This window comes from Xenopus laevis, chromosome 3S, assembly GCF_017654675.1.
Source record: "Xenopus laevis strain J_2021 chromosome 3S, Xenopus_laevis_v10.1, whole genome shotgun sequence".
Taxonomy (NCBI): domain Eukaryota; kingdom Metazoa; phylum Chordata; class Amphibia; order Anura; family Pipidae; genus Xenopus; species Xenopus laevis.
Genome location: NC_054376.1, coordinates 1,548,969 through 1,655,264, shown reverse-complemented (window position 1 = coordinate 1,655,264; position 106,296 = coordinate 1,548,969). Strand labels below are relative to the sequence as shown.

The 106,296-nt window shown below is 43.4% G+C and overlaps 5 protein-coding genes and 1 long non-coding RNA gene across 8 annotated transcripts; 3 read left to right on the top strand and 3 right to left on the bottom strand.

The window, feature by feature from the left end:
- Positions 1–1,185: 1,185 nt before the first annotated feature.
- Positions 1,186–21,487, top strand: arfgap3.S (ADP ribosylation factor GTPase activating protein 3 S homeolog; the record flags this gene model as incomplete). Its single annotated transcript, NM_001086858.1, is given in 39 exon segments — positions 1,186–1,187; positions 1,190–1,200; positions 1,203–1,220; positions 1,223–1,236; positions 1,239–1,246; positions 9,279–9,317; positions 9,320–9,326; positions 9,329–9,336; positions 9,339–9,359; positions 9,361–9,363; positions 9,366–9,389; positions 9,500–9,501; positions 9,504–9,519; positions 9,521–9,542; positions 9,544–9,548; positions 9,551–9,561; positions 9,564–9,569; positions 9,571–9,574; positions 11,430–11,438; positions 11,440–11,445; positions 11,448–11,453; positions 11,456–11,460; positions 11,463–11,485; positions 11,487–11,520; positions 11,522–11,553; position 13,089; positions 13,091–13,173; positions 13,522–13,594; positions 13,761–13,823; positions 15,203–15,249; positions 16,079–16,218; positions 16,468–16,599; positions 17,398–17,526; positions 17,652–17,792; positions 18,989–19,112; positions 19,323–19,413; positions 19,503–19,624; positions 20,223–20,251; positions 20,279–21,487. Coding segments are annotated over 38 exon segments (1,500 nt in total), but the record flags the coding sequence as incomplete, so codon positions are not given.
- A 5,678-nt stretch (positions 21,488–27,165) lies between these two features.
- LOC108712528 (transmembrane 7 superfamily member 3) lies at positions 27,166–49,226 on the bottom strand. Its single transcript, XM_018254745.2, has 12 exons — positions 48,185–49,226; positions 38,897–39,051; positions 37,405–37,555; positions 36,910–37,030; positions 35,463–35,634; positions 35,055–35,232; positions 34,846–34,932; positions 33,120–33,200; positions 30,917–31,069; positions 29,583–29,680; positions 28,461–28,623; positions 27,166–28,246 (listed from the first exon to the last, which is right to left on the bottom strand). Exons 1-12 carry the CDS (start codon positions 48,411–48,413, stop codon positions 27,984–27,986), a joined length of 1,851 nt encoding a protein of 616 aa, XP_018110234.1. The 5' UTR covers positions 48,414–49,226; the 3' UTR covers positions 27,166–27,983.
- A 416-nt stretch (positions 49,227–49,642) lies between these two features.
- has-rs.S (hyaluronan synthase related sequence protein S homeolog) lies at positions 49,643–55,621 on the bottom strand. 2 transcript variants are annotated; one of them, XM_041587515.1, is made up of 6 exons: positions 55,551–55,621; positions 54,109–54,247; positions 51,680–52,377; positions 51,290–51,515; positions 51,049–51,181; positions 49,647–50,774 (listed from the first exon to the last, which is right to left on the bottom strand). In XM_041587515.1, the coding sequence occupies exons 3-6, from the start codon at positions 52,370–52,372 to the stop codon at positions 50,075–50,077; spliced, it is 1,752 nt and encodes a 583-aa protein (XP_041443449.1). In that variant the 5' UTR covers positions 52,373–52,377; positions 54,109–54,247; positions 55,551–55,621; the 3' UTR covers positions 49,647–50,074.
- Positions 55,622–60,697: 5,076 nt separating this feature from the next.
- On the bottom strand, positions 60,698–65,045 carry has1.S (hyaluronan synthase 1 S homeolog). The gene is given in 5 exon segments (NM_001086227.1): positions 60,698–62,045; positions 62,193–62,325; positions 62,435–62,660; positions 62,839–63,530; positions 64,500–65,045. Coding segments are annotated over 5 exon segments (1,767 nt in total). The 5' UTR covers positions 64,519–65,045; the 3' UTR covers positions 60,698–61,348.
- Positions 65,046–70,556: 5,511 nt separating this feature from the next.
- Positions 70,557–72,624, top strand: LOC108712440. The gene is made up of 3 exons (XR_001934978.2): positions 70,557–70,958; positions 71,433–71,569; positions 72,115–72,624. It is a non-coding gene; the product is annotated as an uncharacterized LOC108712440 (long non-coding RNA).
- A 15,957-nt stretch (positions 72,625–88,581) lies between these two features.
- On the top strand, positions 88,582–104,816 carry stk38l.S (serine/threonine kinase 38 like S homeolog). Of its 2 annotated transcripts, NM_001091259.1 has the most exon segments (15): positions 88,708–88,738; positions 94,445–94,589; positions 97,432–97,483; positions 98,896–99,018; positions 99,343–99,426; positions 100,502–100,625; positions 100,703–100,857; positions 101,228–101,330; positions 101,514–101,575; positions 101,653–101,770; positions 101,865–101,988; positions 102,790–102,885; positions 103,009–103,100; positions 103,223–104,003; positions 104,095–104,816. In NM_001091259.1, coding segments are annotated over 13 exon segments (1,395 nt in total). In that variant the 5' UTR covers positions 88,708–88,738; positions 94,445–94,455; the 3' UTR covers positions 103,351–104,003; positions 104,095–104,816.
- Positions 104,817–106,296: the final 1,480 nt, after the last annotated feature.

Genomic DNA, 106,296 nt, shown 5'->3' with positions numbered 1-106,296 from the left:
TCTCCTGTGTCCCCGACGACTGCAGAGAAAGTGATGAACTTTACATTGTCATTTCTCAATGAGTCTAGAATCATTTTGACCCCGAACTAATGGATCTTCGTTGACCCCCAATATCTGAGTCCGTCCCCTAATACTATGAGTCTCCTTGGTGACCCCAATTACTGTTCTTTGACCCTGGGCGCTTCTTGGTGTGTTAAATTATGTTACTGCGCCCTATACTAATAGTCTCTTGACCAGCCTTATTGAGTATGCCTTATCTATCCCTCCAATACTTTACCCCCGTTAACTTACTAATGTAGTCTTGCTGATTACCCCGCTTTTATTTAATTAATTCTGCCTGTGATCTCCCATGATATCTAGATGAGTTCGTCCCGTGCCCCCATTACTTAGTCTTCCTTTACCTTCTATTATTACTTGAAGAGTGTCTGACCCCATATACTTAATGGTGTCCTGTGATCTCCCAGATACTTTCTCTTGAGTTTCCCGCCCGTATTAGTATTGGTTTCTACTGTGTACTCCCTAATTAAGCTATATGGATCTTCTTTGCCCCTATTATGATTGCTTCTTATGCCCTACACTATATTAGGTTTCTTGGACCTCTCTCCTTTTTAAATACTGATCCCTTATGTCTTGTATATATCTTCTTATCCTCGAGATTTTATGAGTTTCTTCGTTCGATCCCTCTTGATATGATCTTATAGTTTTAGTTCTCCTGTGACCTCGATATTATTTGAGTTCCTCTTTAGTTGACCCCTGTTTTTTACTTGGTCTCTTGTTTACCCCTTTCACTTATTACTGAAGTTCGTGACACCATCCCAATTTATCAAAGTTCCTGTGCCTCCCAATTCTAATGTCTTTGCTGTCTCCCCTAATACTAGTCTCCTTGTACCGTCCTATGCTGTGATCAGGTTCAGGATTCTCTCTTCATTATGGATCTGGTGGGGGACTCTCCTTGCGATTGGCATCTTGATAGTTTTCGCTGGGCGATGCTCGGGGGAGAGCGTATCGTATAGTGTTGCTGATATGCATCGAGTTGATTCGAATTTGTTTCTCGTTCTCACCACGATGTAGCTGGGACGAGTTCTAGACAAACTCGTTATGACAAGGGCGGCATCTGAGTAGCGGAGACTAGCGTGCGTAGGTGATCGGTGAAGACGTGAGTAGAGATCCTATGTGGCGGTAGTTCCGCCAAACAGGATCATTCGCGTCCCTTTATCGGCGCTCCGCTCCGTCCCCACAACAAGGTCTTGTCTTTATTTTCTTCTTATCTTTTCCTCACTTGGATTGGGGGACGCTAAGTGTTAACGTTTTTCGCCAGTTTTGTATTCCATCTTGTTTCTTGATCTTCCAATTGTCTTTTATTTATTTATTACTTTTCTACTTGTATTCTCTTCTTCTGATTTCCAACCCATTCAAACTGGTCACTGAACCTATCTAAACACAATACTCTGAAGGTACCAAAGTTGTTATTGCTACTTTTTATTCAGCCCTCTCTATCACTATTCCAGGTTTCTTATTCATATCAGGCATGGTTCTAGGATTTGGACCCTAGCCCAGATAGCTGAAATATACAACTGGCAGAGAGCTGTGAATAAAAACTAATAAGTCAAACACTCACAAAATGAATAAAATAGTCTCAGATTACCCTCTCTACGTCATAATTACGTCACTTTAAAGGGAACTATCCATTTAATATGGGAGCCCTGTGGCACTAGTGACGGTCTGTACTGGGGGGGTGATATTTTAAAGACCACGGGGGCTACAACTAGAGTTGGGGGAGACCGTATATTGTGTGGGTTTGAAGCGGGTCCAGTTGCTGAGTGATTAGGCAGGAGAGATCAGTGGCACAGGTGGGCAGTCTGACACCGCGCTCCTTCATGTCTTGCCCTCCAGTGAGTCGAAAAACCTTTCACATTACTCCTCACTCCTGACACCTGTTTCTCTCCCGTGGCAAGTGCCGGCAGTTTGTGCATGGGGGGGGAGATGAGCAAAGCTTGAGCTCTATTGGCGTGGTGTAGGGGTCCTGTTTCACTGTCCTATAAATCTTACTCATTCACTTTCGGTGGTTGACGGAGATTTGTAGTTCCAGCCCTCGCGTCAGCACACGGTGTAAAACTATAAACTACGCGGGGGGTGGGAATACAATTGTCAACTCTATTCCTCGACCCCCCCGGACTGCCGATACATCAGCCAACCACTCACGCCCCTTGCTTGTAAAGCTGTACAGGTGATCACATGACCTGTGTGTCCCTCCTGCAGTTTGGGAGACACTGATCCCCCCCCAACTCGTTATTCACTATCCCTCACAGACGATGGGCTGAACAATTATAAGGGAAAATTCTTTCTTTTCTTCTTTATAAACAAAAAAGGTATTTTCATTTCCAAACACTTATTTCAGATCCAGATTTTCAGGACTGTTCCCCAGAAACAAACTTATCAAATTACTTTCAGTTTTCCCAATTATTGAATGTTTGTGTCTCGAGTCTTTCAGCGCAGTCACCAGTGAGCTTCACAACGGTACCACTTTCAGACAATTCTTCATACAATTGATACAATAGTTGGATTACATTGTTATACAATAGTTTTCATTGTGTTGATACATTTAGGGTTATACATGAGTTTATACATTATAAAATTAAGTTATACATTTATTGATACATTGGTTGATACTGTGTCTACATTGAGTTATACATTTATTGATACATTTAGTTTATACATTAGTTGATAACAATAGTTATACATTATTATTACAAATATTTGTTTACATGATTATAACAATTAGTTGATACAATTAGTTGATACATTTAGTTTTCATTGAGTTGATACAATTAGTTTGATACAATTATGCTGATACATATAGTTGAATACATGAGTTGTAAATATTAGTACCAATAGTTGTTACATTGAGTGATACATTTAGTTGATAATTAGTTTATACAATTTAGCTCGATCATTAGTGAACATTAGTTGTTACAATAGTGTACATTGGTTATAATCACTTAGTTGATACATGAGTTGATCCATAGTTGATAATGAGTTATATACATTAGTTATACAAGTATTGGTTATAGTGAGTGATACATTTAGTGACTACATTAGTGTTACTTGAGTTGTACAATTAGTTTACATGAGTATTAATACAATTAGTTGATCAAGTAGTTGATACATTAGTGATACAATAGTTTAATTGAGTTATACAATAGTTGAACATTAGTTATCACAATTAGATTGTTACATTAGAGTTGGATTACTATTAGTATACAATTAGTTGATACATCTTAGTTGTGATACATTGAATCGATCATTAGTGTTACATTTATTGATACAATAGTTTGTTTACATGAGTGACATTAGTTTGATACACATTGAGTTACTATAAAATTAGTTGTTACATTGAGTTGATACATTAGCTTGTATCAATTAGTTGGTTAACTGGTTGATACATTTTACGTGATACAAATAGATTGTACATTGAGTCTTATACACTATTGTTCATTAGTTTATACAATTAGTTGATTAAATTAGTTGTTCATGAGTTATACATTGAGTTTCTATTCATTAGTTAGATACAATAGTTTACATTGATTATACATGTGAGTGAACAAATAGTTTACATTGAGTTGATACTTTAGTTATGATACAATTAGTTGTTACCGTATCTGAATCAATGATACAATTATTTTTACATTGTTGATTAAATTTAGTTGATACAATAGTGTTACAGGAATTATATACATAGTTGTTACATTTTTATACAATCTATTATATACAATTATTGTTACATTGATGATACATTTGTGAACATTGAGTGATACGATTAGTTGTACAATTAGTTGTTACATTGAGTGAATACAATGAGGATACATTGAGTATTATACAATTAGTTTATACAATTAGATTTACAATTGATTGTTACATTATTAGATACAATAGTGTTAATGAGTTAACATTATATCATTGAGCTTATACAATTAGTATACAATTATTTTTAATGAGTTCATACATTCTAGTTATACAATAGTATACAATGAGTTGATCTACAATTAGTAGTACATTGAGTGATACATTGAGTTGATACAATAGTTGATCAATATAGTGATTACAAAGTAGTTGAACATTATGATACCATTAGTTATTACATTTAGTTATACATTCGTTGATACAATTAGTTGTTCCATTGCGTTGATCATTAGTTGATACATTGAGTTGATACAATAGTTAGAATTACATTTTATATCCATTGAGTTGATACAATTATTGAATACAATTAGTTTTACATTGACTTGATACATTTAGTGATACAATTAGTGTTAATTTAGTTGACATTTAGTGATACATTGAGTTCACAATTATTGACACATTAGTTGCTACATGATTGATTACATTTAAAGTTGATACAATTATTTACATGAGTGTATACAATTATTTGAGACATTATTGATCATTAGTGTTAACATGAGTTGATACATTTATGATACAATTAGTTTTTAATGATTTGATAACAATTAGTTGACACCCAATTGTTACTACCATGAGTTGAGACATGAGGTGATACATTGAGTGATACCAATTAGATGATACATGAGTTATTTCATTTCTCAGCAGCATCTCTGGCAGTCTCAATAACTTATTGTATCGTCTAACAGCCTGCCTGTAAATTAATCCTAGATTCTGCTCCACAGGCAAAACATAAGAAGGATAAACAAATGTATTTATTTAGACGTTCTACAGGGCGGCGACCCCCCCCTACAGAGCGCCTTCTGCAGAGAACACCTCTATCGGGAGATTAGTGCCACGTAATCAAATCTCCAAACTAGCTCCGTAGAAATGAAATGGCGCACACCGGGGGTTTTTGCCTCACGAGGAAACTTATCGGGCTCTCAGAAAACGAATCTGAATCGCGATTTACATCTGCGGAGCAGTTTGGGAGAATTAAGACGCCCGAAAAGAGAGGTTTGTCACCAGCGCGACTAAATTCCCCAAATCTGACGTTGTCTCTGCCTTTAGAAGGGAAAAATAAAACTTTAAACCCATTGGGAAAAAATAACAAATACAAATGGAACGTAATTAAAAAAAAAAGTCCTTATTCTGGGAACGATCATGAAACACACTGGATGAACTTCCCCTTTAATGTCTCTTGCGCTGATTGATGGTCTCATGTCATGAAGAGGTGACGTGGGTTGAGTTCAGTTGTCCATAAGTTCTTTATACCATTTTAGCAGTCGCGCCACGAATGCTTCGCCCTGTTGTTTTAGTGACCGAGGAACGTCCCTCTCTCTCGTATGGGATCAGTAAACGTTAATGCCCATTCTGGATAAACCACTGATACGAGCTGCTGTAACCCCTGCCTGTCCCCTGATACGAGCTGCGTTAACCCGCCTGCTCTGATAGACATGTACTGTTAACCTGCCTGTCCCTATACGAGTGCAGTTAACCTGCCTGTCACCGATAGGAGCTCGTTTAACCTGCCGTCCCTCATAGGACTGCTGTTAACCCTGCCTGTCACCTGTATGGAGGCTTAACCCTGCCCTGTCCCTGATAGGAGCTGCCTGTTAACCCTGCTGCCCTCGAAGAGCGCCTTTAACCCTGCCTGTCCTGATAGGAGCTGCCTGTAACCCTGCCTTTCACTATAGGGAGTTCCTGTACCCTGGTCCCAGATAGGAGCTGACCTGTTACCTCCCTCGCTTCCCTATAGGAGCTGCACTAGTTTAACCCCTGCCTGTCCTGTAGGGACCTGTCCTGTAACCCCTGCCGTCCCATGATAGGAGCGCCTGTTAACCCCCTGCCTGTCCCTCATAGGAGCCGCCCTGTTAAACCTGCCTGCCCTCAGCAGCGCCTGTTAAACCCTGCCTTCCCTGATCAGCGACTGTAACCCATGCACAATGTCCTGATCGAGCTGCTGTTACGCCCTGCCGTCCCTGATAGACTGACCTCGTTAACCCCCTGCCTGTCCCTGATAGGAGTGCCTCGTTAACCCCTAGCCTGTCCCTTGATAGAGCGTCCTGTCTACCCCTTGCCTGTCCCTCATAGATCTGCCTGTTAACCCGCCAATGTCCCTGATAGAGTTAGCTTTAACCCCTGCCTGTCCCTGATAGGAGCTGCCTGTTAACCCCTGCCTGTCCCTGATAGGAGCTGCCTGTTAACCCCTGCCTGTCCCTGATAGGAGCTGCCTGTTAACCCCTGCCTGTCCCTGATAGGAGCTGCCTGTTAACCCCTGCCTGTCCCTGATAGGAGCTGCCTTGTAACCCCTGCTGCTTCCCTCAATAGAGAGCTGCTGTTACCCCTTGCCGTCCCTGATTAGGAGCTGCTTTAACCCCTGCCTGTCCTGATAGGAGCTGCAGTAACCCCTTGCCTGTCCATCATAGGACTGCTGTAAAACCCCTGCCTGTCCCTCATAGAGCTTAGTGCTTTAACACCGCGTGTCACTGAATATCGGCGCTGCTGTTAACCCCTCCTTGATCCCGATACGAGCTGCTGTTAACACCTGCATGCCCTATAGACAAAGCTGCTGTAACCCCTGCCGTCCCTGATAGAGTTGCTTCTACCCTGCCGTCCCATGATAGAGCCTGCCTGTTAACCCGCCTTATCCCTTCATAGGAGCTGCTGTTACCCCTGCCTGTCCCTGATAGAGTCCTGTTAAAACCCTGCCTGCCCTAGATAGAGCTGCTGTTAAACCCTGCTGTATCCCATGAACGAGTGCCTGTTAACCCCTGCCTGTCCCTTGATAGAGCTGCTGTTAACCCCTGTCCCTATATGAGTTAGGTGTAACCCTGCCTGTCCCTGATAGACGCTGCATCCTGTTAACCCTGCCTTGTCCCTCATTAAGACTGTCCTGTAACCCCTGCCTGCCCTGATGGAGCTGCCTGTTTAACCCTGCTATCCTATAGCTTCGCTTAACCCTGCTGTCCCCTCATTAGAGACATGCTGTTAACCTGCTGTCCCTCATAGGACTAGCCTCTAACCCCTGCCTGTCCCTGATAGGAGTTGCCTGTTACCCCTCGTTCTCTGATAGAGGCTTTAACCCCTGCTGGTCCCTCATAGGAGCTGCCTGTTAACCCCTGCCTGCCCTAATACGGAGCTGCCTGTACCCCTGCCGTCCTCGATAAGTTGCCTGTTAACCCGCTGTCCCTGATAGGAGTTGCCATGTTACCCTGCTGTCCCTGAATAGGAAGCTGCTCGTCTAACCCCTGCACTGTCCCTTCATAGAGCTGCTGTTAACCCCGCCAGTCCTGATATGAAGTGCTGTAACCTGCCTTCCATGATAGAGTGCCTGTTAACCTGCCTGTCCCTCAAGGAGCTCCTGTTAACCCCTGCCTGTCCTATAGGAGTATGACCTTTACCCCTGACCTGTCCCTACATAGAGGTGCCTGTTAACCCGCCTGTCCCTGATAGGAAGTTCCGGTTAACCCTGCCTGTCCTCATAAGGCGCCTGTACCCCTGCCTGTCCCTGATAGGAGCTGCCTGTTAACCCTGCCCTGATCCCCATAGGAAGCTGCCTGTTAACCCCTGCCTTGTACCCATATCAACTAGATCAATGCCTGATTAATAACCCTGCCTGTCCCTTATAGGAGTTGCCTTTAAACCCCTGCCTGTCCCTCGATAGCAGAGCTGCCTGTTATCCACTGCCTTGTCCCTGGTGTGCGTTTGATCCCGGGCAGTGTCAGATCAATAACAAATGAGCTGTTTGTGCAGTTGAGGTACAAGAGTTCAGCCCATTATCACAAGAGGCAGATCCGTTGCAATGTGAACTATCATCTATTCCCACCCCCCAAAACACCAATGTTGCTCTCCCCAGAGTCTGTGGGTGGACGTTGGTTTGATCAGGTTACTTGGAGGGAATAAATGGGGGTGCCGGGATAGGTGCTCACTATATACATGACATTCACCACGAGGCTGCATTTAAAGTGGAACCTATCATGAAATTAAATATAAATTTCCTCAACTGAAAAATAACTTTCAAAACAATACATTAATATTCTGTACTCTCTGAAATAATCAGTTTATCTTCACTATTCCTCTCTTCAGCATCTGTTTCTTCATTCTCTCCTTCATGCAGCAAGTCTGCGTGTCATATTCACGACAGTTAACGTCCCCATAGACACAAAGAATGATTAGCTATTCGAGCAAAATCCGTCACAATACGATCAGTTAGTGGAGATAAATGCACGAACATCTACGATTTTCAACTGACATCTGTCAGAAAACTTGTACTCGAATAGCGTTAAAAAAATCGTTATCAAGTCCACTGCATCGGTATGCTGCAGAGCCAATCAGACTCCCCTCAGCTTCCTCTCCAATTATCCCCTGAAATGATCCTTAGTGCATGGAGACCAATTGTACATTAAAGCTCATATTGATTTAGGGATACACCCGAAGCTCTACTATATTGGATTTAACTCGAACCCGAATCACTTCTCAAGCAATTCAGAATCGACTCTACCAATACCGAATTCTAATTTGCATATGCAATATTAGAATGAAGAGAGAAAAAATTTTTACCTTCTTGTTTGTATAAAAGAATCAGCAAATTTCCCTCCCCACTCACTAATTTGCAATCAAATTATAGATTCGACTGGCCGAATTACCTGCTGTAAAAGATCCGAATCCTGATCAGTGCTTCCCTATTTGAGTAATTCTTGTCTACCATATCATAAATCTTTCCATCTACTGACATGCTTTAGATTCCAATTATCTTAAGGGGCTCTTTTGCCTAGAAGATGTATTAGAGCTCACTCTATTAACTCACCAACAATCAGTTCTATTACATGCAGAATTTGTGCAAAAGCAGTTATTTGTTATAGCTCCTCAAATAACTATCAGTTAACCAAACAAATAACTGCCTTTTCACAAATCCTGCATCATGTGCAGAGACCATGATGCTCTGTGAGTTATAATTAGAGTGACCTTAATACATACTTCTGGCAAAGAGACCCCCTATAAAGATATTATTGGATGTAACTGTCCAGAAAGTAGAAATAATTCGACACCAACTGCTGCAGAAAGAAATAAGAGAAACCAGATGTGAATGAGATAGTGAAGATACTTGATTATTTTCAGAAACAATACAAGATATTTAAGTGCGATTATTTAGTAGACTGTATGAGGAATTCTTACCTACATTTTATTTTCCTGATAGTTACCACATTCAGCCTCTTCTGGCGTCTGCGCGGGCGTTGTTAGTTGTGGCTGCATGCAGTTATGCAGCTTCCACTCTCACATCAGGGAGGATGTTGTGACCACGGTGAATGGGATACCCCCGATGTACCGTGCTCTCCTAGTTTTTTCGACTGACGAGCCAATAAACCCAGCGCGAGTATCAGTACCGGGTTTCCTGTGCACATCGACTTGTCGAGGTCCCATTCGCGTCTCGGGCTTCACTTGACTATCATTCAAGATGAGAAATCACAACTAATATTGATGAGGCCGTCCCCTTTATCCTGTGGTGATGGAGAATAAAGGGAAGCGATCTGTGATTTCTCTCTCTGTTCTTTATCCATTCTAGGCGACTGAACTGGATTCATAACTGGTCCTGGTTCCAGCTGCCGTTGCAGCATGTCGCGAGAGCAATCCATGCTGGTAAATATTCCCGTTCCACTTTGAATCTCTTTACCTCTGCACCCCCCCCCCCGCCCCTCCCAAACTGCATCAAGCCAGCTCTCTAGCTCCCCCTGCTCTCTATCCTATGTCACATGCACTTTCCTGTCAGTCATTGGCAACCGGGCAGGGCCACTATCTGCCAGTCCTGCACTGCACTGAATAGCAGAGACGGCACTTTTACTTTCTTTGTGTAGTCTTCACAGGCACAGTTGATGTCGTCTACTATACTCATACAGAAAGTCAGACTGCTGCCTGTGATGCTACAAGAAGTAATCACTGGTTGCGATGCTACAGGAGTAGACTTGCTCTGGATCTACACGAAGCTAGACCTGCTGTTGCGATGCTACAGAGTAGGACTGCGATTGCATGCTTAACAGAAGTAGACTATGCTGTTGCGAATTAGGATAGTAGACTGCTGAGTGTGATGCTTTACAGGAAGTAGACTGCTGTTCCCAAAAAAGCAATAAGCGAAAGAATAGACATCCTGTGATGCGATCAATACAAGGAAATAGGACCTGCTGCTGGAATGCTACCAGAAGATACTGCTGCTTGAATGCTAAGGAAGTAGGATGCTTGTATGCGATGTTACAGAAGTAGGACTGCTGCTTTATGCACAAGAATAGATGCTGATTGCATCTTACAGGAGTAGATGCTGTTGCATGCCACAGGAATAGACTGTCTGCTGTGATTACAGGAAGTAGACTCTGTTGCATGCCTACAGAGATAGATCTGTTGCGATGTACAGGAGTTAGACGCTGTTGCAGCATACAGGAGTAGACTGCTGTGCGCATGCTACAGGCAAGTAAGACCTGCTGTTGTGATGCTACAGAGAATAGACTGCTGCTGTGAGCTATAGAGAAGGTATAGACATTGACTGCTTGAGCTACAGAAGTAGAATGCTGCGTGTTGATGCTAGAGGAGTAGACTGCATGCTGTGATGATGCTACAGAAGTTAGACTGCTGTTTGAAATGCTACAGGAGATAACTGCTCTTTGTGATGCTACAGCGAAGTAGACGCTGCATTGCATGGCATACAGGAAGTAAACTGCTGTTGCCCGATGCCTATACAGGACATAGACGCTGTTCGATCTTACAGAACTAGACGCTGTTGCATGCATTACAAGAAGTAGACTCTGCTGTGATGCTCAAAGGAATAGACTCTGTGCGATGCTAACAGAAGTATACTGTGTTGCGATGCTACAGCAGTAGACTTCTGTTACATGACTACAGGAAGTAGACTGCTGTTGTGATGCTACAGGAAGTACACGTTGTGTAGTACAGAAAGTGATGCTGTGTATGCTACAGGATAAATTCTCTGTGATGCTACAGGAAGTAGAGCTGTTATGCTAGAGAAGTAACTCTGCTTAGCTACAGGCGAATTAGAACTTGCTTGCTAAGAGCTTTAGATCCCTGTATAGCTACAGGAACACATAGTAGCTGCTTTTTCTACAGGAGAACTGCTTTATGAGCTCACAGGAAGTGACGCTTTGTGTGCTACAGGAAGTAGCTGCTGCACTTTATATACTGCTAAGAATGCGTTGCTCGCCATAAGGGGAGTTATTGTTCAGGCATCCAGCAGACACAGCGCAAATGTGTTGAGTCTGATTAAGTAGGCATGTGTAGATCATTACATGTGATAAGAGAGAAGAAATAGTTGCCTCTCCACTCACTGGGATATTACTCAGTGTAAGCAGAGATCCTAACTTACTGCCAGTATTGGAAAACTTTCACATGTAACTTTCAAAACTAGACCTTGCCTGTGCAAAAATTTAATACCTTCCACCGAGACTCTCTACCCCAAAAAGCCTTATACCTCCCTCTCACTCCCACAGGACCATCTTCCTTCCGACACAACACGCTGCTCCCTAACGACACGAATGCCCAGTACAAACAGCGGGCCCTAGCTCACGGAGAAGATCAAGTCCACTGCACACCCAGGCAACCAGGAATCACGGCCACACGAGTGAGTATTCAGCTGAACCCACTAGGGAGCTCTGGCTCTTTCCTCCAGCGCTGCTGCTTTCTCTGTGATATATATTGTATTTACATTATACTGTATATATATTATATATACATTACACTGGCGCTATATATATAATATACATCTATACTGCCCATACATATACTATATACATATTATACCTGGCGCTACATATATATAAATATACATTCACACTGGCAATATAATATCTCAATATACATATATCGTGCGCAGTATATACATTAATATACATTACACTGGCTCTATAATCTACATATACAACATGCGCTATATAACATTTACTACATTATAGTTGGCGCTATATATTAAAATACATTACATGGCTCATATTATAATTACATAACATTTATATGGCGCTATTATAATATCATATATACTAATATTACGTCCTATATTATATCTACTGCGCACTTATATATATATACATTATACTGGCGCTATATATTATATATACATCTATACCGTGCTCATAGTATATATTATTATACATTATACTGGCCTTATCATAATATACTAGTTACATCTATACCTGGCGCTAATATATTAAAACACATATTACTGGCGCTATATATTTAATACATATACCACTGGCACCATATATATTATATAACATTTATGGCACCTTATATATATCTATATATAACATTATACTGGCGCATTATTAAATATACATACATGGGCATAAATACATCATAACATTCATAGTTGCCTCATATATAATTAATATAACATTAACCGCCAATATATTAAGTTACTACATTATAGATGCGCTTAATATCATATCATACATTATCCTGTCGACTATATATTCCTAAACATATATACTGCGCTACAATACATCTATATGATACATTATACTGCATGTTATATATCATATATCACTACTGGCCGCTACATATATAATATACATATATACTGCACCTATATATTATATTCGCACTAACTGGTGCTAAATTTATATGCATATATACTTGCACTATATATTAATATATGCACTATACTGCGTGCTATATATATATATACATATACTGCAACTCTTCAATCTCTTATATACAACTATACTGTGCTATATAATATATATGCACTATACGTCTATTTAATATATATACATATATACTGCGCTAATATATTATAATACATTAATATTAACTGGCGCTACTATATCTAATATACATTATACTGGCGCTATATTTATATATTACATCTTAACTGTCAGCTAATATTATCTATATATACTTAAACTCGCCGCTATAAATATATTACATCATATACTGCACTATATAATTTAATATACATCTATAACTGGCCTACTTATCATAATTCACATCTATACCTAGGCGTCATATTATCAGCTCTAGATTGACCAAAAAGGTCCTTTGGCTAATGGCTATTACTTGTTATATATTGGGGCGCGTCTCCTCTGCTTCTTTTTTTTCTTTTCTTTTTCTTTTCTCTTCACATCCAGCAGGTTTAACTTTCCCTTTGTGTTACAGCTCTGGATCGACGTTTACGGGGCCCCACCTCTGTCACCCCAACAACAAGAAGAAGAGGACTTTTTTGCTTCTCATTCGGAGGTATTGGGAGAAACACCATAAGGGTCACCTACAACCTCTCACCCCCTCTGTATAAAGTCTGCAGATGCTGCTCGCTAGGCATGCTGGGAGCATTAGTCCAACTCTGTTCTTAAAGCAACAGTGTTCAATAAAATGTTTCCTCAGCTCTTCTCTATACACCAGCCCCCCAGTTCTTTGCGGGGTGGGCACTGTTAAATCCTTCTCTAGCGCCATACAGTGAGTAAATGTCAGGCTTCTCATTGGATCATCATCGTGCATACGTCATTTATATAATGGGAGGTTTATGTGCCCTTTAATTGATTATCAATGACCAAATTTCATTTTTTTCATCATCGTCTCTTCTCCCAGCAGGTTAATAACACGGCCCAAGGCGCAGCCCCCCAAGTAGAGGAGACCCCTTTAACCATCAGTAACAAAGAAGGTAAATATCAGCCTCTCCCCCGTTGGTCGGCCCGTGACATTATCGGGGGTGCAGCAAGCAAATATAGGGGTGAACAGCTTCACTGCGGGTTTATCCTCTCTGTAGTCAGAACTGCCTGTGCACGGGGGGTGCATTACGTACCACTAAGACTTGTGTGTTCCTTTAGCAGGTGAGCCAGACGTTGGTCCCAGTGTCGACTATCTCAGCATGTCTCCCAAAGCCTCATTAGGTAATTCACGTATTTATTTCTTGCTTTTCTTTCAGTTTACCCACAATTCCAAAGGGCAGTGGTTAACCCTTAGAGCCCGGTGCTGCTGATATAATGTATGTGATGCATGTAAAGCCGACTGTACAGCAGATATGAGCTGCTAGTCGACAGTTAGTGTCCATTCCTGGGGGCAGCCCTTGCAGCTCCCTCGATTAAAGGGAAAGTAAACTAACAAGATGCCGCCTGTTCTTTTATCTTTCATGTTGCAGCTGGTTCAGAGAATCTGATATCCGCAGGGAACCCTCCTGCCAGAGGTGATTCTCCATTTTGCACTGTGATTATTCCGCTCTTTTACCTTTTGTCACACTTTGCATTATGGGAAATATTACTCTGCTTTAGCCCCGCCTCGTCCTTTCCTGCTGCACAAGCACTAGTCCTGCAGCACATAAATCAGGGTTCAATGTTGCTCGTCGATTCATGGGAGTCTGGTAGGAAGACCATGAATTTGTAGTGACACCCACTGGGTGGGGGGTGTATGTCTGTCCCACAACTGAGGTGCAAGGTTTTTAACCTCCAGGCAGACAAACTGCTTATTGGTCCGGCTGATACAGGGAAATAGGTCTGGTAGGTAAAATTCTCTTTACTTGCTTCTGGGCTGCTCTCTTTCCTATGGTCACACAAGGGGTGGTATTTAAACGCTTTCCTAGGGGGACCTCATACAAATGAATCATTCCTGATCATCAAGCCCCGCCCACTCCTCCACTGAACCATGGGTAGGAGAGCAGCTAAACAGTTAGTATTGGGGCTGATTCACTTAACCAGAGGCATGGGGAGGAGAGCAGCCCAAGAAATGCATCAGAGATCTGTACATGGGTAAGTACTGGGCACAATGTAGATCCTTTTACCCAGGGACATTCACCCAAGGTGCATTTCTGATTGAACCCCATGTTCTGGATGTTTTAGGGTGCAACACCCCCCTGACGATTCTTGCTAAATTCTGCTCCTTCCGTTTCCTTCCTTGGAAACCAATAGTTGATTGAGACGTTCCTGTTGGCCGACCGCTCCTTCTGGTCTGATCTTAGTGTTAATTATCCCTGCGCAGTCTATGTCCCCCCCCCTCTCCCCATAGCAACCAGTAAATGCTGCATGCTGATTGGTTGCTATTGGTCACTGCACCTTTTATTACTTAACCCTGTATGTCTCGCTGCTGCTGTGACATTTATTTGAAGAGACTCGGGCTAGCGGCAAGTAATGCTCAGACCCGTGGCACCCGCTCTTCGTTAGCCAATTGTGAAGGAATGAGAGCTCTGTAATTCACGCTTCCCATAATGCACGGCTGAGCAACACACATGCCTCCCACACAACCCCCAGGCATTAACCAGCGCTGTGTTCCCTTGCAGAATCCGTCTCTGTTTTAAAGAAGAAATCTACTGCCGCCAAGAAAGGGGTGAGACACTGATTATATTTTCTCTTCTTTTAACTTCCCCTTTAAATGGATACTGTCATGGGAAAACCTGTTTTCAGTTAATAGTGCGGCTCCAGGAGAATTCTGCACTGAAATCCATTTCTCAAAAGAGCAAACAGATTTTTTTATATTTTATTTTGAAATCTGACATGGGGCTAGACATATTGTCAGTTTCTCAGCTGCCCCCAGTCATGTGACTCTGATAAATTTCAATCACTCTTTACTGCTGTACTGCAAGTTGGAGTGATATCCCCCCCAGCAGCCTAACAACAGAACAATGGGAAGATAACCAGATAGCAGCTCCCTAACACAAGATAACAGCTGCCTGGTAGATCTAAGAACAACACTCAATAGTAAAATCCAGGTCCCACTGAAGACACATTCAAGTTTAAACATTGAGTAGGCGAAACAACAAGGCTGCCACAGAAGCCAGTTCCTCTAAGTGCTTGGCTCTTTCTGAAATCACATGACCAGGCAAAATGAGCTGAGATGCACCTACACACCAATATTACAACTAAATACACTTGCTGCTTCAGGAATGACATTTTATATTGTACAGTGAATTATTTGAGGTATAAACCTGTGTCATTTAGGAATAAAAACATCATAAAAAATCATGACAGAATCCCTTTAACTTCCCCTTGCTTTCTAAGTGCTAAGCTGTGTCCCTATAGGAGCATATAGAGACACATATATATATAAATTCTTCCATTATGGCCTGGGCATTGTTGATAGGAGCCAATAGCTGGACTAGGAAGTGTCTATACTTTATGTACTGGGCCGAACCAAACGGATCTGATTTGCTCCCCAGCTCGGTGCCAAGAAAGGGGGCCTGGGGGCCCAGAAAGTGAGCAGCAAGAGCTTCAGTGAGATGGAAAAACACGCACAGGCGGTGGATAAGCAGAATGAGCAGGAGGCGGTGACCACAACCAAAAAGGAGGAGGAGCCTGTGTGAGTATCATTAGCCGCCCAACTGTATAAAGCCAACAGGTCAGGGGCTCGTGTATCTTGGTGTGACCCCCGTTTTGCCCCTGGTCTGCCGTTGTGGTGCCATAAAGCAGCCCCTGCCCATAGGGCAGGGCTTGATCAAGGGAAACACCCAATAGGGTGTTGTATAGGGTTCACTGCGAGAGGGAGGCTTTTGTGGGGCAAATGAGTTGCTATAGATACCCCAGTAACCACCTCCCTCTCTCACCCCAGGGTCACGTCCCTACGTCTCGCCTACAAACAACTGGAAATCCAGAAGCAAAAGGATGACGAGAAGCTGAAGAATTTGCCCCCTAAGAAAGCAGCCGAGGCAGAGCGTCTGGGAATGGGCTTTGGCACCCGCAGGTAGCGCCTCCTTTTATACTCACCCAGCACCCGTGTTCATGGCACCCGCAGGTAGCGCCTCCTTTTATACTCACCCAGCACCCGTGTTCATGCGTGAAAACCAGACAGACGGGGGATCTCGGGGCTCATCCAGTTTAAAGGGTCATGGGAAAATATGTTTTTTTTAAAAAAACACATCAGTTGCTCCAGCAGAATTCTGCACTGAAATCCATTTCTCAAAAGAGCTTGGACTGATATCACCCCCTCCCCCAGCAGCCAAACAACAGAACAATGGGAAGGTAACCAGATAGCAGCTCCCTAACACAAGATAACAGCTGCCTGGTAGATCTAAGAACAACACTCAATAGTAAAATCCAGGTCCCACTGAGACACATTCAGTTACATTGAGAAGGAAAAACAGCAGCCTGCCAGAAAGCAGTTCCATCCAGTGGCGGAACTACCGGGGGAGCGGGGGTGCGAGTGGGCCAGGGCCCGCACCCCCTCAGGGCCCCCTGGCAGTCCGTTCACTGCTGAAAATTCGGCCGTACGGAGGGGGGGGGGGCCGGCTGCGCGTCATGCACCAGGGCCCGCCCCCCTCTAGGATCGCTTCTGGTTCCATCCTAAAGTGCTGGCTCTTTCTGAAATCACATGACCAGGCAAAATGAGCTGAGATGCACCTACACACCAATATTACAACTAAATACACTTGCTGCTTCAGGAATGTCATTTTGGAAGAATGAAAATTTGGGAGAGATAAGGAAGGGTCGGCTGATACAAAGCAGCTACAATAGTTACACCCCCCTATGTTTGTATCCTCAGTGGTATCTCCCACTCGGTGCTCTCGGAAATGAAGACAATCGAGCAGGAGGCCCCAAAGAACGTGAAGGCCAAAAAGCTGTATCAGCAGGAGGAGCCTGAGGATTTGTATTTCAGCGCCCCCCGATCACGGTGAGACCCCTGTGTTCCTGGCACTGCCCGAGAGAGGCAAAGAGCAGTCACTGATGAGCAATTCTTTGTATTCACCGCTAAATTCACTCTCACTCTACCTCTCCCTGCTTTACTCTGTTACTCAGGTACCGAGAGGACCCCCCAGAACCTCTCATCAGTTCCTTCTTAAATTGGGAGGAACAATCTGATGATTATTGGAAAAACGACAAAACCAGCGCTGACCCAGACGTGTCCTTGACTTCAAAGACCACAAGTTACAACGACAGGTTAATTTCTTTCTATTTCTCATTGTCTGAGAACTTAATATGGGGGGGGCTAGAATCACATTTTCCTATTGAATTCTGCCTGATACTGTGGAAGATTGACGCTATCTCTCTGTACAGACTATGAGCAAACTTAGGGACTGTTCCTGCTGAATTGTGCTTAGTACAGGGAATACCTATACTGCCATAGTTTTATGGGATCTCTCTGTACAGACTATGAGCAAACTTAGGGGCTGTTCCTGCTGAATTGTGCTTAGTACAGGGGAATACCTATGTGCCATAGTTTTATGGGATCTCTCTGTACAGACTATGAGCAAACTTAGGGCCTGTTCCTTCTGAATTGTGCTTAGTACAGGGAATACCTATGTACCATAGTTTTATGGGATCTCTCTGTACAGACTATGAGCAAACTTAGGGGACTGTTCCTGCTGAATTGTGCTTTAGTACAGGGAATACCTATGTGCCATAGTTTTATGGGATCTCTCTGTACAGACTATGAGCAAACTTAGGGGCTGTTCCTGCTGAATTGTGCTTAGTACAGGGAATACCTATGTGCCATAGTTTTATGGGATCTCTCTGTACAGACTATGAGCAAACTTAGGGCCTGTTCCTTCTGAATTGTGCTTAGTACAGGGAATACCTATGTACCATAGTTTTATGGGATCTCTCTGTACAGACTATGAGCAAACTTAGGGACTGTTCCTGCTGAATTGTGCTTAGTACAGGGAATACCTATGTACCATAGTTTTATGGGATCTCTCTGTACAGACTATGAGCAAACTTAGGGACTGTTCCTGCTGAATTGTGCTTAGTACAGGGGATACCTATGTGCCATAGTTTTATGGGATCTCTCTGTACAGACTATGAGCAAACTTAGGGACTGTTCCTGCTGAATTGTGCTTAGTACAGGGGAATACCTATGCTGCCATAGTTTTATGGGATCTCTCTGTACAGACTATGAGCAAACTTAGGGACTGTTCCTGCTGAATTGTGCTTAGTACAGGGGAATACCTATGCTGCCATAGTTTTATGGGATCTCTCTGTACAGACTATGAGCAAACTTAGGGGCTGTTCCTGCTGAATTGTGCTTAGTACAGGGGATACCTATGCTGCCATTATGGGATGACATTATTTATGCATTGGATGGATAACTGTATAACGGGGCTGATAGTTTTGTCCCTCGTACTTCTCTCTTACAGACCCGCAACTCGGCGTAAACATGACGTAGAACCTGTGCCAACCACAGATGATGCCCAGAAAAAGTTTGGGAATGCCAAGGCTATATCATCCGACATGTTTTTTGGGAAGCAGGATAATGCTGATGTAAGTCCCCTTTGTTTTTTCTTATGTTTGCTTTTCTTGCTAATTCTCGGGGAATCATGGGATTTGTAGTTCTCACTGTCCTGAGACATACATTCCAGTTCCCTCCCCATATAAAAGCTTTTGCATAGTCCCTGCACTGGAAGGGAGAACAGAGACAAATTCTCTGAGTTGTATATGAAGCATCTCCTCTATGTGTTCTGCCCTTTGCAGTATGAGACCAGGTCTCGCCTGGAAAGACTCTCAGGAAACTCATCCATTAGTTCAGCCGACCTGTTTGATGAGCACAAGAAAGACCCCGCGGGTGAGTAAGCGAAGACCCCACTCCCCATTCTTATGGCCAGAGTCTGTGCTGCAATGTGACTTAAACCCCTCACTTGTGCCTCTGTAAAGGAAACTACAACCTGACGCGGGTGCTCCCCTCAGCCCCAGATATGGGCAACTTCAAGCAGGGAGTCAAGTCAGTTGCCGGGAGACTCTCCGTTCTTGCCAACGGGGTCATGACAACCATTCAGGTAAGTGCCCAAATCACAGATTGTCTTTCCTCTACTTCCTTCCTCTTATTTCTTCCTTCCTAACCCTTTTCCTCCCTTCCTCCTCTTCTTTCTTTCTTTTTTCCCTCCTTTTTTTCCTCCTCTTCTGTCTTTATCATCTTCTTTCTGTCCTCCTCTTTTATTTCATCCTCTTCTTTCTTTCCTCCTTTTCTGTCCTCCTCTTCTTTCCTCCCTCCCTGTTCTTTCTTTCTTTCCTCCTCTTGTTTCAATATTTTTCTTTCCTTCCTCTTCTTTCTTTGCTCCTTTTCTGCCCTGTTCGCCTCTTCTTTCTCTTTCTTCCATCCTCTTTTTCTTTCCTCCCTCTCCTTTCTGTCCTCCTCTCTTTCATCCTCTTCTTTATTTCTTTTCTCCTCTTCTTTCTATATTTTTCTTTCTTTTCTTCTCTTTCTTTCCTCCTCTTCTTTCCTCTCTCCCTCTTCATTCTGTCCTCCTTCTTTCTTTCCTCCCTCCCTGTACTTTCTTTCTTGTTTCAATATTTTTCTTTCCTCCCCTTTCTTTCTTTCCTCCTCTTTATGTCTGGAGACTTTATAGTAACGGATGCAGTTTTTTTTCTTCCCAGGACCGATACGGATCTTAACATGAGGAGAGCCCCACAATGGCAGAGGCTGCCTGAACCCCCACATCACTCTGATCTCCCCTTTCCTCTCTCTGTTTATTCCTTTATTCATCCTCCACAAATCATATCCAGCTGGTACATTGGTCCCTTATAGACTTTGCAGCACCAAAGAAAAAGCCCCCCCCCATCCTCTCCCCAATGTTAGTGGCTGTGCAGCCTCCTCAGAGACTCAGGTACAGACAGAAATAAATAACTTCTAATGAACATTATTTCTAGAACTAGAGAGAATTCCTGTGTTGGTCCATTTGCCTTATAGGGTCGCTCATTATTACGCGGGGGGTGAGATCTCCCCCCCCCCCAGTCCCCCCTGACCCACCTCTCATGCTCGGCTTGTCTCTCCTAAAGAAAATTCTACTTTTTTGCACCTTATTGGAGAGCGGGAGCACAATAGGGAATTGGGAGCTGGGGGGGGGGGTTCTTTGTATCATTAAATCTCTGCACATTCCATGAGTTGCTTCTCACTTATCCTTCCTCTTGCATGGGGGGGGCACTAGCTTTGCACTGTGTGTTATAGATCATTAGTGGGCCCCAAAACTTTGGGAATATAATTCATTTATATTGAACCTCAGTAACCCCCCCCCCCAGGTTCCTCCATAGTTTCCCTTGGCATCACCCTCGTCATTGGGGCCTTAATTGTGTTGCTGGACAATCAGAAGTGTCTGCGTCTCAATCTGTAGACCAGGTGCCTAAATTGTGCCTCCCCTCAAGCTGCAAAGGCTGTTGGGAGTTGACGTTCTACAATTGATATGGCTGCCATGTTTGTACTTGTTTTAAGAGGAGGGCGTTTGCAATTAATGTACCCCAATATTTATAGGAATGGAACTATATGTATATATTCACACATACAGGCAAACATAGGATCTGTTATCCACAATGGGGCCTGTAAGGCAGATTTCCAGATAACGGATCCCATTCACATATATAGGAGACTGATCTATATGCAAAGTTTGAAACTAGAATATAAATGTACTTGAAAAGAAATATATTTGCTCGTTTTGTTTGGGGAATCCGGTTTCTATGGTTACAAGGACAACTTGCTGTGTTTTAGACAGCATTTTTGTGCATTGTCAGACTTCATTTTGTTTGGGGGAGGGAAATCTTTTTTTTTTTTATGTGTGGTCATGTCCTGTACGTTTGGGTTGTTCCTCTGACAATGCTGACGCCATCTTTGTATCAATTTGAATTCTGTATTAAAGATTAGATTACAACCTCCTGGCTCAGCTCTGTGTATTGGTGTTGTACGTGGCCTTTACGCTGCCATCGAGTCTACACAATGGAGCTTCATGGGAAGAGCAGGTCCACTTCCCCTCAGTTGGCAGCTGCAAATCCACAGAACCAAAAAGCGCCACCTAGTGATTAACTGCAACTGCAATAAGCTCTGAATGAAGCGACCCCCAGGAACGGCCGACCTCTTGTGTTTATTAGTGACATTCATCATGTGAGTGCTACAAGGCGCAGTTTCTTTTCTTTTTCCTTCCTTTCCTACCTCTCTTTTTAATGTCTTCCTTTATTCCTTCCCTTCCTCCCTCTTTTATATGTCTTCCTTTACTCTTTCCCTTCCTCCCTCTTCTTTCTGTCTTCCTTTATTCCTTCCCTTCCTCCCTCTTTTATATGTCTTCCTTTATTCCTTCCTTTCCTCCCTCTTATTTCTGTCTTCCTTTATTCCTTCCTTTCCTTCCCTCTTCTTTCTGTCTTCCTTTATTCCTTCCCTCTTATTTCTGTCTTCCTTTATTCCTTCCTTTCCTCCCTCTTTTATATGTCTTCCTTTATTCCTTCCTTTCCTTCCCTCTTCTTTCTGTCTTCCTTTATTCCTTCCCTCTTCTTTGTCTTCCTTTATTCCTTCCTTCTTCTTTTCTGCCCTCCTTTTTCCTTCTATCTTTATCTTTTCCTTCTTTCACCCTTTCTTCTTCCTTTCTGTCTCTCTCTTCATTCCTTCCTCCTTCTTTTGTGTATTCCTCTTTTTCCTTCCGTCTTCCTCTTTGTTGTCCTCCTCTTTTTCCTCTCCTTTGTTCTTTTCTTTTTCCTTCTGTCTTTCATCTCCTCCACTTTTTCACTTTTACACGATTAAGGTATTAAAAGGCTGTTGGTATTAATACTCATGAGCCGGGGGGGGGGGAGTCTGATTGCAGTTTAGAGGAAGGATTTTCCCTATTCCTCCGGTATAAAGTGCAGTAAGAATATTAACCTATTATCAGCCTAAACTACTATGTTAACGTGTAAGTTCTGCTTCCTACGTACTTACCAATTCACAATATGGATATTAATAAGCACAGAGGGAGCGTCTCAATCTTGTAAGTTACGCCCCAATCACGGTGGAAAAAAAGGCAAATCCGTATAAAAAAAAAAAAAACCTGGAAGAAAGAATGGGTTTAATTCCAATGATAAAATCAGAGGAAAAGTTCAAAACAAAAAACTAAATCACAGACCCAAAAACATTCAGATCCTGTTCTGTAGAAATAATAAAGGGCAAGTTCTATTTCCTACACATAGAAAATAGGAGGTGTTACAGAAAAACATGACAGATATAGGGCAAGATGGAGACACATTATAAGAGTTGCCCATCCCAACCCCAAACTTTACTTACTGATAATCATGTGTAAACCCTGAAGTCGGGCTGTGATGGGGTAACCAGGCACTTGGAGGTAACAATTTGCATTACCATATACTCAAATGAGGAAATTCTGTTTAAAGAAGTCGCTGAATAAATTGGAACCTGTTACAGTGGCACTGAAGATTGGAGGAGCAAAAGAAACCCCTAAATTATTAGCATCAGGACCCCCAGCATCTAATCTACCTCTCACTCTATATTACAGGCAGTCCCTCTCCCTGCCCAATGTGAAAGAGCATTTGCATCCATTCTAACAAGCTCTACTGTCCTTCATTATATTAAATGGACCAACCCATGGCTCAGCATTGACCATCGGTGATCAAATAAAATTATGGCTGACGATGGAATGACATTTACGGACAGGAGAGGGGAATACACAGAAGAATCTAGAGACTGAAGATATAAATAGTGATAGGAACACACACACAAGCATTGGCCGCTCACATAACACATTCCAGGGGTAAGTGGCCTCCCATCAGTAGGGCAGGAATGTTGAGAGAACCAGTGTCCCTGGATAAGTCACAGACCAGCAACTCTCTCACCGTTATGTTGGCACTGAGCTCTGCATGTGGCTTCCCTAGCAATAAGTAGGCTCCGAAATCTATAACGATGATGAAGATGGAAGCTCTCATGTACGGCACAATCCCCATGAAAACGATCATCATCTTCTCAGCTGCCGTCATCTTCAGAGAACCTGCAGGCATGAGAGCGACTCATGAGAAAATGGCGGCAGGCACGGAGAAAGTGGTTTTCCTAAACACAGTGTTGTGGCTACTATAATGACTACTGAATGGGTAAATTAGTGACTGACTAGTTAAGTGACTGGTAGTTATAGCCGTAAGTGGAATGTGCCTTAGTTATTGAGAGGCAGATAATTATAATGAGTGGTGGGTCACTAGGCATAGAGTGGTCTGTACTATAGTGAATGAGTGGGGTGGAGGATGTTACTGAAATACATTGGGACTCACTAGGTGAGATGTAGAGAGATTGATCCTTCATGTTCAGGGGTAACGGAGAGGGAGCACCAGTCTCACCCTCAGCTCATTCAGCTTCATAAAGTTCTTTGTAATGTAGGAATTATCATGTTTATCAGTCAGGAGAGAATTCCTAAGATACAGCGCCAGCCTGTAGATCAAAGAGAAACCCCAATAGACAGGGTGTTTCTTTAAGTAACATTATAGGAGTGAGGGAAGGAGAAAGGGAATGAAAGCTACAATACAACTAACATGATTCGCTGCACATATATATATATCCCATACTCACTGTCACCCCCTACAGAACTGGGCACATACTCATGGGAAAGGGAAGACAGAACTCAATCAGAACAAACAGGGAGAACAGAGAGATTGGACCTATGGAAAAAAGGAGTAAAGGCAGAAGAAGAGCACAAAGTACTGGGCCAGTCCAATAATCTCAAGGTAAAGCTCTATATACTGACGTTAATTTCCTCCATAATCTGGTCAGCCACATTGATCACATCGGTGGTGCTGGTATGAAAGTCATAAATGACAGTGATATTAAACGGGAATTGCTCCTTGAACTTGTTAAGGACAGATTTGACCTCTGCAAGAAAAGGCCAGAAATCAGCATTATGCTATAGAACGAGGACTGGATCATTTAATCACACACACAACATGGACTTCCCGTGGCCCCAATGTAAAGACTACGGGGCTATGTAATAACACAACGTTTCCACCCACCAACCAAATCCGTGTCACTTTGTCCTTCAGTCGACTGACGTGAGTCTGAACAAAGTCAGGGCCTTGGAACTGCTGGAATAGACAAGAGTTGATATACTAATCTTCTCTATTGAACTCCTGTGTATTACCTTGCTTATTCTCGACTCTCTGCTGCATATCCTGACTTCGGCCTGCCTATTGTTCCTGCTGTTTTGCTGCCTGCCCTTGAACTCGGATTTGGTTTGACTACGCCTCTCTCTTACTCCCCGGTACCTCGATCCTGGTTAGCCTCACTGGCTTCTCTCCACTCATGGCTCCTTCTGTATCATCCCCAGGTGGGTTCAGTGTTGTGTGAGCCGCTTGTGGGTCCTTATCGTCTAGAAGAGATCCATCATCTAATGCTCCAGTAAACCTGACAGACCCGAAGCCGCGAAAAAGGAGCCAAAGCTAAAGACCCAAAGCCAAGAAAGGAGCCAAAGTTGAAGACTCAAAGCCACAAAAAGACCCGAAGTTTAAATCCTGAAGCCACAAAAAGACCCAAAGTTAAGCTCCTGAAGCCACAAAAAGACCCAAAGTTGAACTCCTGAAACCACAAAAAGACCCAAAGTTGAACTCCTGAAGCCAAGAAAAAAAAACCAAAGTTGAACTCATGAAGCTGCAAAAAGACCTGATGTTCAACTCTTGATGCCGCAAAATGACCCAAAGCCACAAAAAGAGCCGAAGCTGCGAAAAGATCTCAAGCCACAAAAAGACCCGAAGCCAAGAAAAGAGCCAAAGCTGAAGACCCGAAACCCGAAGCCACAAGGAGCCGAAGCTGAAGAAGAACCTACGGCAAGTTCCACTGAACACCAATTTTTTTTAATTTTATTAAACCCCTGGCCACCAATTTTGTTTTTAAAATATTCTATGGGGCCCTTGACCACCAATGTTTCTTTTTTAACTTTTATGGGGGACCCTGGCCGCCAAAGTTTTGTTTTTTTAAAAATTTATAGGGGGGCCCTGGCTACCAATTTCTGGAAACATTTCTTGCTCAGGTTGTCTAACTCCTCATTGCAGCCTTCTGATCATCCACATTACTGTATTGTCTCACTAGTTACTAGATTTCTGACACTGCCCCTCAGACAACAATGTTTTCAGCCGAACAGACACCCCTCCACGTCTGCCAATCCCCTTCACTTTAAGTTCAACCAATGGAAAGTAGGGATGTCCAAGACTCAGCCGATCACTAGGGTTTGGATTCAATATTTGCCCAAATCTTTTGCAGAAGACTCTTGCCTTTGTCGGGTGCTAGTTGCGTTCCTAGGCAAAAAATCGGACACCCCGGATGAATATGGCAGAAAAGGATGACTATTCCCCCCTGTATTAAGGTACAAGAAAAGAAATACTTTATTGTCCTCTGTATACAAAGCACACTGGGAAATGAGGACAGGCAGCATAGAAAATAGACATTATTTCTCTCCAGTGTTTGTGGTTACAAAATATCTGCACATCAAATATCTGCTGAACAGAAGTGGTTAATTATAAAATCTGATAAGACTGGATATAGAGCAGAGCCGCGCGGATTCTTAGCATTTTGCCGACAGACTCGCAGCTACCAAAGTATAACGACATGGATAACAAGAAAATGATCTTAAATTTTGTATTGGAATTAGCTCCAATTATAGAACGCAGTTGTCTGATTAGAAAGAGAAGCTATGTCTCTGTTTTAATTGGATTATCAGGTTAAAGGAGAACTAATAATCAACCAAGAATTAGCCTCAATATGCCACACACTAGAAGGGTCATTTCCAGAACAGAATGCTGTGTGTGCAAAGTGATATAAAAGGGCACCATTTTTTTTGCACACTTGTGTTCTGCTGTCTGTGAATGACATAGGCTTCTGCTCACAGACAGGGAACTGTTAAATCATTAATGTTATAAGTCTGCTGAAACATTGGCTGGTTAGTTTCATCTATAATACAGCCACATTCATTCAATTTGTTCTCCTTTAAAGGGGAACTATACAGAAAAAATGTAATATAAGCTTCCTCGTACAGAAGTAAGAAACTTTCTAAATACAATCAATTAAAAATGCTGCGTTGTTGCTGAAATAATCGAGTTTATCTTCACTGTCCCTCTCTCAGCATCTGTTTCTCTTCATTCTCTCTTCATGCGGCAGTTGGGTGTCCGATAATCAATATATCTTATAGGGGGGCTCCTTTCCTAGCAGATGTATTAGAGCTCACTCAAATAACTGATTCCAGTACAAACAAAATGTAACAAAATAACTGCCTTTTGCACAAATTCTGCATGTAGAGAGACATGATGTCTGGTGAGTTTAATAGAGTGACCTCTAATACATCTTCTAGGCAAAAGGAGCCCCCCTATAAGATATATTGGATCTAACTGTCAGTGAATATCTGACACCCAACTGCCGCATGAAGAGAGAATGAAGAGAAACAGATGCTGAGAGAGGAATAGTGAAGATAAACTTGATTATTAAAGAAACAGTACAGAAATTTTAATTGATAATATTTAGAAAGTTTCTTATATCAGTATGGTGAAGCTTTTATTACATTTTCATGTTAGTTCCCCTTTAAGGGCTATGGCACGAGGCATATCATCTTGCAGCATATTTTGGCCTGTGCAGTAAAGGGAGGCTATGCCAGTGTGCAATCAGCCTAAATCCCTTATTGAAACTTTACTCACTGATTATAGGAAAATGGGATCAACCAGCTGAATAAAACCACTACCTACCATCCTTTGCAAAAATCACTATTTTGGAGTTAAAAGACCAGTGTCATCAGCTTCCAGATAAAACACTGAGGAAACGGCATTTATTTTCTTCATGCCAATTGGCCAGTGTTTTAATAAAAACTTTTGTTTGGACCAAGAGGACTTTCTGGGAAACACTTCATTGAAAAGTTATTTTGTTTTCACTCATGAATCCCTTATATGGAGCGCGAGTCATTCTGTGGCGCTGGTCTTTTGCAGCCCTATGGGGAAACGGCAGTTTGTTGATAGTGGTGAGAAGTGGTACTGCAGTTTATAAGATAGGAATCGATTTCTTATCTGCATAAACTTTTGAAGCAAGATTCCCCCAGAAATGGTAAGCCCTTGTTTTTATTCAGCTGGGGGAGTTATAAAAACCAATCCATTCTGATACACAGGTATGAATAACAAATCACATCAGCCCCTTCTAGAACATAATGGAGTCCAGAAGTCTAGCACTGCCGGGGGGTAGTCATGTGATCTTCCCCAGACCCTTGTGTGCTTTGATAATATAATAAGGATTGAGTGTGTTACATGTGGTGCCCTTTCCCTGATTTCAACCACGTTAATATAAAATGATATCCTTCTTCTTGGCACCGGTGATTTATGGCAGAGACTCTCCGAATGAACGGACGACGAGGGGTGGCACATGCCACATTATTGCGCTTATAGAAGCAATGGTGTCCTTTCACCAGTCGGCTGATCTCTGCGGAACAAATCTCGAAACTGCGCCAGTCGGATTAGAACCCTATCTCTTAATGGCGGGAGGTGGTAACTAGGGTCCAAGACGTTGGTTTTCTTTCGCTCGCGGTCTCTTTTCCACAACAAGTACGGTGTCGGAGGGAAGGGCGCCTTCTCTCGCTCCCGATACAGCTGGGTGGCGACTCCGCTAACAGACAGGACTACCCATAATGCAATCATGATAAAATCTGAAAAATAAAAGGATGCGTTTGCATATGCCAATTGCTATAAGTTCTTAGTATGATCCAAAATCTACATTGACTTACTGCCTATATTTATTAGTACAGATATATACAGAGAAAGAATGTTCTGGACTATAACTTCATAATTTATTACATAATCAACAATATAAGTGAAATGAATGCATTTAGACAATGGAAAGATCATGCTGTGGCCACTTACCGTTGGTCTGGAAGGGAACACTGGTGTAGGCTCGGCTGAAGGCTTGGTTCACCGCCCTCTTCACAATGTTCAAGGTGATGTAGGTGAGGCTTGTGAACACAAAACTGTCTACAGCCAAAACCAGAGTGTAGGAGCCAACCAGCGCACAGGTCAGTATATTCAGCTAGGGTGAAAAACAGCAAAGCAAGGTTAGTTAGAGACTCCCTCACCAGAGCATGTGTGTATCCAGAGTGTCCAAGTATAAGTGACCATGTTTTATCTTTATGGTGAAAGTGCACATGGGAAGAATTGACTTGAAGACAATCAGTCGTACAGTAAGTAGCCAATAGGACCATGCAGCCAATAGTAGCAAATGCTCCCACTGCTACTGTATAGATCCAATATTGAGTAAAGGTGGCCATACACGGGCCGATAAAAGCTGCCGACAGACCGAGTCGGCAGCTTATTGGCCCGTGTATGGGGGCCCCCGACGGGCTTCCCCGATCGAGATCTGTCCGAAAGTCGGCCAGATCTCGATCGGATGGGTTTAAAAATCCCGTCGGATCGCGGCCGCATCTGTTCGTTAATGCGGTCCCGCGATCCGACCGCCCGTTTGAGAATGCTAGGATCTGATCGTTGGGCCCTAGGGCCCACGATCGGATCTGCCCGATATTGCCCACCTCAAGGTGGGCATATCGGAGGGAGATCCGCTCGAGCGGATCTATCCATGTATGGGGACCTTAATACAACCAAAACAAAACACATTATAGAACAATGACAACATCAACCTGTAGCCAATCAAAGCATGAGAACAATCACAATTCATCGACCCCAAAATAGACACGAATCTCCTCTATTCTAAGCAAAGTTCACAGGTCCTTTTATTTTTTTTTCTGATGTAGATCTGTTGTGTTGCTGGAGAAAGCTGCTATTCATAGAAAGAAAATGAACGACAGTCCTGTTTCCATTACGCAAGCCCAGGACAGGGCATGGCATAAAAACACTAAATATATTCCTCTGTATGGTCACAGGGGTCATTGTGCCCCATGCTATTTCTGGAAACAGTAAGCCCGCTTTGGCACACTGCTATATATGGAACAAACGCTGCTCTAGGCCACGGGGAAAAACCGATGAAATACTCACAGTTTTAGCAGAGGCAAGAAAAAACATCGGCACCACCAAGGAAATGCAGGTAAAGGTGAGCCAAAAAACGGTGTCATCATGGAAGGTAGCATAATCGCCTGGAAGAAGGAGGAGCAATATACATCAGATGTGAATCCAGTGCAAAATAGAGTTACCGTGTTATATGAAGGCATAGGTGTAATAATCAGATTTTTTTTGGTGGAATCGATTTCTCCTACGACACTAAAGTGTAGATTTATCACGGGTCTAATTGAAAATTCGAATTTACAAAAAAATGTTTATGATCTAGACTAGAGCAGGGATCCCCAACCTTTTTTTTACCTGTGAGCCACATTCAAAAATAAAAAGAGTTGGGGAGCAACACAGGCATGCAAAAACTTCCTGGGGTGCCAAATAAGGTCTGTAATTGGCTATTTGGTAGCCCCTATGTGGACTGGCAGCCTACAGGAGACTCTATTTGGCAATACACATTATTTTTATACAACCAAAACTTGCCTCAAAACCTGGGATTCAAAAATAAGCAAGTAGAATATTTGGAGGCCGCACACTCCTGGGCATCAAACACAAATCGCTTTTCTCCAGATAGTTAAAAGGTAAATTCTTTATTAAGACATAGTATCAATCAAACAAGCAAACTTAGTACCTGAGGTCTGACGCGTTTCGTGATACAACACTTCCTCAGAGACCTCACTTCCTGTCACATTACACCGAGTTTAAATCCCCCCAACACACCTGTGCATTAATTAAGTTAATACACCTTTTTAAAAAAAAAACTTCAATCTGATTCATTAAAAATATCACGTCAGTTAAATTCAAAGGGAATACTTGAAAACCGAACGATTCCATATATTCGCTTCTTAATTGATACAATGTATAAATAAAAAAACCATATAATCTCGTATTTCATATCTTAAATAAATACAGAATTCAAAAATAAGGTCACTGGGAGCAACATCCAAGGGGTTGGAGAGCAACATGTTACTCACAAGCTACTGGTTGGGGATCACTGGTCTAGAGTGTCAAATTCGACTATGGAATTATTCAAATTAGATTCGAGTTTTTAAAAAATTAGAATTCAATTTTGATCCTACTCTGGCCCTAGAAGGACTCAAATTCTACTATTCGCCGTCTAAAACCTGCCGAATTGCTGTTTAAGTCAATGGGAGTGGTCCAGGGATCAATTTGAAGTTGTTTGCAGCCTTCCTAACTCGATTCATTTCATCCGAGTTGTAAAAATCCGATTTTATTAATAAATTCTGACTGTCAAGTTTAGGAGACCACATGAATTTGAAATTCGAACCCTTGATAAATGTGCCTCTATGTATGTCACTTACCAATCGGTGTAAAGAAGATAATGGAGGCTGTCAGGAACCCTAAAAGCAGCCCCACAAACAGCACACAGATAAGAGGACAGCCAAATCTCCACCAGAATCCCACAAAGAGGAGGCCTCCGAAGGTCCCGGATATTGCGGTTAGTCCCAAGAGGGCTGAGGGGAGAAAGAATTTAACTGAAGCAAATGAGGATTGCACAAATGGAAGCACTGCTATATGTTACTAGAATCTCAAACAATATAATATCTAAGGGATCTGCAATACAATATAACAAATGGGCCCCAGAATCTGTAGTTGGAGACACAGGTCAGACAATACTGAAATGTTCGATGTGAGGAAAAGATATTTTCAGCCATTTTTCTCCTTGTAGAACAGGGGAAACAGCAGTACTCGTTTCTAAACGATGGGCAAATGCACATGGGCAATAACCAATAACTAACAATAAGGGGCAGATTCATCAAGGGTCGAATTGAAAATTCTAATTTGAAATTCTATTTTTTTTTATGGTCAAAAATGTAAAATTCGACTAGGGGTTATTCAAATTCAATTCGAGTTTTTAAAAAAATTTGAATTCGATTTTTGAGATCTATCATACTCTGACCGTTTAAGAACTCTAAATCGACTAATCGCCACCTAAAACCTGCCGAATTGCTGTTGAAGCCAATAGGAAACGGCCAGGGTTTAATTTGGAGTGGTTTGCATCCTTCCTGACATTCGAGTTTTTTTCAGAGGGTTGATTTAATTCATCCAAATTTGAAAAATGTGATATCTTTATTAAATTTAGATTGGTCGAATTTATGGGAGTTTTTTAGGGGAGTTTCATAAACTAACATGAATTAGAAATTTGACCTTTGATAAATGCGCCTTCAAGTGTGTGGCTTTTTTTTAAAAAGCAACAATGACAGAAAACATTTGATTGGCTGCCAGATACAAATTTGCCCAGTGTTTATAAATCTCAGTGAGTCCAAACCAAACAGAAACACTTCTACTGTTTATATAAATAAGCTGCTGTGTAGCCATATACTGTGTATCCTGTGGTTGAATGGCTGCCCCCATGGCTACACAGCAGCTTGTTTATATAAACTATAGTAGTACTTATCTGTTATCTACTGTGTATCCTGTGGTTGAATGGCTGCCCCCATGGCTACACAGCAGCTTGTTTATATAAACTATAGTAGTACTTATCTGTTATCTACTGTGTATCCTGTGCTTGAATGGCTGCCCCCATGGCTACACAGCAGCTTGTTTATATAAACTATAGTAGTACTTATCTGTTATCTACTGTGTATCCTGTGCTTGAATGGCTGCCCCCATGGCTACACAGCAGCTTGTTTATATGAACTATAGTAGCACTTATCTGTTATCTACTGTGTCTCCTGTGCTTGAATGGCTGCCCCCATGGCTACACAGCAGCTTGTTTATATGAACTATATTTGTTTTTCTGAAGCAAACAGAGCAGTTTTACCAGTGCAGGGCAACACTACATTATATTATATTTTATTTACTGTAAAACACTTTAATTTTTTGGTGTTACTGTTCCATTAAGGTGACCACATATGGAACATAAAATTGCTGCTGACTCGTCTGCTCTAGAATGAGCAGCTTATCAGCCTATTAATGGGGGCCAAACTAACAGCCTGTATAATTACTATGTGGCTGGAGCCAATCCAAATATTGGTGGAGCAGGTTTAAACAGTAGTGGAGGAAGCAGACCCCATTGCAGGAGGGCCTGGACTGTGGGGTCTGCTTCCTCTATAGCTAATGAAAACGCCATCCTCCCCAGCGCTCTCTTACCTGCGGCAAGGAAGGGGGACCCAAGTCAGGCGGGAGTGGGTGGAGTCGGGGCAGGGAGTGGGCAGAGTGGAGGCGGGAAGTAGGCGGGAGGATGGGGATCGGAGTGTGCCGGGCCCCTCTGAAGATGTTTTTGCATGGGGGGCCCGGAGCAGTCTAAATACTCTACTCGGTTTAAAAGTTCCATCATCTAAGGAACACATTGGGCCACAGATACAGCCTTTCAAAGCAGGTTAACAAAGGCCCCTGTGATGATCCATCAAACAGATCAGTGGAATTAAGCCTACCGTATGATCCAATAACACATTACCAAGGTATGAACTTGCAAATTACGTGGAACGTCCCAATGACGGCGTATTGACATCACAGAGCAGGCAGCAAATTGTCCCATAGCTTCATTTATGTGGAACTCACCATCGTATCCCAAGACGGTCACCCTGGTGAGGAGGATAAACATCAAGAAGCCAACAATGATGAATCCCATGCAAAAGAATTCTAGAATGGAAACAGACAGGTGACGCTTCATTAATAGTTTTCACGAGTCAACAAAGTCAGCCCACGGCTGCTGCAGAACGTCTTGAGGCAGGCTGCAAATGTTCATAATTACATTGGAGTAGCTATTAAAGCTTTTTAACAAAGAAAAGCATTACATTGCCATGACAATATCAGTGACCTTGTAGAAAAGTAAAAAAACAAAAAAAACACCCTGTTCCTTATTCTGGCTGAAGAAATGTAGAAGTTCAACTATTTACTTCCTATTTCAGAGCGTCAAACCAGAACAAGATTTAACCACAGAACTAGTGTAAGTAATCACTGATACCACAGATAGCAGAAGGAACATGAAGATTTATGTTTTCTATGGAGGCATCCAGGTCGAACCACTCCAGCGTCTATTTTGGGGGGAGTATATCTGCTTCCTCTTCTTTCCTTTTTTCTATCTTTCTCAAAGGGGTGGTTCAGCTTTAATCTAACTTTTAGTATGTTATAGAATGACCAATTCGAAGTAGTGTTTCAATTGGTCATCATTATTTTATTTTTTTTTATAGTTTTTAAATTGTTTGCAGCCTTCTTCTGACTTTTTTCCAGCTTACAAATGGGGTCACTGACCCCATATAAAAACAAATGATCAGTTATTCCTACTTTTTATTACTCGGCTTTCTAGTCAGGCCCTCTCCTATTCATATTACAGTCGCGTATCCCAATCAATGCATGGTTGCTAAGGTAATTTGGATCCTAGCAACCAGATGACTGAAATAGCAAACTGCTGAATAAAAAGCTAAATAATTCAAAAACCACAAACAATAAAAATCAACTGCGAATTGTCTCATAATATCCCTCTCTACATCCTACTAAAAGTTAACTCAAAGGTGAACAACTCCTTTAATAGCAGGGATATTCCTTTACAATACCTATAAGGTATATACATGCACACAAACAATAATCCTATAAGGTATACATGCACACAATGTTGCTGGCTGGAGAGGTCTACAACAGACACAACTAGGACTGTGCTTTAGATAAGAAAGCTGCGCTGAGGCAGAGCAAACCAAAACACTAAACTTTTTGTAAATCTATGAAGACAGATTAAAAATCTTAAAGGGGTGGTTCACCTTTACTTTTAGTATGTTATAGAATGGGCAAGTCTAAGCAACTTTTCATTGGTTTTCATTATTTATTGTCTTATAGTTATTTGTCTTGTATTTTTGACTCTTTGCAGCTTTCAAATCGGTGTCGCTGACCCCTTCTATAAAGCAAAGGCTCTGTAAGGCTACACATGCATTTGCTAATATTGCTAATTTCTATTAGTCAGACCATCTCCTATTCATATTCCAGTCTCTTATTCAAATCAGTGCATGGTCACTAGGGTAATTTGGACCCTAGCAACCAGACTGCTAAAATTGCAAACAGGAGAGCTGCTGAATAAAAAGCTAAATAACTCAAAAACCTTAAATAATAAAAAAAAATTACAACCAATTACAAATTGTCTCAGAATATCCCTCAGAATAAAAGTTATCTCAAAGGTGAACAACCCCTTTAACCGTGACAAATGGGAGGACTCCCAGCAACCCAAGCCTCCATCAGTACCAAGCATTTAAAGTGTCCAACTGTACCCCTGAATGTCAAAAGCTCATGAACACACCTGTCTTCAGAAATTGATGCCCAAAGAAGCAGATGAAGAGGCCAAAGAGAGCACAAATAGTGAAAAACACTTTGGTTGAGGCTTTTCCTGGAAACAAACAGAAAAAAAAAAAAAGAGTTCAGACGTCATGAAGAACGGTGTCAGTGTGCAACAAAAAAGAATCTCTAACATTAGTATGCAAATAGTAGCACCAAGCTGTAATTCCCTACCCAGCGTGTAGCAGTTGTCCATGACGTTGGTGAAGTTACAAGCATATGTATGAACAGGCACATAGGCTGCGGAGGTGTTGAGAAGGGGATCACGTACAATCACATTGTATATAACTCCTTGTCCAGGGATGGAAGAGAAGGAGACTTCGGTCATTTGCTCAGAGGTCAGGGTGAGCAGCTGAAAAGAGAAGAAAAGAAATGGATGTGATCCCATGAGCAAATGGGAGAATACAAAAGCACCCAAGTTGGAGTTGAACCCAGGAAACCTTTTACCCTATAATAAAGACTGCATTCTGTTTCATTCTTACCATAGAGGAGAAGCAGGACATTTTATGGCGTATCTTGGGGCTTGAAAGATTAAACGTGACCCCCCCCAACATACACACATGGGCTGCAGACGTGCCCTACCTTAATGCCATTGCTGATAATGGGTTGCACCATAGACATCCTGTGCAGATGAGCGAGTAACACTGTATCATTGAGGTTATTCTCTGGCAGGAAATACTGATAAACATCATATAGCAATCGCCATCTTGTCTGTTGGTCTGTCTTAATATCACAGGGAGGTGCATTGATTCCCCTGTGTAATAGAAAAATAGGTTGGGAAAAAATAGGACACCTCCTACCCATATGTTTTAAACAAATAAACAAAGAAGGAATGTTCTGGGCACACAATAAGCTATACCCTCATACTGTTCTGTCTAAGGGAATCAATATGGCACCTCCTCCTCCCATATGTATAAATACAAATATACAGAGAAGGAATGTTCTGGGCACACAATAAGCTATACCCTCATACTGTACTGTCTAAGGGAATCAATATGGCACCTCCCTCCTCCCATATGTATAAATACAAATATACAGAGAAGGAATGTTCTGGGCACACAATAAGCTCCACCCTCATACTGTACTGTCTAAGGGAATCAATATGGCACCTCCTCCTCCCATATGTATAAATACAAATATACAGAGAAGGAATGTTCTGGGCACACAATAAGCTATACCCTCATACTGTACTGTCTAAGGGAATCAATATGGCACCTCCTCCTCCCATATGTATAAATACAAATATACAGAGAAGGAATGTTCTGGGCACACAATAAGCTATACCCTCATACTGTACTGTCTAAGGGAATCAATTTGGCACCTCCTCCTCCCATATGTATAAATACAAATATACAGAGAAGGAATGTTCTGGGCACACAATAAGCTATACCCTCATACTGTACTGTCTAAGGGAATCAATATGGCACCTCCTCCTCCCATATGTATAAATACAAATATACAGAGATGGAATGTTCTGGGCACACAATAAGCTATACCCTCATACTGTACTGTCTAAGGGAATCAATATGGCACCTCCCTCCTCCCATATGTATAAATACAAATATACAGAGAAGGAATGTTCTGGGCACACAATAAGCTATACCCTCATACTGTACTGAGACTCTAAGGGAATCAATATGGCACCTCCTCCTCCCATATGTATAGATACAAATATACAGAGAAGGAATGTTCTGGGCACACAATAAGCTATACCCTCATACTGTACTGTCTAAGGGAATCAATATGGCACCTCCCTCCTCCCATATGTATAAATACAAATATACAGAGAAGGAATGTTCTGGGCACACAATAAGCTATACCCTCATACTGTACTGTCTAAGGGAATCAATATGGCACCTCCTCCTCCCATATGTATAAATACAAATATACAGAGAAGGAATGTTCTGGGCACACAATAAGCTATACCCTCATACTGTACTGTCTAAGGGAATCAATATGACACCTCCTCCCATATGTATAAATACAAATATACAGAGAAGGAATGTGTTAGAAATATATAAGCACATACCTGGCAGATCCCAGATTGGCCGGTGCAAAAGTGATCACTGTTTCATAGAGATTATACTGCAGATAAACATTCGGGTCAATATCTAAATTGAACTCCAGGTTACATGCCCCAGGAACTGGATCTAAAAATGAAAACCCACCAAATTATATAATCTAGTTATAAAGGGAAGAGGGAGCAAGATGAGATGTTGTGGAAGTGCGGGTATTTAATTTGCAACACAGGAAAAAATAAACTGAACGAGTGCAGAAAATTTCACAATTCATGAGACAATTGCAACCCACAAATAAAACTCAAAATATTTAAATAAAGGACAAGTTTGGCTGCTCCCATTTATGCTCAGGCATGCCCCTTTCCCACTTGAAACCATTCCTATTTTCTGTATTCTGTTTGAGTTTATACAGTGGGACCACTGCCAGATTCTGCAGGGAGTTAAAGACGTACAGTGGAAAAAGCCACAATCTGTAGAGATACAACATAGACTGGCCATTGGCATACCTTTCTCCCCATATGGAACCGTTACCACCGTTGCCATCAGCTGGTTGAGATGTGTGGATGCCAAGTACCAGGTACAGATGGTTTGTACGGGCCGGAGGACATTCAGTAACCCTGCGTCGCTGCCTGTTTCTGAATCATTTACAGTGGGAATCTAGATCCAATGAGAGGTAGAAGTCAGCTAATTGGATCACTTTCACTTAAGGAACACTGCTCCAGTATTGCGCCAAAACATCTTAATTTTAATTCTAGGACATGAATATATGAATCTACAAGCGACACGCCAATAATTGAGACTGGGTGCCAAATAAACACATCCGAGTTGAAACAAAAGACTTTTTTTCTAAGATCGAAGTGTTCTGAAGGCTTTACTTGGACTTTAAAAAGACATGTGCCCTGCAAGATTTAAATCAGGAGTGCCCATACTTTACTAATGTGAGGTCTACTTTTAATGATGTTGGGCCATTATGATCTACATCCATAAAAGCATTGTTAACATTCTGTTCTGTGGAAAATGCTACTTAAATATTGTATTGATTTATGAGAGAATTTATATTGCTATATTAACACTAAATATTTCTTATGTAACCTTCACATAAGAAGGTCTATATAAATACACCAGTAAACCCCCAAAGTAATGCTGCTCTGAGTCCTCTGTCAAAGAAAAAAACACATTTCTTTCCTTCTATTGTGTACTCATGGGCTTCTGTATCAGACTTCCTGTTTTCAGCTTAAACCTCCAGGGCTAGGGCTTGAGCATGCTCAGTTTGTTCCTCTCTCCTTCTATTGTGTACTCATGGGCTTCTGTATCAGACTTCCTGTTTTATGCTTAAACCTCCAGGGCTAGGGCTTGAGCATGCTCAGTTTGCTCCTCTCTCCCTCCCTCTCTGCTGTAATCTGAGCCCAGAGCAGGGAAAGACTCAGGCAGGAAGTGATGTCGCACCAAGCCAATTTGGCAGCTGTATCCTAAACAAACAGAGAGCTTCTAGAGCTGTTGGTATGGTATGTGAGTATGGTAAAGTATTCTGCAGAATAAATAAAGTGTTATAGCTTGCACTATTGTGGCTAATCAATTGGCAATAAACTGCTTCGGCAGCTTTCCTTCTCCTTTAAGGCCCCCATGCACAGGCCAAGCCAGCAGCTTATCAGACCGTGTGTAGAGCCCCCGAAGGGCTTTCCCGATCACAGTGTGATCCACGAGTGGATCTCCCTGTGTGTCGCCACCTTTAGACAGAGTCTTGAGATCAACTGATCACCAGCTAAAGGTCTACTGGGAGAGCCTGATCTACCTTTTGGGCACCCCTGATTTAAAGGCTCATTTGCACTCATCTAAAAGTGCAATTCATAAAAACAGGCGCTCATTTCTGCCCATGTAATGCGTGTATCTGTGCATACCCTGCCCGGGTGTTGCGGGCATTTTTAAGAGATAAATAACGCACAAAAACACAATCACTGATTTCTAATGATTTATGACACGGGTATCACAAGTCCTTACCTTGCTGACCGAAACTGTCACATTCTGGTAGAGCGTGTGCACGTGGAAGAGAATGAAGGACACGTTACCCGGAATGTTTTGCAACAGGATCTCAGTCGGAGTCGTGTGATTCAGTCTCAGGTCTGTAAAGCGCCCTATAGAGACTTCCAGTAGCCCTGGGGGGTGACAAGTGAGATGGGGTTAAACAGGAACAAGAGGGATTCTACAACACAAATGTATTTCCCACAGTCTATATATATATTATGCCACTAAAGCTGCCCATACACGGTGCCATACAAGATGCAGATAGACCAAGTCGGTAGCTTATTGGGCAGTGTATGGGGCAGTAGACAGAGAGTAACCACTGATAAAATATGATGGGTGTCAGCCACAGCCAGTCCTAACATACAGTGATCTTAAATAAGTATATCTAGCCTCATATATCATCCTGCATTACTGGGCCAATAAATCAAGTACAACACACAAATGTTTCCCAGGAAAAAAAAGTGTCCCTGGAAAGATTCCATCAATGAAATGCCCCGAAGTGTTATTACTGGAGTTTTATTGCCTGTGGGGATTTTTAGAGCCAGGAAGCAGTTTCCTGATGTACAATTTATTTCCTGTATCCATTAGTCCTTATCCGGATTGCAATTCTCAAATATAGCTCATTGGATACTACCATGCTGTCTGCCCTCAAGTCACTACCCCAAATTAGACTGTAAGCTCTTCTAGATCTCACTCCAATCCTTCTTTGATGGATGATGAACACATTGATGGCTGTGTATAGGGACAGCACGGAATCCCAAGACCAGTGATGACCCCGGGGGCCCTACAGGAGGGCTAATCATGTGATCTCTCTAGACACATCACATGCCCCTCACATGTCCCATGAAACGGATTCCCAGTGTGTGACGCAGGGAGCTCATGATCCAGGCGGGACAATATCTCCTTATGTTACACTATGGGCACAACTAAACAGCACAAACTGAAAAGGTGCCTTTTCTTCCCATGCCAAACATTCTTTATATCAATGTTGATCAAACCAATCAAGTTGCTGGTAAGGTACATTTACTTGAATGGAATCTGCCTGACCTGTGTACCATGGGCCTTAAAGGGGATGTAAACCCAAAAATAAAATGTTGAATATTAATAGGAAAGGGCTCAATTACGACTGGAAGTGCAATGTGCGATGCCTAATTTCAGATGCAAATCACCCGGTTTTTATCCACCCCCCCCCACAATTACAGCTGCAATTATTATATTCACTGCAATTATGTCTAATGAATCAAAGCAAACATGATTCCACAAGAATTCTACCATGAATTATGCATAAACTGCAGCTAAAACACCTTCGTAGCAGGGAGTCCAGCACGGGTCCAATTTAGGGTTGGAAAAAAAATATGGGCCTTCCTATAAATTTATCCTTTTTCCCTTCAAATAACATTTTTAGCGGCCAGACCGGTAAAATACCAGCCAGGTGGCAACCCTAGTCCAATTGGAAGGACCCATGCCCAACCCAGACTCAATGACCCCTAACATGCCACATCCCCATAGTCGCTACCCAACCCCGACCCTATAATTTAAACTTACCATCCGACTCAGGAGCCGTAAAACCAAAAGTGACCACCACAGACCGGCAAGTGATGTCACCCCGGCACCAATTCTTCTGGAAAGGTACCAAAAAATTGCCTATAACACTATGGAAGTTGGGTGGAACCATTCCCGCACAATCGTCAGCTACCCAGACGGACTACCCGCATGGTCAGGTAATCAGGAATTTTCTACCCAAAACCCAACCGATTTACGGGTATTCCACAGGTACCAGACCCGGTACAGGACTCTAGCGGGGATGGCGTCACTTCTGGTGCTCATTCTTATCTAACATGTTTTCATAAAAATGTTTTAATTAAATGTATTTGTAACTTTTTTTCTCCTCTAAAAACACAGCTCTCATTCAGCCTGTAAATGCAATAAAAGCCAGATATAATGAATTACAGTTCCATCCAGAATAAATCATTGTGCGTCCCATGACACAGGCGCAGGGAAAAGATTAATACTGCTCATTTTTAAGATAATTAGAGGAAATCAGAGATTATCTGAGGAAACGTAAGGCCAAAGGGGAAAGGGGAAGAAAATATCTGCACATAAGATTGCAAGCTCTGCAGGCTCAAGAAACAGGGAAAAACTACATTCATCCTTTTCCAACTTGGCTGAATAATGGATCCTCCAGATGCGGATCAAATAGTCACTGCACATTCCAAGACACCCCATAATCCTGTTCATGTGCAGAAAGGAAGAAAGGGGATTGTTTGAAAATGCCCAAAAATAGGCTGATTTGACCTAAATATCCTTGCTGGTGTGTGCTTTGAAGGTTGGGAGGAAAATTGCCAGAACATTAGTAAACATGGAACATTCATGCAACTTTAATGGGGTGGTTCACATGTGAATTAACTTTTACTATTACTTTTACTATGTTATAAAATGGTCGATTCGGGGAGATTAGTGGCCGGGCGACAAATCTCCTCTTCTTGGGGAGACTAATGTCCCCAAACTGCCTCCCCGCCGGCGGGATGGCACTTGGAGCGATTCGTTTTCCGAAGTCGACCAGAAGTTTCCTCGTGAGACGACTTCGGAAAACGAATCGCTCCAAGTGCCATCCCGCCGGCGATTTACATTTTAGCCGACGAGGAAGCAGTTTGGAGAGATTAGCGGCCCCGGAGAAGAGGAGATTTGTCGCCAGGCCGAATCTGCCTTTGTGTCCTGACTCTTAGGGTATTAATTTTCTATTGAAATAACATGGAATATGGAAATCTTTAAAGACACAAACAGAAATTATTTTCACAGGAAACTAAATCTTTTGCAGCTAACCTCATAATCTGCAAAAAGCAGAGCTGAAATGTGTGAAGAGCTACAATAAGTGAAGCTGCAAATGTAAAAATGGAATGAAAATCAAAAGTTCAAAATTACAAAATATTACATATGATGTAAAAAACCCAGTGTTTAAGGATATTTGCAAATATCCCGTCTTTAGTCTGCTTCCCCTTAGCTCATACCAAGGTCCTATTCTAAGAATATCTGGAGCAGCAAGCTCCTATAACTCAATGGCCTTCAGGTAGCGCTCACCCCAAATCCCCCCCTAAATGGCCTTCAGACTGGACCCCTTAGCTCATTACAAGGTGACAGATATATAGAAACATTGGGGTGTCACCCTGCTATAGTTCCAGGGGTACCCAGGGTACAAATAAACACTCACCCCAAATCTCCCCCTAACTGGCCTTCAGACTGGGCCCCCTTAGCTCATAACAAGGTGACAGATATATAGAAACATTGGGGTGTCACCCTGCTATAGTTCCAGGGGTACCCAGGGTACAAATAAGCACTCACCCCAAATCTCCCCCTAACTGACCTTCAGACTGGGCCCCCTTAGCTCATAACAAGGTTACAGATATATAGAAACATTGGGGTGTCACCCTGCTATAGTTCCAGGGGTACCCAGGGTACAAATAATCACTCACCCCAAATCTCCGCCTAACTGACCTTCAGACTGGGCCCCCTTAGCTCATAACAAGGTTACAGATATATAGAAACATTGGGGTAACAGTCACCCTGCTATAGTTCCAGGGGTACCCAGGGTACAAATAAACACTCACCCCAAATCTCCCCCTAACTGACCTTCAGACTGGGCCCCCTTAGCTCATAACAAGGTTACAGATATATAGAAACATTGGGGAGTCACCCTGCTATAGTTCCAGGGGTACCCAGGGTACAAATAAACACTCACCCCAAATCTCCCCCTAACTGGCCTTCAGACTGGGCCCCCTTAGCTCATAACAAGGTTACAGATATATAGAAACATTGGGGTAACAGTCACCCTGCTATAGTTCCAGGGGTACCCAGGGCACAAATAATCACTCACCCCAAATCTCCCCCTAACTGACCTTCAGACTGGGCCCCCTTAGAACATCAGTTCTCCTTTAGCAGAGACAGATTTGTTAATTTGCTGCTTCTGTTGCCTTGTTTCAAAAGTCAGAGCCAGTGGGATGACAGACAGTAGCAATGATATTGACTCATATAATTATAAACAATTAAAGCAAGAAATTGTTAACAATTAAAGTAAGGAATTATATAGGCATTATATTTAATGTACTGGGCTGCTGTGCATTGGAATTTCAATATTAGCTCGAGAAACGTTGTAAGTCACTTAGGTTCTTCCACATAAAGAGTAGGACAACATGTGAAAAGTGGTCAATAGATAAATAAGGCATCCATTGAGAATGGAGTAAAGAGATTTTGTCATCGACGTAGTAACTATTAGTCACATGGTATCTTGTGTACTGAAAATAAGGATAAGTTAGTAGTTTCACAAAAGTAAAACTGAATCTCAGCTGCCATAAAGCAGGACAGGACTGCTGCTTACAATGGGGATCAGATAGGATCTGTGCAGCCACTGGGACAGAATGTTCTGTTATACAGATAGCTAGAATCTCAGCTGCCATAAAGCAGGACAGGACTGCTGCTTACAATGGGGATCAGATAGGATCTGTGCAGCCCCTGGGACAGAATGTTCTGTTATACAGATAGCTAGAATCTCAGCTGCCATAAAGCAGGACAGGACTGCTGCTTACAATGGGGATCAGATAGGATCTGTGCAGCCACTGGGACAGAATGTTCTGTTATACAGATAGCTAGAATCTCAGCTGCCATAAAGCAGGACAGGACTGCTGCTTACAATGGGGATCAGATAGGATCTGTGCAGCCACTGGGACAGAATGTTCTGTTATACAGATAGCTAGAATCTCAGCTGCCATAAAGCAGGACAGGACTGCTGCTTACAATGGGGATCAGATAGGATCTGTGCAGCCACTGGGACAGAATGTTCTGTTATACAGATAGCTAGAATCTCAGCTGCCATAAAGCAGGACAGGACTGCTGCTTACAATGGGGATCAGATAGGATCTGTGCAGCCACTGGGACAGAATGTTCTGTTATACAGATAGCTAGAATCTCAGCTGCCATAAAGCAGGACAGGACTGCTGCTTACAATGGGGATCAGATAGGATCTGTGCAGCCACTGGGACAGAATGTTCTGTTATACAGATAGCTAGAATCTCAGCTGCCATAAAGCAGGACAGGACTGCTGCTTACAATGGGGATCAGATAAGATCTGTGCAGCCACTGGGACAGAATGTTCTGTTATACAGATAGCTAGAATCTCAGCTGCCATAAAGCAGGACAGGACTGCTGCTTACAATGGGGATCAGATAGGATCTGTGCAGCCACTGGGACAGAATGTTCTGTTATACAGATAGCTAGAATCTCAGCTGCCATAAAGCAGGACAGGACTGCTGCTTACAATGGGGATCAGATAAGATCTGTGCAGCCACTGGGACAGAATGTTCTGTTATACAGATAGCTAGAATCTCAGCTGCCATAAAGCAGGACAGGACTGCTGCTTACAATGGGGATCAGATAGGATCTGTGCAGCCACTGGGACAGAATGTTCTGTTATACAGATAGCTAGAATCTCAGCTGCCATAAAGCAGGACAGGACTGCTGCTTACAATGGGGATCAGATAGGATCTGTGCAGCCACTGGGACAGAATGTTCTGTTATACAGATAGCTAGAATCTCAGCTGCCATAAAGCAGGACAGGACTGCTGCTTACAATGGGGATCAGATAAGATCTGTGCAGCCACTGGGACAGAATGCTCTGTTATACAGATAGCTAGAATCTCAGCTGCCATAAAGCAGGACAGGACTGCTGCTTACAATGGGGATCAGATAGGATCTGTGCAGCCACTGGGACAGAATGTTCTGTTATACAGATAGCTAGAATCTCAGCTGCCATAAAGCAGGACAGGACTGCTGCTTACAATGGGGATCAGATAGGATCTGTGCAGCCACTGGGACAGAATGTTCTGTTATACAGATAGCTAGAATCTCAGCTGCCATAAAGCAGGACAGGACTGCTGCTTACAATGGGGATCAGATAGGATCTGTGCAGCCACTGGGACAGAATGTTCTGTTATACAGATAGCTAGAATCTCAGCTGCCATAAAGCAGGGCAGGACTGCTGCTTACAATGGGGATCAGATAGGATCTGTGCAGCCACTGGGACAGAATGTTCTGTTATACAGATAGCTAGAATCTCAGCTGCCATAAAGCAGGACAGGACTGCTGCTTACAATGGGGATCAGATAGGATCTGTGCAGCCACTGGGACAGAATGTTCTGTTATACAGATAGCTAGAATCTCAGCTGCCATAAAGCAGGACAGGACTGCTGCTTACAATGGGGATCAGATAAGATCTGTGCAGCCACTGGGACAGAATGCTCTGTTATACAGATAGCTAGAATCTCAGCTGCCATAAAGCAGGACAGGACTGCTGCTTACAATGGGGATCAGATAGGATCTGTGCAGCCACTGGGACAGAATGTTCTGTTATACAGATAGCTAGAATCTCAGCTGCCATAAAGCAGGACAGGACTGCTGCTTACAATGGGGATCAGATAGGATCTGTGCAGCCACTGGGACAGAATGTTCTGTTATACAGATAGCTAGAATCTCAGCTGCCATAAAGCAGGACAGGACTGCTGCTTACAATGGGGATCAGATAGGATCTGTGCAGCCACTGGGACAGAATGTTCTGTTATACAGATAGCTAGAATCTCAGCTGCCATAAAGCAGGACAGGACTGCTGCTTACAATGGGGATCAGATAGGATCTGTGCAGCCACTGGGACAGAATGTTCTGTTATCCAGATAGCTAGAATCTCAGCTGCCATAAAGCAGGACAGGACTGCTGCTTACAATGGGGATCAGATAGGATCTGTGCAGCCACTGGGACAGAATGTTCTGTTATACAGATAGCTAGAATCTCAGCTGCCATAAAGCAGGACAGGACTGCTGCTTACAATGGGGATCAGATAAGATCTGTGCAGCCACTGGGACAGAATGTTCTGTTATACAGATAGCTAGAATCTCAGCTGCCATAAAGCAGGACAGGACTGCTGCTTACAATGGGGATCAGATAGGATCTGTGCAGCCACTGGGACAGAATGTTCTGTTATACAGATAGCTAGAATCTCAGCTGCCATAAAGCAGGACAGGACTGCTGCTTACAATGGGGATCAGATAAGATCTGTGCAGCCACTGGGACAGAATGTTCTGTTATACAGATAGCTAGAATCTCAGCTGCCATAAAGCAGGACAGGACTGCTGCTTACAATGGGGATCAGATAGGATCTGTGCAGCCACTGGGACAGAATGTTCTGTTATACAGATAGCTAGAATCTCAGCTGCCATAAAGCAGGACAGGACTGCTGCTTACAATGGGGATCAGATAGGATCTGTGCAGCCACTGGGACAGAATGTTCTGTTATACAGATAGCTAGAATCTCAGCTGCCATAAAGCAGGACAGGACTGCTGCTTACAATGGGGATCAGATAAGATCTGTGCAGCCACTGGGACAGAATGCTCTGTTATACAGATAGCTAGAATCTCAGCTGCCATAAAGCAGGACAGGACTGCTGCTTACAATGGGGATCAGATAGGATCTGTGCAGCCACTGGGACAGAATGTTCTGTTATACAGATAGCTAGAATCTCAGCTGCCATAAAGCAGGACAGGACTGCTGCTTACAATGGGGATCAGATAGGATCTGTGCAGCCACTGGGACAGAATGTTCTGTTATACAGATAGCTAGAATCTCAGCTGCCATAAAGCAGGACAGGACTGCTGCTTACAATGGGGATCAGATAGGATCTGTGCAGCCACTGGGACAGAATGTTCTGTTATACAGATAGCTAGAATCTCAGCTGCCATAAAGCAGGGCAGGACTGCTGCTTACAATGGGGATCAGATAGGATCTGTGCAGCCACTGGGACAGAATGTTCTGTTATACAGATAGCTAGAATCTCAGCTGCCATAAAGCAGGACAGGACTGCTGCTTACAATGGGGATCAGATAGGATCTGTGCAGCCACTGGGACAGAATGTTCTGTTATACAGATAGCTAGAATCTCAGCTGCCATAAAGCAGGACAGGACTGCTGCTTACAATGGGGATCAGATAAGATCTGTGCAGCCACTGGGACAGAATGCTCTGTTATACAGATAGCTAGAATCTCAGCTGCCATAAAGCAGGACAGGACTGCTGCTTACAATGGGGATCAGATAGGATCTGTGCAGCCACTGGGACAGAATGTTCTGTTATACAGATAGCTAGAATCTCAGCTGCCATAAAGCAGGACAGGACTGCTGCTTACAATGGGGATCAGATAGGATCTGTGCAGCCACTGGGACAGAATGTTCTGTTATACAGATAGCTAGAATCTCAGCTGCCATAAAGCAGGACAGGACTGCTGCTTACAATGGGGATCAGATAGGATCTGTGCAGCCACTGGGACAGAATGTTCTGTTATACAGATAGCTAGAATCTCAGCTGCCATAAAGCAGGACAGGACTGCTGCTTACAATGGGGATCAGATAGGATCTGTGCAGCCACTGGGACAGAATGTTCTGTTATACAGATAGCTAGAATCTCAGCTGCCATAAAGCAGGGCAGGACTGCTGCTTACAATGGGGATCAGATAGGATCTGTGCAGCCACTGGGACAGAATGTTCTGTTATACAGATAGCTAGAATCTCAGCTGCCATAAAGCAGGACAGGACTGCTGCTTACAATGGGGATCAGATAAGATCTGTGCAGCCACTGGGACAGAATGCTCTGTTATACAGATAGCTAGAATCTCAGCTGCCATAAAGCAGGACAGGACTGCTGCTTACAATGGGGATCAGATAGGATCTGTGCAGCCACTGGGACACAATGTTCTGTTATACAGATAGCTAGAATCTCAGCTGCCATAAAGCAGGACAGGACTGCTGCTTACAATGGGGATCAGATAGGATCTGTGCAGCCACTGGGACAGAATGTTCTGTTATACAGATAGCTAGAATCTCAGCTGCCATAAAGCAGGACAGGACTGCTGCTAACAATGGGGATCAGATAGGATCTGTGCAGCCACTGGGACAGAATGTTCTGTTATACAGATAGCTAGAATCTCAGCTGCCATAAAGCAGGACAGGACTGCTGCTTACAATGGGGATCAGATAGGATCTGTGCAGCCACTGGGACACAATGTTCTGTTATACAGATAGCTAGAATCTGGCTCTGTTATACAGACAGCTGTACAGCCCGGTGCCCTCACACATACTGGGTACAGACTGGCACCTCATACAATGACACTGGGCACAGACTGGCACCTCCCAGTTCCTCACAGAAGCTCATATAGAACAGAAGGCAGACTTACCTGCAGCAGATACAGCCGAGCTCCACCAGCCAGAAACCCAGAGACACAACAAGAAGTTTAGGAACCCGGGCGGCCTCATCTCCCAGGCCCTGGACAGGGCAATCCCTCCCCACCTGCTCCCAACTGAGAACCCGCTGCCTCCAGTCCCTGACAGTCCAGTCAGTCTGCGCTTCCGGATCAAGCCCCGCCCCTCACTCGGCACAAGTCTCGCCCAATCTTTCCCGCCCATTACACTGCCCGCGCGTCGAACTCGCCACGCCCTTCCCTCCTATTGTCGCCCTGTTTTCAGCTTCACACGGTTATGCAACTTTTCCTCAGACATTTATAGAGGAACAAGAAAGCCTAATGCCCCTTACAGACAATTACCCCGCTCACAAATGGCTTTTACTCACTCTTGTCCATATACAGCCCATAAACACATTTTACTTCACATTTTTATACATCCCTTCTAGTTCTCCCTCATGTTCTCCTCACATATTTCCACTCCTTCCACATTAACACACTCACTAATGATTCCCCAGGTATATTCCCTGCCCTGCACCCCCCTAAACACACACAGCAATGTTACACACTAACCAGTGCCCCCTAGACATGGAGTCAAATACACGTTTCCCCCAAGAACTCACACTCACTCCCCTCACATTTCTTCCCAATACTCCTTGATTCTCATATTTCCCTCAGCCAATTGCTTCTCCTCTCACTACATCTAACTGTAACTCCCTGCAGTGCCCAATCTCCAAGATATCGCTCGCCGGATAGTCATTGGCATGGACGGTAGGTGTCCTGGGTAGAACCACATTCTGAACATATAAGTACCGCAATGTCTTCACATATATTTTCTGTGGTAAATATTTGGCAATTTTGGGGTGTCTCTACCTGCGGATAAGGGAAGAAAGGGCAAAGTCACAAGGGAAGTTCTTACGTTGCATTTCTAAAAATGCACGGTCGAGTGTAAACACGACAATGAAACCGTGTGCGCATGATAATGTGCATTTTTTAGCCAGTACTTTTCTTTTCCCAACAGGAATTTCTGTTTTTTTCTCGTTCCCCACCATTCCACTTTTATTAAATGTTTGTGAGTATGGTAGAAGCAAATTAGGGGTGGGAAGGGGAAAACATTTTTTACTTCCTTGTTTTGTGACAAAATGTTATGCGATTTCCCTCCCTGTCCCTAATTTGCATATGCAAATTAGGATTTGGTTCGGCCAGGCAGAAGGATTCGGCCGAATCCTGCTGAAAAAGGCCGAATCCTGGCTGAAACCCGAACCGAATCCTGGATTTGGTGCATCCGTAAGAAGCGGGTAGATAAAGTAAGGGGTGCAGGCAGATGTTGTCAGGGGTGAGAGTAGCTACACCATGGGAGAATAAAGGCAGTAGATATGAGCAGGAGGGCATCAGTATACAGTGATGGACAAACTGGCCTAACAAATAAAGAGGCAAGGGAAAGATCCCCATGTGTAGATCATCTTCCAAAACCATTTATTCAAACACCCAGTCCAGTAACCAGAACCAAAAGCAGGAGTTATCTTTATAAATAAGAGGAAAACATTCATCTGCGTTTATGAGGAACAAGTTATAGAGAACATAATGAAGGAAAACAATACACAATAGAGACACAAACACTGTTGCATGTATGCACCCACACGCACAATTGCTGCCCATGTACCCACAGGCGCCACTAACACATGCACAGGGGCCTATTCACAATGGCAGGTGCAACAGCGTAATAGTCCAATGCATTTGGCAGGCAGATTCTTTTGATGCATCTAGTGCAGGTCATACTTGCTTTTGTTTCCTACCATACATAGTTCTACAAACGCCATCACATACACTTTCCAATCTAGAAGCCGTATCCAATAGATTCTCAATGTGAGAAGAAAGGCTGAATGTTCAGACAAGAAGAGAAACAGATAGACTGGTTATGTCATGTGTTTGAGGGACAGCCTGGGACCTCATCTTGCAACAACTCCCCGAGACACAGTATATCACAGTCATGAGCACCCAGTAGGCCATGTAGCCTGCACACCCATATAGTAGATGGTACAACTCTCTGTTCGCTTGAGGCTTGCTCCAGTCCTTCCTGCAGCCTATATACATGCTGTAACATAACCCACCAAGCAAAACAGCTGCCCATATGGACAGAGAAAAGAGGGGAACGTAATTGTTTACTACTTTCTTGCGTCCAGATTTTCCCCAGTCACTCTTGGCTATGGTCAATAGGGCCACTAGCTGGCATGGCAGAAGCCAAATTATGTACAACGTAGAATAAAGAGACATCAAGACCATGCTGAGTTTCTTGCTTTGCCAAGATGCGTACAGAGATAGAAGTAGAGACATGATCTGTATGCACAGGAAGAGCCACACAATGTTACACAGGCTGGAAGAATACATGAGGCGGATCAAAACAGCAGTTACGAAGAAGGGGAAGAAGATGCCTGTCGCTGATTCATAGGTCATCCAAATGTGATGCTGGTGCCACCACTGGGCATTGCAGAACCACATACGAAAATAGGACCTGGCCCAGGGGGTTTGCTGGTTTAACCATCTGAGATACTGACATGGAGCGTAAGCACATGATTTGTGGCTGTATCTGTAATAGCAGAAAAGGGATGAAAAAAGATTTAGATGCCGAATTAAAAATAAACTTTAACAAGAGGACAGACACTATAGTTTCAAACTGATATCACTTGTACAAAAGCAACTACCATGGTCATGAAAGTCCTATCCATATATTATAAGTGCAGTGCATTATCCCCTATACAGTATCTATTTTAGTCTTCTGCGACAATACAGTTCCTTAGTACTCCACCCATAGACTACAGTTAAACAGTGACCTCTAGTGGTCAGATTATCTTAACTCTTACTTGGTACGATATCCCATGCTCAGTACCCGGTTGGTCAGAAATCGATCGTCTCCAATTGGGCATCTGGTTCCCAAAAAGGTCTTGTTATACCAGAACTCCAGAAATGCCTGTAGAATATCATTCCGGTACATTCCTGTATAAAAAGGAAAATAGATACCACAATTAGCTACTTACCAAGAAAACAACTGGCAAAATAGTGAACAACCAGAACTTTAAATTATCAGTTTCAAAGGGTACCTACCCAGAGACCCCCTGATGTAGGTCACGCTGTCAAAGTAAGACTGGCAGGCTATCTCCATGTTAAACACCATCCAGTATCGCAGGCTGCTCATAAAACTAATAAATGAGTCGTGACGGTTCCAAACACGAACATCTCCTCCCACTGCGCCGTTCTTATCATCATCTTCTAGGACCTTCACCAGTTCTACTGTTGCCATTTTATCCAGTTTGATGTCAGAGTTACAGACCTAAAGCAACATAAAAGGGAGTCATTTAATCCCGGTGAAAGCAGAGAGATAATAAACCCCTCCCTTGCCGTGTACTGGCTTTGCTCTCAGAAAGCTGTTTCTTATACAGAGAAGAAGAGTGTAAGAAAAAAAGGGGATTAGATCATAGACATTAAACCGCTTACCAGTATGAAGTCCACAGAGGTCCCAAGGGCTCTGAATGCTGTGTACATGACTTCTCTTTTGCCACCCCACTGCTGCATGATGCACACACATCTCTTGGTTCTGACAAGCTCTTCCACCATTTGGATCCCTTCATTTTTCCATGGAAAAGAGGAGATCTCAGAGGAAGAGTCCTCTGATTCTTCACTGGGGATGTTCCAAGTGTGGTAGTTCTCCTGCCATACATAGGTGCCTACATCTTCCCCATGGAAGACTTCCTTGAAGATCTCCATCATGTAAACGTCTTCTTCATTGTTCCCATCTATGACCAGGATGATTTTGAGTTTGTCCTTGGGGTACTTCATCCCCTTGCAGGACTCCAAGCACTGCCTCAGGTAGTCAGGGTTTTCCTGATACCCAGTGATGGTCAGAGCCACTGTTTTCTTAAAGCTGCAGACCCCGTCTCTCTTTTCAATCCTGCGTATCTCCAGGTTGGCAAAGATGCCCTGCATCAGCAGATGTAGAAGCATGGCCGCCCCATAAAGCCCAAAGGTGATGAGAAGCCCTTGATGGCAAAGGGCCTGGTACCCAAGCACATAAGCTGTGGTGATGGAGAAAAGCAACAAAATGCGAAATGTCTGAGAAAGGATCCGCCTGATAGTGGGATATTTAGGCTTTGAGACTGGAATGTTCTCTGGATCTGTTGTATTTTCCATGGAATCTGAGGAGAAAAGAATAATATCTGCGGGTTAATGATAAAATTAGCTATGGAATCATTGGACTTTATACATGCCCCCTCACCTGTGCTATTAAGGGGCAGATCCGCATAACAGCACAAAAGGCACAGGACTGTAGCTAGGTTTATATTATAGTGTGCCACCACTGTAGGCATGCCCCCTACATATCTGAGCAGCTCCAGGCTGTTATCTTCAACAGAAAGTCAGATGTGCATAGACCCCCCCCCCCCCCGAATAGTCATTGTCTTGCCAAAATGTGCTCCACCTACCCCATCTGGTGTTTCCCATTCAAAGAAATGGGAGTTGCCAAAATTGATCACCTTTACGGGAGAGGAGTTGTACTTTCCAAAATCACAGACTTTTTCACCCATAGTGAGTGATGCCCACAAAGGCAAATTCGGCCACTCTCCATTCATTTCTATGGGATTTTTATAGGCGTATTTATCAAAGGGTGAACTTTCACTTTCACCCATTGATAAATACGCCTTTCAAAATCCCATAAAAAATGAATTGAGAGCTGCGGAATTTCACTCTAGTGGCGGAACTTCACTCTTTGATAAATTTACCCCATGGTATGATGTAGAGGGATATTCTGAGACAATTTGTAATTGGTTTTCTTTTCTTGTTATTTGTGGTTTTTGAGTTATTTAGCTTTTTATTCAGCAGCTCTGCAGTTTTAGTGATCTGGTTGAAAGGGTCCAAATTCCCCTAGCAACCATGCCCTGATTTTAATAAGAGACTGGAATGTGAATAAGAGAGGCCTGCCTAGAAAGATGAGGAATAAAAAGCAGCCATAACAATATACTTGTAGCCTTACAGAGCATTTTTTTAGATGGGGTCAGTGACCCCCCATTTGAAGGCAAATACTGTAATTCAAAAACTTTAAAAAAGACAAAATGAAGGTCAATTGAAAAGTTGCTTAGAATTAGCGATTATATAACATACTAAAAGTTAACTTAAAGGTAAACCAGTGCTTTAAATTATGGCAACTTGTTATTAAACCATTACCAAGGCAAGTGCTGGCGGATTCAATAGATAGTTTCAAGAAAAAGTTTGATGCTTTTGTTTAGCAAGAAAACTATTAGCATTGATACTCACGACATAAGTTTGATCCCTGAATGGGATTTTTTTCTACTTTTGGCTGTACTTTGGGGGGTACCACCAAGAAGTTAGGTAGGAATCAGCTGAACTGAAAATGACTCAATTACTTTTAAAGGGGAAGTAAACTCTACAACAAAATTTTGCCTAATGAAAGAAAAGTTCACACTACTTTCTATTATACATTCAATTCTACAATTTCAGTGGTTTGCAAAGTTAACGTAAATAAAATCGCAGTATCTGTCTGTCCCATTAAAAAAATGCATCAGAAGTCAGCAGTAAGTGCTTCTTCACCGGACTGTCAATCAGTTGGCTTCTGATACATTGTTCCATGAGTTAGCTTTAGAGAACAGCAACAGATAGACCCTCCTTTTAGCAAGTATGGTTATCGATAACTTAAAAAAACATTGGCATTGGGAATGAACGGTATACTGGAAAGTTGCCTAGAACAACATTTTCTTTCATTGAGCAAAACTGTATTTTGGGGTTTATCTCCCCTTTAAGTAGATCCAGGGATTATTGTGTACAAACTAAACAAAGCAATTTTCTACAATAAAAAAAAAACTTTAAAAACATGACAGAATGGTGAAGCAAGGAATCAGATGCAAAAATCTTACCTGTAAATCTCTCTCTCTCTCAGGTGGAGGCAAAAGAAGTCTGTGAGGATGAATTGAGTCTGGTGACAGGACAAGTATAAACCCAGCAGCACCCTCAATTATTCACGCTCCACCTTCTGCCTAACAATAGGCTGACCTTCTGTCCAATAGAAATGCAAGGGTAATGGCTTGTTAATCTGTGAACCAGCACATGCATTGTTTTTTTAACAAGAAATTACCACATCCCCAAATTTTTTACAACCCAGTTACTGAGATTGGGGCTGCTGTTTGCAAGGTAAATTGGATAACTGTATATATATATATATATATATTCATTTATTTTGCAAATTCCTTCTCTTTAGTACATAAGGGCACAAGTGTGGCAAGTGCAATTTCAGGTGCACTTTTTTTTTACTCCCATTGCAGTGTATGTACACACCGGGTGCATTAAACTGGTGCTATGGCTGCCCACACCAGTAGTAGGCACCTATTGTGGACACCCCATTACGGGGAGGCACATTTATCAAAGGTCGAATTTTGAATTCATGTGAGTTTTTGTAAACTCCTTAAAACTCTAATTTACGCGAAACTCGATTGGGGGGTTATTTAATAAAAAAAATCGAATATCTCAAACTCGCACAAATTTTACCATCTCGAATCGAGTAGTAGGCACCTATTGTGGACACCCCATAACGGGGAGGCACATTTTGAATTCATGTGATTTTTTTTAAACTCCTTTAAATTAGAATTTGCTCGAAATTCGATTGGGGGGAATGAAAAATCGAATATCTAAAACTCATATCATATCACAAATTTTACAGACTCGAAAATGCGAATTGAATTCAACTAAACTCGATTCGAGTTTTTTCTCACAAAAAAACCCGAATGTCAGGAAGGCTTCTAACATCCATTTTGATGCCTGGACCTCTCCCATTGAATTATACATGCACTCAGCAGGTTTTATGTGGCTAATAGTCAAATTCTAGTTTTAAAAGTATGATACATTTTGAATTCGAATTAAAACTTGAATCGAGTTTGGATAATTCACAATTGGAATTTGAGACCATAAAAAAAAATCGAATTAGAATTTTCAATTCGACCCTTAATAAATCTGCCCCTCAGTGGCGGGGTCTAACCTTTGAAGTAGTACAGGTATGGACCTGTTATCCAAAATGCTCAGGACCTGGGGTATTCCGGATAACAGATCTTTCTGTGATTTGGATCTTTATAACTTAAATATACTAGAAAATCATGTAAACATGAAAAAAACCCAGACTGATTTTCTTCCAATAAGGATTAATAATATCTTAGTTGGAACTTGGGAGCAAGTACAAGCTACTGTATTATTATTACAGAGAAAAAGGAAATCATTTTTACAAATTTGGAAAAGATGGAGTCTATGGGATTCTGGTCCCATACATGTACTATTACAGGTGGTGAGACCGACATACCCCATATATTACCTCAGCGAAGGGTTGCTAACAGGACCCCATCTCATCAATCTGGGGTTCAGTATAGGGGTATCATATGGGGCTGCTTCTCATATACTGTACATAAAATATAAAATTTCAGGTCCCCAGACAACTGTACTACCTGATCCCCTTTCTATGTTAGTCCTGCCCCGGTGGCACAAAGTCTGACATATGATTCCCTGCGTTTGCAATAGAAAGGGCCTTATGTTGCACAGACATTGTTTCCCTATTAGCATTACATGGACTGATTAGCATAGTGATCAGATTCTAAAAGCCTTTTATCTGACACAATAGAGTCGTCTCCATCCACCCTGTGTATTTTAGTATCACACCTAGACGCCCATTCAGGTGCTAATTGAATCAGGAGACTGAGCTGAGAGATAATGGGCACAAAAAGTGGTTTATGAAATTCACATTGTGTATATATACTGTATGTATATATATATATATAAAATGGAGAATATACAGCATGAACATACATTATATTAAGAAATAGTGTTTCAGAGTTATGTACAGATAGATAATAGATATACTTTTAATGGGATTGTAGAGAAGGGTCGAGACGGTTGGATAACCTACATCTCTGTAGGAGTAATCAGCCTGTATAAACTCAATCCATTATATGTAGGGATGTAGCGAACGTCGGAAAAAAAGTTCGCGAACATATTCGCGAACTTGCGCAAAAATGCGAGCGGTTCGCGAACGGTTCGCGAACCCCATAGACTTCAATGGGAAGGCGAACTTTAACATCTAGAAAAGACATTTCTGGCCAGAAAAATGATTTTAAAGTTGTTTAAAGGGTGCAACGACCTGGACAGTGGCATGCCAGAGGGGGATCAAGGGCAAAAATGTATCTGAAAAATCTGCCTGTTATTGCAGCAGTCAGCAGATGAGATCAGAAGCAGGACAGCTGCCCACTGCAGCTACATACAGAGCACTGCAGTAGAAGGTAGATTACTAGCCAGCAAAGCTACCTAAGCTTAAATGTCCCTCAAACCCCTGCAGACTTCTGTCCCTCCAATAACAGAGCAGTATCAAAACGATTACTAGCCAGCAAACTTTCAACTGTCCCTGAAATCACTAACAGGCAGCAGCTCTCTCCCTACACTATCTCTTCAGCACACACAGGCAGAGTGAAAAAAACGCTGCAGGGCTTCGGTTTTTATAGGGAAGGGGAGTGGTCCAGGGGAGAGCTTCCTGATTGGCTGCCATGTACCTGCTGGTCTGGGGTGAGAGGGCAAAAAAAAGCGCCAACAATGGCGAACCCAAAATGGCGAACGTCGCGCGACGTTCGCGAACTTCCGGCGAGCGCGAACACCCGATGTTCGCGCGAACAAGTTCGCCGGCGAACAGTTCGCGACATCTCTAATTATATGTTCATATAAATTCATGGGCTGCAGCTGCAGTTAGGCAGGTTATGGAACTATCATCACTCATGTAATATAACGGGTCATTTATCCCTTACTGTAAATTATTAGAATATTAGAAGTCACTGAGGGGTTGTTCTGTGACCATATAAAGGCACAAGGCTGCAGGCTGAGTTATACAGGGAACTCTGAGTATCACTCATGTATTATAAGGGATAATGTACCCCCTACTGTAAATGATAAGGATATTAGAAGTCACTGAGGGTTGTTCTGTGACCATATAAAGACACAAGGCTGCAGGCTGAGTTATACAGGGAACTCTGAGTATCACTCATGTATTATAAGGGATAATGTACCCCCTACTGTAAATGATAAGGATATTAGAAGTCACTGAGGGGTTGTTCTGTGACCATATAAAGGCACAAGGCTGCAGGCTGAGTTATACAGGGAACTCTGAGTATCACTCATGTATTATAAGGGATAATGTACCCCCTACTGTAAATGATAAGGATATTAGAAGTCACTGAGGGGTTGTTCTGTGACCATATAAAGACACAAGGCTGCAGGCTGAGTTATACAGGGAACTCTGAGTATCACTCATGTATTATAAGGGATAATGTACCCCCTACTGTAAATGATAAGGATATTAGAAGTCACTGAGGGGTTGTTCTGTGACCATATAAAGGCACAAGGCTGCAGGCTGAGTTATACAGGGAACTCTGAGTATCACTCATGTATTATAAGGGATAATGTTCCCCCTACTGTAAATGATAAGGATATTAGAAGTCACTGAGGGATTGTTCTGTGACCATATAAAGGCACAAGGCTGAGTTATACAGGGAAATCTGAGTATCACTCATGTATTATAAGGGATAATGTACCCCCTACTGTAAATGATAAGGATATTAGAAGTCACTGAGGGGTTGTTCTGTGACCATATAAAGGCACAAGGCTGAGTTATACAGGGAACTCTGAGTATCACTCATGTATTATAAGGGATAATGTACCCCCTACTGTAAATGATAAGGATATTAGAAGTCACTGAGGGCTTGTTCTGTGACCATATAAAGGCACAAGGCTGCAGGCTGAGTTATACAGGGAACTCTGAGTATCACTCATGTATTATAAGGGATAATGTACCCCCTACTGTAAATGATAAGGATATTAGAAGTCACTAAGGGGTTGTTCTGTGACCATATAAAGGCACAAGGCTGCAGGCTGAGTTATACAGGGAATTCTGAGTATCACTCATGTATTATAAGGGATAATGTACCCCCTACTGTAAATGATAAGGATATTAGAAGTCACTGAGGGATTGTTCTGTGACCATATAAAGGCACAAGGCTGAGTTATACAGGGAACTCTGAGTATCACTCAAGTATTATAAGGGATACTGTACCCCCTACTGTAAATGATAAGGATATTAGAAGTCACTGAGGGGTTGTTCTGTGACCATATAAAGGCACAAGGCTGCAGGCTGAGTTATACAGGGAACTCTGAGTATCACTCATGTATTATAAGGGATACTGTACCCCCTACTGTAAATGATAAGGATATTAGAAGTCACTGAGGGGTTGTTCTGTGACCATATAAAGGCACAAGGCTGCAGGCTGAGTTATACAGGGAACTCTGAGTATCACTCATGTATTATAAGGGATAATGTACCCCCTACTGTAAATGATAAGGATATTAGAAGTCACTGAGGGGTTGTTCTGTGACCATATAAAGACACAAGGCTACAAGTGAAGTAATAATACACCTGTTATGGGATGAATTCCCTGCTCAGAAGAGCTTGCAGTTTATTAGAAAGAGGAGACAGACAGAAATAATGGGGAAGAGAAACAATATTACCAAATATGAATTATTCATAGATTGTGCTCCAAATAATTTGTGCTCCCCTGCCTACAGCAGACTGGATATATTGCAATAAAAGTGCGAGAAAAAGTGTCTGGGTTTTCTATGGCGATGAGCTTCAAGTTGTTTACCTCAGAATTACATGCCCACTCATCTGACCAATGAGTTTGAGCCCTTGTATAGTATCGGAGAACTTCAGAATTGCGTAGATAAGATGCACCAAATGGAGTAGCCATCCACAGACAGATTCCATTGTGAAACAAATGATTTTAGGCTCATCCAATAAAATTGTCTATTTAGCATTACACTGATTGGGTGTAAACTATAGTAAGGTATCACTGTGCCAACCACCTCGGCTCAACAGTCGATTGGACAGGTTTAGAAAGTTTAGTTGTGAAATGACAAAATCGATCAGTGGGCGGAATGATCAGATAATCATGGTCAAACGAACGGCCACTACACTAGTACCCTGCTAGTTTCACCTGGAGGGTCATAGAAAGACAGCAAAGAGATCAACACTCTGCTAGTTTTGCCTGGAGTGTCAGACCTAAGGTCCCCATAGACGCAAAGATTTTTCTTTGGTGAACGACCGATTTTAGCGAAATCCGACCAATCCGTCAGATTATTGAAGTTAGTGGGATTTGAACGATCGTACATTTTACGATTTTTCGTCCGACATCTGTTAGAAAATTGATTGGCCAGGTTAAAAAAAATGTATTGGTCCCAGTGCAATCTATCTATGTTTGCAGGGCCAAGCAGGCAGCTACCCTTCAGTTTTGCTGGCAATATTGCCTGAAATGGTCTTTTTAGTTGATGGACAAATCATACATTTAAACAATCGTTTCGAGATAATCGTGGTCTCACGATAACAAAAAGATCTTTTAAAGATCTTTACATCTATGGCCAGCTTTAGACAGCTAAGAGATCAGCACTCTGCTAGTTACACCAGGGGTGTCATAGATAAAACAGCTAAGGGATCATCAGTCTGCTAATTATGTCTGGAAAGTCAGCGCTAGACAGCTAAGGGATCAGCACTCTACTAGTTACACCAGGGGTGTCATAGATAAAACAGCTAAGGGATCATCAGTCTGCTAGTTATGTCTGGAAAGTCAGCGCTAGACAGCTAAGAGATCAGCACTCTGCTAGTTACACCTGGGGTGTCATAGATAAAACAGCTAAGGGATCATCAGTCTGCTAGTTAAGTCAGCGCTAGACAGCTAAGGGATCAGCACTCTACTAGTTATGCCTGGAGTGTCATTGATAGCTAAGGGATCAGCACTCTACTAGTTATGCCTGGAGTGTCATTGATAGCTAAGGGATCAGCACTCTACTAGTTATGCCTCTAGTGTCATTGATAGCTAAGGGATCAGCACTCTACTAGTTATGCCTGGAGTGTCATTGATAGCTAAGGGATCAGCACTCTACTAGTTATGCCTGGAGTGTCATTGATAGCTAAGGGATCAGCACTCTACTAGTTATGCCTGGAGTGTCATTGATAGCTAAGGGATCAGCACTCTACTAGTTATGCCTCTAGTGTCATTGATAGCTAAGGGATCAGCACTCTACTAGGTATGCCTGGAGTGTCATTGATAGCTAAGGGATCAGCACTCTACTAGTTATGCTTGGAGTGTCATTGATAGCTAAGGGATCCACACTCTGCTAGTATGCCTGGAGTGTCAGACTTAGACAGCTAAGAGATCAGCACTCTGCTAGTTACACCTGGCGTGTCATAGATAAACAGCTAAGGGATCAGCAGTCTGCTAGTTATGCCTGGTGTGTTTTAGCTTAAAATCCTTTACCCTTACATGTCATGTGACTTCCAGTATAATAACAATTTCTGGACAAACTAAACCAATGAACTTTAAAAGTCCCATTCACCATAGCATGTGTGGCCACAATAAGAAAACAGAGCAGTAATTACAGTACAAGGAAACATAACTTTATTAACATCACAGCAACAGGGGATTAGGGAGAGATTTATGATATATTTGTAGGAATAAAAAATGTAAATAAAAACACTTGAGCAATATAAACTGTCTTAAAGGCAATTTTCCCCAATATACATAGAATTTTGTCAGTGATATTAAAGTTAAATGTAAATGCAATTGCTACATTGTATTAGCAGTCCAACCTCCTCAAGCAAGGACCTAATTCCCATGATACCTTGCATGTTTGGTGATTAACATACCTGAGAAGAAGGGGGTTACCAAGTGAACAAGGCATTGTGGGAACTGGAGTATTAAGGGTCTCATTATTGCTACATTGTTTCTGTCAAACGGAGAAAGATATCGCAAAGGACAGAAGCTGCTTTTAATAGCAATTTCATTATTAATAACTTGAAAACCTTTTTTGTGATATATTGGAGACTGGATAAAAACCAGGAGACAAAAACCGTCTCTCAATATGAGAATGAAAATAATAGTCGCCGCTTCTTGTTGCTGGCTATAGATTTCATGGTTTTGTTATGGAGCAGGTAGCCATAGATGATGATGACACCTATTGACAGTAAAATACACATAGGTTGCAATAATAGAAAGGGACTATAGATCGTGTGATAGCAGTATTCCTTTAAACACACATATCAGGAATGTCATGGACCAGGGTGACAGTTTGGGACCTCTTCCTGCAGCACCTCTTCACCCAGACCCAGTACATCACAGCCATGATTACCCAATACATTACATAGCCCACACACCCATACAATAGATGGTACATCTCCTTTTGCTTTTCAGGGGTGCTCCAGTCATTTTGACAGTCCATATAGATACTATAACCCACCCCTCCACACAGAACAGCTGCCCATATGGACAGGGGCAGTATTGGCATGTAGTTGCCTACTATCTTCTTGCGCCCAGATGTTCCCCAACCGGTCTTGTTTAAGGTCAACAAGGCAAAGTACTTGGATGGCAGAAGCCCAGTCATGTACAGCATGGAGTAGAGAGACATCAGGAGCATAATGAAGTTGCCGCGGAGCCAGCAGGCATAGATGGATTTGAAGAGAGACATGATCTGGATGCACAGGAGGAGCCACACAACATTCCATATGGTGCCGGCATAGATGAGGCGGATAACAGTGGCAGTGATGAAGAAGGGAAAGATGAAGGACACCACAGACTCATAGGTCATCCAGATGTGATGCTTGTGCCACCACTGGGCATTATACAGCCACTCTCGGAAGTAGGACTTGGTCCACCGGGTTTGCTGGTTCAACCACCGGAGATACAGGGATGGAGTTTCGGAGAATGCTCTGGATTTGTGGGTGTATCTTAAAGAGAGAAAGGGACAAATAAGTCAATTATTGGTCATGTTGAGTAATAGAGAAAGACGTAGAGAGATCATCAGATGAAAAGTCACAATCTGTCCCACTGCTTTCCCCGCATAGAATTGCTCACCACATTCACAGACAACTTACTTGGTGCGATATCCCATGCTGAGCACTCGGTTTGTCAGATGTCTATCATCTCCCAAAGTACAATAGGTTCCCAAAAATTTCTGTCTGTACCAGGCTTCCAAAAACACCTGGAGAATGTTGTTCCGGTACATTCCTTCAAATAGGGGAACATAAATGTAATGATGAGCTTGCGATTATGATACACATGGCAACAAGATCCATTACATGGAACCAAAGTTATATAATATTTTTGGGCCACCTACCCAGAGGTCCACTTATACAGGACACGCAGTCGAAGTAAGACTGGCAGGCCCTCTCCACGTTAAACGCCATCCAGTAACGCAGGCTGCTCATGAAACTAATGAAGGAATCATAAGGGTTCAGAATGCGAACGTCTCCTCCCACTGCGCCGTACATGTCATTGGACTCCAGAACCTTCACCATTTCCACTGTTGCCAGTTCATCCAGTTTGGTGTCCGAGTCACAGACCTATAATTAATGGAATTAAAAGATGAAACACATGAATAACAACATAACATGAATGGACAAGAAGATCCAAAGAGGCAAATAAAAGGAAGAAGCACAACATCGGAGGAGAACATGCTGAGAACATAAATAAGGGAATCAGACTCTACCATGGCCATTTTTGAAAGATAAATAGACCCACCTGTACATAGTCCACAGAAGTCCCAATGGCCTGGAATGCTGTGTACATGACCTCTCTTTTTCCGCCCCACTGTTGCATGATGCACACACATCTCTTGTTTCTAACAAGCTCTTCCACCATATTGATACCTTCATCTTCATTCAAGGGCTTAGAAACCTCAGGACAGGATCCCTTATTGGTCTCCTCAGGCTTTTTAACAGTGTGGTAATTTCCCTTCCATACGTAGGTGCCTACATCTTCACCGTGGAACACGTCTTTGAACATCTCCATCATGTAGGCATCATCCTCTGTGTTCCCATCGATGACCAAAATGATCTTGAGTTTATCTTTGGGGTATTTCACATACTTGCAGGATTCCAAGCACTTTATCAGGTACTCAGGGTTCTCCTGATACCCAGCAATGGTCAGAGCCACTGTCTTCTTAAAGCTGCAAGGAAGCTCACTCTTATTTACCCTGCGTATCTCCAGGAAGGCAAAGAGGCTCTGCATCATCAGGTGGAGAAGCATTGCAAGACCATAAAGCCCAAGGGAGAAGAGAATGGCTTCATGTTTGAGGACCTGGAACTCTGCCACATAGGCTGCTGTAATGGTAGCTAATAGCACCACACCAAAAGAATAATAAATTATCCTCCAAAGGGTGGGGTGTTTTGGCTCTAGATCTTTGGGGATCCCTTCAGGAATCTCCATTGTTTCTAAGGAAAGAAAAAGAGAAGGATTAGAAATTATGGATAAACTGTTACATATACAGAGTAGGAATGCTCTGGGCACACAATAAGCTGTTCCCTCATACTGTATGGTCTAAGGGAATCAATAGGGCACCTCCTCCTCCCATATGTATAAATACAAATATACAGAGAAAGAATGTTCCGGGCACACAATAAACTATACCCTCATACTGTACTGTCTAGGGAATCAATATGGCACCTCCTCCTCCCATATGTATAAATACAAATATACAGAGAAGGAATGTTCTGGGCACACAATAAGCTATACCCTCATACTGTACTGTGTAAGGGAATCAATATGGCACCTCCTCCCATATGTATAAATACAAATATACAGAGAAGGAATGTTCTGGGCACACAATAAGCTATACCCTCATACTGTACTGTCTAAGGGAATCAATATGGCACCTCCTCCCATATGTATAAATACAAATATACAGAGAAGGAATGTTCTGGGCACACAATAAGCTATACCCTTATACTGTACTGTCTAAGGGAATCAATATGGCACCTCCTCCTCCCATATGTATAAATACAAATATACAGAGAAGGAATGTTCTGGGCACACAATAAGCTATACCCTTATACTGTACTGACTAAGAGAAACAATTTGGCATTTATAAATTTGCCTTATAATAACGTGGATTATGTTTTAGTGAATATGAAATTATGTGTAAGAACAGTCAAATAAGAGAATAGTAACAAGGCACAATTTAATGGGGAACTCCACCCCAATAAAATTAATTATAGGCAAGTTTCCAATACCAATGCAGCATTCTAGTGCAATTACACTTAGATATAACTTTAAATTCATTCATTAAGCATAAAAAAGATTTGGGGTGTATTTTCCCTTTAAAATGTGGGTCTCCTAAAATCCTATGCGTTGGGGGGGGGTGAATAAAGGAATTATAAAAAGGTTCAGAAAAAGACACTTACCTGCAGCTTTTTCCTTCATGTTGCCGAATGAAGAGGCCCCAAGACACACACATGGGATATGCCAAGTTTTTAGTGACAATGACCACTCTGACCTGGGTTTATATACCTGCAGGCTCCTGTATAGGCCACACCCCTGCATAACAATAGGCTGGAATGCCACTCCATAGCAAATGAGGGGAGGGAGCATTGCTTGGTGATTGGTGCAGCCCTGACCTGGAACCTCTTATTTTTAATTTGAAAAGTAACAAATAAATGTAATAGGAAATAAAAATTGTGATACTCTGGGGGCTTTTTTTTTTACCGATATTTTTATCAAATTTAACACAGGAGAAGATTTTGGGTTGAAATGTTTCATAATCCCACTATGGAACAACCACAATTACCCCTTGTTGGCAAAGCTAGGCCCAATGAGTCTTTGGTCGGACCTTGGGGTGAATACCTTAGGTCAGTGATCCCCAACCAGTAGCTCGTGAGTAACATGTTGCTCCCCAACCCCTTGGATGTTGCTCCCCAGTGGCCTCAAAGCAGGAGCTTATTTTTGAATTCCAGGCTTGGAGGCAAGTTTTGGCTGCATAAAAACCAAATGCACTGCCAAACAGAGCCTCAATGTAGGCTGACAATTCACATAGGGGCTACTAAATAGCCAATCACAGCCCTTATTTGGCACCCCAAGAACATTTTTTATGCTAGTGTTGCTCCCCAACTCCTTTTAATACTGAATGTTGCTCACAGGTTCTAAAGGTTGGGGATCCCTGCCTTAGGTGATGTATGGCAGGATGGCAAACTAGTCTCCTTTGCTCATTTGAAAGACCAATTCCAGATCCCACGTCACCAATGGTTGACTTTTCATAAGCTCAGCCGCGCTCTCACTGTCACTCACAAGCGCCCCTTTCTAGTCTATATTAAAAGGGGACATACTTAAGGTTTGGTCACCATGTTATATGCTACGTTGCTACAAGAAGTTCACGGAAATAATTTAGATGGGCTACGCTCTAAATGGGAGGTGGATGTGGGCACAATCCTAGACGAGGAATGGCAAGAAGCGCAAGAATCCCCTCAGTTAGTATCCCCCAACCATAGACTACGGCTAATTCAACTATATATTCTTCACAGGGCTTACTACACCCCTGCCAGACTTCATTACAATAATGCCAACACCCCTGATGTTTGTACTAGATGTGCTTTGGACAGGGGAACTCTGATACACATGCTGTGGAGCTGCACAAAGCTTACTGCATACTGGAGGGAAATACTGGATACCTTGGAAGGGGTGCTTCAGGTGACGATAGCCAGAACGCCTAAAACTTGCATCTTGGCCATAATTCAGGACTTAAAATTGAATCAATATCAATCACTTTTCCTCCTAGAGGCACTACTACTAGCCAAGAGATTAATTACCCAGAACTGGAGAGCTGTGACTCCTCCAGCCTTCTCTACATGGAAAGCAATAATGCAGGATACCTGTACCACTGAATATCTAATGTACTTAAAAAGGGGAGCCCCCACCAAATTCCATAGGATTTGGGGACCCTGGACTGACATTTACCCCCTACACTAAGTTAAATAGGGTACAGGACAGATAACTGGTGTATATATTTCACTTGTCTGACTAGTTATGAATCCCTCATAGGAGGGAGTCTGAACATTGTTGTGAAATGTTATACTCATGACGAAATGCATGTTGTATGCTATGTTTCTTTCATCCTGCTAGATCTAGACATGTAACATGTGACTCGATGTTTTTCCTTAATTTGTCTTTACACTGTAAACTGCTTACTTTATTCTCTCAATAAACTACCCGAATTTAAAAAAAAAAAAATGTTTCATAATCGAAGCTTTTTATGAGCAAGTCGGTAGGAAAACGTTTTTGGTAATAAAGGTCTATGACAAGACCCCCTCACATTGCCCCCTGTCGCAATGACGAAATCAAAGATTGACGAATGTCATTTGTTTTACATTTGTTGGCGACTCCAACAAATGTGAAGGGGCAGGTATTGTTGCTTCATTGACCCCGGGAGAGGAGATTTCCCCCATGGTGATAATGTGCTAAGTGTGTCAGGGCCCTTGCGGACATCTTAATTTATGGGACAATGTTATTCCTCCTTTCTGATTTATTTCTTCCTCATACTGTACTGTCTAATGGAATCAATATGGCACCTCCTCCTCCCATATGTATAAATACAAATATACAGAGAAGGAATGTTCTGGGCACACAATAAGCTATACCCTCATACTGTACTGTCTAAGGGAATCAATATGGCACCTCCCTCCTCCCATATGTATAAATACAAATATACAGAGAAGGAATGCTCTGGGCACACAATAAGTTATAGCACAAATATATAAGTTTATAAAAGTTTAACTATTCCTATTGTCCTTACAAATGTGAGCTGAATCTTTGATATTAGGCTTTTGATGGGTGGGGGCATCGGTGTATTTATTATTGTTTCTAAATTGCGTTTCCAACAGAAAGGGCACAATATGGTGCAGTGACCTTGGCTAATTAACATTAATTGTCATTACAAGGGAGAATATGCAGAGAGAGGTGATTGGGAAAGGCCCTGTCCCTACACAATGGAGCTGTTTGTCTCCTGTTACCCCTATCAGGTGCTAATTGAGGGGACAGGGTTTGATTTTGAGCTATTTAGCTCTATCTACTTATCTTTATTTACTCGCTCTCTGTAAATGTCTCTTAGACCTTCAGTAACTTGCCTAAGGGTAAGGCCAGACGAGGAGATTCGGGGAGATTTTGTCGCCTGGCGACTTATCGCCACGTCTTTTGCGTGACTATCTCCCCGAACTGCCTCAGCGTTTTTTCCCCATAGGCTAGAATGAAAAGTCGCCTGCGCTAATGCACACGCGGTGATGCGTTTTCAATAGTCACTGAGGCAACTTTGGGCGACTATTGAAAACGCATCGCCGCGTGTGCATTAGCGCAGGCGATTTTGCGCTGTAGCCTATGGGGAAAAGGCGCTGAGGCAGTTTGGGGAGATAGTCGCGCAAAAGACGTGGCGATAAGTCGCCAGGCGACAAAATCTCCACGAATCTCCTCGTCTGGCCTTACCCTTAAAATACACTTAGCAGAATTTAAAGACTATTTAGGTATATTATTTTTTTGTTTTTTTTTGGATTACTGTTTTATTTTAATTGCTTTCAACTTTGGGTTTAACACACTAATCTGGTTGCTAGAGGTTAATTATCATAGCGATTTATGTGCAGCCATGCATTTGAATGAATTGCTAAGCAGCCTGTGGATTCCATATGTGCTCGGTTTTAAAGGGGTGAGGTGGCAACCCTAGCCAGAAAGTCTCACAGGGGTCATTGACCCTGACAACTAGAAATCATTTTCAGGTGCATGATAGAAAGAGACAGACTAGGAAGGCCACTATAAAAAACGAATTAAAAAATGCTTAGAAATGGTCCATCTATAATAATTAAAGTTATTGTAAATGTAAACTTCCCCTTTAAAGGGGCTCTAAATTAACTGTTAGTATGATGTAGAGAGGGATATTCTGAGATAATTTACAATTGAGTTATTTAGCTTTTTATTCAGCAGATCTCCAGTTTGCAATTTCCACCACTGGTTGCTAGGGTCCAAATTCCCCTAGCAACTAGGGATACACCAAATCCAGGATTTGGTTCTGGATTCGGCCTTTTTCAGCAGGATTCGGACGAATCCTTCTGCCCAGCCGAACGGAATCCTAATTAGGGGCAGGGAGGGAAATCGCATGAGATTTTGAGTTTGGTTCGGTATTCAGGATTCAGGGGTTCGGCCGAATCCAAAATAGTGGATTAGGTGCATCCCTACTAGCAACCATGCACTGATTTGAATAAGAGACTGGAATATGAATAGGAGAGGCCTGAATAGAGAGAGGAGCAGCAATAACAATATATTTGTAGCCTTACAGAGCATTTGTGTGTTAGTTGGGGTCATTGAATTGTATCAGAAGTTGGAACCTTATGCTGTAGCTCGGGCAGTGAAATTAGCATCTGAATAAGAAGGGATTACTTGACCTTTATCAGTAATTTGATTCAGACGCATCTGATATACCCACAGACTGTCTAGGCTTTATCTTTATTGTCTTTTGCTTTTGTTGGGAAACATCTCAAGGTTGTAAAGGGGTGAGGTGGAACCTGTAGGGATTTTGTGGGTGCAGCCTCATCGCATTCCTGTCTAATGATCTCACATTTTACTTCCCCTTTTTTTCCTATCTTAAAAGCTGAGAGATACAGGCCCGGGTCAGACGTGCGACTTTGTAGCAGCAATTCAGCAGCACAAGAGTAGCTTGTTATTGTGAAGCTTGCTCTATTCCATGACTTTTTGGGAAGTTCATCAAACAGGAACATTATTGTCGTTATTGATTTATTACAGTTTTGTTAATTATTTGTCTTCTTCTTCTGACTCTTTCCAGCTTTCAAGAACTGAAACTCTGACCCCATCTAAAAACAAATGCTCTGCAAGGCTACAAATGTATTGTTATTGCTACTTTTTATTACTCAACTCAGGCCTCTCCTATTCATATTCCAGTCTCTTATTCAAATTGGTGCGTGGTTGCTAGGGGAATTTGGACCCTAGCAACCAGATGGCTGAACTTGCAAACTGGAGAGCTGCTGAATAAAAATCTGAATAACTCAAAAACCACAAATAATAATAAAAAAAAAAAAACAATTACAAATTGTCTCAGAATATGTTTCTGTACATCATACTAACAGTTAACTCAGAGATCAACGACCTCTTTAAGTGCAAGGGTTTTACAGGTGCAATTTCGTACGTTTCTATGCTGAATTCTCTCTCTCTGCTAATAGTAAATGAGGCCCGGTGTCTCGGCATTATGGCAGCTCCCACGGATGATTAATAACTGATGAGCCGGGGCTTGTGCTCACAATCTATCAGCCCTAGGGACACAGTTTTCCTTTATTTTGCCTTTGGCACAAAGTTATTTGTTGGAAAAACAAACAAGAGTTGATACAAGTTCGTATTTGAGCCTCAGGGCTGCCCCTCCCTTTAGACCCCCTGTTAGCATTCAAGAGGGGGTTTGTGTCTGATGAGACAGCAGGGGGAGCATGGAGGGGCTATTGTGTCTCTATGCTAATTGCCCTGTGTGCTGATAATGGGGCCACTGTCTCTTCTGCCTGCTGGGATCTGATAAACCCATGAATCCCTTTTACATGACAGGCAGTGGGATTCTAACCTTATTTGCACTTGGTCTTCTTCAAAAATAAATTCAAATTAATGACACTGACTTTCAAAGCACTTCATAACTCTGCCCCACCCTACATCTCTGAACTCATCTCTATATACTCACCCACTCGCTTACTAATCTCCTCTACTGACCTGCTACTCAACTCTTCTCTCATGTGATTTAGTTTTATAATCACATTTACTTTACAGTGCTACGCAATATGTTGGCGCTATATAAATACATGTTAATAATAATAATAATAATCTTGCCCTACTGTCTCCATCTTGCCCTACTGTCTCCATCTTGCCCTACTGTCTCCATCTTGTCTTACTGTCTCCATCTTGCCCTACTGTCTCCATCTTGCCCTGCTGTCTCCATCTTGCCCTACTGTCTCCATCTGGTCCTACTGTCTCCATCTTGCCCTGCTGTCTCCATCTTGCCCTACTGTCCTCATCTTGTCCTACTGTCTCCATCTTTTCCTACTGTCTCCATCTTGCCCTACTGTCTCCATCTTGTCCTACTGACTCCATCTTGCCCTACTGTCTCCATCTTGCCCTACTGTCTCCATCTTGTCCTACTGTCTCCATCTTGTCCTACTGACTCCATCTTGCCCTACTGTCTCCATCTTGTCCTACTGTCTCCATCTTGTCCTACTGACTCCATCTTGCCCTACTGTCTCCATCTTGTCCTACTGACTCCATCTTGCCCTACTGTCTCCATCTTGTCCTACTGACTCTATCTTGTCCTACTGTCTCCATCTTGTCCTACTGACTCCATCTTTTCCTACTGGCTCCATCTTGCCCTACTGTCCCCATCTTGTCCTACTGACTCTATCTTGTCCTACTGTCTCCATCTTGTCTTACTGACTCCATCTTTTCCTACTGTCTCCATCTTGCCCTACTGTCTCCATCTTGTCCTACTGACTCCATCTTTTCCTACTGTCTCCATCTTGCCCTACTGTCCCCATCTTGCCCTACTGTCTCCATCTTGTGTAACCTTCTACTCAAAGAGATTCGTTTGTCTCACATGACACGGGCACCCCTCCTCGGATAGCTAAAATTCGACCATTTCACTGAGGGCAGACGGTTAGGGGAACCTTCATAGCGTATCCTCACATCGGAATCGAGCCCTTTCGGCTGGGGAGCAGTCCTTAGAGGGTCAGACAGCTCAAAGAATAGGGAAGCCGGATGAGAAAAAGCTGCAGATCAATCTGTTAGTTCAATTTACTCCAAAAGCTGGGAAGCAGACTGCCTAAACAGCCAATACCTAGACCCAGGTGAGTGGTCACCTAAAGAAGATGTTTTGTTAAGAAATTACACTGAAGTGGGGAATTCCGGAGATGGACCTAATGGCAGCTCGAACAATCGGAAGGTACTTGCCTTCATGACCAGATACAGGGATTCCGTGGCCCAAAACTCTGACGCCCTAACAGCCCTGGGATTTTCATATGGACATCACGAGGAAACTTCAGGAGACTTCAGAAAACAAACTTCTCCAAGTGCCATCCCGCCGGCGATTTACATTCTAGCTGGTGGGAAGGCAGTTTGAGGAGATAAGTTGCCCGAAGAAGAGGCGATTAATTGACTGGCGAGTAGAATCTGAGCATGTGTCTCCCCTTAGTGTCCTTTCTCCAACTGCAGGATCTAAATCCCCATGGTGCCTGTGTCCCCCAATGTAGGAGAAGAGAAAAAGATTTAACGGTAAGTCAAAAATCTCGCTTTCACATTTGTTGTCTCTTTATTTTCTCCAGAAAAAACTGAAGTATTTCCCAGTGTGTGTAAATACGAGAGGGCAAGATGAGGAGAGCGCAGAAGAAGGGCTAAGCAGCTTCCCCAGAAACATCAATTCTGTCAGCCCCATGTTCCATTTCAACACAACAGAGAATCTGTGAGTCCATTAGGATAATGAATATAATAAACCAAGCAATGCAATGGGGTTGCCCTGTAGAATGGGTTGTGTTGCCCTGTAGAATGGGTTGAATTAGGGATTATGGGTAGATGGGTCTCCAAATGGTTGTTGGCTTTGGTTCCTGGAACTGGGAATATGGTTAGAAGATTGATAAGAGATGGGGGCTCAGAGGGACTTTTGGACAATGTCCCCTCTAATTCCTTCTTGACTGTGTGTGTAAAACAATTATTTTGTGTGCATATTTTAAACTTGTGTGTGCAATTTTTAAAAACTGTGTGCGCAGGTCAGAATAAATGCAAAGTTTTGTGTTTTCAAACAATATTCTTTGTGCGCACCACCCTATGTTGTATCAGAATCTGTGCGCCGCACAGCTTAGAGGGAACATTGCTTTGGGCTAGTGTAATATACTGGGAAAAGATCCTAGAATTGGTTCATTGTGGGTAGGGATCTGGTACCACGAATGGTAGTGTGTGGAGTAGAAAGTGAAGGTTTTCTTTGACTTGTTCTATATTCCCTATTAACAGCTATAAGAAGTATGTGTTCCTTGACCCACTTGCTGGGGTCGTGACTCGTACTAACTCTGCATTAGAAGGAGATGATGAAGACAAGCTTTTTTAAGCGCCCCTATCCATCACAAAGAGGGAGCAGCAAGTAGGCAGTTGGTCACTGGATGTTCTAACAGGTTATTGTTTCCTTCTTTCCCTTTAGACACCAGAGAATTACTTCTATGTACCAGACCTGAGACAGGTCCCCGAAATAGATGTCCCTTACTCTCTGCTGGACTTGCTGGGGGTGGCTGATGATCTCATGTATAGCTCTGACCTTGGGCCTGGTATCGCTCCTTATGCACCCGGAGTTCTTATACCTGATATATATAAATATATACAGGTATGGGATCCTATAGAGATACCATTTTATTTGTAACTGCACTGGAAAGCCCGGAATGTGCTGATCATTGGCCACAAAATTATATATATAAGTATTAACAGGTATGGGACTTTGTTATCCAGATCCCAGACCTGGGGTTTTCCGGATAACAAATCTTTCGATCTCCATACTTTTAGGGGCCGATTCACTAAATTCGAGTGAAGGATTCGAAGTAAAAAAACTTCGAATTTCTAAGTGTTTTTTGGGCTACTTCGACCATCGAATGGGCTACTTCGACCTTCGACTATGACTTCGAATCGAAGGATTCGAAGTAAAAATCGTTCGACTATTGACCATTCGATAGTCGAAGTACTGTCTCTTTAAAAAAAACTTCGACCCCCTACTTCGGCAGCTAAAAGCTACCGAAGTCAATGTTAGCCTATGGGGATGGTCCCCATAGGCTTGCCTAAGTTTTTTTTGATCGAAGAATATTCCTTCGATCGTACGATCGCAGTATTTGCGCTAAATCCTTCGACCTCGATATTCTAAGTCGAAGGATTTCAATTCCTAGTCGAATATCGAGGGTTAATTAATGATAGATCCTATATAAATATCATTTTATTTTTAACTGCACTGGAAAGCCCTGAATGTGCTGATCATTGGCCACAAAATTGTATTTATAAATATATACAGGTATGGGACTTGTTATCCAGAATTCTTGGGACCTGGGGGTTCCTTCGATCAGGAAATTGTTAGGAAGCCTGTGGGGACCTTCCCCATAGGCTAACATTGGCCTCGGTAGGTTTTAGGTGGCGAACTAGGGGGTCGAAGAAATTTTTAAAGAGACAGTACTTCGACTATCGGTTTTTAGTTCGAATCGTTCGATTCGAAGGTCGTAGTCGAAGGTCGAAGTAGCCATATTCGACCATTCGAAATTCAAACTATTTTTCCTCTATTCCTTCACTCGAACTAAGTAAATGGGCCCCTAACTGTAATGGGGAAATTATTTTTGTTATGTTCTCCGGCATTAATACTTCAAAAGGGGTGAGGGCAATATCAGCTGCAAGTATATAAAATATATGTGAGTGGGCACTAAGGGGTAACTGATATTCATAAGAATATATATCTCTGCATAGAGGACTATCCACAAAGTAGCCATGCGTATACCAGATGGAACAATATTGCTGATTATCAGGAACAGTTTATTGACCCAGTGATATTTTATATGTTAGGACTGGTTGATTTACCTACAACCGCAAATACTGAGATAATAGCAGAAGCGGTTAAGGCTGGGGAAAAGATACCTCAAAGCGATGAAAAAGAAAATAATCCCAGTCCTGTGAATATTGAAGAGTCACATGAGCAGATTACTGAGCCGCAGGTCACCGAGCCAAAGGAGGGGCTTCAAGAAAAAGACGCGGTTGACACAAAAAAAGAAAAGAAAAAGAAACGTCGACTTTTCTCGTTTTCAAAGAAAAAAGTTAAAGAAGCCAATGAAAAGCAAAAGAATGCCGAGGAAGAAAAAAATCCCAGTCCTGTGAATTTTGAAGAGTCACATGAGCAGATTACTGAGCCGCAGGTCACCGAGCCAAAGGAGGGGCTTCAAGAAAAAGACGCGGATGACACCAAAAAAGAAAAGAAAAAGAAACGTCGACTTTTCTCGTTTTCAAAGAAAAAAGTTAAAGAAGCCAATGAAAAGCAAAAGAATGAAAAAAATCCCAGTCCTGATGTAAAAGACAATGATGTTGAAAAGATGGCGATTTTTTGCTTTTTTAAACAAAAAAGCAAAAGAAGAGAATGGAACAGAAAAGTTAGACTTCTAAAGGATACGGCACATGGCAATTTGTATTCCTCATATCTCTCCAAGTTTGTAATAATGTGAACAATGTGAAATAAAAAAATAATATTTATAAAAAAAAATCCACTGAGTTAGATTTTGTATTTAGGCTGATCTGTGTCTGGAATGGGAATTGAACCAGTTTCTCTCAGACCCAATATGACAACAAACATTGCTCTTGGGTAGTGATCTCCAATGCACAATCCCTTGGGTATATTTCCCTCTTAAAAATGTAATGAATGAATGAATTTCCATATCTGATGCCCATTTGTTATGGTAATGCCAAACTATCTATCTTGGAATGTTCTGCCAATGCTACACTCTAATGTTTTATGTAGATAATTACTATTGTACAGCGTATGGCCAACAGCAGCAATGCTTGAGTATCAATATGGATTTATTAATACTAGCTTAGACAATCTGTAGAACTGATCTGAATATCTGCCATTGAGTATAGCTGGCCATAGATGTTGAGATTTTTAAAAGATCAGATCCTGATTGTGAGACCACGATCTTCTCGGAATGATCGTACGAATTTAGGCGGAAGACAGAGGGAAGCAGTTCGGGGAGATTAGTCGCCCCAAAGAAGAGGCGATAAGTCGCTGGGCGACTTAATCTCCCCAAATCTCCCAGTGTGACCTTACCCGAACCTGTATTATTGTTTGTCATTTGGCCCTTAAGGCAGAGACACATGGTCAGATTCGGAGAGGTTAGTCCCCCGGCACGAGGTGCAAAAGTGGAGGGCACAAGGCAGACCCGTCCTTACACTTAGATCCTTTGCAGTCTTGGGTGTCTGAATAATTAGGATGACAGGAAGGGCAACACCTACAGTAAGTGCCTCCCCCCGTCCGTCCCTCGTGTATAGAGCCCCAGAAACGAGCGAAATAACCTGCTCCCACAGGCATTTACCAGTATGGAAGGCCCAGTAATGCTCTATCCTCAAAATCACTTTGGGAGCCAGTCCATCAAATGCGTGCCTGACCCAGCAGTGGGGTTGCCAGGTTGGCGCTTTTCCAGCCAAATTGGGCTACTAATTTAAAGCCCAGGCGGGTTTGAAAAGTACAAACTAGACAAAGTACAGATTTGAGCTACTCTTTGGGTCTTTGGCTGGTTTGTACCAAGTACCAGGCCTACATCTCCCAATGCATGTTGGGTAAAGGAGTTTTAACAATTTGCCAACTGCCAAGTTTAATGTAAGACTACAATACCCAGCATGCAACGGGACTGACTTGTGTAGAAGTCGGAAATTACCAGATTTTGGGCTCTGTACCCCAGTCTCCCATCACTCTTAAGCATTTTCGCATTTTGCAGTCACTTTCCTCAATTTCAGAAAATTTTGGGGCAAAAATCTGCTGGCCACCAAAATGTCTAGAGGTTGAGCTGTTTTACCAATATTTATTGAAATTGTATTTGTATTAGGCCTTATGGGGCCCCTATAACTCTTGGGCCCCCCTCTGTAGTTATACTCCCCCTGTGCAAAGGAAGTAGAGACAGTCACACGAGTACCAGGAAATACACTCCCCTGTGCGAAGGAAGTAGAGACAGTCACACGAGTACCAGGAAATATACTCCCCCGTGCAAAGGAATTAGAGACAGTCACACGAGTACCAGGAAATACACTCCCCCGTGCGAAGGAAGTAGAGACAGTCACATGAGTACCAGGTAATACACTCCCCCGTGCAAAGGAAGTAGAGACAGTCACATGAGTACCAGGAAATACACTCCCCCTGTGCAAGGAATCTAAAGGGGAAGTTCACCTTGTCCAAGGAAAGTGCAACGAGATGATTACTGGGATGAATTTAAGGGCATTATTGTCGGCTCAGATTGTGTCTGTACAATGTGCTGTGTTTGTGCCAGACATATGGATCCATGTTGCATTTGTGCACACATGCACTGGAGCCAGCGAATGTCCCATAGTATCAACCCTCTTAACACATTGGTGCTTTCAAATTGCCCTATAGATATCTCTACAATGTCAGTAGGCGGCCATTGTGGGCAGCCAATAAGCTGGCAGCTGGGTCTGGAGGGTGCAAGGGAGCAGTTTTTTATATGATAGTTTTAGCTTTGCCTTATTGTTTAGCAGCAGTGCAGTAAATGCTTCTGTGTAACTGAATATCATTTGCTTGTAGCCCATTAGTGCCCCTGAGCTGTACCCGCTGTTACCCTTCTATCTGTCTGTTCCAGAATATGCCCAGCTGTTTGCCGCTCTCATTGCCGGACGGCCAAGGATGCGGAGCTTCTGATCGACTCTCTGCCCAGGGAGGAATCCACGGCGGCCCTGCAGGTCTGTATTAGGGTTAAACCCATTGTTGTACAACTCCCAGCACCCTTAGCCAGGCAGGTGCACTTCACTTACAAATTACAATACAAAGTATGAGAAATAGAAATTCTTACTGACACATGTGTATCATGAATGTGTAGTAACCGCAGAGCTGACACTCTAATCCCTTGTCTGTACTGGACAAGATCCAGACGGCACTCGCTGACATTGCTCAGTCCCAGCTAAAGACTCGCAGCAGAGCTCACACTCACCCTCTCACTGAATCCTAACAGCAGGGGGCGCTCATTCCCCACACAATATCAAACCATTACACTGACTGTCACATAATCAGCCTGAGAGCATTAAATTGCACTGGGGGCTCTGCTCCTATAGAAACTGCCCCTGATCCCTAGAGAGGGGCAATTATCTGCCAGCGCCTGGATATTGCCCCGAGGGGACCCGTCTCTCTCTCCCTGTGGCAATTGCTTCTGTTATACCTCATGCCTGATACTGACACCCCCTGTGGCCCCTCTCTGCCCAGAGCACCCCCTCACTCACGCTTCATAGGAGAGGAATCATTTAAAGGGAAAATATGCCAATGTGTGTGTGTGAGCCTTTCTTCTATAATACAATAGCACTCACCTTCATATGTCATATTCTGTGTCTCTGCAGCTCCCAGAGTGGGGGCATTAAATAGGGGCGTGAAGGTCAGTTAGGGGGAGATTTGGGGTGAGTGTTTATTTGTACCCTAGGTACCCCTGGAACTATAGCAGGGTGACACCCCAATGTTTCTATATATCTGTAACCTTGTTATGAGCTAAGGGGACCCAGCCTGAAGGTCAGTTAGGGGGAGATTTGGGGTGAGTGTTTATTTGTACCCTGGGTACCCCTGGAACTATAGCAGGGTGACACCCCAATGTTTCTATATATCTGTAACCTTGTTATGAGCTAAGGGGACCCAGCCTGAAGGTCAGTTAGGGGGAGATTTGGGGTGAGTGTTTATTTGTACCCTGGGTACCCCTGGAACTATAGCAGGGTGACACCCCAATGTTTCTATATATCTGTAACCTTGTTATGAGCTAAGGGGGCCCAGTCTGAAGGTCAGTTAGGGGGAGATTTGGGGTGAGTGCTTATTTGTACCCTGGGTACCCCTGGAACTATAGCAGGGTGACACCCCAATGTTTCTATATATCCGTAACCTTGTTATGAGCGGCTAGAAGTGTGTTGGGGAGGAGCTTAGTCTGCAGACAGACAGACAGACAGACAGATATTGATAATGTGACATTTCCCAGAACAGAAGGGGAGGCTGCAGCAGACAGTTGGGGGGGGGGAGTCTGTAATTTAGACACCAGCTTTATATTTAGAATGGAATGTTCTTGATGTTGGCAGATAATGTTTATATAGAAACAGATGTAAAGTAATTCCTGTTAAAAGGATACTACACCTTTAAATGAACAGTTAGTATGAGATGCAGACAGGGATAGTCTGAGGCAATTTGCAATTTGCAGTTGGTCTTGGTATTTAATTTCCAATTGACTTTTTGGTTGTGCAGCTTTCCATTGGAGATTATCAGCAGCTATCTGGTTGCTAGGGGCCAATTCACCATAGCAACCATACTGTGGTGAGCATGAGAGCCTGGAAAGAGACAAATAAAAGTAACAATGATGATGTAGCCTTACAGCACAGGGGTCAGTGACCCCTCTCCTATTTGAAAACTGGATAATTTGTAACCTATTAATATGACCAACTAAAAAAGCCGCTGAGAGGCCGTTCAATACTGAAAGGTTGGTTTAACTCTTTAATGACAGTGTAGCATTGTTGGGAATCTATAGTTTCCCCCAGGGTGACTGATACAACTGTCATTAGATTGCAAGCTCCCATTGGGCAGGGGCTGATGGGAATATGGAAGTTACCAGTGAAGCTGTACATAGTGTGAGTGTTGTTGAATCTCTGTCTCTCTCGGGGCAGGTAGATGTTCCCACGACCAATTGCAGGGCTGTGTCTGTGGCCAAACTGCTGACGACCCAAAGGGGGAAGTTATGATTGTGGGAGTCGTGTCTGGGCTGGGGCAGAGCTGCTTTCTGCTACTTTGTTTCATGAGTCATAACCTGGAGCAGAACCAGCTCTTTATTTATCCAGGAATAATGTCCGTTATGTTCACGGCACAAACGACTCTCTCATTAGGCTTAGGGCGTATTTACATTACAAACTACACCAGGATTTCAGCCCCGCCCCTAATGGAGCAGGTTAAGTGCAATACTGGGGGGGGGGACAAACAGATGTGACTCAGCCGGCGGCGTCTGGTCCAACCACAAACACTGATGTCATTGTCTTACACGACTCCTGCCAGAGCCCCGCCCACTCCTAGGGGTGAAGTCACTCTCCGAAAATATCTGACAGTGAGAGAGAGAGGCACCGTGTGATCCCAAGAGCCACTGGCAATTAGTCTGAATAGAATCACTTGTAAAGGGGAACTGAACCCAAACACTGTCACCTCCCCAATATCCATTCATTCTCTTCTCTGCACTGCTGCTTCTGACTCCTGATACAACTTCCCAATATCCATTCATTCCTCATTCTCACTGGGTTTATAGTTCTGTGTAACTGTCATTGTGTCTGTCCCTTTCTCTTCTCTGCACTGCTGCTTCTGACTCCTGATACAACTTCCCAATATCCATTCATTCCTCATTCTCACTGGGTTTATAGTTCTGTGTAACTGTCATTGTGTCTGTCCCTTTCTCTGCACTGCTGCTTCTGACTCCTGATACAACTTCCCAATATCCATTCATTCCTCATTCTCACTGGGTTTATAGTTCTGTGTAACTGTCATTGTGTCTGTCCCTTTCTCTTCTCTGCACTGCTGCTTCTGACTCCTGATACAACTTCCCAATATCCATTCATTCCTCATTCTCACTGGGTTTATAGTTCTGTGTAACTGTCATTGTGTCTGTCCCTTTCTCTGCACTGCTGCCTCTGACTCCTGATACAACTTCCCAATATCCATTCATTCCTCATTCTCACTGGGTTTATAGTTCTGTGTAACTGTCATTGTGTCTGTCCCTTTCTCTTCTCTGCACTGCTGCTTCTGACTCCTGATACAACTTCCCAATATCCATTCATTCCTCATTCTCACTGGGTTTATAGTTCTGTGTAACTGTCATTGTGTCTGTCCCTTTCTCTGCACTGCTGCTTCTGACTCCTGATACAACTTCCCAATATCCATTCATTCCTCATTCTCACTGGGTTTATAGTTCTGTGTAACTGTCATTGTGTCTGTCCCTTTCTCTTCTCTGCACTGCTGCTTCTGACTCCTGATACAACTTCCCAATATCCATTCATTCCTCATTCTCACTGGTTTATAGTTCTGTGTAACTGTCATTGTGTCTGTCCCTTTCTCTGCACTGCTGCCTCTGACTCCTGATACAACTTCCCAATATCCATTCATTCCTCATTCTCACTTGGTTTATAGTTCTGCGTAACTGTCATTGTGTCTGTCCCCTTCTCTTCTCTGCACTGCTGCTTCTGACTCCTGATACAACTTCCCAATATCCATTCATTCCTCATTCTCACTGGGTTTATAGTTCTGTGTAACTGTCATTGTGTCTGTCCCTTTCTCTGCACTGCTGCTTCTGACTCCTGATACAACTTCCCAATATCCATTCATTCCTCATTCTCACTGGGTTTATAGTTCTGTGTAACTGTCATTGTGTCTGTCCCTTTCTCTTCTCTGCACTGCTGCTTCTGACTCCTGATACAACTTCCCAATATCCATTCATTCCTCATTCTCACTGGGTTTATAGTTCTGTGTAACTGTCATTGTGTCTGTCCCTTTCTCTGCACTGCTGCTTCTGACTCCTGATACAACTTCCCAATATCCATTCATTCCTCATTCTCACTGGGTTTATAGTTCTGTGTAACTGTCATTGTGTCTGTCCCTTTCTCTTCTCTGCACTGCTGCTTCTGACTCCTGATACAACTTCCCAATATCCATTCATTCCTCATTCTCACTGGGTTTATAGTTCTGTGTAACTGTCATTGTGTCTGTCCCTTTCTCTGCACTGCTGCCTCTGACTCCTGATACAACTTCCCAATATCCATTCATTCCTCATTCTCACTTGGTTTATAGTTCTGCGTAACTGTCATTGTGTCTGTCCCCTTCTCTTCTCTGCACTGCTGCTTCTGACTCCTGATACAACTTCCCAATATCCATTCATTCCTCATTCTCACTGGGTTTATAGTTCTGTGTAACTGTCATTGTGTCTGTCCCTTTCTCTGCACTGCTGCTTCTGACTCCTGATACAACTTCCCAATATCCATTCATTCCTCATTCTCACTGGGTTTATAGTTCTGTGTAACTGTCATTGTGTCTGTCCCTTTCTCTTCTCTGCACTGCTGGTTCTGACTCCTGATACAACTTCCCAATATCCATTCATTCCTCATTCTCACTGGGTTTATAGTTCTGTGTAACTGTCATTGTGTCTGTCCCTTTCTCTGCACTGCTGCCTCTGACTCCTGATACAACTTCCCAATATCCATTCATTCCTCATTCTCACTGGGTTTATAGTTCTGTGTAACTGTCACTGTGTCTGTCTGTCTTTTTTGTACTGCTGCCTCTGACTCTTGAAACAGTGTAGTTCTAAGCACCTTTCTAATATCCATTCATTTGTTACTTTAAGTCTGTGTTTTTCTGCTCTCTCTGTGCGACTTGAGAATAAGTGTAGGAAAGTGCCTATCAATCAGCTTCCTCTGCTACATTGTTTCAGAAGTCAGACGCAGCAGTACATAGAATACATCTAGAGCAATCAATAATAATTACCAATACACATAAATTATGAACACTAAATGTACTTAAAATGAGAAAATTGGTATACTTACCACTGAAATTTTCCTTTCCATTAGTCCGTAAGGCAGCACATAGAGGGTTAATCTCCCGTGTCTCCTGGTAGGACAGGTAATAACAATTAATACAGCCTTTAAAACCCCCACATAGCCCCTCCCCATCATGTTATTTATCTAGCTCCTTATTTCCAATAAACACACACACATTTGATGCTTCTGTATATATTTATTTGGGTAGGGTATATTTGTGCTGCCTTACGGACTAATGGAAAGGAAAATTTCAGTGGTAAGTATACCAATTTTCTCATTCCATTACGTCCTACAGGCAGCACATAGAAGGAATTTTCTAGCTTCCCTGAATTTGGGGGGGATTCTATAACGTTTTTGACTGCACCGCCTGGAGTACTTTGCTACCAAAGGCTGTATCCTGTTGTGACAAGATGTCTAATTTGTAGTGCTTTGCAAAAGTATGAAGATTGGACCATGTGGCTGCTTTACAGATTTCCTGCGGTGAAGCATAAGCTCGTTCTGCCCACGATGTTGCCATTCCTCTTGTTGAATGGGCCTTTAAAACTTCAGGTGGACTTTTTCCATCTAATTCATAGCATAACAGGATTGCTTCTTTTATCCATCTTGCAATTGTTGACTTAGATGCTTTTTTTCCCTTGTTCTTTCCGGAAAACAGGATAAACAAGTGATCTGACTCCCTGAAGAGTTTCGTTCTGTCCAAGTAGACTAACAAACATCTTTTCAAGTCTAACTTGTGTAAATTTTCTTCCATCTCGTTTGTTGGTTCTGCACAAAACGTAGGAAGATTTATTTCTGCATTAGTACACCAAGATGTAGGCACTTTAGGTACAAAATACGGTAATGTCCTCAAACATACTTTGTCTTGACAGAATTGAATATATGGCTCTGATGCTCCTAGTGCCTGTATCTCGCCAACTCTTCTTGCCGACGTAATTGCTGTTAAGAAAACCGTCTTAAGAGTTAACATCTTAATTTCGACTCCATCTAATGGTTCGAAGGGCATTGTACAAATTTTATTAAGTACAAGATTTAGATCCCAGGAAGGCACGTGCGACTTAGAGCGCGGTCTTATTCTGGAAACGGCTTTCAAAAATCTCATCACTAAAGGATTAGCTGAAAGTCTGTTACTTAAGAACGCTGACAATGCGGATACTTGTACCTTCAATGTACTAGGCTGCAAACCTTTGTCAAAACCATCTTGTAAAAACTGAAGAATGTGAGGTATTGTTGTCTGTGATGAAACTAATTCTTTGTCAGCACACCAGATATTGTACTTGTTCCATATTCTTTCATAGGAGTTTGTTGTAGATTTTTTCCTTGCTGACAACATAGTCTCCACCACCTCTTTTGACAGCCCTTGCTCTAGCAATGTTGTGCGTTCAAAAGCCAAGCCGTTAGCCTGAGCTTCTTTATCTCTGGGAAGTATATTCCCTTCTGTGAAATCAGATCTGTCTTCAAGGGTAGTATCCAATAATTCCCTTGCGATAGATACAACAGCTGCGGAAACCACGCTCTCCTGGGCCACCCTGGTAATATGGCTATTACCTTCGCTCGATCCTCCTTCACTTTCTTTATTACCCTCTGTATCATAGGGACTGGAGGAAATATGTAAGCCAAGTGATGACTCCAATTTATGGAGAATGCATCCAAATGCGTTGGTCTGTCTTGGCGGTAAATCGAGCAAAATTTCTTGCATTTGGTATTCTGTCTGGTTGCCATCAAATCTATTTGAGGATAACCCCATCTCTGAATTATTTGACAGAATACCCCTTGATCCAGTGACCACTCGCCCGGAACAATTGTTTGACGGCTGAGTCTGTCTGCCCATTTGTTGTTCACTCCTCTGATGTGTAATGCCGATATGTGTATCAATTCTAATTGGGCCCATTGCATCATTTTCGCACACAGTCTGATCAATCTCACCGATCTGGTACCACCTTGGTGATTGATGTAAGAGACTACAGCAATGTTGTCCTACTGCACCAGGACATTGTTCTTGTGGATTTCCTTCTTGAACTCTTTCAAGGCTTTCCACACAGCTTTCAGTTCCCTGTAATTCGAAGATTCTTTTTTCTCCTGTGAGGACCACAGGCCTTGAGCTGAAAAGTTCTTCACATGAGCCCCCCATCCTCGAAGAGAGGCATCCGTGGTTACCACCACTGGAGGGGAAGATGAAAGGACAAGCCTTCGTTGAGGTTGTGAACTTGTGTCCACCATTTCAAAGATTTCTTCAGACCGATTGACACTTTCATCATTCTGTCTAGACCCGAATTCTTCCGATTCCATGCATTCAATATCTTGGACTGAAAGTATCTCATTCGTGCTTTCGCCCACGGAACCGCCTCTATTGCTGATGTCATATGTCCGAGAATACTCATTGCTTGACGAATTGACACCATTCTGGTTTGCCGTAATTCCTGAATTTCCTGTATCATATTGTATATCTTCTCTTGTGGAAGACTTATCTTCAGTCTGACCGAGTCTACGACAAACCCCAGGAACTTGACACAAGTGGAGGGTTGTAGATTTGATTTTTCTCTGTTTATAACCCATCCATGTGCTTTCAGAAAAATCAGTGTTTGTTCTAGATGATCTTTTATTTCCTCTAGATTTGATGCTTTGAGCAGCCAGTCGTCTAGATACGGTACAATAAATATCCCTCTCTTCCGAAGAGCTGCTGCTATAACCACAATTATTTTGGTAAAAACCCTTGGTGCTGAGGTTAAACCAAACGGTAGAGCTCTGAACTGCAGATGTCTTATCTTTCCTCTGATCTTCACTGCTACCCTGAGGAACTCTCTGCTTCTGCGATGAATTGGTACATGCAGATAAGCATCCTTCAAATCTATCGTAGCCATCAGATCTCCCTTGTTGAGTATGCTGTGTATCGATTTGATTGATTCCATTCTGAACGATTCTTTTTGAATATATTTGTTTAGATATCTGAGATCTATGACTAGTCTCATCTTTCCTCCTTGTTTTGGAACCAGGAACATTTTTGAATAAATCCCTTGTTTCCAATCTTGTATTGGGACATCTTCCAATACTTTCAACTTTATAAATCCCTCTACGGCTTTTTGAAAATTCTCTTCTTTTTGAAAAGATTGTACGAACCTTCCTACTGGATGATGGCAAAATTTTATTCGATATCCACTTCGTATTGAATTCAGAACCCATTTGTCTGTTGTTGATCTTTCCCACTGATCGTAAAAGAAAGATAGTCTGCCTCCCACTTCTTCGCAACAAAGCCTGGCGTCAGAACCCCAGTTTCTTGTTCTTGCCACTTTTTGCATTGAGATCCTTTCTGTTGTTTCGGTCATACTCATTTCCTCGAAACTGTCTTGGTCTTCTGAAGAAATCCCTATTTCTCGTTGAATACCTGGCCTGCTTAGCTTTGGGTGAAGCACTTCTGGATCTTCGACGAAAAAATGGTCTTTTAAGACCCCTCGGTCTATCCTGTGGTAAGGTCTTCGCTTTTTCACCTTGCAGACTTTCAATCAATGAATCCAATTTGGTTCCAAATAGCCTCCCTGCTTCAAAAGGAAGAGAACATAAACTATTCTTTGAAGTCACGTCTGCTTTCCAGGCTTTTACCCACAAAGCCCTGCGACCTACAGCTGACAACGCCATGAGTCTTGCTGACAGTTTAACTGTTTCTACTGCAGTATCACAAAGAAAATCAGTCGCCAATTTAATATATTTGAAAGCATCCAAAATATCATCTCTAGATACACCAGAATCAATATCTTCTTCTAGGTTATTAATCCAGCATTTCAGAGTTCTTGACACCGACACTGATGCTATTGCAGGTTTAGCAATTGCTGCTGCTGCCACATGTGATCTTCTGAGCGCTGTATCCGCTCTTCTATCCATTGGCTCTTTCAGCCCTGCTGTGTCTTCTACTGGTATTGTTGTTCTTTTAGACAACCTATAGACAATATGGAAATATCCACTTTAGGAGGTTCTTCCCAGGATAATATATCCTGTTTGTGTAACAAAAACATCTGTTTAAACCTTCTAGATAATTCCGGTCTCTTAGTTGGATCTTTCCATTCTGTTTCCATCAACTCCTTCACAACTGGATTCACAGGAAACGTATCTGCCCTTTGTTTTGAGAAAAAAAGTAATGAATCTTTAGCAGTATCTTGCTCTTTATTTTTATTCTGATCTTCCATAACTTTATTAACGGCTCTAATCAATTTTTTGTGTTTTATCGGCTGGAAAAAGAAAAATTCCTTCATTTTCTCCTTTTTCGCCAAAACAGCTGAGTCAGAAGAAGAAGATGATAATTCGCCAGACTCAGAATCTCCAGATATTTGATCCAATATAATAAGGTCATCATTATTATCTGATGTAGAAGGCCCAACAGAACGCTTCATTTCTTCAAACGTCTGCGACATCATCCCTTTAAACCAGTCAATAAACTGTTCAGACTGTTTCACTTGATCTTCTTCCAGTGTATTCTTCATGCAGGTCAAACAAAGCCTCTGTAAGTGTTCATCCGGTAACGGCTGTTCACATGCCGCACAAAGTCTGTGTTTTACCTTTTGCAGACGTTTGGATGGTGATTTAGACATCTACAATCAAATGAATCATCATAAGTAATTGAGTCTTTATAAATATGCAGGAAACAAACATGAGCCACATAATGCAGATATATCCATACCTTTTTAAAATGATCTGAGCTCATCCAGCCTGGTAGCATGCGGAAAGTACTTGGTACATGGACACAGACCATTCTTTCCTGCTTTTTGGGGTCATATATACTCTTTGCTCACCTTGTGTGCGCAGAAAAAACACCCCCCTCGGCGTCCGCGCCATCCTGCTTCCTGGTGCGCGAAAACCGGAAGTGACGTCATAGCGCGTCACAACCCGGAAGAGAACGCCGCTCCTTCAGCTGCAGCGCGTACCTCTTCCAATGCGCTCTTGAATATGCGCGTTTTGCCTGCAATCCTTGTCCCTAAGCTGCTGAACAGTCAGCCACTTAAAAGGGACTCACTCTGCCATAGGATGTATATCCCCCTCCGCTCACCCTCAGGTAGCTTTGGCACGGCCTACAAGTCCCTAGGGACCTGGTTCTTCATCCTCTTCTCTACCTATCCCAGGTAGGACAGGAAAAAACATGATGGGGAGGGGCTATGTGGGGGTTTTAAAGGCTGTATTAATTGTTATTACCTGTCCTACCAGGAGACACGGGAGATTAACCCTCTATGTGCTGCCTGTAGGACGTAATGGAATGTCCTTTAATACTTGGGGTCCCTTTAAAGGATATGGGGCAACTTGTACTGTACTTTTTCAATATTTAGATGTCATTTCAAGTGATGAACACTGACTGTGATTATACTTGTGACACGGACCAGAGTAACACAGACATTTTGAGGTCTCATTATTTATATTAACTAAAAACTTGTAACCTGGGGCATTTCATGGGTTGTTTATTTCCCAACATCCCCCTGACCAAGTGTTTTACTTTAACCACTGTCACCCACCTTGTCCTACTGTCTCCATCTTGTCCTGCTACTACTCCCTTCTTTCCACTAGAGGCGCCACTGCTCCTGTTTCACTTTGTCACGTCCCATTTATACTAATCAGTCAGATACTGTAATTACATGGGGAAATCTATCAGTAGCACCCGGAAATACACTCCCCAGTGCAAAGGAAGTAGAGACAGTCACACGAGTACCAGGAAATACACTCCCTGTGCAAAGGAAGTAGAGACAGTCACATGAGTACCAGGAAATACACTCCCCTGTGCAAAGGAAGTAGAGACAGTCACACGAGTACCAGGAAATACACTCCCCCGTGGAAAGGAAGTAGAGACAGTCACACGAGTACCAGGAAATACACTCCCTGTGCAAAGGAAGTAGAGACAGTCACATGAGTACCAGGAAATACACTCCCCTGTGCAAAGGAAGTAGAGACAGTCACACGAGTACCAGGAAATACACTCCCCCGTGCAAAGGAAGTAGAGACAGTCACACGAGTACCAGGAAATACACTCCCCCGTGCAAAGGAAGTAGAGACAGTCACACGAGTACCAGGAAATACACTCCCCTGTGCAAAGGAAGTAGAGACAGTCACACGAGTACCAGGAAATACACTCCCCCGTGCAAAGGAAGTAGAGACAGTCACACGAGTACCAGGAAATACACTCCCCCGTGCAAAGGAAGTAGAGACAGTCACACGAGTACCAGGAAATACACTCCCCCGTGCAAAGGAAGTAGAGACAGTCACACAAGTACCAGGAAATACACTCCCCCATGCAAAGGAAATAGAGACAGTGACATAAGTACCAGGAAATACACTCCCCCGTGCAAAGGAAGTAGAGACAGTCACACGAGTACCAGGAAATACACTCCCCCGTGCAAAGGAAATAGAGACAGTCACACGAGTACCAGGAAATACACTCCCCCATGCAAAGGAAATAGAGACAGTCACACGAGTACCAGGAAATACACTCCCTGTGCAAAGGAAGTAGAGACAGTCACACGAGTACCAGGAAATACACTCCCCCCGTGGAAAGGAAGTGAGTACCAGTAAATCTATTGGTGCAATGAAAGAGACATGAGGTTCCTAGGGGAAGTGTAAGACTGAAGTCAGTTGGTATAACAGACACAGAGAGACAGAGAGGACAATAAACAGACCTCCCAACATTTTGTAAACATTAAGTAAATTGAGGGACCAACATTTTTTTGCACAATAGCAACATTTTGACCACACCCCTTTCTGTGGCCACACCCTCTAATTACCATGTTCATTTTACAAAATTTGGCAGCTTATGAAAGTTTGAAAATATTTCTCCTTATCTAAACTGTGTTTTTGTGTCTCAAAATTGTTACAAAGTATCTTATTTGCACCTGTTAGCTGTTCTGGGCTCTCTGCTAAAAGCGAATGAAGTGAGAAACTTTGTTTCTTTTTCTGGCTGTTCAGTGCAGAGAAAAGAGGGACTTTCCAGTACAAATGAGGGACTGCGGGTTGAGCTGTCAAAAGAGGGACTGTTCCTCCGAAAAAGGGACAGTTGGGAGGTATGTATTAAATTACGGATTTATTGCCCCAGTAGGAAACACAGTGTGCGCTGTCAGTGACTAATAAAGTTCACTGACTTTTGAATTCCAACCCATCTCTTTCAGTTGTGATTCTGGTGCGTGACATCACTTCCCTTGCGCGCTGGGGGCGTGTCGGCGGCGGGGTCAGTAGGTAGGCGTGGTTTATGTGGAGGTGGGAGTGGTTAGCGGTGCAGGTGCGGAAGTCTGTAGAGCGGTCAGTGGTGCCCGGAGTGTGGAAGCGGCGTGGACGGCGGAGCCCCGAGGAGCAGGTAATGTTCGCTATTGTCTCTATATTCCCTCTATATTGTCTGTATATTCCTCCTGATGCGCCTTCTGCTCACAGCCCCAAGCGCTCCCCATATTGTCCTTTCGATTCTCTCCTGTATATATATATGTGTCCTGTATATATAAATATATATGTGTCTGTGTGTAGGCCAGAGTTATTGTGTTATTTATACACGTGCCCAGTGATGTATTTACACCTGATCTTTATCACTGGATGTGTCTGAGCCCCAGTCTTGTTCTCCAGGTGAGTAAGAGAATAAAGCTCACACCTGCCAATAAGGAGACACAAGCGCAGAGACTTGTGGGTATGAGCAGTCACGTGTGTGGCCAGCATGTTGTACAGTAAGTGCTACAGTAAGTGCAACATTAGGCATCATAGTAAATAGGACCATAGGCAGCACAGTAAGTGGTATAGCAGGTAGTACAGTGGTACAATAGAGCAGTACAGTAAGTGGTATAGTAAAGCAGTGCAATAGCCAGTACAGTAAGTAGTAAAGTAGGGTAGTATTGTAAGTAGTACAACAGTAAGTGCTACAGAAGACAGTATAGTAGTACAATATGCAGTACAGTAAATGGTACAGTAGAAAGGAGGCAGTACAGTAGGTATAGCACAATGTGCAGTACAGTAAGTAGTACAGTAAATGAACAGTAGAAAGGAGACAGTACAGCATAGAACTATGTGGTACAGTATGTAGTACAGTAGTACACTAAATGATATAGTAGAAGGAGGTAGTACAGTAGGTATAAAACAATATGCAGTACAGTAGGAAGTACAGTAGTACAGTAAAAAGGAGGCAGTACAGTATAGAACTATGTGGTACAGTAGGAAGTACAGTAAATAAAATGTAAAAAGGAGGAAGTACAGTAAAAAGGAGCAAGTACAGTAAGTAGTACAGTAGGTGTAGCACAATGTGCAGTACAGTAGGAAGTACAATAGGTGTAGCACAATGTGCAGTACAGTAAGTTGTACAGTAGGTGTAGCACAATATGCAGTACAGTAAGTTGTACAGTAGGTGTAGCACAATGTGCAGTACAGTAAGTTGTACAGTAGGTGTAGCACAATGTGCAGTACAGTAAGTTGTACAGTAGGTGTAGCACAATGTGCAGTACAGTAAGTAGTACAGTAGGTGTAGCACAATGTGCAGTACAGTAAGTTGTACAGTAGGTGTAGCACAATGTGCAGTACAGTAAGTAGTACAGTAGGTGTAGCACAATGTGCAGTACAGTAAGTAGTACAGTAGGTGTAGCACAATGTGCAGTACAGTAAGTAGTACAGTAGGTGTAGCACAATGTGCAGTACAGTAAGTAGTACAGTAGGTGTAGCACAATGTGCAGTACAGTATGTAGTACAGTAGGTGTAGCACAATGTGCAGTACAGTAAGTTGTACAGTAGGTGTAGCACAATGTGCAGTACAGTAAGTAGTACAGTAGGTGTAGCACAATGTGCAGTACAGTAAGTAGTACAGTAGGTGTAGCACAATGTGCAGTACAGTAAGTAGTACAGTAGGTGTAGCACAATGTGCAGTACAGTAAGTAGTACAGTAGGTGTAGCACAATGTGCAGTACAGTAAGTAGTACAGTAGGTGTAGTGAAAGGCCTGAATATCCGCTGCTTCCGTTATACTGGAAACAATGTAGCAGAAGCATCTGATTAACAGTCCTGTAGGACAATGTACTTCTGATACATTGTTTCAAGAGTCAGAACCGACTGGGTGATTATCGGAAGACCCATGGGTGGGCTTTAATCCATGTTCCCTAATGTCGGGACAAGGAGGAGACCGGGCCGTAACCAACCCCTCTGCAAACGCAGGTGTGTGTGGCCCAGTAAACTGCATTGCACAACTGCATTCCTGACTCGCATAAACACAGATGTCTTTACTGTGCCTTTAACCCAACCCTCCCGTGCTCTCTGCTGTTTGTTTATATGTTATTGTTGTTTCTGTGCTTCCCACTGTGTGCAAATCCCCTCCCTCAGTGCTGCTGTGTCTCGGGTTTACAGACAAGGATAGGCACTAGCATAGGAAGGGCACAACTGTTGATAGGTGTCCGTCAGATACAGACGTCTGACATTCTATATACAATGTGTAAGCCCTGCAGCAATAGGTTGGGCGGTGTCAGGTGTTTCCATTCTTATTGGGTCTCTCGCCTTCCCAGTGTCCGACACAAACAAGTTCTTCGCTGCACTTTTCTCTTGTGGTTTCCCGACAGTTTGGATTTAGCAACTGTAATGAAAGGGAGGCTGGTGTTGAGACATTGTGGTTGAGGTTTATGTCACGGTGGGTGCCAGTGAATGTGGGTGCTGAATGTGGGTGCTGAATGTGGGTGCCAGGGAATGTGGGTGCTGAATGTGGGTGCCAGTGAATGTGGGTGCTGAATGTGGGTGCCAGTGAATGTGGGTGCTGCTGCCTCCTATTCACTCTAATGCCCGAGTTAAAGGGGGGTTGGATTCATGTCAGCTGCTTTCTACTACATTGTTTCATGAGTCAGAGAAGAGCAATAGAGAGAAAAGCCTGTGTAGTCATTACAGGTGCAGATTGTTACTTGGGAAGAGGATCCTGCTCTCGCCTGACACTTACGTGAGACCTTTCTCACTGTACAAATACATTTACCTGTGGAACTGGAGGGCACGTGTGGGTGTTACTGTGTCCCTGCTGGAAACAATAGGGTGTCTGTAGGCCCCGGGGCCCAGCACTTAGTCGTTAGTCTAGAAACTGGTCGCAACTGAGGAAATGCATTTAGCACTTAGTGTGGCCGAGTCATTGGGCAACTGGTGATCATGAGGAATTCTCTGGGGCTCAGACTCTCTACTCTACAACACTCAATGTTCTGGCACTGGATCTGACACAATAGTGGCACACTTAGCCCAAAACTGGTGCATGGTTTTCACTCCCAGACCCAGAAAATAATACACTCAAGTGAGTGGGTGCTACTCGCTGTGGACAAGGAAGCGAGCAAGTGTGTGGACGAGCAAGGGAGCGAGTGTGTGGACGAGCAAGGGAGCGAGTTTGTGGACGAGGAAGGGAGCGGGTGTGTGGACGAGGAAGGGAGCGAGTGTGTGGACGAGGAAGGGAGCGAGTGTGTGGACGAGGAAGGGAGCGAGTGTGTGGACGAGGAAGGGAGCGGGTGTGTGGACGAGGAAGGGAGCGAGTGTGTGGGAAATGAAGGGAGCGAGTGTGTGGACGAGGAAGGGAGCGAGTGTGTGGGGAATGAAGGGAGCGAGTGTGTGGGGAATGAAGGGAGCGAGTGTGTGGACGAGGAAGGGAGCGAGTGTGTGGACGAGGAAGGGAGCGAGTGTGTGGGGAATGAAGGGAGCGAGTGTGTGGGGAATGAAGGGAGCGAGTGTGTGGACGAGGAAGGGAGCGAGTGTGTGGGCAATGAAGGGAGCGAGTGTGTGGGGAATGAAGGGAGCGAGTGTGTGGACGAGGAAGGCAGCGAGTGTGTGGGGAATGAAGGGAGCGAGTGTGTGGACGAGGAAGGCAGCGAGTGTGTGGGGAATGAAGGGAGCGAGTGTGTGGGGAATGAAGGGAGCGAGTGTGTGGACGAGGAAGGCAGCGAGTGTGTGGACGAGGAAGGGAGCGAGTGTGTGGACGAGGAAGGGAGCGAGTGTGTGGACGAGGAAGGGAGCGAGTGTGTGGACGAGGAAGGGAGCGAGTGTGTGGACGAGGAAGCGAGCGAGTGTGTGGACGAGGAAGGGAGCGAGTGTGTGGACGAGGAAGGGAGCGAGTGTGTGGACGAGGAAGGGAGCGAGTGTGTGGGGAATGAAGGGAGCGAGTGTGTGGGGAATGAAGGGAGCGAGTGTGTGGGGAATGAAGGGAGCGAGTGTGTGGACGAGGAAGGGAGCGAGTGTGTGGGGAATGAAGGGAGCGAGTGTGTGGACGAGGAAGGGAGCGAGTGTGTGGACGAGGAAGGGAGCGAGTGTGTGGGGAATGAAGGGAGCGAGTGTGTGGGGAATGAAGGGAGCGAGTGTGTGGGGAATGAAGGGAGCGAGTGTGTGGACGAGGAAGGGAGCGAGTGTGTGGGGAATGAAGGGAGCGAGTGTGTGGACGAGGAAGGGAGCGAGTGTGTGGACGAGGAAGGGAGCGAGTGTGTGGACGAGGAAGGGAGCGAGTGTGTGGACGAGGAAGGGAGCGAGTGTGTGGACGAGGAAGGGAGCGAGTGTGTGGGGAATGAAGGGAGCGAGTGTGTGGGGAATGAAGGGAGCGAGTGTGTGGACGAGGAAGGGAGCGAGTGTGTGGACGAGGAAGGGAGCGAGTGTGTGGACGAGGAAGGGAGCGAGTGTGTGGGGAATGAAGGGAGCGAGTGTGTGGACGAGGAAGGGAGCGAGTGTGTGGACGAGGAAGGGAGCGAGTGTGTGGACGAGGAAGGGAGCGAGTGTGTGGACGAGGAAGGGAGCGAGTGTGTGGACGAGGAAGGGAGCGAGTGTGTGGACGAGGAAGGGAGCGAGTGTGTGGACGAGGAAGGGAGCGAGTGTGTGGACGTGGAAGGGAGCGAGTGTGTGGACGAGGAAGGGAGCGAGTGTGTGGACGAGCAAGGGAGCGAGTGTGTGGACGAGCAAGGGAGCGAGTGTGTGGACGAGCAAGGGAGCGAGTGTGTGGACGAGGAAGGGAGCGATTGTGTGGACGAGGAAGGGAGCGAGTTTGTGGACGAGGAAGGGAGCGAGTTTGTGGACGAGCAAGGGAGCGAGTGTGTGGACGAGGAAGGGAGCGAGTGTGTGGACGAGGAAGGGAGCGAGTGTGTGGACGAGGAAGGGAGCGAGTGTGTGGACGAGGAAGGGAGCGAGTGTGTGGACGTGGAAGGGAGCGAGTGTGTGGACGTGGAAGGGAGCGAGTGTGTGGACGAGGAAGGGAGCGAGTGTGTGGACGAGGAAGGGAGCGAGTGTGTGGACGAGGAAGGGAGCGAGTGTGTGGACGTGGAAGGGAGCGAGTGTGTGGACGAGGAAGGGAGCGAGTGTGTGGACGAGCAAGGGAGCGAGTGTGTGGACGAGCAAGGGAGCGAGTGTGTGGACGAGCAAGGGAGCGAGTGTGTGGACGAGGAAGGGAGCGAGTGTGTGGACGTGGAAGGGAGCGAGTGTGTGGACGAGCAAGGGAGCGAGTGTGTGGACGAGGAAGGGAGCGAGTTTGTGGACGAGGAAGGGAGCGAGTGTGTGGACGAGCAAGGGAGCGAGTGTGTGGACGAGGAAGGGAGCGAGTGTGTGGACGAGGAATGTGATTGGCTGCTCTGTAGGAGAATGGGACTGAGGGAATAGGAAGCTGTTAGTACATTGGTGCGACTGTAACGGTAACACGAGGATTTGCACGACAATTCCCAGCAGCCAGTGAAGAAATTCTACACCTGTATTTCCTGGAAGCCTTGGGAAGCTGCTCCATTCACTATAAGACGTCAGTCTGTTACACCCTCAGCCTCAACACTGGTCTTTTTTGTAGCACAAATATCCCGGGTGGGTGGGGTGCAGCTTTCCCTGTGATTCCTACAACTCCGTCCCACATTTTCCACTATTAACTCTAGAAAAAATGCCACCACAAGGGAACATTGTGCCAGGATTCTCTGTAACCTTCTCTATATTCCTCTTATTCCATGAGTCCCACCGCCCCTGCTGGAAGGCAGTTCCCTGTACCTATTTTATAGTGTAGATTGATATCTGGGCCAGGCTTGGAACTGATGGATAACTGGGCTCTTTCTGTCTCTTTGCAGGGATCGTTACTATGGCAATGACGGCGAGTAACCCCAATTCTTGTCCCATGACCGGCTACACCCGGGAGAGAGTGACCGTGGCCAAACTCACACTCGAGACTTTCTACAGTAATCTCATCCTACAGCACGAGGAGCGAGAGACCCGGTACTGACACCTCTTTATGGACTCAGGGTTCTGGCCTTTTATTGAATTGTGTTACTGAACCCCAATGTATCATCACAGCACCCACAATCTCCCTGATATCCAAGTGCTGGGAATAGAAATGTGGTTCCTAACCCTGGAACTATAGCAGGTTGACACCCCAATGTTTCTATATATCTGTAACCTTGTTATGAGCTAAGGGGGCCCAGTCTGAAGGTCAGTTAGGGGGAGATTTGGGGTGAGTGATTATTTGTACCCTGGGTACCCCTGGAACTATAGCAGGGTGACACCCCAATGTTTCTATAATATCTGTAACCTTGTTATGAGCTAAGGGGGCCCAGTCTGAAGGTCAGTTTAGGGGGAGATTTTGGGGTGAGTGCTTATTTGTACCCTGGGTACCCCTGGAACTATAGCAGGGTGACACCCCAATGTTTCTATATATCTGTAACCTTGTTATGAGCTAAGGGGGCCCAGTCTGAAGGTCAGTTAGGGGGAGATTTGGGGTGAGTGCTTATTTGTACCGTGGGTACCCCTTGGAACTATAGCAGGGTGACACCCCAATGTTTCTATATATCTGTAACCTTGTTATGAGCTAAGAGGGGCCCAGTCTGAAGGTCAGTTAGGGGAGATTTGGGGTGAGTGCTTATTTGTACCCTGGGTACCCCTGGAAACTATAGCAGGTTGACACCCCAATGTTTCTATATATCTGTAACCTTGTTATGAGCTAAGGGGGCCCCAGTCTGGAAGGCCAGTTAGGGGGAGATTTGGGGTGAGTGCTTATTTGTACCCTGGGTACCCCTGGAACTATAGCAGGGTGACACCCCAATGTTTCTATATATCTGTAACCTTGTTATGAGCTAAGGGGGCCCAGTCCTGAAGGTCAGTTAGGGGGAGATGTGGGGTGAGTGATTATTTGTACACTGGGTACCCCGGAACTATAGCAGGGTGACACCCCAATGTTTCATATATATCTGTAACCTTGTTATGAGCTAAGGGGGCCCCAGTCTGAAGGCCAGTTAGGGGGAGATTTGGGGTGAGTGTTTATTTGTACCTGGGTACCCTGGAACTATAGCAGGGTGACACCCCAATGTTTCTATATATCTGTAACCTTGTTATGGAGCTAAAGGGGGCCCAGTCTGAAGGTCAGTTCAGGGGGAGATTTGGGGTGAGTGCTTATTTGTACCCTGGGTACCCCTGGAACTATAGCAGGGTGACACCCCAATGTTTCTATATATCTGTAACCTTGTTATGAGCTAAGGGGGCCCAGTCTGAAGGTCAGTTAGGGGAGATTTGGGGTGAGTGCTTATTTGTGACCTGGGTACCCCTGGAACTATAGCAGGGTGCACCCCAATGTTTCTATATATCTGTAACCTTGTTATGAGCTAAGGGGCCCAGTCTGAAGGTCAGTTAGGGGGAGATTTGGGGTGAGTGCTTATTTGTACCCTGGGTAACCCCTGGAACTATAGCAGGGTGACACCCCAATGTTTCTATATATCTGTAACCTTGTTATGAAGCTAAGGGGGCCCAGTCTGAAGGTCAGTTAGGGGGAGATTTGGGGTGAGTGCTTATTTGTACCTGGTACCCCCTGGACTAATAGCAGGGTGACACCCCAATGTTTCTATATATCTGTAACCTTGTTATGAGCTAAGGGGGCCCAGTCTGAAGGTCATTAGGGGGAGATTTGGGTGAGTGCCTTAATTTGTACCCTGGGTACCCCTGGAACTATAGCAGGGTGACACCCCAATGTTTCTATATATCTGTAACTTGTTATGAGCTAAGGGGGCCCAGTCTGAGGTCAGTTAGGGGGAGATTTGGGGTGAGTGCTTATTTGTACCCTGGGTACCCCTGGAACTATAGCAGGGTGACTGTTACCCCAATTTTTCATATATATCTGTAACCTTGTTATGAGCTAAGGGGGGCCCAGTCTGAAGGTCAGTTAGGGGGAGATTTGGGGTGAGTGCTTATTTGTACCCTGGGTACCCCTGGAACTATAGCAGGGTGACACCCCAATGTTTCTATATATCTGTAACCTTGTTATGAGCTAAGGGGGCCCAGTCTGAACGTCAGTTAGGGGGAGATGTATCTGTAACCTTGTTATGACAGGAGCAGCACTGTCTCTCCTATTCATCTTTTAGCTTATCACTGGAACCACAGCCTGGTTGCTATGGTTAGTATACCTAGCAACCAGACAGCAATTCAAATCCCAAAGTAAGGAGCGGCAATAAATAACGACCAAGTACTACCCAACTTTCATTGCACAACATTAAAAATGAGTCGCACTTCCCATTTCAGGGCAGTTAATTGATTTAATTGCAGTTGGTCGAAGGCAGAGCAGGGATATCTCTGTATCTGACGGTGTAACCTCAGAGCAACTTCCCGTTCTGCTGTTTTACTTTGCTGATTCCTGTGCTGCGACGTTTCACATCCACAAACCTGCAGAGATTTAGCTTCTGATTCGCTCACACTCATCACTTTGGGCTTGGCTAGGGGTTGGTTCCCCCCCCCCCAAGTGTTATTGAAGGACTGTTGGGGGGGGGGGTCTCTCTTGCAGTTCATTCCTAAGACCATCTGTAAAAAGCAGGGCGGCTTTGAAAGTAGCGCAGCCTGCAGCATTGACTAGATCAGACTAGGAATCCGCTAAACCTTGGGGAATGTAAGAGATAATCACTAACCTCCCAAGTTCAAATCTAATTGCCATTACGTTTGCCAAATACCCAGTCCATCGGGTCCCTATAAGGAGAGAAGCTCCACAGTAGGGCGGTTCCTACCCAAATGTATAACTATGACATGTTTTTGGTTTTATTTATATATATATATATATTGTGACATTGTGTGTGTGTTACAGGCAGAAGAAGCTGGAGATCGCCATGGAGGAGGAGGGGCTGGGAGATGACGAGGTACTTTATTTGCTGTCGTTTTATCATATTTGGCCACTTTAAACGTTTTAGGAAGAAAGTCTGCCGGGAAAATACTTTATTATTATTTTTTTATAGCCTCTTCTGCCCTCTAGTGTTCCAGAGTAATAATACATGTCATACTCGCCTTGCTAAGTTCCTAAACGGGGAGCCATTATTAAATGGGAAGTAAATGCCTGTAAGGTTTTCTATATATAGTTTCACATTAAAGGGATATTATCATGTAAGCCTTATCCATCGAACATAAAGAAGAAGTGTATATATACACACACATTATATTGTTCTCATATGCTGCATTGTTTTGCCGAAGAGCATGCACTCACCTAGGCAGTAGCGGCCTCTAAACACAGCAGGTCGATCTCTCGGTTCAGCTTCTGGCCTTAAGATGCCTGTAGATGTGGTCAGCTCCGAGGTCCTGTTCTTTTATCTAGAGGGAAGGGATAAATGGTTTTATCAATGTTTTCAGCCTTTGCAGCAATGTCAGCTTCCAAGGATTTGGGCATAAAGTTTGCAGATAGGGTTCACTCAATGCAAATTTGTTTTGGGTCTTGCTATATAAATGAATAGAAGTAGCTCTAAACAACACTAAGGGGCCGATTCATTAACTTCGAGTGAAGGATTCGAAGGTAAAAAGCTTTGAATTTCGAAGTTTTTTTGGGCTACTTCGACCATCGAATGGGCTACTTCGACCTTCGACTACGACTATCGAAGGATTCGAAGTAAAAATCGTTCGACTATTCGACCATTTGATAGTCGAAGTACTGTTTCTTTAAAAAAAAATTTGACCCCCTAGTTCGGCAGCTAAAAGCTACCAAACTCAATGTTAGCCTATGGGGAAGGTCCCCATAGGCTTTCCTAAGTTTTTTTGATCGAAGGATATTCCTTCGATCGTTGGATTTAAATCCTTCGAATCGTTCGATTAGAAGGATTTAATCGTTCGATCGAAGGAATAATCCTTCGATCGTACTATCTGCGCTAAATCCTTCGACTTCGATATTCGAATTCGAAGGATTTTAGTTCCTAGTCGAATATCGAGGGTTAATTAACCCTCGATATTCGACTCTTGATGAATCGGCCCCTAAGAACATAATCACAACCCTACAGTACAGGCGGTATTGCAGCACGGTAATGGGGAACCCAGAGGGGGAACGGTACAAAAGAGGGGCTTACGATAAGGGCAGGGCTTTGTCATGGTTTGGGTTTATTCATTGTAGCCATATTTGGCTTGTTGGCAGGTGCCCCAGCTGACCATCGGGCTAATAATTGCGGGGGGAGATCCTGCTTAGTAGTAAGGTACCCCAGAATTACTGATGCATATGGGTGACAGTCCCAGTTGTACTCCAGTCCATGCATTATTGTGACATAACTTAAGATCTGACCTACTGCCCCAACAGAAAAAAATGCGGCGATCGCAACACGCCCGAAAGGAAACGGAGTTCCTGCGGCTGAAGAGGACCCGCCTGGGGCTGGAGGATTTCGAGTCGCTGAAGGTCATCGGCCGAGGGGCCTTCGGAGAGGTTGGTGTCTTACTAACCCACTGCAATCAAGTGATGATCTGCTGGGAAAAATTAATATTTCATTACTCTCGAAAGCAGTATCCGTCTGGCGATTTAGGTTCTCTGCACTGCTGGTTGTGACTACTGAAACAGTAGTGAACACACCTGGAGGAAAACTATTTCCAGAGTCAGAACCAGAGAACAGGACAGACGGCTACTGCTTTCAATAGGAGCGTGTCGGCCATGTTCCTCCAAATGCTCACACATTCACCCCCTAGCAGATTCAGAGAGAAACACGGATACACATTTTTTACAGCATATTTCTGCGTCTTGGACCAATTGCAGGTTCGTCTCGTTCAGAAGAAGGACACTGGACACATCTATGCCATGAAGATTCTACGCAAGGCCGACATGCTGGAGAAAGAACAGGTAAATCTGGTGTCTTAAAGGAGAAGGAAAGCGACCGAAGCAGTTTATTGGCAATAGTTTAGCCACAATAGTGCAGCTATACGACTATATTTATTCTGTATAATGCTTTACCATACCTGAGTAAACAGCTCTAGAAGCTCCCTCTGTTTGTTTAGGATAGCAGCTGCCATATTAGCTTGGTGTGACATCACATCCTGCCCAAGTCTCTCCCTGCTCACTCATAGCTCTGGGCTCAGATTACATCAGGGAGGGAGAGAGGAACAAACTGAGCATGCTCAAGCCCAAGCCCTGGAGGTTTAAGCTGAAAACAGGAAGTCTGATACAGAAGCCCATGAGTACACAATAGAAGGAGAGAGGAACAAACTTAGCATGCTCAAGCCCAAGCCCTGGAGGTTTAAGATGAAAACAGGAAGTCTGATACAGAAGCCCATAGGTACACAATAGAAGGAGAGAGGAACAAACTGAGCATGCTCAAGCCCTAGCCCTGGAGGTTTAAGCTGAAAACAGGAAGTCTGATACAGAAGCCCATGAGTACACAATAGAAGGAGAGAGGAGCAAACTGAGCATGCTCAAGCCCAAGCCCTAGAGGTTTAAGCTGAAAACAGTTAGTCTGATACAGAAGCCCATGAGTACACAATAGAAGGAGAGAGGAACAAACTGAGCATGCTCAAGCCCTAGCCCTGGAGGTTTAAGCTGAAAACAGTTAGTCTGATACAGAAGCCCATGAGTACACAATAGAAGGAAAGAAATGTGCTGTTTGTTTTGACAGAGGACTCAGAGCAGCATTACTTTGAGGGGTTACTGGTGTATTTATATAGACCTTTCTGATAAATCTTACTTAGTTTTAACCTTTCCTTCTCCTTTAAGTAGCTTGTAGCCCTCAGGGGCCCCTATCCATTTCATGATTGACAGTATTTAGCAGTAGTAAGTCTAGGGCCGCAAGTCCAGTTGCTTTAGACCTCTCACTACTAGATACTGGGCCTTTCTCAGGTTTCTTGTGCCCTATAAGAACATTGTTCCTGAGTGGCTTCTAATAAAAGAGATTTACAGACCCTTTGTTCCTCGCATACAACAGGTAGCGCACATCCGAGCAGAACGGGACATCTTGGTGGAAGCGGACGGGGCCTGGGTGGTTAAAATGTTCTACAGCTTCCAGGATAAGAGGAACCTGTATCTGATCATGGAGTTTCTGCCTGGAGGTAGAGTCCGGCCCGTGGCCTATATCTATAGAATTGCGGGTACATTTTTGGTTATATCCGTTCTTTGCTTTGCTCAGGGGACATGATGACTTTGCTTATGAAGAAGGACACGCTGACGGAGGAGGCGACGCAGTTTTATATCGCCGAAACTGTCCTGGCTATCGATGCCATTCACCAGCTTGGGTTTATTCACAGGGATATCAAGCCGGACAATCTGCTGTTGGATGCCAAGGTACGAACTGCACACTTAACCCCCACACTCAATTATCAGCTCTACAGTCGCCCCACAATTCCAGGAGTCCAAACTAAGCAGTTGCCCCCCATAGAAGTGCCTGACAACCCAACTCCTTAAATCATTGAGAATTAAAACTAGGAATAGCCCACTTTAAAGTGCCCTATAACCCAACTAAGGAGCCTACTTCCCCCCCAAAGAAACAACCCACCTCCTTGAATCGGGAATTAGAACTAAGGGTCCCCAGTTTGCCTTCAACAATCTCTCTCTCTCCTTAGATCAGGAACTTGAGATAGCAGTATCTCCCAAAAACCATGCATTCAGGTGCTGGGGATCCCCTTAACAGGTTATTAAATCCTTTACCCTATAGGGTCACGTCAAGCTTTCAGATTTTGGCCTCTGCACGGGACTGAAGAAGGCCCATAGAACTGAGTTTTACCGGAACCTGACCCACAATCCTCCCAGTGACTTCTGTAAGTAGAGAAGTGGGTTCTCATCCCTGTACTTACAATGTTGTTTTTTTATGTTCCTTTGGTAAAAGAAGCAACTAGGAATGAAAGTTTTGGGGGGCTCATGATACATATATTTCTAAGCAAGAATTGGGATGGTGCCCAAACTTGCTCATCATTTCTGAAGTTCTCTTTTTCTCTCTCAAGCCTTCCAGAACATGAACTCCAAGAGAAAAGCAGAAACGTGGAAGAAAAACCGTCGACAGCTGGTGGGTTCTGTGTTCTGTAGCGCTGTAGTGCGCCCAATCAATTTCAGGCGGTGATTAATTGGAATTATTTGTTTCAGGCCTACTCCACAGTTGGGACCCCGGATTACATTGCGCCGGAGGTCTTTGTGCAGACGGGATACAACAAGCTCTGTGATTGGTGGTCGCTGGGAGTCATTATGTACGAGATGTTAATTGGTAAGTTGCCCAAGGGAGCTTCGGTTTCAGTTTTTTTGCACTTGACTCTCCCTTCATGAAACATAATAATATTGTTCCCTCCACCTGCACCCAGGGTACCCACCATTCTGCTCAGAGACCCCCCAAGAAACATACAGGAAAGTGATGAACTGGAAAGAGACCTTGGTCTTTCCTCCTGAGGTTCCAACATCGGAGAAATCCAAGGATTTAATTCTCAGGTCAGTCCTGGGGCAATGGGTGTAGATAATTGGGTCTCAATGGGGACTTCTCCGTTTCTCACCCTCATGTCATCACTTCTGGTTTAATGATAATCTCATTTCCTGTTTATGTTGTCATGGTTTTAGGATAATCTAATTTCCTGTTTATGTTGTCATGGTTTTATGATCTTGTTTCCTGTTTATGTTGTCATGGTTTTATGATAATCTCATTTCCTGTTTATGTTGTCATGGTTTTATGATCTCATTTCCTGTTTATGTTGTAGGATAATCTAATTTCCTGTTTATGTTGTCATGGTTTTATAATAATCTTGTTTCCTGTTTATGTTGTCATGGTTTTATGGTAATCTTGTTTCCTGTTTATGTTGTCATGGTTTTATGGTAATCTCATTTCCTGTTTATGTTGTCATGGTTTTATGGTAATCTTGTTTCCTGTTTATGTTGTCATGGTTTTAGGATAATCTCATTTCCTGTTTATGTTGTCATGGTTTTATGATAATCTCATTTCCTGTTTATGTTGTCATGGTTTTATAATAATCTTGTTTCCTGTTTATGTTGTCATGGTTTTATGGTAATCTTGTTTCCTGTTTATGTTGTCATGGTTTTATGGTAATCTCATTTCCTGTTTATGTTGTCATGGTTTTATGGTAATCTTGTTTCCTGTTTATGTTGTCATGGTTTTATGATAATCTCGTTTCCTGTTTATGTTGTCATGGTTTTATGGTGGTCAGTTGCAGATTAAGAGTTGAGGGTTGGGTCTTGCTTGATACTATAACAGGCTCTCTAATGGTTTTGCATCCACAGGTTTTGTACAGACTCCGAAAACCGCATCGGCTCGAACGGCGTTGAGGAAATTAAGAGTCAGCCCTTTTTCGACGGCGTCGATTGGGGACATATCAGGTACGGTTATAAACTATCGGTATTAAGTGCTGACGAATGGGGCTATTGTCTCTGACCTTGCGATACAAAGCAAAGAATAAATAATCGGATATTTACTCGTTATGGGTTTTTGTTCGCTTACAGGGAGAGGCCGGCGGCGATTCCCATTGAAATAAAGAGCATCGATGACACCTCCAATTTCGACGAGTTCCCAGAGTCTGACATTTTGAAGCCAGGTACGGTTTGCTGTATATTTGCTCTTTGTTGGCCAATGAGAAGCCTCCCTGTATCATTAGTACTTAGGAACGAGTGCCGATTGATTATTATCTTCCTGAAAGCGAATGTCTTTTTGTTTCAGCGTCAAACCCACCGGAGCCCGACTACAAGTCCAAAGACTGGGTCTTCCTCAATTACACGTACAAGAGGTTCGAAGGTCTGACGCAGCGGGGGTCGATCCCTTCCTACATGAAATCCGGGAAGCTTTGAGCGGCTTGTCCCCCCCCATCCCTGGACACAAACAGTTACTCAGGTATCCGCAGAGAACACGTCAGCGAAATATATTCTAGACTCGGTGTTCACTAAAACCCATGAGGAAATTCTGCAGGATTAGGATTTCGGACGACTACAGGAAACAGCTGGCAGCGCTGGCGACCTTTCCCCTCTTCTTTTTTTTTAAGAAAAAACTCAATTTTGATTCTACCCAAAGGTACTGGAATGTGAGCATCTGTATCATATCTGTGGCTGTCTCTCTGTGAGTGTTACAGGTCATTTGGATTCACCGGTACCGAGCCATTGTGTTTCTGTGCCGCCATCACTGTTGTGTGGCCAGTAGGGTATTGTGGCCTTTAAATGGTCAATCTTGTCTGTTGGGAGGAAATGGACTGGGTTACATTGTTACTTTATCCATGTAAATGTGTCTGATTATATCGTTATTTATTCTGCCCCAATCATTGTTTATTTAATCATATTCATTCAATGTGTCGGATGAGCATAAACCCTGCCCTAATTAGTGAGTAATTAGCTTAAACCCCACCCCTACTAGTTATTGGCTAGTATGAAACCCTCCCCAACCAGCGATAAGCATAAACCCCACCCCCACTAGTGAGTAATAAGCATAAACCCACACCTTCTAGTAAGTGGTTAATGTAAACCCCTCCCCAACCAGCGATGAGCATAAACCCCACCCCCACTAGTGAGTAATAAGCATAAACCCACACCTTCTAGTAAGTGGTTAATGTAAACCCCTCCCCAACCAGCGATGAGCATAAACCCCACCCCCACTAGTGAGTAATAAGCATAAACCCACACCTTCTAGTAAGTGGTTAATGTAAACCCCTCCCCAACCAGCGATGAGCATAAACCCCACCCCCACTAGTGAGTAATAAGCATAAACCCACACCTTCTAGTAAGTGGTTAATGTAAACCCCTCCCCAACCAGCGATGAGCATAAACCCCACCCCCACTAGTGAGTAATTAGCATAAACCCCACCCCAACCAGTGAGTGATTAGCATAAACCCCTCCACTCCTGTGAAGCATCAGTAAGTGGAGAGAAGAGCATTAGGGTATGACATGACTTTGTGTCTCTTACAATAAAGTAGATGACTTTAGCATTATTAAAGGCAAAGTACTTCACAACGTATAAAAAGCAATGTATCCGCCCAGCGCAGCACTTACTTACATATTAAGTATTCATTCAATTAACGGCCCAGCAAACCCAGTCTCACTTCCTGCCTCTTGTCCTATCAGTACATTTATATTCAGTGCTGGTTCTGCCCGACCTCTCCCATGTCGTACCCATAACACAGAGTGGGGAGAGCACAAAGCACAGGGAGAAGGGGTGGGAGGTATTTTTAGACATTGATCAGAACATTCTAAATCCACAGCTTTTCAATTAATGTTGTAAATGATTTGATTCGTTAACACTAGACAATAAAGATGGATTGTAGTGATACAACGTGACTATGAAACCGGCGATAAACTGTGTTTAAAGGAGAAGGAAAGGTTAAAACTAAGTAAGCCTTATCAGAAAGGTCCATCTAAATATACCAGTAAACCCCCAAAGTAGTGCTGCTCTGAGTCCCCTGTCAAAAGAAACACTGCATTTCTTTCCTTCTATTGTGTACTCATGGGCTTCTGTATCAGACTTCCTGCCTTCAGCTTAAACCTCATTGCCCTGGGCAAGAGCATGCTCAGTTTGCTCCTCTTCCCCCCCCCCCCCTCCGTTCTCTGCTGTAATCTGAGCCCAGAACAGGGAGAGACTCAGGCAGGAAGTGATGTCACACCATGTTAATCCTGCAGCTCCTATCCTAAACAAACATAGAGTTTCTAGAGCTTTTTACTCAGGTATGGTAAAACATTCTACAGAATAAATATAGAATTCTAGCTTGCACTATTGCAGCTAATCTATTGGCAATAAAATGCCTCCGTAGCTTTCCTTCTCCTTTAAAGGGAACATTTGCCATATTGTTTCAAAGTACAATTTGAGGGTATAGCTTATTGTGTGCCCAGAACATTCCTTCTCTGTATATTTGTATTTATACATATGGGAGGAGGAGGTGCCATATTGATTCCCTTAGACAGTACAGTATGAGGGTATAGCTTATTGTGTGCCCAGAACATTCCTTCTCTGTATATTTGTATTTATACATATGGGAGGAGGAGGTGCCATATTGATTCCCTTAGACAGTACAGTATGAGGGTATAGCTTATTGTGTGCCCAGAACATTCCGTCTCTGTATATTTGTATTTATACATATGGGAGGAGGAGGTGCCATATTGATTCCCTTAGACAGTACAGTATGAGGGTATAGCTTATTGTGTGCCCAGAACATTCCTTCTCTGTATATTTGTATTTATACATATGGGAGGAGGAGGTACCATATTGATTCCCTTAGACAGTACAGTATGAGGGTATAGCTTATTGTGTGCCCAGAACATTCCTTCTCTGTATATTTGTATTTATACATATGGGAGGAGGAGGTGCCATATTGATTCCCTTAGACAGTACAGTATGAGGGTATAGCTTATTGTGTGCCCAGAACATTCCTTCTCTGTATATTTGTATTTATACATATGGGAGGAGGGAGGTGCCATATTGATTCCCTTAGACAGTACAGTATGAGGGTATAGCTTATTGTGTGCCCAGAACATTCCGTCTCTGTATATTTGTATTTATACATATGGGAGGAGGAGGTGCCATATTGATTCCATTAGACAGTACAGTATGAGGGTATAGCTTATTGTGTGCCCAGAACATTCCTTCTCTGTATATTTGTATTTATACATATGGGAGGAGGAGGTGCCATATTGATTCCCTTAGACTGTACAGTATGAGGGTATATCTTATTGTGTGCCCAGAACATTCCTTCTCTGTATATTTGTATTTATACATATGGGAGGAGGAGGTGCCATATTGATTCCCTTAGACAGTA

What these genes read in the sequence shown, in the direction of transcription:
- LOC108712528 (XM_018254745.2), bottom strand. Translation starts at nt 48,413, where the DNA reads ATGGGCGGGAAAGATTGGGCGAGACTTGTGCCGAGTGAGGGGCGGGGC. An exon ending in GACCGTCTTGGGATACGATG is followed by an intron (nt 31,070 to 33,119) that starts GTGAGTTCCACA and finishes TTCTCCCCTCAG; the next exon opens with CCCTCTTGGGACTAACCGCA. An exon ending in TATCTTCTTTACACCGATTG is followed by an intron (nt 29,681 to 30,916) that starts GTAAGTGACATA and finishes TCCTTCTTCCAG; the next exon opens with GCGATTATGCTACCTTCCAT.
- has-rs.S (XM_041587515.1), bottom strand. Translation starts at nt 52,372, where the DNA reads ATGGAAAATACAACAGATCCAGAGAACATTCCAGTCTCAAAGCCTAAA. An exon ending in CCTCTGTGGACTTCATACTG is followed by an intron (nt 51,516 to 51,679) that starts GTAAGCGGTTTA and finishes ATGTTGCTTTAG; the next exon opens with GTCTGTAACTCTGACATCAA. An exon ending in AGCATGGGATATCGTACCAA is followed by an intron (nt 50,775 to 51,048) that starts GTAAGAGTTAAG and finishes CTGCTATTACAG; the next exon opens with ATACAGCCACAAATCATGTG.
- stk38l.S (XM_041587585.1), top strand. Translation starts at nt 94,456, where the DNA reads ATGGCAATGACGGCGAGTAACCCCAATTCTTGTCCCATGACCGGCTAC. An exon ending in CACGAGGAGCGAGAGACCCG is followed by an intron (nt 94,590 to 97,431) that starts GTACTGACACCT and finishes TGTGTGTTACAG; the next exon opens with GCAGAAGAAGCTGGAGATCG. An exon ending in CATGGAGTTTCTGCCTGGAG is followed by an intron (nt 100,626 to 100,702) that starts GTAGAGTCCGGC and finishes TGCTTTGCTCAG; the next exon opens with GGGACATGATGACTTTGCTT.